Below are 144,179 nucleotides of genomic sequence, written 5' to 3'. Positions count from 1 at the left end.
ATGTATGTATTTATGTAAAATGCATTTCTACAAAAAACAAACAAACATATTGTTATGCTTATATTAACATATAATCTCAAAGTCTGATCTGTTAGAGTTAGGGATATCTTAACCTAAGTCACATTAAAACCCATCACTTCTAATAAAACTATGAGACCGTTAGAATACAAGCGTATTTCATTTATTTGTCAAAATCAACTGTTGGATGATAATATTCAGTTTTATCGCATTACTCACAGATGGTGTAATGAAGAGCCAGACAGTGGCACTTAATAAACTAATAAATAGTTACATGCATAAATGAGTTCTTAAAACAGGGCTGATGATTCTGATGAAAACGTGACAAGCAACTTGTCTAAAATCAGTAAATAAATCTGATTCGCCTAAAAATACATGAATACATTAAATATGTTATGGAATAAATTCAAAAAGCATTTTTTTTTTTAAATGTTGCCTGTTCATGTTTAATTCAGACACCATCCTTTGCTTTCCCAAAGGGTGCCAGCTTCATTTCCGTCTGATCTAGTCAGTCATGATGCACACTGCAGGCCAAACACTTTCTGTCATTTGGGAAGTACAATCTGCCAATGTCGTTTAAGATCTCTCCTTTCTAAAAGTTTACATGGAACCCACATAAAGGAGAAGTTTTGTCATGTTTAGGTATTCACTTTCTCATTTCCCAAAACTAGACACAGCTGCATTGCACTATACCATTATTTAGATTCATAGTTTGTTGACCGAGATTTAGTTTTGTCGCATTGCTTTCTTACAGTATAGCACTGCACTGCTTAGAACGACATCCGTCCATTCTCCAGACCATTGCACATTTCATTCAGCCTCAGTAAATACCTGCAGTCAAAATCCAGCACAACATAAACACAAAGATTATAAATACGAGAAACAATGAGTTTAAATAAAACTACATCTATCTGACTGCCCAAGACCTCGTGATATCTGGCTGCAGTGTTGACTGGTGTTGTCTGTCTTCTGTGATATGCTTCAGTCTCTATAATGACTGATACATTAGCAGAACATCAGAGCCAATACGTGGGAGAGGAAAAATCAATGTGGTTCCTTACTCTCTAAACGCATCAGAATAGCAGCATGCTAATGGTTTTCACTGTCATACACGAGCATGAAAACACATCAGTTAAGAGCGAGACAGGAGTTCACTTCAGTTTTGCAGATGTGGTCCTGATAAATAAAAAAATGATAAAGAAATAGAAATAGATGCACTGACTCGAACCTGCAACCTTCGGGTTACAAGTCCGGCTTTAACCATTGGGCCACAGCTGCCCCCTTTTTATGATTTTTTTATGATTTAATTGTTATTAACCACATTATATTACGTCAAACTGGGGTTCATGAAGGAACTGCAGGGGGTTCGTGAGTTGAATGAAAAGCTAATACGTAAATAAATCATAAAAAATGACAAATTAAATCATATAAGAAAATAATTGAATCACATAAGTAAAGCACTTTCTAAAAATGTCATGTCATATGACTATTATTTTTAGTGAACAGTGAACATGCAAATGTGTTTCTTAATTATTAGCTTATTATTTGAAAATGTCAGTGGGACTTCACTGTCAAATCTAAATATTAATCTTTCATAAGTCAATTTCCTATATATATAGTAACCATATGAATGATAACTTTTTTTTTTTTTTTTTTTTTTTTTTTTTAAGTCGGGTTATATGTTAAATGGTATCGAACAAGAATAAGAAAAAAAAAAATGTATGAGAATATTCCCCTCTTGGGAGAAAGAACAAATAGCTTCTTAGCTTTCTCATTGGCTGTGATGCTAGCAGTGGTCCCTGATGTATTACTAGTGGAAATTGAGTTTATTCAGTGAGAGGCTTGTTCCCTGCACGAAAGCTTCCGTGTCTTCCCATGTTTCCCATCACACCAATCTAAAAATCCATAAAGCTGTAGAGGTTCCAGTGTCAGCTGTTGGGCTCTTTTTAAAAAACACTTTCCCTGATGTTCTGCTTCACGAGTCACTAATTTTAACTGGAATACCCAGTGTGAAAAGGAAACAAGCAATGCTACTTTATTATTATTATTTTTTTCTTGTTTGCTTCACTTTCAGAAAGTCTTAAGGTGCCTTTAGTTTGTTTTTGTTTTTTTAATGTTGCAGCCTTAAATGTATTGAGGAAGAAGGAAGGAAGAAAATTAGCACAGAACTCTTATTTTGACCCCAAAAGTTTAACCTTAAATGAATATGGTATCAAAGTGAATATATTTGAATATAGTAAAAGAGTGATGTTTTTGGTTGTGCGGGATGAAACCGCTAGATTTAATCTGGTGAAACCACTTTGATGAGTGTACGGTTTACTAGAATATTCAATCATAACGTTGCTTTTGCACTTCTGAAATCAGCTAAAAAGATGTTATCCCAGACCTTCATAAAGATCAGTTAAAGATCAATGAAACACTGTTTAGCTCCCATTAGCCCTGTTCAATACAGTAATCTGTGTATTATAGTGCTGTGGCTGATCTCAGGTCAGCTGATTGCTCTGTTTAACAAAACTGAGAACTGCTGCAGATAATGTGCATCTGTGTACAGCTGTGTCCCTGTTCACCTCCTGCCCACGCTTTACCCTCACCTTCACCCACTAGGGTTAAATAATACGCCTATTAAAGCACCCCTGCACATACTGCACTGGGGAGGAGAGAGGAACCATACAATTCTTCATTTTGCATCATATGCCAGAATCGAATAATACTTTTTTTTCTGCTCCATTTGAACTCCACTCTTGATTGAAGCGGTTGTGCTGCAGAACACAGTAATGTAATTCTAGGTCGACAAATAGGTGAGAAGTTGCATATAAAATCAGAAAAATATATGCAAACAAGATTGAGTGCAGAATGACTGAAAACTGATCCATGAATCAGAATGGAGAGCTGAATTATTCAAGCCATTTTACTGCAGATTTTCCATGTGGCATGCAGTCGACTCTCTCTCTCTCTCTCTCTCTCTCTCTCTCTCTCTCTCTCTCTCTCTCCCTATCTCTCTCTCTGCAGGTCTTTGCAGGAAATAGACTTTGCAGAATTACATCATGATTGAGAGCTCGCCTCCAACTCCCAGAGCGACATAGGATGAGACGACAAACTAGCAATGGAGAGTCAGAGGAGTAATCAGAAAAGGAGAAGAAAGGGCTGTTAAAATGATCTGACCAATGGACATTACAGAGGAACAAACTTCTGAATAATCAAGCTAACATTATGAAGTGTCTTGATGACATTGCTTTGCCTCATGCATGTAAACTTCCCTTTGGTGATGTTCTCTGGGATGCATGTCCAGTATTTATTCTGAGAACTTTCTTTGAGGTCACAAGGACAGAAAGCACCTAACAAACATGAATCTGAATAACGTGGCTTGGGTGAAAAGTGTTGTGCACTTTTTACATTTATTATTTTAGCAGACAATTTTATCCAAAGCGACTTACAGCTGAGGAATGCATCAAGCAATTCACCATAACGAGGCAAATAAACAGGTAGTGCTCTTATACAGTGTTGCAGGGATTGCTCAGATCAGGACAAGCTGGACGGGGAATAAGGGAATATGGATTGAATGGAAGTGTTGCATATGAAATATTTACTAAAATTCTGAAGACCTTACATAAAATATCTTTATGATGATCTCTTTTCTCATAATCGCAAGTTATCAAGCCATAATTGTGAGATATAAACTCAAAATTGTAAGAAAATGTTTTTTTTTGTTTGTTTGTTTGTTTGTTTCATCAGAATTGGAAAGTTAGAACTGACAAACAAACAAACAAAAACATATTTGTATTATCTTGCAATTCTAAGTTATACCTAGCAATTGTGAATTTGTATCTCACAATTCAGAGAAGAAGAAATATCAGAAGTTGTTTTATCCCGTGGCGGGAGCAGAGCATTTTATCCCATTTTTATACAATTTTATCATGGTATAATGAACATATTTGTGGCTTCCATGTTCAAGGTCTGGATGATTTGTCATAAGTTTTAATTAAGTGCATTTGACCAAATAGAATAAGCTCCTCGGGTCTTAAACTGTATCACATCTGAGGGTTTGGTATTCCAGACTAGTGCAACACGCAGGAAATTCAATATAGGGGCTAATTCACCTTGTCCTTGTGCTCAGGCCCTGCTTAATGTGTGACAGTGTTGATGTCAGCAGCTTCAGGATGCGTCTTAGACATGGATGAGTGTCTATAGTGTAACGACAGAGATACAAATGGAAACTTAACAGCATATGATTTCCTTCAAAGCATATGATTGCATCTGTGCAGGTGGCAAAAGGCCACAAAAACACATATGCATGTGCACACTAACACGCACACACACACACACACACACACACACACACACACACACGCACACACACACACACACACACACACACACAGACACTGGCCAATGACGACCTGAGGAATTGTGTGCATGTAAGCAGAATGTCTTAGAATAGACTATTGAGCACTCAGTCTCTATATCAGTTAATTAATCTAAATTTTGGTTTGAAAAGCTTGAATAAAAAAAAGGAGCATGTAAGTCTGTGAGAGTAGAAATATGTATGCAAAAGGAGAATGCAAGTGTGTGAGAATAGAATTATCTACTGTTTGCGAAGGAGAATGTAGGTGTGTGAGAGTGCCAGAATGAATCATGGATTGTACAGACCCTCATAGCCTCCTATTGTGTAGTCAAATTATAGTATGTTTTTTGCTTCTCGTGCCTACGTATATGTCCCATCACATTCCACCTTAACACATCATATCCTATATACTGTACACCACCCCATGCTGTCACATCCTAACATATCCCATCCATTATTCTATCCTATCCTTTCCATCTCACATCTCATCCCAGGAGTTTGGGTATGCATAATTCATAATGCTTATCATCCCATGTGTTTCCCTGTTCAAATTCCTCAAGTCAACACATACAAACATACTCTTTGGTTCCCTGTTTATAAATAAAAAATATGTATACATGTGACCAGTGGCCCCCTTTTCGATCCCACTTTATATTGTCCATGATACCTGTGTACTCACAAAGTAACTACATGTGTACTTAGTATGTAACCACAGTGTAAGTACACATTGATACATAGTATCTACAGCTGTGATATTTCTGTAACTGCACACATGTCACAACCCTCAGAATGGTTTGTGTAAGTACAAATGTATAACAGTACTTCTAAGTACTTCTGTAATGGTAATTATATAACTGTGTTTTGTAACAACCATATGCATAAAAGTAATTGGAACATCAGAGTAATTACATGATAAATCTAAAATAAAGTGTAACACTTTCTTAGTTATGTTACATATTTGTAGTTTCATTACCAAAAAGTGTTCTTACCGATGTCCTTAGACTTTTGTACTTACACATACCATTGGCTGGGTTGTTACATGTGTGAAGTCACACAAACAATATATCTTTAGATACTATGTACCGATGTGTACTTACACAAGTACACATGTAGTTACTATGTAAGTACACATGTATTAGGGACACAATATAAAGTGGAACCCACTTTTCTGATGTAAAGGTGATCATTCCACTCTGAGTGTTTGCATTGAACTGGTCAAGATGATCTACGATCTCCCATCATCCTCAGACGACACAGCTTTGTGTGGACATGACAAATTCCCAGGATACCTCCATTCCTGCAGGCCTTGAATGATCCAATTACTGTTAACATTGTTGTTAATAATTAATCAAAGGTAGCTGTTTTTAATGATTTATGAGTTGCTCGCCACCTTTGGATTCATTAACGAGATTCCAGATGCGTTACTTTTAACATGGTTTTGTACTGCGACTCTTAACATGGTTTTCCGGTCTCTAATTGTCGTTTCATATGCTATTTTGCATCTTATGAACTTAGCTCCTGCTTGCATAGTAGTTTGGTCTCAGAGGAGATCATTAAACACAATTATAGCACAATCCTGTGAAGGGTACTGACACTCACACTGTATTCACAGTCATTCTCAGCAGGGTTTTCTCAGGGGTGGAAATCGAGCCTCTTTAGCACCTCTTCAAAAACAATAAAAGGCATATGAGAGAAGGCAGTGCCTCCTTTTTATTGTGACCAGCTTGTAGTAGTTTATTTTGCAGTAACAATCGGACAGCCCTACATTGTCCTAGCTGTTACAAAACGACTTGCCACCTAAGTACACAACTGGACGCTTAATATTGAGTTTAAACCTATATGCATGTACAAAGCCAACTACAAAATGTCATTTTATCCAGCGAAACTACAACAGAACAAACAGGATTATCTGACATCTATGCTGTCTACAAAAAGCCATCGGATTTTGGTTTGGATGATCGTTAGCATCATTTCCCATCATGTACGCATAATAATAAACATTATGCACTGTCAAATTTGGACTGAAATATTTTGCTTTGAAAACTTGTTCCCTGCCAATTGACACCCTGTATAATGAGTAGACTATTAGTATTGCTATAGTGTGTTTTGGGGCATTGGATCGGTTATCTGCTGCCAGAGCAATGAAACGGACAATAAGAGTCCTTCTTCTACAGTTGAAGGTCACCTTTGTCTCATAAAGCCGTGTGACAATAGGAAATTAGGATAGGCCTGATCTGCTCAGAACTGATTTTCATTCCATTAGTGGAAGTCAGAAAGAATCAGCGAAGGCGCCACTTCAAACAAGTTCATCTGAATTCAAGCTCGCTAACCACTTCTCTCCTCAATCAATCAAAGTCTTCAGGATGTTGAGGAGATTTTTTCACCCACTCAGTTTGGCTTTACATAGCAGATGAAATGAACTCGGCAGTCAATCTGTGAATGAAATAACACAAGTTTAAACACAAGGGTCACCTAATGGTGTAACTATAACCTCTAAACCTGACGGATTTAGTCATTTTTTGTGAGGAAATAAAAATTGTTACAACTACAATAGGGTTTCTGTGCTTCACATAAGTCAAATTGGAAAAAAAATGCACACAAAATGCAAACAACAACAACAAATTAAATAAACAAAAAAAGGGCTGTTTTTACTGATGGCGTCTGATTTTATATATTTTTATTTTGTGCAGTCGTATTATAATAAAGCTTAAATTCTGCATTTTAAGCTTTTAAAGGTTTTGTTTTAATGAGTCTAAATGTGCTGGTCTCAAATGAGAGAGAAGAAGATGGCACTGTGACAAATCTACACAGACAATCAAATCAATGAAAGTAAATGTCTTAATGCGTTTTAGGATACAGAGACCACCGTCGCAGCAGACCACCATCTTCACTTTACCCAAGAACAAACACATTTCTGTTCCCAGAGGCTCGGAGTAAGCAAAGAATGGGTGTCCGCCGTAGACAGGGATTTATGTTGTCTGCTTAGCTCCACAATGTCTTGAAAATGGTGTGTGTCCTAAAAGCAGAAGTGGATCACTTAGTAGTTATGGCAATGATCTATCATACTAGAAAGTGATATATGATGTTCACTTTCAATAAGAAAGTGGTTCTCAACATAATTGTCTGCTTTAGGACTTGTATTTTTCATCCTGCAAAAGTGAATACAAATGGTCTTTAAAATAATATACACTTTACATTGAAAAACAAAAGCTTAAAATGAAAAATGACATTGCACTGCACATGTAGGTGTTTAGGGGTTGCATTTTCTCTTGTTTGCACACAGCCAGTCCATTTTGTTCAGTTTGGTTGGACACAGTATTCTTGTGAATACACTGGTTGTGAAATACAACATTATCTCTTGAATAATTTTAATACATGCGGCTCGGATGATCTCATACTGAGCAAAAGCACTCATCGTGTTATCATCAGTGCTATGAATCTTTCATGATCTTATCTTGGGCTCCACAAAACCATTGCTCGCCATTTTTGAGAGTGTATTGATCCAGCATTGATGACAGTACATCTCTGTTAGTCAGTGTTGGGTGTTAAAATAATTCGTAGTATTTCCAGGCAGCTGGGTTATTCCTGCTGTGTGTCTTTATGTGAGGTTTCATAAACCAACAACAGGATAGTTTCCACAGTGCTTCTCAAACCTAAAAGTTTGAAATAGATTAAAAAGCATGATCAAGTTGACTCAAATATTTAAGCAAACATTTAATTCTACAGTTCCTGCAGAAAAGCACTGAAAAGATTACTGAAAAATAAATGCTCTAAAGGTTATACACAAAAATGTCTAGATTTAGTTTAGTTGTGTTGTCATACTAGCCTTTTCAAGGTTAAAATAGAAAAATGTGTAACTTTTACAGCCTCTGTAGAGTCGGACGATTGAAACATAGGGTTGCATGTAGATCATGCTGTTGTCTTTGCTTTCTTTAGAGACCACATTTAGCCCTGTGTAATATTAAACACGACATCACTTAATGTGGCGTAAAGAGATAAATCTGAAAATAGATGCCTGCCCACATGAGGAAACCTATGGTCTCTACTTAAATTTCCCATTTATTTTATTTTTTCTGCCAGAAAAGAAACCACTATTTATACAAACCTCAGTGGGTGTTATTTGCATTAGTTACGCAAGGAGTCACTGATCCTTTAATGGCAAATGTGAGTACATATGTGAATAAGATGGTAATGTTGGTGTGTGTGGGATGGATAGGGATTCTCCGATCATAGGCAAACAACAACAACAAAAAAAAAAAAAAACCTACATGAAACCATGCATTTTTGCTAATGTGTTACTTAACTCTTTTTTTTTTTTTTACCAATAGGTCATTAAAGGTGAAATGTGTGGAACTGGCACGATACCAGATTGGCAGATTAACACATAATTACACAACATTTGCACACAGCAAGAGTGCACTGTAGCTTTCGCCGGACAGTGTGTCATCCGCTGAGGAGATGTGGAGCTTCTTTATTTCTAGCACATGCTCTCAACATGATGCCCATGAACAGACCCAACAATGACTTCACCCTGCTCGTGCACAGCTCTTACACTCATGTATTGAGATGTGTCGTGACATGTTACGATAGGAACAGTCGTTCTCACAACATGTATTCCATCAGTCAGGAGGCACTTCCTATCAAATTAAATGCTGTGTGCGTAATGAAATATCAAAAATCAGCTTAGGTGAGAGCAACTATGCATTTAAAGCACAAATGATAATTTGGGATGAATTACTGTATAATGGTTAAATCATAATTTGTTATAGATCTGTTTGACAGTGGTGAAATACCTCATTATCTATCCAGGATCATTGAAAATACATGCCTCGACTGATGTTTCTGCAAAACATAAAAAAAATTAAAAAAGTTTTCAATTGGAATCAACAATAGCAGTCTTACAGTGAGTCGCTTGGGTATATTTGGAGCAATAGCCAAAAAAAAAAAAAAACCTTGTATAGCCAAAATTTATATATTTTTCTTGTATGCCAAAAATCGTTAGTATATTAAATAAAGACCATAAATATAAATATATCAAAACTTAGTTTTTGATTAGTATAATGCATTGCTAAGAACTTCATTTCGAGAAATTTTAAGGTGATTTTCTCAATATTTTTATTTTATGTTTCATTTTTTTTTATTGCACCCTCAGATTCCAGATTTTCATATAGTTGTATCTCTGCCAAATATTGTCTTTCCATAACACACCATACATCAATGGATTTATTCATATGATGTACAGTATATATCTCAGTTTACTCTTATGACTGGTTTTGTTGTCCAGGGTCACAAATTGCGATTTACACGAGTCTCCGTTTAGAATCATTTTGCCTTGCATAATATTACATTATGACTTTAAAATCATTTTAACATGCTGGAAGATTTGAAAATTAATTTGATTTAAATCTGCTGTGAAACATGCAGTAAGGAATGTTACATGGTTCTTGGAGAAACATCAACACAAGCAAACATTTTCAATGCAATGGGTTGATTATGGAACACTGTGTCCTATGCACGCACAATCTAATAAGATTCCAGCAAAAAGCGATTTGTCTGTACACACCAGAAGCGACACGGTTATGAGATGCGATGTAATCAATCAAAAATCACAGCCGATCAGAAGAGCGTATCTGCTGAAATAGATAATAATCCAGTTCATAATCATTCAACTATACCAAAAACACAGAATGAGTGACAGATACGATCTTATGTGACAATGTTCTAAACGAGAAGTGGAAAACACTGAATGCATTTTTTTTTTTTAAAGTGCACGTTTTTAGAGCATTTACTTCAAAAACTTGAATTTGAGAAACTGTTGATGCCATGCAGATTTGCACTATGTGTTCAGTAGACACAGTGTTTCTATACAAAGTGACATCGCCAACTGCATATATATTTATTGGTAACATTTTGTTTTGAGGACTAATTTTCACAATTAACCAGTTGCAAATTACTAGCATTTTGGCTGTTTATGTAAGGGATGAAGTATATCTGCTTCGCAACGAGATCCAGTCCATAATGGGTGACATGATTAAATAATTGTACACTATTTTGAATCGAGTTTTAAGATTTTATTAGCTAAACAAATGCAAAGCTTCCACCAAGACCTTTTTTACCATTTGTTATCTAGGGATAACATACCTCCGAATGTCTCGACAGACCAATCAGAATCAATAATTCTACAGAGCTGTGTAATACAAGTAATTATAAAGCACATATTCTGCATGGACATATTTTAGATACCTTAAACTTAATACCGTTCCTACTTCACCAACTATTAATAAGCAGCAAATTATGAGTTTATTGAGTCATAGTTGATAGTGAGAACTGGTCTCCAAATAATAGTCATTCTTACACAATCAAGTAAAACCAATCTATATATTCCCTTGATGATATGTTTCTAATCTTTCCTCTTTGGATTTCTTTTACAGTGGTTGGCTTTCTATTTTTACTCCGTCAGAAGTTTCTCCTTGTAATGTCCCCTTGGAGCACGTTTTTTTAGCTCCACTGGCATTGTGATGTGTAAGATCAGTGTAATTATCTCCGAGGTTGCCGTCTCCTCTCAAACTCTGGTTCACAGAGCACCTGGCATGGACTCGGGCCAAAGACGACTAAAACTGGCTTGCAAAAGCGTGAAGTTGTCCTGTGGAGACCCAGCAAGCATTCTAGCAGATGGCAAGCACTTTACTAGTGCCAAGTAGTGATCTTAAAGCCAGTGGGAGATAAACACATGAAGAGGAGGGATGTCCAAATCTACCGCCTCATGCTCTGACCTCAGCTCAGCTATGGATATTTTAAGGAAGCTTTGATCGTTGCGTCAGTGTTAAAAACAGGACATGTGCTGGACAGATGCCTAGTGATGTGAATGGGTCACGTGCTGTTACACTCATGCATGCCTTCATCTATGATGCACATTTTACTGCACATGCATTTAAAATGATGATGTGATAAGAGGGCAGCAATGCATGAGATTTGCATGATTTATTATTATGCTGCATGCACATATTTTAATGCTTCCATTAGTATTAATTCATCCTCTTAGCAAAATTAAACCAGCCATCTAATTGTGAGTTTTGCCGAGCCATTTGTTTCAAAATGTTCAAGAGCATCTAGAATTATTAACTGCATTACCTGAATTTCAAATTATAGAAATCTCACTTGAATATAGCGCCAGAGAAAAGATGCACTGTTTACTTATACATCCATGCACATGTTTTCACGTGTTTAATATGAACATAAAGGGATGCAAATTAGCTTATGCCAGACTGGAATCATGATTCTTGCACCATCCCTATCTAAATAAACCAATAAATAAATAAAGGTCTTAATGAAACTCTGCAGGGCACATAATAGTTATTGAGTCAAAATACATTCAGTTCAATGTTTTGTATTCAATACAAGTTCAATTATTTTGGCAGTCTCTTCAATATGACAAAAACAGTTAATTGTATATCAGTACAAGCTAATTGCATATTAATATTACTCTCCCAGGTGTTAAATGTCTTTTAACCCTTTGAGCATATAATGCTGACAATAAATATATACATGACATATATTGATTGTTTCACATATCCTAGTTTTAAATCACATTTTAAAGAAAAAAATATATAATATTATAATATTAAAATAATATTAAACTCATATTTCTTGGAAATTAAATCACAAATAATGAATTGTTTTAAAATTCAATCACTTTTAAACTCAACACAGCCTTGACAGTAAGCAACCAAGTCAATGTTGATGTACAAGCATTAATTGTTTTTTGAGTGAGTTTAATGAGTGATTTTTATTAAATTAATTTTATTAAACAATGTTAGTTGGTAAAATGTTTTAATAATATAAATCAACATAAATAGTTTAAAGCTCAATAAGTGCTACAATGTTTTATTTCTAAACTGCTTTTGTTGAAACACCATTGAAAATACAATTCATTTTTAGTCAAGTTCAGTATAAATACAGACTGTGTCCAAGCAAATGCACAGCATTAAATAGGAAAATAGTGTTTCAACAATGCAAAAGGCAGTTCACCATTTAAAACACTTGATAGAAATAAAAATTATTGCAAATCATAGAACATGTTTAGTGTTGTCCATTTTAATTATAGAAGAAAATTATCATTTATTTATTCACTGTATTAATTCACTCATTCATTTAGCAAGCTCTTTTCATCTTCCAGGTTTAATGTCATCTTCATGTCAACATCACAGGATGAGACATAATTACTACCAATTAATGAATGAATGGAATATTCTTTTAATTGTCTATTTTTTTGTCTTAACCCAGTGGTTTACAAATTATTAAAAAATGGGTCGCCAGTGAGTCTTTTTTTCTTTAGAAAAATAATCAATTCCGTTTTGTAATCATAATAATATTAATAATAATAACTTTGAATAGAAATACACTGAAAAATTATTCAAATACATGCAAAAAAAAAAAAAAAAAAAAAAAAAAAAAACTAAAAAAATCTTGCGCGCAGTGTTGTTGATACAGCCATTTTTTTTTTCTCACTGAGATGATGCAACATCTTAGGTAGCGTGACATTAGTATCCCGTATTTAATTTATTTTATGCTGAACATGAGCAAGCCAAAGTCAAAAAGCATTTATGATTTTTTCACAAGAAAAAGAGGGCCAGAGACAGAGACCCCTTTAAATGAAGGAGCAGAAAACGTAGCCAGTCGTCAAACCCTGATGCAAACAGCGGAGATCAGCAGGGAAAGATGGATTACTTACATGCTATGCTTAACTTCATTTTTCAGACAGTATTTGAGTTAAACAGAACTGAGCTGAACAGCAGCATCACTGAATCAGAGATGAACTAATTATGAGTAAAACATTGACTATTGTCCTCTTTTTAGCACACCTTTACAGCTCAAAATAATTGTATTATTAACACACTATTTTCCTGTTTAACACAGTGAAGATGATCTGACACCATATCTACTGTATAAAGCTGAACAGAAAGGTGATTGCATGACAGCAAAGTTTCCATTCACTTTCATGTTGAATTAACTTTGTGTCCCAAAGGAAAACTTCTAAGTTTTGTAACAAAGTGAGGGTGATTCAGTTATGACAGATTTTCCATTTTTGGTGAGTGTGTAAGGGAAACAGGTCAATTTAGCTCAAAGGGAATCATTTAAGATTTTAAAGGGAATTTGAACAGAATCACTGTTTCACGGCTGTTCACGGAGACGCGCCTGCGGTTCAGTGAACGAGCCGTTTAACATCAAATCTGCGCTGGATACTAATATCCAAACTATAGTGAAACCACTATCAATTAGCACAGTAACAAGATCGACAGTTTAAGACATTAACTTGTAAGCACAAAACACAAGATACTTCTCTTTTCAATATGAATAAGGCTTTATTAGATAAATCTAAGACATATAAACTAATCTAACACATAAACGCACGCACACACACATTCACACAAGTTGCAGGGAGGTCGAAAGTTAGGGAAAGATGAGTTTAAGAGAATGGAAATATGGAATCCCAAGTTAACAGCAATACGTTAAATTGCATAAACATGAACAACCATCAATCACGTAATTAGCCCTTGCATTGAGTTCCTCAATGAGGTTAAAATTATATTAGATACACCAGTAAAGGTCACAGTCTGGAGGTAAAGTTACTTGCATCTCCTGTGAAGAAGGAGCCTCGGTGAAAGGGCTATCCCGAGGTCGTTGATTGGCTGGAAGTTCAGTCTCTGAAGTGACGTCTTGGGAAGCCCGTGGTTGTTGGGCGTTGGCTGAAAGTGCAGAGTCGTGTTCGCTGGTTGAAGTTGAATGGACGTTACAAAATTTAACTCAGAACACGAAACTATCAAACGGAAAAGAAAAGAAATAAAGTTTGACGAGACTAGGTTGTGTTCCTTCTCATAGTAGCAGCAGGCACGCTGGAACCGCGCTCAAAGAACAATGATGACTACCGCATGGCTAGATGCTACAAGCTAAAGCTAGGTAGCAAAGCTACAAGCTAAAAGCTAAGAGCAGGCATGACTGATAGCAGCAGCTAGACTAGAACTAAAAGCCAACTAAAAGCCGACATGGCTAATAGCAGCAGGCAGACTAAAAGCAAGGCATGACTAAAAGCGGCGAAATTACATCGTGTCCAAAGTATTTAAAACTTCCTGTTGGCCACCCCTCAAATGTTGCCTTGACCAATCAGATATGTTCTTGAGTCTTGGGTATCATAAATCATTTGTTTATCTTACCAAGCATGTGGTTCTTGCCTCACAGGGTCTAATTTTGGACATGATTCCTATAACATGATTATGATATATTTTACAAATAAATGATTGTCAGGACAATATCAAGCAAGAAAATGCGATTATTTGAATACTAGACATGACTAGGTATCCTATAGTTATCAAAAGACATACACAATAAGTGATTATACATGATAGTCAAATGTGTGGGTTACACATAAATGAATATGGAGTTAAGCAATGGAATGATTCATTCATAAGTCTTTTTTGAGTTCATTCTGGTCCATATATAATGTATAAAAAGGGTTTCTTTGCCATTCTCTGGCAAAGGACTTTTCTGTGAAGACAAAGGTTCAAAGCCCTTCCCCCTTAGGAATTTCAGTCTGGTTTCACTGGCTGGGGGGGGAAGTCAATGCAAGTATTTAACTTGATCTCCTGGGTTTACATGTGATGTCCAGCGTTGCATTTCAATCAAGAACAATAAATTTGACAATCTCTTCTTCGAATTAAAATTGTTAATAATTGTTCTATTGGTGTTAATGTTGAAAGCTGTTGTGTGAACAAGTTGGTTGGTTGGTTATCTTGCTTGGTTTCTGTGGCACTAGAACTGATTTATGACTTCCTGAGGAATTCAGCTCATGTTTCAGTGCACACAGCTCTGATAGACTCTTTGATTTGTCTGATTTGACTCATTTCTGCTACATATATCCCCCTTTCGATCGGCGAGGTGTTTAGGTGAAGACATCGTCGATCGCTGGAGAAACAAAGGCAGAAGAAGCAGACAAACACAGCAAACAGCAAGACAACACCTCCATGACAGTTACTGTACTGGTGCAGGCATCAGGTTATTTAGGTACACGTGGTTAAGTTCAATTAGTCAATGTAGTTTAGCACATTGAGGATAGTTTAGATCGTCTTGGAAATTGTTTTTATTTTGATTCATCAATCAAATTTGTGGTTAACTTTGTTTGGTTCTTCTAGGTTGTCTTACTTTACATGTTTACCATTAGTTTTCTAGTAATTTCATTTTCAATTCAATGGATTGACCTATCATGCATGGAGCTCTCTGGCTTCCATTCAGTTTAGAGTGGCTGGCGGATATTAGGTGTTGCGAGTCAATCCTAATATCAGACCTTCAACCCTCGCAGGGTGTCTAGGCATTTCACCTACTCAGGAAAGAGGGGAAGGAGAAGGATAGGTAAAAGAAGAACAAAACAAAACAAGGCTGCTGTGGGTTTTCCTAGCATGTGTTACAACTACTATTGAGCTAGGATGTCAGGTGCAGCTAGTGTGTCGTGAACCTTAACTTAGTGTCAGGTGTTCTACCTATTGTGAGGATGGCTGCACGTTTCTTCATGGTGGGTATGTGTAACTTTGTTACGCTAAAAGTTGGATATTCTACCTGTGGGAAGAATATGTTTGTTGACTGTGTTATCAGTAGATGTGTTTACCTCTGGGTGTAGGTAATGTTGTGTATTACTGGTGTAGTGCATGTGTGGTCAGATCTGTTCAAGTCTGTGTTGTCTCCCCCTTTTTCTAGCATGTCACTGAAGACTGGCTCTCTGCATCTTTGGCTTGGATGAGGGCGTGTCCATGGTCTAATGAGGGGTCAGTCCAGCAAGGCAGGAAGTTCTTTAGCACGCCGTCGGAGGCAGTTTGGCATGGCTGTGTGAAGCTGAGTTGCAAAACTTGTCTCCTATGTTGCATTCTTCTTGTGATGCCTTCTGGCTGTAGCAGACTTTCTGACCTTCTGTGCTCTGGTGGTTGCTGTTGCACAGACAGGGAATGTGGTACTTGGAGTTGGAGTTCATTTGACAGTTTGTTAGTGACTGAGGTGATGTCCTTTAGTACCTCAGATTTTTCATCAACAGTTGGCCGTGAAAGACTTGTTCATTCTGGGTTGTTGTTGAACAGGTGCTTGTCATCTCTGATGCGGTGCACCAGGTGATCACCGGCCTTCCGTTCTGTCGCTGGTCACAGCGAGCATGACTCAACTTTGTGGTCACCTGCATGTAAATTGTCTTGAAGGAACTCTCTTAGTTGTTCCATGACTTGTTCCGTGTCTTCTAATGGTAAGCGGTTATGTTCTTGTGAGTACTCAGCACTGTGCATGTCTGAGTGGTGCTGAGGTGGGTTTTGTTGTCGCTTACCCACACGAGTTGCTCTTGGATGAGTCAGGTGATTACCTTTGGATATCTGGTTAGGTTTCCAGATGTTATCCTTTTGGTTTCTTGAGAAGCGTGGCTGGTCCCATGGATTTTTCCAGCAGTTGGGCTGAAAGCGGTCGTGGATATGGGTGTCACGTTCTCTGTGCTCTTGATGGAAGACTCTGGTGTTGTGATGCCGCTGGGTGTCGTCCAGTGCAAGGCTTGAGTCTTTGTTGACAGAGTTCAAGAGTGTGGATGTTTTGTTACCTTTCTTTGAGGCCAACTTCTGCTTGTTATAGGCCTTCTGTGTTAGGTCACGCAACTGTTGGATGGTCATGGAGTTCGGACAGGCCATGACACCTAGATGGTGACTTACTCCGGGGTGCAGATTCTTTAGGAAGAGGGTTTTGAAGTTCACATCCTCTTCAAGGTCAGGGCTGTTGTGTGCACCAAAGTAGGCTTGTCGGAGTCGGTTGTAATAAGCTTGTGGAGTCTCTTGACGACCTTGTTTGGTTTCCAAGGCAGTTAACAGTCCATGTTCAGACTCTGGGTCTGTAAACTCTTTAATCAGGACCTCACGAAGTCGCTGGTAGTTTGACTTGGTTTGACTGGGCTGTCGATCTAGAAAGTTTCGTACCTCGGAACTGGACGTGGCTCTAAGGAGGTATAACCAGTCTCTGTCAGTCACATGAGGTCTCACTTCCAGGTGAAATTCGATATCTCGCAGATAAGCTTGGATGTCGGGGCTCTCTGTGGAGTTCGGGTTGAACCTGCTGATGTTTTTAGACAGCTTGTTGAGGTCTTTGATTGTCATCCCGTGTGCAGCTTCAAGGCCTTGGACGGGAGGTTTTCTTTCGTTGGCAGGAAAGGGTTGTGTGGCGAAGGCAGGTGAGGTTTTGGGTTGTGGCCCTTCGCTCCTTTCGTCATATGCCAGTTCTTGGACGTGGGACTCTGCTCTGCTCAGCAGTGATGAGGCTAAGAGATGTTTCTCTTTTCTTGGCTCTAGTTTGTGCTTGTAAGCATTTTGGAGTTCTTTTCTGACCATGTAGAGCTCATCGTTGGTATCGTCTAGTTGTTGGGTCAGATTGTCCATTTCAGTTCTGTACCTTTCAAGGTGGTCTTTCAAAGCACTGATTTCAGAGTTTTTGTTTCTGATGTCTATCTTGGCTTTCTCTAGTAGCTGTTCGGCATACTGGAGTCTGTTTACCAGGTCTTTCTGAGCAGCCGTTGTATGTTGCTGGTCGAGCTGAGCTGCTGCCAGGGCTGCTTGGAGCTTCATAACTTGTTCTGTTGTATCCTGCTCCCTCTCGCTGGGTGCTTTGAGTTGATTTTGAACTTTCACTTCCAGCTTGTCTATGCGACGTTGAGCATGTGTCAGCTCCTCTTGAAGGTGGGTGATGTGCTTGTCGCTCAGTTTCAGCTGGGTTGTGAAGGCATAGCTTAGTGAGCTCGTGATCTTGACTAGCTCCTCGTGGTTGTTGTTCTGGCTTGAATCTTGTGTCAGGAATCTTCTCAGGATTAGGATTATTATTAAAAATAATAACAGTTCAAATGTCTTTGGAGTGAGGCTGTCTGTTATGCCTCTCAGCCAAATGTTCACATCTTCCCCATGGGCAATGGGGTCTGCAGTCTGCGGCATGTTGGCACGCTGGGGAGAAGAGAGACTGACACAGATCTGTGTGGAGTAAAAGCCTATGTGTGGTGGGACAACTAAGTGTTGTATCAGTGATTGTGAACCACTAGTGAAATGTGGTGATGACTGTGTTGGTCTCAGGGTGTCTAAGTAGACTAGAGATGCGAAGACTTTGTCACTCTAATGAGGAAGAGGAAAAGAGAGACAGAGGTGAAAAACAAATTCAAATGACAAGCAAAATTTCTGTTTTTCAAATGAGGAAAATTATTTTTTCCAATTAAATGTTATCAAAAACGTAAATAATATTATTATATTTCTTGCTTTGGACAAAAGAATACAATAATAATTCTGATATCTCTTTTCTTAGTCTGACAGGATTGACACCGTACACCTTTCAGTTGGACCGCTCACCAGGGAGTCAGCGAAGGCGACAGTTGCTCAACACGTATCTCTATTAAATTGATCTCAACGATGGATGAGATGCTAAAACTTGGAATGCGTTTCCAAATGTAGGGAGGTTAGGAAGAACAAATGAGAGGATGATTACAATCAAATTCATAAGGATGATTCGTCGTCTTTGGCACGATTGTGTATTTACTTCACTTAGAATTGATTGATGGTTCTTACATGTCCTACAAATGTAAAAAGAGAAGAGGAAAGTAAAGGAGAGAGAGGACGGAGATGGTAAGTCTCAGAAGCGGTTATCTGAACTACAAGGAGAGCGTTGTGTTAGTTGCTGCACAACTTATCAAACAAAATAAACTTTAAGTGAAAGAGAGTTGTCTTTCTAATTTATTTGAACTCGTAGTGAGGGATAACAATGTCTCCTTTTAGGGCTCAGGTTTGTCGTTCCCAGGCTAGGATACACAAAGTAAAGAAATGGTAAGAAAAAGTAAAATTAAAAAAATTAATAAATGGGCAAAATATGCAAAAATGAAATAAAAAAAAAAAAGGAAATCAATAAGTAAAACAATAGTGGTTAAGTGTATAACCAAAATAGGAAGAGGGGTAAAACGCATTCAAATAATTAAAGGTCTGAATAGCATATATTCAGATGGGTAATAAATAAATTAGGAAGAATAAGTTTACTTAAACTTCCAAAGTTCAAGGCTTATTCATTCCTAAAATAATAAGACCCAAAAGAGAATACTAGAAATAAAAGATCATATGAAATGATCTGAGAGGGAAATTTTAAATGATTCAAAATAAATTTAATGTTTCAATTAAATTTCAATTTGACAATTAATAATTGTGAGTCAGTATTTCCCTTTCTAGTAAAATGAAAATAAGTGGTCTAGTGAGAAAACAGAGCGATAAAAAGAAAGAGACTAACAAGTGTTAGTTAAGATGTTGAAAATGGTTAAATCACGTCAGCGTTGCCCAAACACACATTATTCTACCACTGGATGGTAATGCTAACGGCTAACCTTTGAGGCTAGTGGCTTTAGTATAGACTTCAATGTAAATGCAATGGTTTCGTTAGCTTAGCGACACCGCAGAGTTTGTGCGCTGCGCGTGCACAGTTCAGAGTTGCTCCGGAAGTACGTTAGGCTTCCGGGTCACGGTCGTCACTATGGCAACCAAAACACATTCTAGTGGATCAGCACATGAATCGTTGCATTGTTGCAAATACAGTTAAGCATGTTACATGAAATGTCGGCTCATTTCAACACTGTACAAATAACAACACCGCCTTTCAGTTGGTTTTGCGATGTGGCACTTAAACTCTCAGTTTGTATAGAGTTAAATTTATCTTAATTCAAATAGCAGCTTCCTGCTGTAGTTACGGGAACACAGTTATATCAATCTCAGCAATTTGAATCTCCGTGCCAGTTTTTCTGGACACAAACATAAAAGTTTTCCTTCGCTGTTGGTACACAGTTAAACTTTACTTGATCAAGCTTTTAAAACACTCCCATTCAAATTACTCTCGGACACACGCTGTTACGCGAGATTGCATTCACTTTGTGAACGGATACAAATGGGCAAACATTGTTCTCTAATGTTTAACGTTAACGTAGGGGAGTCGAATATCAAAATTGATTCGGCAGTGGAACACGCACTGGCAATCAAACTATATGAAATATGAATACGGGGACTTTGATAAATAGATTGAGGAACCCGCTCAAAACTATTCTTTATTCACCGATTTATATCCCTTTTGAAACACTAACAGTTTAGCTCCGTTCAGCAAACAGTGACTGAGATAGCGTTTGAGACACTGGAACACGCAGTGAAATCAAATCAGCTATAAAACAAGGCATTACACAAATGAGGAACACGCTCAATTTCTACCTTATTGTACGATCTCAGATGTTTACTTTTAAGTTCACTTACTGCTGTTAACAAAGGGGAGACGGACTCGAGTTAAAGTCTCCTCTAGCTCCTTTCATTCAAGCGGGAGGGCGCGCGCTGCTTACGTCACACTCTCAAACACACACGTCTCGCAAGCTTCTCATCTTTCATTCCTTTAGCAAAATCAAAGATTAAATAACTTGGTTTATGCTCACAATTTAGGTTAAACTGCCCGCATTTTCTCCACCATTATAAATGTAAGGGAAACAGGTCAATTTAGCTCAAAGGGAATCATTTAAGATTTTAAAGGGAATTTGAACAGAATCACTGTTTCACGGCTGTTCACGGAGACGCGCCTGCGGTTCAGTGAACGAGCCGTTTAACATCAAATCTGCGCTGGATACTAATATCCAAACTATAGTGAAACCACTATCAATTAGCACAGTAACAAGATCGACAGTTTAAGACATTAACTTGTAAGCACAAAACACAAGATACTTCTCTTTTCAATATGAATAAGGCTTTATTAGATAAATCTAAGACATATAAACTAATCTAACACATAAACGCACGCACACACACATTCACACAAGTTGCAGGGAGGTCGAAAGTTAGGGAAAGATGAGTTTAAGAGAATGGAAATATGGAATCCCAAGTTAACAGCAATACGTTAAATTGCATAAACATGAACAACCATCAATCACGTAATTAGCCCTTGCATTGAGTTCCTCAATGAGGTTAAAATTATATTAGATACACCAGTAAAGGTCACAGTCTGGAGGTAAAGTTACTTGCATCTCCTGTGAAGAAGGAGCCTCGGTGAAAGGGCTATCCCGAGGTCGTTGATTGGCTGGAAGTTCAGTCTCTGAAGTGACGTCTTGGGAAGCCCGTGGTTGTTGGGCGTTGGCTGAAAGTGCAGAGTCGTGTTCGCTGGTTGAAGTTGAATGGACGTTACAAAATTTAACTCAGAACACGAAACTATCAAACGGAAAAGAAAAGAAATAAAGTTTGACGAGACTAGGTTGTGTTCCTTCTCATAGTAGCAGCAGGCACGCTGGAACCGCGCTCAAAGAACAATGATGACTACCGCATGGCTAGATGCTACAAGCTAAAGCTAGGTAGCAAAGCTACAAGCTAAAAGCTAAGAGCAGGCATGACTGATAGCAGCAGCTAGACTAGAACTAAAAGCCAACTAAAAGCCGACATGGCTAATAGCAGCAGGCAGACTAAAAGCAAGGCATGACTAAAAGCGGCGAAATTACATCGTGTCCAAAGTATTTAAAACTTCCTGTTGGCCACCCCTCAAATGTTGCCTTGACCAATCAGATATGTTCTTGAGTCTTGGGTATCATAAATCATTTGTTTATCTTACCAAGCATGTGGTTCTTGCCTCACAGGGTCTAATTTTGGACATGATTCCTATAACATGATTATGATATATTTTACAAATAAATGATTGTCAGGACAATATCAAGCAAGAAAATGCGATTATTTGAATACTAGACATGACTAGGTATCCTATAGTTATCAAAAGACATACACAATAAGTGATTATACATGATAGTCAAATGTGTGGGTTACACATAAATGAATATGGAGTTAAGCAATGGAATGATTCATTCATAAGTCTTTTTTGAGTTCATTCTGGTCCATATATAATGTATAAAAAGGGTTTCTTTGCCATTCTCTGGCAAAGGACTTTTCTGTGAAGACAAAGGTTCAAAGCCCTTCCCCCTTAGGAATTTCAGTCTGGTTTCACTGGCTGGGGGGGGAAGTCAATGCAAGTATTTAACTTGATCTCCTGGGTTTACATGTGATGTCCAGCGTTGCATTTCAATCAAGAACAATAAATTTGACAATCTCTTCTTCGAATTAAAATTGTTAATAATTGTTCTATTGGTGTTAATGTTGAAAGCTGTTGTGTGAACAAGTTGGTTGGTTGGTTATCTTGCTTGGTTTCTGTGGCACTAGAACTGATTTATGACTTCCTGAGGAATTCAGCTCATGTTTCAGTGCACACAGCTCTGATAGACTCTTTGATTTGTCTGATTTGACTCATTTCTGCTACAAGTGTCATGTAAAGTATATCTTGTCATGTTCTAAGAAGCCTTTATTTACAAATGTTTAGCGTCAGCCTCTTCAAAATAAAGTAAATGTGATGCTGTCTGTCTGTGCGGGCGATACTGGGTGAGTCACGCAGGCTTGACGTGGGTTCTCTTGGCAAGGCCACAAAGAATAGTGAGGATGTGGCCTAGTTGTGCCCATTCAGCCTGCTATTTTGAATGAAGGAATCATTTTAGATTACATGTGAAGAAAGCTTGGTGGGCCCAGATAACATTGACACACACGTTTGTGGAATGAGTCATCCGAAAATGAAGAAAAATTGCACTGCTTATCATTTCAGCAAAGCCCAACATAGATTAGTCTTCAATACTTCACAGTAGTTGGGTGAGACCTGTTCATTTGACCACAACAGCATCAAATGTTGCAACAGTCAACCTTAATGCAATTCAATTCGATTAAATTACTTAATACAAAAATAAGAAAATAGTGCAATACATGCAATTCAGGTCACATGACCTGAATTTGTTTGAATGCAAAAACAAGCTGAAAGTATTATACTTATGTCCTGGAGAGACAGCAACAACAGCGCGCAAATTATAAATAAAATAAAATAAAATAAAATAAAATAAAATAAAATAAAATAAAATAAAATAAAATAAAATAAAATAAAATAACATTCCTTGAATGACAATAAAATCAGACTTTTTCACATTTATAGAAAACAAATATGAGTGATGTTTGTACATGCAAACTTGATGTCATAACTCTGGGGTGGTGTGGCTGTAGTGTATGTTGTTGCTAATGTGTTTTAATAAGTTTTTTTTTTTTTTTTTAGGGAATTATATGGTACAAAATTATATTTCTGGAATAGTTATGATACATGTATTACCCATTAGTTATGATACATGTATTACCCATGTATTACCCATTAAACAAGTTTAGCATATACCATGAAATTACATTTCCAACTTAAACTGTTGTAAATCTTGAGTTTGGAGTACAGACTTAACTTTGGTCTATTCTTAAGAGGTTGCTAAGCTGATTGTTGCTAAAAAAAAAAAAAAAAAAAAAAAAAAAAAAAAAAAAAAGTTAAACTAAATACATTTGTTGAGGTTTATCATTATGAAGGAAAACTTAATTTTACATTAAATGCATATTTTCCAATACAGGTTTTGTTCTAAAACTGCATTAAGTCCATCACTGTAAAAAGGTTGTGCTCCAAATTTGAAGTTGATATATAAAAAAAGAGCTTTCAGCATTTTCAGCTTTTAGCATTCTCTAACCCAACATAAAAATCACACAACATGACCGAACAGCACCAGAGTGTTAGCGAATCACTGAACTTGCTGATTGACCGATCCTGCGATGCCATTGGCTAAGAGGTGGCCACAGCATGGTATCTTAAATTTCAGAGTGATGAAAGTGTCCTTAAAGTCTTTCAGTTGCATTATTCACTTTCCAACCCCCCTCAATATTAATCTAATCACAGTGCTGAACACACCAACATATTATCATTTAACTTAGATCTGAAAGTCACCCATAGATTTGAAAATGTGCTTCATTTTGTGCAGTGCATGTATGTGTAGATCTGTCATTGCTGTGGCTGTGGTTTCTATGCATTAGTACTGTACTTGCTTTTCTTGGGAGTCCCATAGAATTTTCAATCGTTCACATTTATGATAAGACTGAAGGACAATAAAACAGTTTTTGTGATTGGGGGTCACTTTGTGTTAATATTAACCACCCCTGTTCTCTTATCTAACATTGCTTTATAGAAAGCCAATAACACTGAATACAACTGTCTGGGATTTTATCATCGCTCATTTAAATTGTGATTTCTCAGATAATATATAATTTTCACAAGATTGGAACACAACACAAGAGGTTTATAAGAATATGTTTAATTACAGCAGGTGATTATCAAGTTGTTTATTTATGGCATAATCTTCTTAAATTGTTTGTTCTATTTCTACAAACGTAAAAATAATAATAAAACTGATTCAAACACTAATTAAAACAAACCACTGTTAATTTGATGTTGCAGAGAATAATGAAGTATTTTACTCCACAGCAGAATATTTTGAATCATTAAGCCGATTGGTTATTTCTCCTCATAAAGGACTCAGGCACTGGCATTTAGGCAAGGACGACATTTACTGTGAAGGGTGAGATGAAAAATCTTGCCGTCACCGTGTTCCAAAAAAAAAAACATGTTTTCTTTCTTTTGTAAAAGGTTAATTGAGTGTAAATTAGACAGCAGCTCCAGAAACAGATAACACTGATAAATAATTTGCAGCTTCTTCACAGAAATCTTTGATTCAACAGGCTGCGGTATTTGGTACGGGGAACGGGTGGCATTTTGACACGCTGTGAATCTGTGCAGGGTTATGTAAGCGATTGACTGAACACTGGAGACGGTGGGAAGGCTCTGTTGTCTAATACGGCGCTCCTACCTAAGTCACATGGCACGGGGGGAGTCACATTGGCAAATACAGAATGCAATGTGCAGGCAGACCACGTTTTTCTCACACTGGAGCTGAAATCAAAAGGTTTTCTGTTCTAGATGTTTCAGAGTTGTGAACGACAACAGTGACTTGACAAAGGACAAAGAGAGACAGACCGACTGAGCTGTACTTGCATTGTTCTTCCCGGGTTTGTCTTGGCAGGTGTATAGCCACGTGTTTGAGAGATGGGAACTTGTGTCTGAGATGATCCGGTAAACTCCTCCAGCCTCACCTCTGGAGTCCTCACAGCAGGGAGCTTTCGCCTTCATTGATTCCATTCATAGAATTACATTAACACTCCTACAGACAGAGCTGTGTGATGAATCGAAACCAATCGAAACACACTGACCTAGTGCTTAAGTCACTATCAGCAGCCATACAACAATTAAGGGCCCTATCTTGCACCCAGCGCAATTGACTTTGTACACCGACGCATGTGTCGTTCCTATTTTGCACCCGCGCAAAGCGCGCTTTTCCCTCCACAGAAGCACGTCGCTAAACTAGTGAATGAACTTGCGCTCCCTGGGCGGTTCAGCGCAAAAAAAGGAGGCGTGTTCCGGCGCAAACAATCCCTGGTGCTATTTTGCTGTTCCATTAAACAATTGCGCCACTGACCAGAAAAAACCTAGTCTAAAGTCAGTGGCATTGCGCGTTGTTCATTATGCTATTTTAAGGGCGCATGCTTGACCATAATGTATAGCGTGCACAACGCGCATACACTTTGCTCATGTAATCTACACAGATGCAACAGTTATTTTTGCAAATCATAAATTGTTACACTAAAAAAAATATTAACACATGAGATGACGGAAATCATTGTGGCTATTTCCTCCCACGCCTGTTTAACCGACGCTATTTTGGGTGGGTTTCTCCCATCCCCATACAACACAACTTCTCTGTCTTTCACTGCTCTTACAAGAACATCAGTCTCCTCGGCTGTGAACCGCTCCTGGCGTGCGCCTGGTAAATACGCAATAATAATAGCAATCCATAATGGAACTTGCGCACCTGCTTTTAAAGGGAATGTTGGAATACGCTCTGATTGGTTTATTTCACGTTACACCCAAACCACACCTATGAATAATGAAGCTACTTCAGACCAACCCATTTTAGATTTGCGCCGGGCGCAAGAGCCATTTATCCCGCCGGGAAAATAGCAACAGCGCCGAGACCCGCCCACAAAGTTACTTGCGCTTCGCGGTTTGACACTTGCGTTTCAGATAGTTAAAATAGGGCCCTAAAAGTACATAGTACAAATGTTGCAATTGATACAATGTACAGAAAGTCATTATTTACACACAGACTCTTTAATGTGGCGCAATGTTAAAAAACGCGTAGATCAGTAGAGATTCTGACATCTGTTTAAAGAAGTCTCTTATGGTCTACTTACTTGACTTGACTAGGCCATGTTCAGGGTCAGAGTCAGAGTCTCCGCTTTATCCATACAGTCAATTATTATTATTATTGTTTTGGCTGTTCTGACTACAAACAACAAAATTAATTTGAGTGAGATAAGGACAAAACTAATAAAAAGCATGAGAGCCTTACCCTCTCAGAGCCCTGACCTAGTGCAATTATTAAACCGCAGAAGGATCCAATTTAATGAAATGACCTCTGTTCTGCAGCTCTCCCAGGTGCACGGCCCATGTCACACTATTTCTCAGCTTTCTCAGATGGCCAGCTCAGTTGAGATTTGTGTGAGGAACATTTCTTTGATGCAATGTTGCTGGTGATTTAAAGTGTTAAAAAATTTACATGTTAGATGTCAAACAACCAATCACAGTTTGTTTCGTTCAGCATCATGTTTAAAACGCTCTGACATATTTTTAAAGATTCAATGCCTTGAACTTTAAACATTTCACATACTTTTGAAACTCCAGCGTTTAGTTGATCCTGATAGGCGTTCATCGTCCCAGTTGTTAACACAATGCCTTTTTGATTTCGTGAGGGGGTTTGGCGCCACGGCATCTTTGTTTCCAGACAGACCGTTAAATAACGCAACACACACGTCTCCCGGAAATCCTGTAGAATTCAACCAATGCGATGACGACTTCCACACTCCTGAAATGTTCACACTTTTCCGTTTAGACAACGCTCCGTGGCTGACACTACATGGCACATATCAAGGTAGTTAAGGAAGCTCAATTTGTGTTTGTACTACTGTAGAATACTGAAATTGTACCAGTTTATTTAGGGAAGCAAGAAAGTTTTTTTTTTCTTTGTGAGAATGAAAAGTTAAAAGCTTTAAGAACTCATTGGAAAGCAAACCAAACTAAACTCGACTGCCAGTGCATGCATATCTCTGTTTCTGTGTGCATGCATATTTGAGCATCTAAAATTGGTTCGTGCATGGCATTCGGTGGCTCTTTCGCTAGGTGTTGAATAATACATTACTTTTTACTTTCACCTCCCTGCAAATTTGTCTTTTTGCACCAGGTTAACCAGAATATTGGAACATCAAAGCAGGGCAGATAAAGGTTTATGCAAGTGCAGGTTCTGCTTATTTGTGCTGTCATGCTCCAAAAGTGATGTCTTTGAACCAAAGCCCAGTTCATTCTGCATTAATTATATCTATACAGCACGTTTGTGATTTTAACCCGTTGCTACATTCCATTCATTTTCAAATTCAAAGGCAAATTGATTTTAAACATTTTGATTTTAAAAGCATGTAAAGTCTTACCATATCTATTGTCTACAACCTAAACTGGAACACTAGCATACTGAACTTAAAGTTAGCATCCTTAACAGTCTTAGAGCTCTCTTTCATGTAGTCATTTTGACAGTTCAATAGCAATTTAAACTAACACGACTCTGTCTCGTGTTTATGAGTGAGTTTCTTTGCATGTTGTCAGTGTATATCATCAGATATATGAACAAAATACTAGAGGGAACTCCCTTCAGGATTCTGTACCTTCAAGCATCTTTTTAAATATAAATGAACTCAGTGGATACATCAGTTTTGCATTTCTTTAGAGCTGTACAGATTGCACCTCTTGTCATCCCACATGAAGACACCCAGAGGGACACACACACACACACACACACACATTATAGAAAGTCCAGTGCAAAGTATATAGCATACACAGTACATTTTCATATAACTTCGGTCTGTTTTTTTGGTTGTTCTTTAACATTTTCATACAAACCAGATTGTTTGTTACCTATACTTACAATGCACCTTTCACAGATAAATTAGGAATGCTTTTAAATTTAATTTTTCAGAGCGGAAAGAGGATACAGTAATAGGTTTTAGTTTAGGGACCAGTTTTCACTATTAACTAGCTGTTTATCAGCATGCATATTACTAGAATATGTGCTGATCATTAGTATTTATAAAGCACATAATCTGTGTGACCATATTCTAGATTAATCCATCCAATACCTAAACCTAACAAACACCTTACTAAATATTAATAAGCAGCAAATTAGGAGTTTATTTTGGCAAAAGTCGTAGATAATACTTAGTGAGAATTGGTCCCCAAACTAAAGCGTGAGCAGTAATTTTAATAATGTCATTTTTTACAACATAGAGATCCTGTCCAGGGGCCTTGTTGAGCAGAAACCGTACTAAATTACGATGATCTCTAAAATATGCAAGTGTTATTCACAGTGCCTCTCTTTCAGATGATCTTGAACTCTGGTTTCAGCTCTCTTTCTTGTAAACGGCTCTTAATTAATGTCATTAATATGTATAAGACTGCATTAACATGTCAAAGGCATGGATTTAAACACATGCACACTCTAAGATCAAATCTGAGCATACGCACGCTTTAGAAATAAAGCTTCTGGTGTCTCTTCATTCAGTACAATCAATTTCACCACAAAACAAATTGTTCATATTACAAGAATAAATCAGAAATTTAGTTTGTGTACACTTTCAATATTTGTTTCACTTTATTATTATTAAATCCCACATATGACCTTCTAACATATCCATACTTGGCTCTGATATTGGAGTACAGAAATGTGGCTTTTTTCAGTCGTGCACACGTTGTCATCTACATCACGTTCTGTGCATGCCTGAGGAGAAATATCTTTGCATGATTCGACAGATATTAAACATTCACAGTATCCAGGAGGGAAACTTCATCATGGACAGTGATCTTATACTTTTCACTTAATGAGGAACCTCTGGGCATTAACATCAGTGACTATGTGGTTGATGCTGAGAAAATACATTTTCATGAAATGTGACACATGTTTTCATTGAATGCATTTTTAATGATGATAATAATAATAATAATAATAATAATAATAATAATAATAATAATAATAAAAATAATAATATATAATAATATATATAATAAGAATAATAATATATATAATAATATATATAATAAGAATAAATAAATACATTAAGTTTGGAAATGCAATATACACCATTTTAATTTTAATTTACATTTTATTTTAAATAAATATTTTAATAAGATATTTAATTAAAATAGAAGTTATTTATTGTACAATGGATTTTTATATAATAAAATATATTTTGATGATTGTGTTAATTTTCTACAAAATTAAACTGAACTATGTTATTATTATTATTATTATTATTATTATTATTATTATTATTATTATTATTATTATTATACATCATCTTGTCATTCCAATTGAACTCTCTACTCTGTAAGCTGAAAATGGAATAGTACAACAGAAAATAAATTACGTATTTTTATTCATCATTTGTGTTTGTTTGTATTTATTTGTTTCTTTTATTGTCACTCCAACATCCTTTTTTTCACACTCATTAGTTAAAAGTGAAGCACTTCTCCTAAAAAGAAAGAAAGAAAGAAAGAAAGAAAGAAAGAAAGAAAGAAATCTAATTTTGCCCAACCTTTCTCTTCAAATAATCATTGACATTGGCTAATATAATTTCGAGACCAAGATCTCAGATTCAGTATTAAATTGAATTTCTTTTATATCTTTGTTTCTTTATCTGTGCATTGATTTTCAATGGTGCAGAGGGAGAATTACAGTGTAGCACAGATAATAAGAGCCTCAGATGGTAAACACTTCAGATTCAGAGCAGCAGTATTGGCTGTGCATGTGTGAGGATGTCTTGGGGACATGCATTTCAGTGAACATTGCACAAGAAAATAAACATATGATAAACAGAGAATCTGACAGCTTTTGGAGTTTTATACAGTATTTATTGAGGGTTCGTAGATTTTTGAAGATTATAACAAGAATTGTTCCTGTCAGTCCATGTGCATCTGCTGACCCTCTGTCTGGTGTCAGAGAGCGCTCGCTGTTTTGGGATGCTGTGAGATATCACTATGAACGGAAGCGAAGGCTTTATCTGTAAACATGTGCAAACACCGTCAGTCTGCCGTCGTAACGCCATCGTTTCTCATTGACTTTCTGCTATTGTTGGAGTATTACAAATATATAAAACATTAATAAAAAATAATAATAATAATAAATAAAACGAGAAGCACCAACAAAAAGCAAAGCAATTATCAAGTGTTTGCATTCTCTCTAGCTCTCAGAAACTAGTGCTCACACACATTCATAGACCTTTCCATCGTTTCTGCATCTCTGTCTCCCACACACACTAAAGCTAAAAAGGCCTAATTGTGGCATCTAGTCATTTTAGGACCCGAGATGGAAAATATATTTATAAAATAAAACAGAGGAAAAAATATGTAGATACCATTGCAGATTTTTAGATTGGCAGTGTGTTTTAGATGAAGAACATCAGAAAGAGAAAGGAATATACAAAAAATAAACAAACAAACAAACAAACAACAAAAAACACTCGAAATAAATAAATAAATAATATTTGTTTACTAAGGAGAGCAAGTGACAAAGTTCACATTATTTATATTATTGATTTGTCACCAAGTATTATTCATAGAATTGCTTTGCATTAACCAGTAAAGTACAAACCAGAAAGTTCAGAAATATTACATTACACATTGTTAGAAAGTATTTCGTATTTACATGAACATCCATCTCTAATTGGATGTTTAGTACCTTAATCGATATTTACAGCTAGAAACTGTTCTTGAAATATATTAAAATAAGCCCTAATGCCCACATTCAGCTTTCCTCATTTGCTTTAACAATGTACACCATCTTCTACAGCTTAGATGGACTTAGAAAATGATTTCTGCATGTATGAATATAAGTGAATATATGAATTGTTTTGATGTCTTTAGCATCGATCTTGTGCAAATAATTGTGACAATAAATGAACAGCAGAAGTTGTTACACTTAATTGTTACATAATCACCGTCATTATGAATATACAATCACTATTAATAACCTATTGAATTATCCACAGGCTGGTAAATAAATGCATTCACACATTCCTGATCCTTCAGTCGAGATGCTACACTTATGATCATATTATGTTTTATCTCTTCTCTCATATAGTTAAATACCACACATTTATGTCAAGTTCCTTCTGAACTTTTCTTTTCAGCAATTTTGCTAATTTTGATGCTATGGTTCCGGTATTGCATGCAGTACAGGGATGCATGATTAAACATGAGTGATAAATATGATTTCTGGCATGCTTTCAAGTCCACAGTTCCCTGGTTATGAATAATTTTTCGCAAGATCATTCAATATTTAGCTATTACTGATAATCAAAGGGGTTGAGATATAAGATGATTGATTAAATCATATTAAATCAATGCAAATTTTGACTTTCTTAAGCTTTTAACTTATTCTTGGTGAGCATGACACATATAGTTTTTATCTCTGTGACTGTTGATCAAATTAAAACTGCAGACCTTGGTGGAAAACGTCTTACATGCAAGTCCATCAGGATTACATATATTTGTAAATGATTATGACAGATGCACTATACCATAAAAAAATGAATACAAATAATAATAAAAAACCGTAATGACAAGCAAAAGTACAAATATAGATGTGTATATACCTTCTAAGTTAAATCTGTTCAGTATTGTGCTTTTATATTTTTCAAGCATTGTAAAGCCGAACTATATTCATATGCCCTTCTCATCGGTGGAGGACGCTGGGCTCTGATTGGCTGTTTTAGATGATTTCATCAAGTTTCATGATAAAATTACAATATTGGTTCTGCACCACGAGCCCCTCCACCGTCTCAATAATTGCAATTCATTTCATATGTAAACACAGAGCTACTCTCTTCTTATGAATACAAAGAGCATTTTAACCATCCTATACAAGAGATATTTACAGCGCAGAACACGAAGGAATGACTTCATTTGTGTGGACTCTTTTTCATCGAGGAAGCCAATGAAAGCCAATGAAGAAAGAAAGAAAGAAAGAAAGAAAGAAAGAAAGAACGAAGCTGAATTAGGCTCAGACAACACATATTAGAAGATATGAGATTATACAAGTAAAGGAGGTTTCCCAGATTTCCTGTATTGTCTGCTCTGATCTTCGAGTTATGTGTCTGAAATAATGTGTTATTAGTTGTGAATTGTTATAAGTTCTGTTCACGGGATGTCTGTCATTACCAGATTTACCTGCGGTGATCAGCTTTGGGTCTGTTCCTCACACAAAGCTATAATTTGGCCTAAGACTTAAATTATGTATATTTTTTTTTTTTTTCAAAATAAATTATCGTGATTATACTATAGTCAAAAACAGTGTTTATACTGTTTTATATTGAGAAATGGTTATGTTTCGGAGTAAGGGTTAAGTTAGGTGCTCAAAATGTCTCAATGGTGTAATATAAATAATCTGGGTAGCACTTTATTTTACAGTCCTGCTCTGCATGTACGTACCATATACTTATTATAATAACTGCTAATAACTGTCCATGCCTATTCAGAGCTATTTTAACACCAAAAGACGGTTTGTGCTGGCGTAAGCTGTTAGTAAAACTGGCCCAAGATGTCAAAGTTTAGCTGGGGTGCATTCCAAAAAGCATCATAAACTTGTGCATCTTAAATTTGCATGTGAATGTTCCTCTGCCTCTGTTCCTGCTATTAGCCAATAAGCATTGCGCTTTACAGCTGAATGTCAATGAATGTCAATGTCAATAAGTCTATGAGTGCTATTAAATTTGGGATTGTGTTATTATTAGTGATGCCTTCATTTTCCAAAGCAAGAAATCAAACATAATTCAAGCATCGTGGAAATATAAAGCCGGCTAAGGAGTGAGGATAAAATTCAGAGAACATAATTTGAGTGAAAAGTTTTTTCAAAATAAATGAGGTTACGTAAAAGTGTATAATAAATTCTATTGAATAAATAAACCATCTGTGAGTAGAGAAGTAGAAAATACAGCCTTACGTTAAAACTATTCATTAGAGTCTCTTTACTCAATGAGATTACAAATAAATGTATATAAATATTAAATTATCGAGTGCTGCTCTCTTAGAAACGGCTAAAGGAGAAAGAACTGTGGATGTCCATGTTTTGCCTTTGATTATTATTATTATTTTTATTTTTGATAATATAAAGATAACTCATTTGCAGCAGTAACTGTTTTGATAATTTGGCAACAAAACAGATCTTGTCCTAAAATAAACCAATTAAAAAAAAAAAAAAAAAAAAAAAAGCCTAAGCGCACTGAAAATGACTGATTTTTTGGAGCAGGCACCAGTGTACTTAACCTCTTTAGAGTATCAGTGTCAGCAAGCAATTAAACTGAGCCCAAGGTAAAGAGAATTAGTCCTGATCTGAATTTGTCAACATAAGTCCTGCTTGTATTGCAAAATCTGACATAAAAATAAGTGGCGCTTCTCAGACGGACGAGAATCCAGTTAGTTGATATAATAAAGCCAATAGACGACGTTGAAGAAGGAAAATACGGTGGGGAAGATCATTCTCGACCACTTGTCGATTGAATTGACGTCAGTTAAGTCAGGGATGGTGATTTTAAGCTGTGAAGTGCGCCGTCGTAGTCGGCTCTTCTTCTGAGCCACGTGGCGTTCAAGCGCATTGCGTCCAAAGTTGTGTCTGGCCAGGCCGGCTTTGCGATACTGCAGCGAGGAGCTGTCGAAGGCCAGCATGGTGGCACGGGGGTCACCCAAACCCAGGGTCAACTCCGATGTGCCCATTTCATTCTTGATCTCCAGAGGACTGAGAAGGATGTTTTCATGGGGGTCCATCTAAGACATAAAGACCCATCAGTAGGTTAGTGCTGATTACAGTTGACTTTTTTGTTTGTTTCTTGTAGCTTTTCATTGGTTATACAGCTAATTATTTAAATAGTCAAGACATCACAGAAGGTTTTTATTTCCTTTACGAAAATTACAGTTTTGATAATCAACTTTAGACATTCAACTAACAATAACTAACTTTGAAACTACATATAAAATAATTCTGGGTAATTTGCAACTATATGTCTACTAACTATCAGAGTAGACTGTTAGGTTAGATTTAGGGTTAGTTGAATAAGTTGACATATACTTGCAAAGTTTCTCATAATCAGTATGTCGTATGGACCTATTCAAATAGTGTTAGCAGATATTATAACACATTCTCATCCCAAGGCGTCATATACTGACACTTTTGACATGTCGTCAACATCCTACGCACACGGCACCCTCTAGCATCAATATTAGATGCAGATTATGGGTTACAGTTAGGGTTAGGGTTAGACCACTAGGAGGGGCCTTCTGGCCCATATTTATCTGCGTCTAATATTGATGCTAGAGGTTGCGATGTGTGTAGGATGTTGACGAAATGTCAAAAGTGTCAGTATATGACGCCTTGATAGTTGAAATGTAGTTACAAAGTTACTTACTGTTGGTAGAATGTCTAAAGTGGACTATCAAAAGCGATTAAGGGGTGACAATTAAACTAAATAAAAAATGAAAACAAAAATGTTATTGCAACTATTTATCTTATAATTATTCGCAATTGCGATCTTGAAATTCTGACTTTTGTTACTCTCAATTCTGAATTACACATTTATCATAATTTAGAGATATAAACTCTCAGATGTAAAAAAAAAGTCTATTATTGGGGGGTGGGGTATTTTGCTTTATATAGTACAATATACTTTATTTCTCACAACTGCGAGTTTACATCTTACAATTCTGACTTTTTTCTATGTATTGTTTGACACAAACTTGCAGTTGCAAGAAATAAAGTCAGGATTGCAAGACATAAACTCATAGTTCTGCCCTTTTCTTGTTATATTACTCAAAATTGCAATTTATAGTCCAATTCTATTAAGTTATATTAAATTTTTTTCTCAGAATTGCATGAATAAACTCACAATTGTGTTATGAAGTCAGAATTGTGAGACAACAAGCTGCAATTGTGAAAAATTAAGTCAAATTGCAAGAACTCGCATTTCTGACTTTTTATTAAGTTTATGTACCTTTTTAATGCAATTAAGACTTATTTTCTTTGTTTCTGTGATATCAATTTTGTAATTTTGAGTTATAAAGTCTTGGTTCTTATATATTACACTTTTCTGACTTTATCTCTCAGAGCTGCAAGATTATTTATCATAATTCTGACATGGGCTAACATGCAATTTTGAGTTTATATTATAAAAGTCAAAATTGTGACATTTTTGTCAAAACATGAAATCAAATCCTGTTTGACTTACTGCTTTTCAAGAATGATTCTTAACACTTTCAACAGTATTTAACGCATACTGAGACAAAACAACAAAGTGCCAGTAACACACAGTGGAAATGGGTTAGTACACATGAAGATGTAAAGCAAAGGCAAGACATGGTGGTAAACATAATGGGATTTATGCTAAATACTGATAAAAAATGGATAAGGCTCAAATAAATTTGTCACATAGTATGCTATTGTTCTCTTGATGAACTTTTTCAGTACCTTATTTTTTGAATTGCCTAGTCCTAATGCTGCATCATCCACAAAGATGGGTTCCCACATGGAGTCATGCGCGTCAATATCCCTCTGTTTCATTCTGGCATACAGAGCATCGTCTCTCTGAACTACATTTCCCACCAACCACTGAAAGCATACAAAATCAGCACTTTCAAAGCAGTCACTTCAAGAGAGGTTGATGAACTTACATGTATGGCTCATTTAAGAGTGTGAGGCAATGCTGGCATTCTGTGGATTATCCTAAAATCTTAAAATCCTAAATCCAAAATAGTACAAAATACAACATCTGAGCACCAGCAAAGCATCATCACAACTTCAGCCAACTAAAAGACCAAAGGTCTCGACGAGTTCCAAGAGTGCTGTTATTGCTTCATCTATTATATATGGTGGTTTTCAAATGCCAAACAAAGAAACTAATAAATAAATAAATAAATAAATAAGATCTGGTCTAACAGGGTTTAAAAGATCCAGAGCAAAACAACGATGAATGCCAATAATAAAAAAAATATATAAAGACCAGTCAGAACCGAAAAAAAAATTAAATAAAAAAATCTTATAAAGCTTGAGTGCTGTTTTATTCTGCTTCTTCTTATCTGTATTTATATGCATGTATCTATGTATTAATATATATATATATATATATATATATATATATATATATATATATATATATATATATATATATATATATATATATATATATATATTAAATGCCTGATTATCTGTGATTAATCACAATTAATCTCATAGTTATGCACAAAACTAACAATGCATTCAAAAGTAGTGTATTGTGCACTTTTCAAATGAACAATAACATTTAGTTTGCAAACACTTTTAGCAAAAAAGTTGCTTTTTACAGCACTATTCCTTTTACATAGTAGCAGTTAAAATATGTCTTGTAAATCTTAACTTATAACATTAATGTAATTAAATTAAATATAAAACAAGCTATATGCCACTATCAGGACATTAACATTTTTATAGAAAATATAAATAAAACAATGCACTCCGCTATGTTGAGCAAGCACTTCTCTGCTGTCATTACGTGCTATCGAAAACTTCCTACAGTATTTACCATTTATGAAGTCGTGATTACAAACTTGTTACATTATTTTCTGTTCTGTTAAAAATAACAGTGGACAGTGGTTTGTAAATGCCGATGCTTAGCCTAAACAATTTGATCAGGAACATCCCCCCCGTACCTATCATTTGTCTGTATGTGTATTCAGAGCCAGTGAGCAACGGACTTTCATAATAATAATAATAAAAAAAATCATATAAACAAAGAAGAGTAGATAAACTTGAATTTAGTAAAATGCTGCCTCTTTTAGACGATCCCTCACAAATCTGCACCAGTTTCTCAGTTGTCTCTGAATTTCTGGGTTGTCTTCCTCTTTAGGTTATGCCACAGCATTTAAGGGCTTAAAGGGACATTGGACAACAATTTTCACTAGGGTCTTTATGAAATGTTTGGTCAAAATTCCTCAATGGTAATATAAAACAACAACTTGTCAAGAACAGCTCTGTTCACATTTTGTTGCATGGCTCTTTAAATGATAATGAGCTCTGCTGATCCCGCCCCTCAACACATGACGCATGAATATATCTGTATATGGCTCAGAGGTGGTCTTATTAAAATTAGTAGCTATTTATGTAGAAACCATAATAAAAGTGAAAATTGAATCTCATGTCACCTTTAAGGTTAGTACTCAGGTCAAAGTCCTGATGCACTTTTGAATCGATTCTTCCTTTAATGATTGTAAAGTGTCCCGATTCAGCAAAGCATCACCAGACCATGATGGTCCTTCCACTGCTCCTCACAGCTGGGATGAGGTTTTTCACATAGGGACGAGGTCTTGCTGTGGATTCGCATGGATCCAGGTCTTTAACGGTGCTTTTATAGCCCTTTTCAGCAGTTTTATGTATCTCTGTTATCTATTTTTAAGGACCTTTCAAAGCTTTTGGCATTGTGTCACTAACTCTTTCCAAATAAGAACAGATTTGTCAATAACCAGGCTCTGTTGTGGTTAACAGGCAATAAATAGATCCACTAAAAATATTAAATTTTAAAATTATAAATTATAAAAATATTGAACTAAAATATAGTACATTATAATACATAATAAAATTATGAGTACATTATAATATTTTAAAATAAATGGTCATTTTTGAGGCCACAGGAGCAGTCTGTCACGATCCATTGCCTGCTCACCTCAGACATTCACTCTGGACTCCGTTTCCCAAGATCCCCTCTGATTTCACACTCACACAGACACTTTATAGGTTGCATTTACTCACATACAGGTGCTCTGTATTGATTAGCCTAGCTGCCATACCAAGTGCTTGCCTGTGACCCTAGCCTGTTTATCTCACCTCTGATCATTTGCTGTAGACTTTATCTATTGCCTGTGTTGGATTACTATCTTGCCTTGTCCACTACGCACTGTTTGCTGGCGTATGACCTTTGTCTGTATGACTATGCTCTTTGTTGAATAAAAAGCTGCAACTGGATCTGACCTTGCCTATATTACCCTGATTATTACACAGTTTTTCTATAATTTAGAAGAAAATCAGAACACCTTTTAATTAATAATTAATTAATGGAGAAATCAAATTAAAGTATTTAGTGTTCACACTAAACTAACTTATTCTTAAACTAAACTTGTTTTTAACATAATTTTGACCCCAATGTCACCTGATGATGTAACTGTACAACAACCAAATATATTGAGTGGAGAGTGAACACACATTAAAGGGTTATTCTGACTGGGACGACGTTATTGTCATCTATTGATGTAGTTGTGGAGGATTTCTGTGCTTTCAGTTGTTATAATAATAGTAAAAGCAAAAGGCTTGACTCACAGTAAATATTAAATTCACAAACAACCTCTACCCTAACATAACCCCACATCAGACGTCTGCAAAAGCCAACCAACTACCAATTATGACTGCCAACTGAAGTCATAAAATAATGACTATGTTGAAGAAGAACCACGGCTTTCACTGTCAAACAAGAAAACTACTCTAGATGTACAGATTTTATAGGGCAGCCTCATGTTAGTTACAATCGAGACATTAAAATTGTGGTGAAGATATGAATAAGGACTAGACAGAACAATCAAAACAACCATTCACAAGTAAAAGGTGTTGACAGTGACATTGATTTGTTGAGACAAAACCACCTGAAGTCATTTATTTAAAATCAGAGATGGAGATTACTAATGGCATGAGCATCAGCGATCGCTGCTTCAGTTTTATACTATTTATATATTTCAGTAGTGATGCAATGTGATTAAATCAGTGTATTTGTAAACACCCTTTAACATAAAAAGTGCAATAGTTTGCAAAAATATTAAATATTGCAAAACAAGGTTTGTTAATCAATGGAAGTTAATGCATTAACATTAACCTGAATGTACAATTAATTTGTTGCAGTTTTTCATTAATTATTGTTAACATTAGTCAATAATAATATGACTATTCATTTGCAGTTTAGATTAGCGTAAATTAAATTAAATTAAATTAAATTTAAAAAAAAAATTTTCCCCATTTTCATCTTTACTTTATATTAAGTAATGTATTTAAAGAGATTTTTAGCCAGTTTTGTATTGTTGAACCTATATGTAACTTGTTTGGTAACACTTCATTTTAAGGTGTCCTTGTTACATGTTAGATGTACTTACTATTATAATAACAATAAATGATAATTGCATGCAAGTCACCCTAAGACAAACCCTAATCCTAATCCTAGGTAAATATAGTTAATCAGTATTACTCAGTACTTAAATTTATAATTACTCTCTAACAAGGACACCTTAAAATAAACTAACATTTCTTTATAAGAACACTTTTTGTTTGTTTTTTATCACAACTGAGTTTTTCTCATGATACCATTGATTCAAAACAAAATTCTTGTAAAGTGAGTCCACTATTTTTACAATTTGCCTATTTACTACTGTTCAATTAGAGTTAAAGTCACTGTGCAGTTATTATAAACACGGGTAGAGTGTGAAGATCAAACATACTTTGTTGGGATCCATTCTCATCTTTTCGTTGTTGGCTGTGGAGGCTTTCTCTGCAGCTTTCTTCTGCCGCTGCGGTCCTCTTCCGAAGAAGATGTAGTTGACCAGTGCGTACTCCAGCAGAGCCAGGAAGACAAAGACGAAGCAGCCCATCAGGTACATGTCAATGGCTTTGACATATGGGATCTTTGGAAGCGTCTCCCGCAAATGTGTGTTGATGGTGGTCATGGTCAGCACAGTGGTGATTCCTGCGCTCAAAAGGGACTCAGTGTTATGAGTGCAATAAGTGGGGTCAGTTTAGCAAACATTCTTAAAAGTAAGGCTTTATAAATACAGACTGATCAATCTGTTTCTGTATAACACTTTATTTAGACATTCAACTAACTATAAGTAACCTTGTAGTCATTAGAGTATAAGTAGACTGTGTGTTTGGTATCTGCTCACAATTTATTCTACTGACTTAAACTAACTTCACAAATGCATGCCAACATACTCAGCTAACCCTAATCTAATAAGAGTCTACTAATGCTTTAATTAGACTTACTTTGAGAATGACAATAAATGAGATCTGTAGCTGCGTGTTAGTTGACATGTAGTTGTAAAGTTACTTAAAGTCCCGATGTGGTGAAAATCAAGTTTTTAACATTGTTTATATGTGTATCTGGTGACACTTTAGTTTGGGGTTTAGTTCTCACTATTAACTAACTATTACTTACACCTTCTACCTCAACAAAAAATGTATTTGCTGCTTATTAATAGTTAGTAAGGTAGTTGATAGTTTAGCCATGGTGTGAATTAAGTGATCTAAAATATGATCATGCAGAATAAGACATGCTTTATAAGTACTATAAACAGAGAATATGCTAGTTATATTCATGCCAATAAGCAACTAGTTAATAGTGAGAACTGATCCCCACACTAGTGTTAACATATATCTGGTATTTTTAATACGCTTAAAAACCAAGCAAATTCAACATTTTATTCTCAAAACTGCAGTGTACCAAAATCAGTTTCAAAAATACAGCTTGAATCTGTTTGTTTCCTTCTGTCAAAAACATTTAACCAATCCCATTAACCTGTGGGGCACGGCTTTTCAAATCATTATCTCAACGCATCATAGGTTTCTATTTACAGCATGTTCTCGCAGCGTTGAGCAGTGTAGCCAATCACAGAAATATCTGTTGACTTCATGAGCAAACTGACCAATCAGAGACATTTAAGTTAAGATCCGCTCAAAACACAGGAATTTTGTTCAGTACACGCTCGCAAATCCCTCATTATAGCAAAACAAAGTATCGGTGCAATGTAAATAATATATTGATTGTGGAGTGTAGAGTTTCATTGATTATAATCGAACTTCATTTGATTTAAAGATTATAAGGAGAGTGCTCTTTGTGTGCTTTCTAGACTTAATTCATTCTGAATTTGAAGACATTCACTCCCCATAACCATTTATACACTATATTTATACTACTTGCCATTGTGAAGCGTTCACTACTTCAATTAACTGAGTGAAAGTGAAGCCAGTCTAAACTTCGGTGATTGAGCAGAGGTGGGAACTAATTTCCATATTCATATAGATCCACGCATAGTAAATCAGGTGAGGGTGTATTGGTGAAAACATTCAATTTCATCATTTTGTTTATCAAAGATGTGTTTTAAGGGATAACACTGCAATGAGATTTGTATGTCTGAAGTGGACTATCAAAATAAAGTGTGTTTCTTTTCTGTAAACTCTGCTGTAAACATTTTAGCTTTAAAAGTGATTGCATGGTAAATAGCCTGAGTCAAAATGTGTTACAGTGTTTATATATAACCATCTCTCAAGTTATACAAATGTTGCCCATGCATTGATGTATTTTTATTCTAACAAATAAACATAAGAGCACACTAAGTTTGTGGCGTACTCTCACTGCATTCTGTGAACATCAAACTAGAGCACCCTGAGCGTGTCCTCATTTACAAAGTTAGGTAAACATCTCTGCGTGTGTGAGGGGGCTTTATCGCCATGCTTTTCTTTCAGCTGATGATTCACAATCTTAAATGTGTGTGATTTTTCATGCTTTCAGCTGGCGGAGTGGGAGTTATGCACCTTAATCAGTGAAACACAACGCCTGCCTCCAGCTAACCGGTGATTAACAAATAGTTGTCTTTTCATGCACTGAAATACCCATTCGGTGTCATTCTGACAGTTTCATGACATTAACTGTGGATCCTGTGACAGGTATTACAGAGCTTATGAGGTGCAGAGTTATTATTCTCCATAAAACATTGTGTTTTTATCATTATTACTAGCAGTATAGCTAAAGGTGATGGCACTAAAATATTTCACCTTCTCTGTTCCCCTTCATTACCTCTCTTGGCTGCTAAGCACTGCGAGTGTAATTTGCATATGGAACCAGTTTAGACATGATTAAACTTAAAAACTTAAAAAAGATTCCGTCCTCCTCCTGCCTTGGCTAAATCAGAGTTATGCAGCTGAGGAAAACTGGCAATTTTCTAGCTCTATCTATACAAATGCACATTTGCAATCAAATGCCTAATGATTCTAATCAGGATGAGCTTTAAACAGTAATATCTGCTCATTCTATACATCCATGCTCGCTGTGCCTTCTGTTCAACGCAACAGCGGTTTGGCACTTGTGTGGATGAATGAGGCCAGGCCAGACAGCAATCACAAAGAGTGCTCTTTTATTCACGCTTGCTGCCTACATCAGCCTTACATAATCAGTGATGACGGGAAAAAAGTGGAGGCTTACAAAACAGAGAGAGAGAGAATGTGTGGTGTAAAAAAAAAGAAAAAGACAATCAAATCAGTAAAAATGTCTGTGACTACGCTTGATTAATGACTTCCAAAAAAAAAAAAAAAAAAAATGGATCTTGCAGGGTATTTGGGGTGAATCTCATGTAACCTGGTCATCTTTATTAAAAAATAAAGAAAGAAAGAAAGAAAGAAAAAGTGTTTATTTATGCTTTGATAAAAAAAAAACTCTAAATAATTAACTATACTGTATATATAATATTTTATTTTTGTTTACATAAATTATGCATATTTTCAATTCACACACATGAATGTATATATTGAAGAAAAATATGTTATGTTTATATATTACATTTTCATCAACTGTTTAAAGCATGATTAGGTCTGAAATAGCTTCACAAATCATGCTTCCTGCAGTCTTAACTCATATATTAGAAGTAAATGTTTCTATACATAATGAAAGTCATCAGCTGTGAGAAAGGTTTGTTAGATTAGCGCCTACCTAAAGCAACCCTGGCAGCCGAGGCATCATAGTTGATCCAGAAGGATACCCAGGACAGGATGGTGATTAGGATGGAAGGCATGTAGGTTTGCAGAATGAAGTAGCCGATGTTTCTCTTAAGCTTGAAGCTCAGGGAGAGGCGAGGATATGAACCTGAATGAAATCAGCGATTAGTCAGATTTATAAACTGTTTTTTTTTTTTTTGTACATTTTATAGATTTTTATATTTTTATACTCCATTAATCACGTCTACATAACTCTCTACTAAATATAGTATTCACATTTTGTGCATCGTTGCTTTCAATCTCATAGAACGAAAGTGATTCTTGAACATATGCAGAATATTACATATACAGTTTATTTAGATAATTTATATTTATTTATCTCTATATCACCCTTAATAAGACAATCCAGTGAAGGAAATATGGGAATAATAAAGGAGAAGAGTAGGGGAGAAGATCAGGAAAAGACCTTAAAGCTAGAATTGTGTTACTGGATGTTGAAAAAAAAGAAAGAAATATAAATACATAAATTGCTATATGCATTAACATCAAACAGAAAATGCAATGTCATGATTTTATTTTTTGCATTAATGCTTTACAAAATTAGAATTATACTTGTCTGTTTACTAGGTTAGTCATTGTACTATAATATTTAAGAAATGGTTAGGGTTATGTTTAGTTATATGAGATATAATGATGCATTGTAACAAAAATTATTGCCATTTTCTTCTTTTTTTTTTTTTTTTTTTTTTAGAATTCTAGGTCATCATAATGCAGCAATGGTTTTCTGTCTCAGCCAGCTCCTAGACTGAATGGCATAGTCTTCTTGTTAAAAACTTGCCAGCTTGGTAGTGCAGTTAAAGTTTAACATTAGCACACTGTGTTCATCCTCTTAGACATTCTGAACCAGACATTACTTCCAGAGACTGCATCTACAGCTAACTGACTTGCATGACAAATTCCTGCATATGAAAATGCAGCCAATGAATAAATCAAGTGGTCACACAAGACTTTGTTAAATAACTTATAAGAACATGCTTTTTCTTGTTTTTAGTGTATGTGTGTTTCGTTCTCAGGTCAGGGTTGTGTAGTACAGCTGCTGGAGGCCTCAGATAACACCAGCCAGGCCGAAACAAGAGGGTTCATAAACCTGGACATTTGGTTACCATGCCCTCTAGAGCCAGATGTTCTGGTAGTTAGGGTTTTAACAGTATGTGTGCCTGCATGGAGAAGTTGTAGACTTATAACTTACTGAACACCTGTTATAAACTGCAAGTTGGTCTTTTCAGCAAGGTAAAGATAAACTTTATCTAATCATACATGTGACCCTGAACAAACACACAACAACAGCAAAAACAGTCATAAGGAGCATTTTTTTTTTTTATCGAGATTGATATATCATATAAAAGCTTAATAAATAAGCGTTCCATCAGTGTATGGTTAAAACAATTTTTGGCTGAGATACAAATACACTCTTAAAAATAATGGTGCTCCACGATGCCAAAGATAATTTTTTTTTTTTTTTTTTCTAAATGGTTCGATAAAGAACCTTTAACATCTGAATAACCTTTCTGTTTCTCAAATGGTTCTTTTTAGCGAAAGAAGGTTATGTAGATTATTAAAAGGTAAAAAGAGAAGGTTCTTTAAAGAACCTTTGGTAACGCTTTATAATAACTGCATGCTATTAATCATTAGTTAAGCATTAGGAAACAGTTAATTCATCATTTATAAAGCATTAATAGACATTTATAAGCAGTTTAGAAATACAGATATAAATGCTTTATACCTGATTTAAAAGCATATCTATAATGTATTTAATAATTGTTTTTTCATACTTTATTAATGATCAGTTTATCATTTCTAAATTAAGTATAGAATTATTTACACGCCAGTTATTAAGGAGTTGTCAGTGGTTCATAAGATCACTTAGAAATTGTAACTAAATGATTAATAAACTATTTAAATGTGCATTCTTACATCTTTTTATTCAGACATATAGTAATAGTTACTTATAGTGTTAATAAATGGTTTATTAACATGTATTTCTACTGTAATTCAGGGTTAATTCAGATTTGCATAACACCACCCAAATGTTCACGCAAAGAAAGAAGGTGTAACATTTTTTCTGGCTGTTGCCATTGGCGCCATGTCGTGGAGATGCTGTTACGTTGTGAAACTACTTTGTTTGTTCTTCCAAAAGAGGACACAACTAGAAATCGGTGGTTAAGTTGTATTTGCAACACTGTTCTAGAACAATTCAACACAATTATTCAGATGTGTGCAGTGCATTTTATGGAGAACTGTTTGCTGATCCTGGGAGAGAAGACTATAATGCTGTCTGTTCTAAAGTGAGGACTATTTATGCCCTGTAAAGCTTTTACAAATGAGATTTAAAGGCTGTTAATATTTCTATGTTCTGTATCACTGTGTTGTGTTTGTTTCTGTTTTTTGTTTAGAAGATAACTGAGCCTTTAAATATCCTTTATAAATGCTTTACAAGGCATAACTAGTCCTCACTTTAGATGAGCTCACATAAATAGTTAACTGACCACTACTAAATGCTTTATAACTACCTGAATTTACTACATTTCTTGTGATCTTACTAATCACTGGCAACTCCTAAATAACTGGTTTGTAAATAATGCTATACTTCATTGAGAAATGATAAATTGATCATGAATAAAGTATGAAAATACAATTATTAAAAACATTATAGATATGCTCTTATATCAAGAATAAAGGATTTATATATGTATTTATAAACTGCTTATTACTGTCTATTAATGCTTTATAAATTATGAATTATCTGTTTACTAATGCTTAATTAATGATTAATGGTTTGCAGTTATTATAAAGTGTTACCGAACCTTGGACTGAATTATCCTATGTGGAACCAAAAATGGTTCTTCTAAGGCATCGCTGTGAAGAACCTTTTAAGCACCTTTATTTTAAGAGTGTATTTGAATATGAGGGTGCAAAAAAAAAAAAAAAAAAAAAAAAAAATAATAATCTAAATATTGACAAAAAAAGTTGTCCAAATAAAGTTCTTAGCAATGCATATTACTGTTATTTTTATGGTCGAAAACTTACAAAATATCTTCATGGAACGTGACCTTACTGAATATCATAATGATTTTTGGCATAAAAGAAAAATCAGTCATTTTGACCCATACGATGTACTGCTGGCTATTTCTACAAATATACCTGAGCTACTGATGACTGCTTTTGTATATATGTATACGTATATATTTCAGTTCTCAACTTATTCCTAAAGCGTTGTGTAGTTTGGTTTTATTACCTGTCGAAAACACCACGTTTTTAGAGATGAGCTTGTAGTCCACTATGGAGAACTGAGGGAGCTCTATCCTTTCAACCCCTGTCACTGCATGGTCTCCTCCTCGCCAGTAAAACTCGATGTCATCTGTGGTGTAGCCGTCTGAGGGACAAACAGACCGATATTAAAACATGTTTGGGTGGATGTCATGTGATTGAGGTCTCATTTGTCTGAAGTCTTGGGGTGACCATTTAACTGAAACTGAAATTGCTGAAATAGATCAATAAAATAATAATGTCCCTTAAGTCAAATTAAAAGCAACTATAATGCCTATTATCGCTATTGCAAGTCTGTGTATATGCATATGAATAACATTTTAAAGCATGCATGCATGCATAATTAAAAAAAAAGAAATAAAACAGTTTACTGCCTTAGCTTATAACAATTCGGACAATCTTGCACTTCACAGCCTATTACACAAATGAACACACACCTTATCCCAAAAACAAGATGTTTTCGAAGCTTGATGTTGCCACATAACACAACAATAAATTCTAGGGAAAATGCAAAGTAATTCTTGAATTATAAGAAATTAACAATCTTACTTGTTCTTAAATGGTTGGAAAAATAAAAACTTTGTCAGAATGTATACTAAAAAGCTACAGTTTTTTATTCGTTAAAAACCTCACATATTCATAATTTAAAATGTTCAATTTTTAAAAGCATGCTAAGATGTGAAGAATTCCTAATGAAGAGAAGTAAATTTAAGTTCATCTGAGAACATTTGAGAAGAGCTCTGAAATAGACCTGCACTGATATGATATAATAAAAACAGAAGAACGTGTTTGTGCTGCATGTTTTCATTTATTTTTTTGTGGACTTGAGGTCAAGCTGAACCTGTGTTTCTGTGAGAGCGGAGGATAAGTGCATGCAAGCCTTGGGTCAAACTCATTGTCAAGTCAAATCATACAGCAGTCCGTTTCTGACCTCAGCTGCGGAAGAAAAAGCCTTCATACATATTCAAGCGAAACATGAGATATTGTGTTTGCTTCAGTGCTCTCTATGCCGAAACTGACAGAAACACGAACAGCAGCCCATCGATGATTGAGAAACATTGTATTGTATGGCGTCAGACCAGAAAACTTCTTTTGGCCTCGCATAATCCTCTCGTGGACGATCCTCCAGTTATTAGACTGACGGCCCAAACACAAAAGAAAAGTAGATCAGAGAGAAGGATCCACAGCAGGAGAAGTGTTAGCGTTCCCACGTAAACACCCAAGCCACCAAAGATTACGAAAGAGCAAGTTGTATCATCAAAAGAAGCACATTTTGAGAAAGCAATTGTATTTTACCCAGCACACAAGAATTTAACCTTGACAAGTGAGTTAACAACTAACTCTACATATGCGTAACATAAAAACATACGACAGAGGAGTGGTGTTCTTGTTCTCCAGCAAGACTTGTGAGTGCATGAATAAATTGTTTGGCTTATCTTTTATCGCATTACTCTTTTGTGTTCAACAATCATTACACCATACAAACATGACATCATATTGTTTTGCAGGAAATAATGGCATTTGAGTGGTTGGTTGGGCCATTCAAAGCCACTTAACTCCATTGTTTCTATGTCATTGAGCCTGACTTAGCAAATTAGCTTTGGCTAACATTCCTGTCAGTGCTCTTACATCACTACATTTGAACCGCTCCGCTAGCTGTAAACCACGTGCACAGGAGCTCCAGCATGAGGAGATGGAAAAGCAGTGGTGTTCAACAAATACTATAGTCATCTCTAACAAACCCAAGTAAACTTTGTTTTCCATATTAGACAGCTTCTTAATTGAAACACATCATAAAAAAAATGCTGATTTGGAATGTTGCAACGTCCTTTCTGGCTCTCAGTTTTTAGATTCACACCTTGGTTTTTGGTCCGATTTAGTTCTGACGGCTTGGCACATCAGAGCATTTACACTTATGCGTAGGTGACAGGAACAGTAAGAGTTTAAAGGAAAAAAAAAAATAAAAAATTATCGCAATGCTTCACTTTACTTAAAAGCAAAATAAGATTTCACTTGCATACATTCCTAGTGTCCTTTGTACTGTAAAATAAATAAATGGTAGTATTGATGCACCAATCATAGGTTTTATAGCCGATTTCAATTGCCTTTTATTTATTTATTTTTTAAGCAAGAGACAAGAAAGATTGAAAATATATGAAGCCTACATGAACAAGATGTTTACTAGCTCTGTTAGAAACCATATTTACATTTACATGTAATCATTTATCAGACACTTTTATCTAAAGCAACTTTAAAAAAATGAGAACAACAGAAGCAATGAGATCAACATGAGAACAACAACCGTATACAAGTGCCAGGACAAGTGTCAGCTAGTCTAGAACAGAACATATAGCTGTCACGGTTCGCAGGTTTGCTTGCTCATTTTGTGTGTACTGCACTGATCTGATTGCCTATCAGAGCCAGCAGCGCTGACAAGCAATCAGATCAGTTGCAGGTGTGTCTCGTTTATAAGCCCTATATGTAGGGCTGTGTCAGACAGTCAGTCAGCCTAGGTACCACAGGTACCTGAATTAACCAAGCAGTTGCAACATCTGAGAGTCGAGCCTGCCCAGGTGCCCACTGCGCCTAATCCACCACCCACGGATCGTCCTGCCTACAATCCCGAGCCCCATCTGCCTCCTCCTGCTGCCTATGCTGGTGAGCCACATCTATGTCGTTCATTTTTGACAAAATGCTCTTTGTTTTTTTTTTCTCTACAGCACTCATCATTTCCCACTGAGGAATCTAAAGTGGCTTTTGTCATTACTATTTGTCATTTTTTCATTTCCTATTGTCCAGGTTACAATTACATCAAACCTGATGCATTGTCCCACATTTTTGACCAATCTGAATGCCCGTTTCTCCCGAGTCCATCGTTCCACATAATTGTGTGGTTTCAATGTTGACCTGGGAGATCGAGTCGAAGGTCCGCATGGCCTTAGATAGGGTAGTGCCTCCGCCCGGATGTCGACTGGGTTGTTTATTTGTGCCAGAGAAATTGCTGTCCAACGTCATTCGATGGGGTCATTGTTCCAAGGTGGCGTGTCATCCAGGAGTCAATCGTACCATTTTTCTCATTAAGCAACGGTTCTGGTGGCAAACTACGGCTCGTGACACTTATCATTTTGTATTGGCCTGCTCGTTCTGTGCCAGTTGTAAGTCTTCCACTCGCCTTCCTGCTGGGCTCCTTCAACCATTGTCAGTTCCTTCGAGACCCTGGTCACATATTGCAATAGATTTTGTTACAGGTCTCCCTGCCTCATCGGGTAACACAGTGGTTTTAACTGTGGTGGACCGGTTCTCGAAGGCTGTGCATTTTATCCATCTGCCCAAATTGCCATCAGCCAGAGAGACAGCAGTTGCTGTCATAGACCACGTGTTTCGTATCCATTGCCTGCTGACAGACATGGTCTTTGACAGGGTTCCCCAGTTTATATCCAAATTTTGGAGAGAGTTTTGTTGGTTGCTGGGGGCGAATGTCAGTCTTTCTTCTGGGTTTCATCCCCGGAGTAACGGTCAGACGGAGCGGGCCAACCAACATTTGAGTCACATAATCCATCCTCTTGGAGTCAGCATATCTCATGGGTTGAGTATGCGCATAGCTCATTACCAATGTCGTCCACGGGCCTTTCTTCATTTGAGTGTAGTTTAGGGTACCAGCCACCAATTTCTCCTAGTCTAGCATCTGAAGTCGCAGTCCCCTCTGCTCACGAATTCATCCAGGGGTGCAGAGACATCTGAATAATGGCCAGGGGGACCCTTCACCAGGTGGGTTTGCGCACTAAGGTCCAGGCCAATCACCACCGGTTGAAACCTCTCGTCTACGTCGATGGTCAAATAGTGTGGCTTTAATCTGCTGATATTCCTCTCTGCTCCGTTTGTAGAAAATTAGCTCCTAAATTCATTGGCCCGTTTACCATAACCAAGATCCTTTATTCCGGTGACGGTCCGCCTCAAACTCCCTCCGGCATACTGGAGGATTCACCCCGCCTTCCATGTATCTAAAATCAAGCCAGTTTCCCCCACCGCCGCGACTCGTAGATGGGGAACCAGCCTATTCGGTTAATCTTATCCTGGACTCAAGGTGGAGGGGACGTGGATTCCAGTACTTGGTGGACTGGGAGGGTTATGGTTTGGAGGAGTGGAGTTGGGTCCCTGCCTGGGACATATTGGATCATTCCCTTATCGATGCTTGCAATCGCCCCAGGTAGGACCCTCTGAGAGCGTCAGGTGACACTCCTAGGGGGTGGGGTAATGTCACGGTTCACAGGTTTGCTTGCTCATTTTGTGTGTACTGCACTGATCTGATTGCCTATCGACGCCAGCTGCGCTGACGAGCAATCAGCAGGTGTGTCTCGTTTATTAGCCCTATATGTAGTGTCAGTCAGGTTCAGTGTCAGATCGTTTGGTTTTGTGGTTTGTCTCTGTTCTGTGCCATTCTGGTCCCACTCTTGGTTTGCATGGAGGTCCAGCTTGTATGTCTGCTAGAACTCTGGTCTGCCTATGTTTGAGGATCGTCGCAGCACATCACATTTCTCGTCTGCTCTGCTTGGAGTCTACACTGTCGTGTTTCCTAGGACCTGCTTGGTGCCCATTGTCTGACAGCAATTCTGTTTGGTCTACTGACTGTTTCATTAAACCTTATTACTACTCGCTGCTGGATTCTTGCGTATGATTCCTGACACATAGCTATGTTTTCTTTTTTTTAATAAAGAATATAATAGAAAACGTAAGTGCTAGTATTGGTCAAGTGCTGGTGAAAAAGATGTGTCTTTATAATATTTTTTTTTTTTTTTTTTTTTTTTTTGAGTAAAGACTCGGCTGTTCGAATTGAGATTGGGAGGTTATTCCATCAGCTGGGCACAGTCCAGGAAGAGGTCTGTGAGAGATATTTTGAGCCTCAAGGCTTCGTTCACTTGCAAAACGCAAGCTTCTGGAGGGCACATAAGTTAGAACTAGTGAGTTTAGGTATAATGGTGCACCACCAGTAGTCATCTTGTAGGCAAGCATCAGTACCTTGAATTTGATGTGAGCGGCTATTGGTAGCCAGTGTAACCTGACGAGAAGAGGAGTAACATGAGCTTTTTTGGCTCATTGAAGACAACCCTCGCTGCTGCATTCTGGATGAGCTGTAGAAGCTTGATAGAACATGCAAGGAGGCCCGCCAGGAGAGCATTACAATAGTCCAGTCTGGAGAGAACAAGAGCTCGGACAAAGAAGTTGTGTGATATAAAATAAGAGGCAATAATTAGTTTATTCCTTCTGCAATTAAGCTATCAAATAACGTTTTTTGGGGGTGTTTCTAGTTTTGATTTTTCTACTATGTTTTATGTGATGTGGTGGTTGTATTTCTGAACCTAGGATACATTCCACTCAGGGAAAATAAACTATTCCTTAACCTTAATGATCCAAACAAAGATGCTACACACATGTTGAATGAGCAGTATTCAATTTCGATTAGATTGGATTATTTCAACATTTGAAGAAAAACAGAATGGGCCTTCTATATATCTGTGAAAATATGCCACATAAAACATGCACTAAACTGCACTAAACTAAAACACCAGACAGGCTTCATGAGACACAAATTCACTCTCTGACAGCAGAGAATTAACAAAGCAGCGCAGTGCTTATAAACACTACTTTAATATGTATTATACAGAGACAAGATGAAAAGAAAATACCATCTAAACTTTTCTGAAGACAGTTCCCCATATCAATAAATTCACATAAACCACCCACTCTTAATTCAATATTGAGGATTTTCTTGCAGTATTTCGCACATCGTGAATGATTGCAATATAGTTCTGTAACTGAGTTTGTCAGAACAATAAATAAATAAAATACACAAATGATGTCTCACATATCACTGCGGTACAGTTTGTACAACATGTTTACATGCATGTTCTATGCTGGGCATAGTTTTAGTTGATGTAACAGTAAATATACAAAATCTTATCTTCATTAAACCAATGTTTCATAATTAATGAAGTTTTCAAATATACCTGACCTAAATATTTACATGAAAATAAATAGTAGAGTAATTATACTGACAGTATCTTAGCAGAGCTTTGGAACAGAGTGTATGCAGCTCAAAAAAAGTTTTAAAATATTGTCTCTGACTCTTACTTATTTTATGTCTCTGAAAACAGTCATGCTGTGAAATTTGCTTAAATTTCTTATGCTTGGATGAGGACAAATGTTCTGAATATTGCCTCCCATGAAAGCATTATGGAAATGACTAAGGATTAAAACATAAATAACCTGCAGTTAGGATGCACTTCAATGGTGTCTGAACTGCTCTTAATAAGGGCTGGTCTGCCTAATAAAGAATGAAAAAAGATGAAAACTCACCCCGAGTGTCGAGGTGGGACTGGAGAGGCCAAAGGCCCTCTAGTTAAATATCTTCTGATGCTTCTTTATATGCATGTTATGGAATCGCCTGCTAGCACATTCAACAAAAAAGGAAAAGCACGTCTAAATGGGGAATATCTCCAGGAGTACATGTATGCCTCTACAGAAATGCTTGATCCAGATGGTTCAAAGCTTCTTTAATCCTATTTCTACTGTGCAATTAAAAGTGTCCCTTAATTCGCATATGGTATATCATCAACTTAACTTTGCACAAACATGGAGCATTAGAATCTGAAACAAGACACCTATACAAGCAAACTTCTTTATATGGTAGAGGAGATATGCCTTTCAAGAATTGCTTCTGACGGCTGCCGGCTCTGTGTGCTGTGCTTCAGCAGTGCAGAAAATTTGAGAAATATGCAGAGGCCTGGTAAAACGAGATTAGGCCATCAAAAGTAAAATAAAAGTAAAACACTATGTTAAGTCACCTCCATGAAAAAGACATGCTTTCCTTATACCCTATTTTGTTATTTTATGTAACTAAAATATTAAGATCAACTTCAACTGCTGATCAACTCAAACAATTTCATGTGCAATTAATTTTATGTATAAGCATGGCTAAATAATCATAATTTAAACTGCACTCAACCAGTCATCAAACAATGTAGAAAAATGACATATATAAAACGATTTAATTTGAGGCCTGATTACAAACATTGATAGCTTCCAAGCTTTATTTTAGTAAAGGGAACACATTCACTATTAACTCTGAGTTTTCCCATCAATAAACTACTAATTTGCTGCTTATTAATAGTAGGTGTGGGGCAGGTCACAGGATCTAAAATATGGTCATGCAGAATAAGACATTAAAATGTGCTTTATAAATACAAACATATATAAAACCAATGCAACCGGTTCTTGACTCGAGAACGAGTCAGTCTATTGTTCGTTATCTGTCTCGGCTCGGTGTTCATCTTCAGTTCTCTCTTCACAGCAGTTCAGTCAGTGTACTGTTTGAGTAAATGAATTACTCCGGGATATTGGTTTGTTTGAACTCAGAGGAAGTGTCAGCCACATTAAAAAAGTTAACATCTTAAGTCATTTGTGGATTAATGCGTATTAGAGACGTGAAAAGTTTAAAATGATTCAGTTCGATTTGGTGAATTGGTTCAAGAAGATCCGGTTACATCGAATGATTCGTTCACGAACCGGATATCACAAACTGCAGTGAACACGCTCACAACGAAAGCTCTCGGACTAAATCTAAAATATCTTAAACTGTGTTCTGAAGATGATCGGAGGTCTTACGGGTTTGGAACAACATGAGGGTGAATTATTAATTACATAATTTTCATTTTTGGGTGAACTAACCCTTTAATGTCTTGTGAGCTCAAAAGCAACATGTTTGTAAGAAACAAATCTATCTTCAAACCATTGTTTCCTAATAAAATACCAGTTCATAATACATAATAACGCTATCTCCAATGTTAATTTCTCCAAACTATTCTTTTAACAGGTGTAGCGAATCAGCTCAAAGGGCAAATATGAATAATCAATTATAACTAGTTTTGATTAATTATAAATGTTTAGATCCTCTGTAAGTATATACTTGACCTCTCAGTGTCAACTGTCTGTCAATTGTAAGAACGTTACTTTCCTGTTCAAGGAAATAACTTTCTTACTGTACAATACTACTCCGAGCATGAAGCTAAAATCTGCATGATTAGGGACTCCAGTTACGAGCAAACAATGAACAACCTCAAGTGTGATACAAATAAGACTTTATTAACTACATAAACACTTAAACTAATCTAACACACACACACACACACACACACACACACACACACACACACACGTTTGTTTTTTGCGAAAAGTGGGTTCATCACATAGGCGTAATGGTTTTTATACTGTACAAAACCCTAACCCTCACAGGAAACTTTGTGAATTTTAACTTTCTCAAAAAAAATAAATAAATAAATAAATAAAAAAACTCATTCTGTATGATTTATAAGTGTTTTGAAAAACGGGGACATGAGTTATGTCCTCATAAGTCACCCTCTCCTTGTAATACCTGTGTCATACCCATGTCATTATACAGAGTTGTGTCCACAAAGACAAGAGCATACACACACACACACTACACACACACACACACACACACACACACACACACACACACACACACACACACACACACACACACACACACACACACATGCATACAGTGGGCATAGGGAAAAGAGTTAAATCTTAAGCAGTAAAGAGATGAGAAATAAAGACATGAAGCTATGATGCAATTTGATATTCAGCAGATCTACAGCCTGAAGGAAACATCACTTTCTTAGTTCAAACAGACCTTTGTATAAGGTGCTTATGATACTTAATGTATCAATTAATAAGACTAAGTTTGATTCTTGCACATCTCCCCTGTTTGAAAAAGACTCCTAATGCACTTTGGGGCTCCGGTTGGTCTCTGCTGAAGTAACTTGATAAAAAAGACCAGTTTGAATCGGAGGATATTGATCAATGGAAAGTCAAGGCCGAAAGCCTGGTGCAAGGTTAGGGTGGTTTTTAAGGCTCTTAGCTCAGCGTCTTCTCCTGGAATACCTGAATCTAGAAGAACCGCCCTGATCTGGTGATCAGTGATCTATATAGGGTGACGATGTCACACCCTCAGGATTTGAGTGAGCCAATGAGGAATGGTGCCTTTTGGAGGGAAGTTTTACAACCTTTTGTCCTCAAGCATATGTTTCACATCTGGTCTTTGATTGGACATTGATGAAGAAACGAATAAAGATTCTGGTAAAACAAATACCTTCCATAGGTACCAACATATAATATTAACAAACATTTAGACCATTAAAAATGCAGCCGAAATGTACCAAACATGGCATTCCTATGATAGTATAGCAATAGTATGCTATTCAAAAATATTAATTTGAAAGAGTAAGTATCAATACATAAGTGAAACACATTAAGAGGAAAATTAAAGAAATGGGGAAATTGAGTATATGTTCCTACATTTCTCAAGTGGTTATATCTAGAGAGAGATATAGTAAGGATGGACTGTCTAGTACAATGGTACATTTGTCTGTTTCAAAGTGAATTTAGAGTGAAAATGTTTTACATTTTGAGGTGTAAAACATTGATATCTTGATCTTACGATGGTAACCAGAGGCCTGTTCTGCCCTTTTTGAGGTCATAGTTGCATTTCAGGGAAGGGTCCATAGATCCTTTGGTTAGATGAGGGGACGTTAAATATATACCTTTTTGTGTGTGTGTGTGTGTGTGTGTGTGTGTGTGTGATTGGACCAAATGCTACACAGGTCAGTACACAACCATCTCTAACTCTGGTGCTCTGTGTGGATGCTTGATTTATTTATATCAAACTTGACAACATGAAGGCTTGTAATGAGATAAGTTTGCCGGGACGTCCTTCACCAACATTGTCTCCAATTAAGCTGATATCTGCAGACAAACACAAATGAACAGAGAGGCAGCAGTTCTCAATGAAGAGCTTAACCTGTCTGTCTCTTGTCTGGCCTTGGTGCTGTTGGTCTTCCATCAGTCTGAGTAACGATCAGTGCCTGGCAGAATGACACTTCACACACTTCATATTGATCCCTCATCCCAAACTCTTTAACATCTTCAGTGTAAAGGCCACGAAGAGCATGCATCTTATATAAAACTTAGTGCTGTCAAAATTAGCGTGTTAATGCATTCGATTAATTTGAAATATTTAACGCGTAAAAAAAAAATAACGCAATTAACGCGGTTGCAGTTTTTTTTATTTCCGGTTGTGGCCTATGTGTGTTCAACGTGCAAAGAAATATGGATAAGACCAAGGAAGGACTTTTAGACGGAAAGTTTCAGTATAAAACTCTGCCGGATTACTCTTCAGTCTGCCACAAGAAACATTACTCTTCATTCAGTCTGCCACAAGAAACAGCAACATTAAAATCATGAACTCAAATGTCATTGTTTAAAAAAAAAAAAAAAAACAAAAAACAATGACTGTTGTAACAGTGCGTAAATCAGACCTTTCTGTAACGCTAACGTTAATAAGCTTAAACGAAAATAACGAAATAATTGTGTAGCGGAGTATTTTTTGTACACAGTGCCGCGAACTGTCAATCACTCCTGTATGCGTGCATCACTGTCCTCCTCAGCTGCAGCAACTTGCGCTCTCTCTCTCTTCATCAAGCTTTAAAACAAAAAGGGGACAAAAAGATCATATTGTCTTTGTGCATAGGCTATAGATTAATTAGATAAATGAATATCTAAATTTGTGCCTTGCCGTCTACGGTATTTTTTTAGAACTTAGAAAAAAGATGCTGCAGCCAATGAGCAGCCGGCGGGGGCTGGCTGCAGGACGACTCAACCTCCGCGGACAGTTTTTAATGTTTATCAGACAATAAATACTCAAGATTTTGCTTTAGTATAATTTTCGGGACAATTAGGGCCAGATTCGGGAGTCGGGACAACAGTTTAGATTTCGGGACTGTCCCTTCCTGAAAGAGCTGCATTACTTCATTAGCTTGAGTCTGACCTGCAGTGATAGGATTCAAATTTGGTGAGGTGTCAGTCACCGAATCATCTGAGTCTGGTCTTGTTCTTGCAGTATTCAGAGTCTGAAGCCAAGAAAACATATTAAGTGTTGTTGTTAACTGTATTTGATTTTTAACCGAACCGAGTGTGGTGTACACTCACAACGAGTTTCACACACCTTCTCCGGCCACGTTGAGTTGTTGACACTTAACAGTGGGAAAAGCGACACATGCGCTATTCACTTGTATAACTTAAGGGTGAATGGGTAATGTAGTTTCTGCTCTGGGTGGGATGAATTAGGAAGCTTGCATTGTGAAGGGCGCTCTGAAAATCGGCAGTGCAGGTAAAAGATTAAAACCTCTATTAAAACAGATGTCCAAATGAGTGTACCGGTACGCTACAAGCACGTTCTGGGCGCACGGAGAGGTGGTGGTACGCTCAAGAGCTATATTTGGAAGTGGCTGTACTAAGTACCAGTGCGTACCGGCCCACTTAAAGCACTAGCAATGACTATACTTTGGAATTTTTTTGCAGTCCACTTAGAATTCAACATGGAAATCATTTTTGTTTTTTATTGGCATTGATTGTTTTGAAATTCAAAGGGCACTTACATGCCTGTGTTTTTGTTTCTGTAATAAATATGGCTTTCAAGCCAACAGGTAATTTGGAGGATATTGATGGTTTATTGCAGGTATGTTGTTTACATGAGAAAATCTGTGTTACAAGTTAAACAAAAATTCCAATAAACAATCATATTTTGAATTTAAATAGTTTATTTGTCTTGAGTTTACATTAATTATTTACATTTTACATTTACATATCCAAAAAGTTTCAGTCTTTTAATTGCGATTAATCGCGATTAATTTTAAAAAATTGTGCGATTAATTAGTTTTTTTTTTTTTTTTAATCGATTGACAGCACTAATAAAACTTCAAGTTAATTTTAGTTTAACCTGCAATGCATAAGCTATTGGTAAATGCCTTAACATACAAGTTTTACAAATTAATACAATTATTTTTTTTAATGAAGATTTTGATGACTTATGACCTAATGAAGAGATAAATGGATTTGTGCAGCTGCATCTTTGTTATTGCACCTTGGTTAGAGTCACATTCAGTCTAGTTGTACATCATGGCAGATATTGGTTTTGCAGCTCTCCTTCAGGCCAAGTCGCAGTTCATTTCTCAATGCATGACATTTCCTCAAGACATAGACCGAGCAGCCAACAGCGATCTGGCTGCCCAGTGAAAAGTTGGGGGTGATTTGGTGGGCTGTGATGAGGTAAATGCTGCACTGAAATTCCTGGAAACACAGAAAGCATAATCTCGGCCATCTATTTATTGTGACCTACAATATGTTTTGCAAACAAGTAAACTGTTTCTACCAGGACCTCATACGTCCAATTAGGGCTTAAGGAAAAAAAAAAAGTGTATGGTGCAATTTTGGGGTTTCTGTTTACACTAATTATAATGCAGTTCATGCCTGAGGGGATTTCCCTGTTTCCGATTTCCATGTAAACTGAAATGAGCAAAGCATTCTCAATTTTTAAGCCAGGGAAAAGTTCCCACATGCTGAAGACTCAGGGTCTGATGTTCTATAGTTGTATATGTTATAATGAATTGCTTAGCTACAGATAAATAATCATAAATTGTCCCAACCCTTATTTAAATATTCATGAGTGAATGTGAATGTGAGTGTGATTGCCAATACACTGACATGCTATACTCCTGTTTCATTTTATTTGTAACTATATGTAGTTCCATCAGAGATGTAAAACCAGTTATTAAAATTGGTTGCATGTTTATTGCTTACTGTACTTGTCCTTATTCAGTGTCATTAATCTCATGAATAAGAAATGAATCAGAATTGACTATATATATATATATATATATATATATATATATATATATATATATATATATATATATATATATATATATATATATATATATATATATATGTGTTGCTTTATAATCTTTAATAGTAAACATTGACTTCCATCTCTTCTCCAGTGATGTGTGCACCAGAGGTAGGCCTCCGGCAACCTGTCACTCACAGGATCACAGCGATTAGCAAACGACATCGCTCCAATCATCAAATCAATTCCCTATGGACACAATCAAGTGTTTGAGAATCTTGTTTGAGAAGCTGTTTCACATGAACTTGCATCACAATTGATTTTGCTAGGGGTTAACCCTTTAGACGATTGGAAGATGGAGTTTATTTAATTTCATAAACTAAAAAGTCATATAGAGGTATATAACTACTAAACTAACTAAACTGGTCTCATTAAAATACGTACCTCTGTGCACTTTTTGTGCAACACCATTTTCTGCGTACCTCACTGCATGTTGTGCCACAGTTTCAAAGAGAAATGTCCAATGAGTGGCACTAAAACACTGGTTCAATTTGTGAACCCTGGCACATTTATATTATGTTGAAATGGGTACGTATTGCTGTGTTTTTATTATGATGCTTCGGGTGCATATTGCTCTGGTTCAGAATTAAAATATCCGTGGACTGTAGCTGAAAGTTAATGCTCTGTCATATTGGAAGGAAGTATGCCAAAACCAACCCTAAACTTACCAGACAGTGTTAACAAATGCAAAACTGATATAAAAGCATATCTGTTGATGCAGTCCTCCGAAGCTCCTCGCCTCTCAAGTACATCTCCTTACTCCATTTACTACAAAAAAAAAACAAAAAAACTACCACCTATGAACACCCATGGATATCAAGCTGGATATGTGTGATGCTAAAATAAAAATAAATAAAAACATCAGCTTTCAACTCAGATATATTTCTAGTAAATGTGTGAAAATTATGCTTTATTAATTGAAACTCTGTAGAACGCTGTGGGAGTTTTACTGCCTCTAGTGTTTAGTTTGTAAACTGCAGCATATGTACTAATTGGTATGTATTTCGTGCCTCGCTAAAAAGTGCATCCAGGTACGTTTATGCCGTGAGACCAGGTAGCAACTAACAGTATATATAAACTTAATTTATATTATAGTTGCAATACTAAAGAAACACTGAAATGTAAAATATTTGCATTCTGAATTCAGATATTACTACTGTTACTCTAAAAGTACACTTAAATGTAAACTTGTATAGACTAAAAGTGACCTAATTTAGTCCCAAGTTTTGAAATAGTACACATACAGTACAAGTATAATACTAGTACATTAGATATTACTACATACTACACGAGTATACTGCATTTATATGACATAATCTACATTTTAACATTAACTATGTTTAATTAATAAAATGAACCTGGAGGGTCAGGCTTTAGTTTGAATATTAACTATAACTTTTGCCTCAATAAACCTATTAAGCTACTTAAAAATAGTAAGGTAGTTGTACTGTATATGGAGTTGGATTAAGGGATCTAAAATATGATCATACAGAATAAGACATTAATATGTGCTTTACAAGTACTAATGAACAGCTAATATGCTAGTGATTAACAAGTAGCTAGTTAATGGTAAGAATTGGTGCCTAAACTAAAGTGTTACCACTTGAAGTATAATTCTTTGTATTATTGTTTATTTTAAAAGCTGCAGATAAAGCTGTATGTTTTACAAGAAAATACTTTAGTTTTCTACTTAAAAATTTCACATTTAATTCAGTTTGTTACTTGACATTTTTTCGTAATTGTGAAATTTAGCAGCAGAATTTGCCAGAAAACCTCAACTTGACGATATTTGCACAGTGCCAAAAATAAAAAAGAATAATCATAATAATATTTTTTTTAACTTCATCAAGAATCAATATGGTATTAAATAGTGACTGAAATTACATAGCCTAGATTTCCATCCCCTTTTTAGAATAAGCTAGTTACATTAGCTGTTGCTATAACCCTAGCACAATGCCTTGCCCACACAGTTTAACAGGAGCGGGGGATCTGCCTCCCATCAAATCAGTGTCATCCACGTCTGAGCCCAATGACAGCCTCGTGACACAACACCACACCACTGACAGCCATCCCTGATCTTATCATCCTCACAGCTGTCAGAAATTCAGCATTGGACTTTATTTCTGTTTTTGTTTCTCCATGAATGCACCTGGTGTCTGTAACGATGTACCTGGACTGCCATCAATCCACTGGCCAATTCATCTCAATATCAGCATGAAATCTGGTCCACACTGTAACTTAATCTGACCAACAACTGCGTGCTTACACAAGTACAGACCATTTCACTAAAATATAAAGCTGTCAGTCACAGTTTGTCAGAGTTGTATATGCTGTTAATCAGCAATTATTTGGAACAAGATCACAGTCCTACAGCAAACTTTGCAATCATAATTCATGTTCTTGCAAGAGTAATAAGTATATACTCATAAAGCTATAATAAAATGAACTGTAATTTGACATTATTCATAGCAAATATCAAACATTTAGCATTATAATGTTCAATGAACATGTTTATTTATTTATTTATTGCACTTCTGTGCATGTTTCTTACATTTCTATTTTTATTGTATGTGAGTGTATGTCTGTCATTTATTATTATTAGGTGTAGTATTATTAATACAATTTAAATATGCATACTGTATCTAATTATTTAATGTAATTAAATGAGTCTCCTAATCTGATTTGTCTCAGAATTGATTGATATATTTAAAGGCTGTTTTTGTCCAAAACAAGTTGCATGATAACCACCTTTTAAATCTTGACAATGGTTGGGAATACAATTATATATATAATTGTACTGCATGCCACTATAACCTGGAACAAACTATTTAGCTACTTTAGCTCAGTCTGTCTTGTGTGTGTTATGCATGAATAGACTGCTGGAGTCCCTTCAGAGGATGACCTGACCATCTGATCCCACTAAAGATTTTTGCAAATAGCCTTGTCATGCATTTAGTATACATTCATCAATATGTGCTCGCTGGGAAAGGACCCTGTGACCTCGGCTTGGCTATAGGTAATGCTGGAGTAAAGCTGGTGCTCTCAGCACACTCTGTGTTCTCACAATCCTCTGCGGAGGCAACTTGAAAGAAAGTGAAACTTGTGAGAAACTTGGACAGAGCTCGGGAAATAAAAACGGCAAAACCTATTAGATAAAAGTTCACGGGATTCTCAGAGGATTTGAGGTTATGGACACATTATGCTCGCTGACAGGCTGTCAATACATCTGTCGATACGGAGTACCATTTCACAATTAAAAGAAAGAAAGAGAAAGAGAAAGAGAAAGAGAAAGAGAAAGAGAAAGAGAAAGAGAAAGAAAGAAAGAAAAATATTTCTTAGCTGAGAATCCACTAACTTGAATATTACATTATGAGCCCAATATGAAACAAGGAAGGATTTGTGCATTTTCACTTTCTCTTAGCATTAAGCATTAGCTGTTCTCTACAGTGCAGCGAGTGTGTTGGAGTTCACAAGAGCACAATTAGCAAGTGTACACATGTCCCTTTCCTAATCTCCTCCAGCTCTGAGCTTTCCGTCTCTCTGCTTTAAAGGCAGCGGGCAGTGGGCCGTATGTAATGGCGGACGCTGGAGGATTCCTGCTGGATCTCTGCTCTCTCCCAATGCACACCACATATATAGTCACAATTAGATTTGATTAGGCCTTTTCTGCTCATGGCGCTGCATGGCACGAATGCTGACTGGCTCTCTTTATCTCCTGACTTTATGAACATGAAGGTCATTCTAATTAAGGTAATGGTGGAGTACGGCTGGCTTTCTCTCTGCACACACACACTGTGCTCTCAGATTGTTTCTAGTGTTCACAAAACCCTTAGAATTCAAACTGAATTGGTCAGGATTCCAAATTAGAATGATGACTGCAGTTAACTTGTTTGACATATACTTGAAACTCTCAAGGTTAAGGTCAAGGTCATTTTTATTTATATAGCAAAACAACATAAATGCTGACCAAAGTACATCACAATAACACATGGAAAAGAAGACAGTCTTACAAAAAAATAATAATAATTAACCAACAACTTGAGCCATAAAACTCAGTAAAAATAAAGACTAAGAAAATTTAACTCACTAAGACTAACATATCTAAAAACATGAATAAGCTTGACAAAATAAACATTTTAAAAGATTATTTAAATGATGAAGAGGAGGATAACCTAATAGGTTAAAGTGTTGGATTCCATATCTTAGGGGCTAATACAGAAAAGGATTTGTCTAGTTTAAAGATGATCTAAGATATCTTCAGGGGAATTATGGACAAATAAGATCTAAGATTTAAACTGGTGCTAGAACGTGCAAGAAATCACAACCTTGTAATCAGTTCTGAATTTAACTGGTAACCAATGTAATAAATGAGGGGTTATCTGCTCACTCTTTTTCTTTTATATATATATATATATATATATAGTTTGGTAAATAAGTTAAGACCACTCATTTGCATACCAACCAAACATTTTTTAAAAATACTATAAATAACCTTTTTTGTTGTTGTTGTTGTTTATCATAAATTAAGTGCAATAATACTATCATTACTATTATTATTAATTGTTTTATTTTTGATAGCTATATTTTATGGGTCACACTATGTGCAGTTTGAGCACCAAACCAAATCTCCGGGTGCTTTCATGAGAAGCAGATTAAAAAAACTTTGAATGTCCTTTACAACACATGCACAAGCCATCGTCAGTGGCAGTGATGCCAAACGAATGTCAATTAAAGTCATCCTGTCCAGACAATGCTGTGTATGCAGTGCCCTGCTAAAGTATCCAAAAACTCTTTTTTCACATTTTAGTGTGTTGCTAACTCATGTTAAAACACTAACTTTTCTGCATATCAATCTACACCTCATAACCCAATTGATAAAGCAAAATAGAAAACAGAGGGAAAAGAAAAAACACTGAAACATAACATTGCTATGAAATTTTAATTTTGAGAGAAATTTGGTTGTATCCCATTTCTCTTGATTATCTTTGAAATGTTTTTATACTTTTACCAGAGTCTGTCTGCTGCAAATTCAGATGATAAGACATAAAAGGCAAAAATAATTTTACGGTTTTGGAAGTGAAAAGAAAAGAAAAGAAAAAAAAAGTAAATTAAATTGATGTTCCCAGAATTCCCTGTGTTACATCTTGAATTATTATTTATTTATTTATTTCTTTGAAAGAACTATGTTTATGATATCAGTAATGTGTATAACATTTACATTTATATTCAGTCGTTTACCAGACACCTTTATACTTTGCCACTTACAAATGAGGACAATAGAATTGACCAAAATCAACAAAAGAGCAGTAATATACATGTGTAATAACAAGTCTCGGTTAGTTTAACCCAGCCCATATAACAAGGGCTTTTTAAATAATACAATAATTAAAAAGAAAACAGATAGAATAGAATAAGAATAGAGCAAGCCAGTGTTAGAGGTAGTCTTTTTTTGCTTTTGTAATTGTATAATAAATGAAAAGAAAACAGATAGAATACAAAAAGTTTAGAAATCTAGTTTTTTTATGTATTTATATATTTTTTTAAGTATTGAATTAGAATAGAGAGTGTTAAAGTTAGAGGGACAAATAAAGATGGAAGAGATTCTTGAAGATGGCGGGAGGGAACATTTAATTTAAAAGTCCATAAAAGTGACTTTGTGCTTCTTTGGGATGGCACAATCAAGTTATCTTCACTTGCAGAACGCAAGCTTCTAGAGGAACATAAGTCTGAAGTAATGAATTTAGGTAAATGAGTGCAGAGCCAGTGATGTTTTTTAGGAAAATATCAATGCCTTGACTGAGCTATTGGAAGCCAGTGCAAATTGATAAACAGAAGTGTGACGTGTATTCTTGTCAGCTCATAAAAAAATGTATCTTCCGCATTCTGTATTAATTGTAAAGGTTTGATAGAACTGGCCGGAAGACCTGCCCAGAGATTATTAGTGTTGTAGGTTACATCAGATTCAGTTTCATGTGTGTCACCGTGATGGTATTTAGTGTTTGTGACATCTTATTTATATAGCTTGTGGAAAACCAGCTTGTGATGAGCTTTAGTTTATCATGTGACTTACTCATCACCACTTGATTTTGATGGTTATATGTGTATTACAAATATTTCAGAACGTCAACAGGATGGTATATTAATATTATATTAGTCAATGAAATACACTTTTTTTTCATCAGCAAATTTGTTAAATTCTTAAACCCTAAATGTTTTATTCACAGTAAAATTCTATCAACCACAGCTGCCAATGTTTACTATAAATATAACAGTTTTTTTTGTTGCTGTTGTTCTTGGTTTTTTTTTTTTTTTTTTTTTTTTTTTTTTTTTACAGTGTATATATTTGCAATATATAAGTGTAGGTTAATAAAAACTGGGATTTTTTGTTATTATGGGCTATGCAGTGCAAAATATGGTGGGAAAATAATTTTAATCATTTTAGTGTATGGGATATAATAACATCTAGAAAAAGCATTATACATAAAATGTGTTTATATCTGATGAATATGAAAAATTGATGCAGAGAAAGAAAGAAGAAAGTCTTGTGGGACACTCACAGCTCTCGATTTCCAGCGTGCAGTTCTGTTCATCAAGCGGGTATCTGCGCAAGTCCATCATGCAGGCGGCTGTGGTCGTAATCCTGCACACATAGAGCACACATAAGCAACTATTTCTCTAGCATTATACATTTGTGTCCATGCAAGAGTAATTTATTTCCAACATACAGTACTCTTTCACATACCTTTGTCTTTTTTCATCATATTTTATTCATGTAATGTTTTTTTCAAGGCAAAGTGCATAAAATAATTTTGAAAACCGGTTTCCTGAACACTTTCCCCATCACCCCACAAACACACCAACGTATATGAATAATACATAAATGCAATATATGGAAACACTTTAGTATAGGGACCAATTCTCACTATAAACTAGTTTCTTCTTGGTATACCTATTGCTAAAATCGTAATAGCTCTTTATTAGTAATTATAAAGCACATATTCTGCATGACAACCCTACTCCTTCCTAGTACCTAAACTAAACAATTACCTTACTAATTATAATTTTAACAATAAAGTGTCTTCTTTAAAGTGTCAACGTTAAATCTGTGGTCAAAAGCATTAAAGATTTACCACATCTTAATGGATCAGATTAGTGCTTTTCTGTAAATATAACTTAGTACCACAGAACCTAGAACCCCCCAAAAAATATCATAAAATAACCACCACTCAAACAACAACAGAGAATAAACATGTGCATGTTTCTGCACAAGATAACTTTATTATAACTGCAAAATGTCAAAAATGCAATTCAAATTAGATGCATTACCACAACTAAGGGTTTTTAATGCCTAAAGATAAATAGAATAAATAAAGCTTAAAAAATACGTTCTTGAAATCAACAATCACATGTAAATGTTGACTCTTCACTAACAGCTTTACAGATCCAGTTCATTACTGGTGGATACAATCAACCATACTGTATATATTCCTGAATAAAGATGATATTCTATGAGGGAAATATTGCCATTCAGTCACTGGCGCGTGCTGCAAAACAGAGATTGTTTTTAGAGTACTACGATGTGCTTTATTTATAGCTGTGTAAAGAATGTAAGTTAATATAACCATCTCACTACACTTACTTTTAGATCTATGACTGCAATGTCAAGTCTAAAAACCTTTTAGTGAACTGAATAGTCCCCGTTTTCCTCTTCAAAACCGAAAGCATGTGAAATGAGCAATAGAGAGTGTTTGAACTCAGAGAAGGTGTTCACAGTGCTGCAAACATTCACTGCAGTGGTCGGTGCAAGAGAAATCCTCTTGCAGGGATTGATAGTTGAGCGAAAATCTGTGTCCTAGTTTCAAGTCATGCCAGAATCACCTTGCCTCCGTGTTGTAGCTGTGGATCCCATAGCAAGTGGGAATACCAAAGAAAAGAGGGCAAGCAAAAGGGTTATTAATATCTTCTTTGATGTATATGTTACAGTATATCGCACTGGTAATAGTGCAGGTGCTCATAACAGAGACGTAGCTTCAGATTCTACAAGAGTGTTTGGATATCGCTTCCTTTAATAACAAGGTTTCATTAAAAAAATCTGCTGAATATGAGAAAAAGAGTGCAGAATGGGCCAGATAATGGTACAGGCTTTCTAACAAAATAATAATCTCACGCTCAAGACTTAACCGCGAAGAAACACAAATAATTACCCCAACATCATTTATAGTGGTGGAAAAAAATGATTAGAACACTAGTATTTCCACCAGCTAAAGCTAAAGATAGAAATAACTGACTTAAAACCATTTTTTAGCTGGTGAAAATACTAGTGTTGTGATTATTTTGGCACACCTCTTTATGCCATTCAAAGTGACAAACAGAAGAAAGAGATTTAGCAAAACACCTTTCTTCTGAGTTGCAAAGGCTCCTGGGGTCTGCTTATTAATATTGAAAAGCTATTTGTTTTTAATAAAGCCTGTATTGGCTTTGGTTGGTGAGATAATTAACATTGCATTCATTTTGGAAGGGAACAGCAATGAGAGACAGCTGGCCTTGTCTAGGGCAGCACTTTTTACCTTTCAAAGTTATAACCTGCCAAAATCGCTCAAGCAGAATAAGGGCCCTGGGTGTGTTAGTCGACTGGCAAACCTCTGCGAGAACAAAGAGGAAAAAGAATGATATTAATTCCTCAGGGAGAACTTGTTCAGATTGCTAAATTTGCTAGCAGGGCTGGCAGCTGTTGTTAAAGTAGCAAATGGTGTTCGTGAGAGTTTCAGAGTAAGAGACTACTTAGACAAGTTGACATACAAGTGAAGACTTTCCTCCATCAGCAGGATAAGTGCTTTGCCTTAAATAAAGTGCATTTAAAATATACAGAGCTGACTCAGTGCTGTTTACCCGAATTTTAGCCAAGATTAAGAAGCATTTTACAATTGTTTAACTCAATTTCCTATAATTACTCCAATTATAAGTTATTACATTGCAAAGTATGCTTTGATTGTCATAATAGTTTGAATAAAGTACTGTTTACTAAAAAAAGTTGAATCACAATATTTCCAAAAAGGCATTATAATCATATTATAAATGTACATGCAAATATAGTGACGCATGTTGAACATCCAGATTACCTTCATACTACACACATTCATTCATACAGAGCATATTTTTAAGTCTTACTTCTACAAAACGAACCTAGTGTTTGATTTCCGAGGCAGCAATGATATAATTATACAAGCCTTTAAACTGGGTCAAACTAGTCACACTGGTCATTGCCAGGAGATTTAGTGATATTGTATTCCATGTAAACATATGCCAAACAGTTCAGTTGATGAAACGGTTCAATTGATCATTTATTGAAACAGCATATTTCTGCTGAATAGTCCAGATTTGCAGGAAAACTACACTGACTGTGTCCTGGAAATCTGAAAAAGACTCTTTAACAGCATAGTGGATAGAAAATTCAGAACAGCTGTTTAAAAATGAAATCAACAGCAGATATAGTGGAAGAAAGTGGTTACACAAGAGAGCTTTTTTGGTTATTTAAAAAACTCTGGACTGTACAAATGCAATATGACATGAACAGTAGATGGATATAGCTCTGTACCGACATGACTGTGAGCTGTGCTGATACAGAGCCATATCACACTCCTGCTCGTGAGATATTGTTCATATACAGATGGGGAAGTTCAGAAGAGTACAAGATTGAGTAGAGGTATGAACACAAAAGATCAGATATTTGCCACATTTAAAGTACAGCGAGATAACAAAATGACAATGACCTTAGCTCAAGTGTACAGAAGCTCTCAAGGAGAAGAAACACCAGGTACACCAGATGAGCAGAATAATTATTTTTATAATGAATAAATGAGCATATATATCTTCTTAAACCGGTAAATATATATAGAGTAAATATTAAACTCTAATGACTGCTAGTTGACATGTAATTAGACTATAAAAAAGTAGACTATAAAAAAATGTGTTACCTACAGAATTACTAAATGAGTGCATTGCAGGAGACTGCAGAATATAAATGACCTGTAATGTGACATAAACATTGTGAATGAAAAAGCTTGCAGTAACAGATGGCTTTCAAACCATCAAATCTATTCTATATTTCAGAGGAAATGTCATTTCAGCTGATCTACAATGACGTTTGATAATGATGGCAAACTTGAAACTCTTGATTGCATAAATGTACTAAGAGCAGGGCAAGTTGTCACAAAGTTAGTTCTACATGTTCATTTTAAACATCTAGTTCAAAACTATCTTATAATCATCATATGTTTTTAATAGTTTTTATTTTTACTAGAATATAATAGGCTGTTTAATGGCAGGTTTCAACGGTGGAATAAAATGAGCATTAGATTCAGAAAGTGTTTCGAAAAAACTTTATACAGAAAAAAAAATGGCTTGAAAGTGGACTGAATTAATGCGGGCTTTAATGAGACTTTAATTGTCACTGCATCATTCTGATAAAAATTGTGAACATTTTTTGTTCATTTATTTATTTTATTTTTATTTTTTTAATGAAAACCCCTTAGTCAATAAAGCCACCTAAATTATTAAGACTTCTTACTGGTGTGCCCAAGCTTACTTCAGAAGCTTATTATCGTAAACATTTATTATTATTATTATCATTATTATTATTATCATTATTATTATTATTATTATTATTATTATTATTATTATTATACATTTTGTCACAAATGATGCATTTGACCTCAAATAATATAAAAGCAGCAAACTCAGTTAACTTGAGCAGAAACTTCCAGTACTGTTAATGCAGATTTGTGAGGCACTTGGCAACTGATCATATAATTTTAATGATGCATTTCTTTACTTCAGCAAGATAGTTCAACTAATGTAGGGCTAATTATACTATAATTAGTTATACAAAAAGAGCATATCTCAATCTAATTAGGAGATGCTCTCATGCATATTCATATAATCAAGAATGAGTGCATATAATAGCTGGAGATCTTACATGTAAAGAGTGTCAGTGAAGTCAAAGGCTCTCACATGCTTTATTAAGGGACAGCACTCATGTCAGTGTACGGTAAGTCAACTAACCACTTTACATCTAACCAGTGATTAAACATTTGTTCTTAAACTCACATCTCCTTCTCAAATCAAAATTACAATAGTTCCAATGCCAGTAAAAATTCATGATTCTTGAAACCAATTATATTTCTCCAAACAGTATATGCCATTGGATTTTTTTTTCTTCATTTTGAAAGTTAAATACTAATTTCTAACAAATGAAAACGATGACATACAGCCTTCAATTATTTCTCAAATAAATGAACACTGCTTTTCACCAATAACTGTTGTGGAACATATCTAAAACAATTCCAAGCAACATTTTGCTTAATTTTATTGTTTAATAAAAGATACACCTTTGCACATTAGTGCCTTAAATGTACTTATTATTAAGCAAGCGGTACATATTAGACATTTTTGAAAGGTTAACTATGGTAACAAAAACAGTGCCCATTGTTGTACTAATTTTGTGTTACCTTTTAATTGACTGACTAGCTAACTAACTAACTAAATGAGTCAGCCGCAAATATATTATGTGTGCATGTATCAAGATGCATGTGACAAGACGCTCTCACTGTGCATTGTGCAACATGCTCTGTAAGTTTTAATGTTAATATAGTTATTTTAGGTGCAGTATGTTTACAGACATTGTGTGTAAAACAATAATTTTAGGAATCACACAAGGATATAGGATATAGTAACTACAGAATTATACTTAAAATGGGTTTATGTAGTTTTGGCATATGCATTACTAATTTATTAATTTATTTGATTATTCATTCTTTTTAAGCATAAAACCAAAGGAATTAACTAGATGTTTGTGTTTTTTTGTTTTGTTTTTTTTTACAGTTTATTGTTGTTTTAACTTGTTTAATTAGATTTATCCATACAGTAAATTAGCATGTATTATTAACAGTTTACATGCATGGCATAGAGGCAGATGTCTGAAATATGCTCTGATTTAAGCCCTTAAGCTACAAGCACAGAAGCAAATCCCGATGCACTCCTGAGCTTAACAAACACTGCTGCACTTCTCACAAGAGCCAAACATCTAACAGTGCTTGGGGGGTTAGCCCCTGTTCCTCAACACCACCTTCATCTTGAAAGAGAAGTCAGAGACATCAGCAGAAAAAAAAAAAAAAAAAAAAGACTGGCAATTTGCTGCGTGACATTGGGGGTCAGAAGCTCTATCACCTTGAGCTTGTGAGAATGCAATCTTACGGTTAGCAGAAAAACAGTTTATTAACAGTGTGATGCTAAGATTTCTTCTTCTTCTTCTTCTTCTTCTTCTTCTTCTTCTTCTTCTTCCTGTTCTTCTTCTTCTTATTTCAGATTTTTAGGTTAAACTCTTAGAAATGCTTTAATTTGATAAAGTGTTGGTGAGTCTCGAGGAACAGTTTTGGGAAACACTGCTGTATGTCAGGGTATGTGTTAGGGCCTGCAATTGTTTTTTTTTTTTTTTGTTTTTTGTTTTTTTTGGTCCCATTCTATATTAGACGCCCTCAGTTCCCTTTCATTCGGTCACTCTCAATGTCATATCAAATGACAGGCGAATTGGGATCTCCTAAGAGAGACCAATCCACTTTGAGTGTAAACTAAATGAGCCAATGCACATTGGCATCCCACTGTGGGATCCAGCTGCTGCTGATCACAGCGAGAGTATAATTAGGCAGCAAGTGCAACTCATATTCAGCTTCTCGTTTCAGAGAACAGCGATCACATCATTTTGCTTCGGACTACTCTACTGAGAGAAGAAGACTGAATGAGCTCAGCGCACTCTTTGAGAGCTCATCGTGTTGGCGGTATTGCACTTCAGCAGTGGTGGTTTCCTATGCCGAATGGATTGCACACATCAGGTTTCTAAAATAACTTTTCTCTAAAAAAAACATTTACAGGTGCGTCTTTTTAAAGATTACATTGCGTGGCCAACTTGATGTTCCGTCTTTGTAAAGACGATGTGGGTCTTGCTATAGACAATGTATCACCCAGTCGTTTTCTGGATGAGGTCATTACCTGGCGCTGGGTGATGGTCACTATCTCTGCCTTGTGTGTCTGGGCATTTAGCATACTGAGGTGGCATTTGTGGATGAGTCATGTTCTCATTGTGGGAAGATGATCATCTCAGAGTCGCAGGCCAAGCTCAGTTTCTTCAAAGGAGCGGAGCTCCATTGTCTCATCCTCTTGTCAGTTCTTGTCATGGCGGCAGTCAGGCAAAGTTTATGCTGCCTGTGGAGAATGTGCCTCCACCTGACAAGCTACAGCGTAACTGCAGGTTCTTAAGGCTAAAGCACTGAGGGACCTACATGAAGGTGGACACAATCCGGAAGTTCTTTAAGAGCTTCAAAACATAGCTGATCACACGCTCTGAGCAATGAAGGACACCACATGATCTCTGGTTCGTGCGTCGTCCACACTTGTGGTCCAGGAGTGTCACCTCTGGTTTTGTCTGTTTGACATGAGGGATGCAGACAAAGTTCAGTTCCTCAAGGTCCCTGTGTCTCAGACCAGCCTTTTCAGCAACGCAGTAGAGAACATGGCCCAGCAGTTCTCGGTTGCACAGAAGCAGAATGAAGCGGTCTGACTTTCTGCCTGGTGGGCAGCTGTGCCTCCACCCATCCACCGGCTGCAGCGCCCCAGCCTGTCAACCTGGAGGTAAGCAGAAGAGCAAGAGGCCTCGAGACGGGTGACCAAGAGAGAGAAGGATGCTCTTCTCCCTTCACCAGGTCCCTATATTCCACCCCTCTGCCCGCGGCAGGTACGTATGTGGTCTTGCTGGTCCAGCTTGTGTGGTTTCTGTGTACCTGGCTACCCGTACTATTCTGTCCTCAGTGTGTGTGACTGTACACAAATCGACAGATAGCTAACAGGCTTCAAGAGAAAGTCAGAGGCTGGAGTAAAGTTCAAGGCTCTTTACTGTTGTCTTAATTCTCATGAAGGAATCTTTGTAAAACTGAAATGATACAGAAAGATAACACCAATCACTGAATGCTATCCAAACATGTCATACATTAACAGACATGAAATAATACACCTTTAAGCTACAAAGTTGTAACACATATATTACATTCAGCTAATATGCTTATAACTGTAAAAACGTATAACTTATAGTAAATATAGTATGTGCAGCTCAACAGCTAAACTAACAAACTATTGAATGACCTCTTCACTGAAAGCCTATACAATAGCAGTTTTCATGTGTAAACAAATAAATATTCAAGAACATTGCAGAAAGTCTTACATGACATATGTATCAACGTAATTAACTATAAACTCAAATACAACTTACAAGCGATGCTTTCTCAAGGCACAAACACAAAATGAAGACAGGATTAGATTACTAGAGCTGCAAGTGGACCGCATGGAATATAACTACTGATGTATTTCCTGATCTGACTGCATCATGTGATAAAATCAACCAATGAAAGCAATGTAAGAATTATATATGAACACAATGAATTACTCCTAGATGACCACTAGGGGGAGAAAGAAACAAACTAAATGCAAAGTATTCTTACAGAACATGACACTCCCCGCCTGGTATTAATTAAATACCACTCTCTGAATAACCTTATTAAGTCTGAATAAAAAAGGGAAAACTAAATCAGTTTAATTCCTCAGCACTCTTGAGAAGGATCGTCTCAGAAACAGGTCTCAAGAAGGTCCTTGCTGACCCAGATCTTGTGACCTTGAGTTCAATCTTCCTGACCTTCCCATCTTCGTCAGGGAATGTCCTTGTAACCAGAGCCATGGGCCATTCATTCCTTTTCTCCTGGTTATCCTTAAGCAGAACCAGGTCACCTTTCTCAATGTTTGGTCGTACATCCTGCCACTTGCTTCGGCTTTGCAGCGTAGGAAGGTACTCACGTCTCCATCTGCTCCAAAATGTGTTGGCCAGATGCTGCACCCGTCTCCACTGCTGGCGATGAAGATCTGTGCTGTCAAAGGTTCCCGGAGGAGGAGGGTAAGTAGACATCTTCTGAGTCAGAAGTGTAGCAGGAGTAAGAAGAAAGGGTGACTCCGGGTCTGAAGAAATAGGTGCAAGTGGCCTAGCATTAATAATTGCTGTGATCTCTGCCATTAAAGTAGACAACACCTCATGAGTGAGGCATGAAGGGTTGGTTTGCATAAGCATGGAGTTGAGTATCCGTCTGGCGAAACCAATCATTCGCTCCCAAGCTCCTCCCATGTGGGAGGAATGCGGAGAGTTAAACACCCAAGAGCAACCCTCTTCACCCAAGTACCTCCTCACATTGGGCTCTTTGGGATCGGTAAGGAGTATGTGCAGCTCCTTGCAGGCACCTGTAAAGTTGGTTCCACAGTCTGAACGGATTTGCTTGGCAGGTCCCCGCAAAGCAAAGAATCGGCGCAATGCATTGATAAAGCTTGATGTGTCCATTGCCTCTATCAGCTCTATGTGCACGGCCCGTGTGCTCATGCAGGTGAAAAGTACAGCCCACCTTTTGCTGTTAGCCTGACTACCGCGGGTTCGTCTTGTGGTGACAGCCCAAGGGCCAAAAACGTCAAGACCCACGTAGGTGAAAGGGGGCTCTGTACTCAGACGATCTGAAGGTAGGTCTGCCATCTTTTGTTCAGCGCTTTTCCCCCGAAGTTTGTTACATGTCACACATTTGTGAAGGATACTGCTGATACATTTCTTAGCTCCAATGATCCAAAATCCAGCTTCGCGGATAGAGCCTTCTGTAAAAACACGACCTTGGTGCTTAACCTTGTCATGGTAATGGCGCACAAGCAATGTTGCAATGTGGCTGCGGCCTGGAATGATGAGAGGGAACTTTTCTTTAGTGTCGAGTAACGCATGGTTGAGCCTGCCTCCTATTCTCAGAAGACCCTCTTCGTCCACATAGGGGTTAAGCTTTCTCAGTGAACTATCTTTTGAGATATCTTTCCCAGCAACCAAGCAGGAGAACTCTTTGCTGTAAGTTTCCCTTTGCACACACTTGACAATAAGAGTTTCTGCCTTAGACAGTTCTTCTGCCGTGTGAGGTTTTCTGCACAGATGCCAACCACTACAGCTGCCATTCTTGGTTTTTACTTCATTTCTTTGAGACTGAATGATGTGTGTCAGGAATGCTGTGGCTCGTACCAGAGACTTCCAAGATGAGAACCGTTCAAAACGATGAGATCCCAGACTACATGATGGAGTAGAGAGAGTGGTGGCATGAGAACGCACATCAACGTCTGCATCTGGATCAATGAGCTCATATGACTCCTCTCCTGAAATGGCTTCTCCTTCAGGAAGGGACAAAAATGAAGGCCCCGTGAGCCAGGTTGTGCTTGCTAATTCAGCCGCAGGTACAGAACGTGTAGCATGATCTGCTGGATTCTGTGTGGTGCAGACGTAGTGCCACTGCTCAGGTTTGGTGGACTTCCTGATTCGCTGGATTCTGTTGGAAACGTACACATAAAACCGCCTGGTCTGATTGTATATGTACCCCAAGACGACCTTGCTGTCTGTATAAAACTGCAATGTGTCTACACTGATGTCCAACTCACTCTCTATCAACTCTGCCATTTCTACTGCCAACACAGCTGCTCCCAGTTCCAACCTTGGGATAGTGTGAGCAGATAAGGGCACCAGTTTTGCCTTTCCCAAAACAAATCCCACGTAACACTCTCCATCATCGCTGATCACCTTAAGGTAAGCTACAGCGGCAATGGCCTTCACCGAGGCATCTGAGAAGATGTGGAGCTCTTTCTTTTGGGTGGTGGTAAGGGTAGTAGGTGTGTAGGCTCTTGGAATCTTGAGCTCACTCAAGTCTTGCAAGGAGTCTTTCCACATTCTCCATTCAGTTTCCTTCTCATGTGGAAGAGGCGTATCCCAGTCGAGGGCTTCAATGCTAGTAAACTCTCGTAACAGGAACTTCCCTTGTATAATGATTGGCGCCACAAATCCGAGAGGATCAAACAAACTGTTCACGGTGGCTAGAACACCTCTACGGGTAAAAGGCTTCTCGGTAGATGCTACTCTGAAGGTGAAAACATCATGTTTAAGATCCCAGCTGAGCCCTAAGCTGCGTTGAATGAGGGATGAATTGTCGTTGAAGTCCAGGTTCTGCAAACCCTTTGCGTGGTCTTCTAGTGGAAAGGCATCCAAAACGCCAGAGTGGTTTGACGCTATCTTATGGAGGCGTAAGTTTGAGTCTGCAAGCATCTCTTGTGCCTTTTTCAGCAGATCTATGGCTTTAGAAGCTGATGGTAGAGACTTGAGGCCATCGTCGACGTAGAAGTCGCGCTCCACAAAGTGTTGTGCCTCTGAGCCATACTCACTTGCTCCATATTGTGCCGCGCGACGAAGACCATAGATAGCTACTGCTGGCGACGGGCTATTGCCGAACACATGGACTTTCATCCTGTACTCAACAATCTCCTTTCCTGGTTCGTTGTCCTTGAACCAAAGGAACCTAAGGAAGTCTCGATGGTCTTCTCTGACAGTGAAACTGTAAAACATCTGCTCAATGTCTGCTACCACTGCTATTGACTCTCTGCGGAAGCGTAGTAAGACTCCAAGTAAGCTGTTGTTCAGATCTGGGCCTTTAAGTAACACATCGTTGAGAGAAATCCCATGATGCTGAGCACTGGAATCAAACACGACTCTAATCTGGTTCGGCTTCTGAGGGTGATAGACACCGAAGATGGGTAAGTACCATCGTTCCTTTCCCTCTTGCAGCGGTGGAGCTAACTCTGCCTGGTCGTGATCGAAGATCTTTTGCATGAAGTTCACAAAGTGAGTTTTCATCTCAGGCTTTCTTTTAAATGTGTGGCACAAAGAGGCAAGGCGACTAAGAGCTTGTTCTCGATTGTTTGGCAGCTGTCGCCGTGGTGATCGAAATGGAAGAGGCGCCACCCAGCTATTAGACTCATCTATAAACATTTCTTTATCCATAAGCTCCAGGAAAAGATCATCTTCGATGGAGAGACCCACTTTGTCATCATCCTTGGTTCTCTCAAAAATCGTGCTGCCGAGGCTGCAGTCATGGAGGACTGGGGTGTGGTTTGTAAGGCCGTGAAGAGATGTGCAGTGTAGTCCTTCATTGCCAAACCTCTCCTTGACTTGAATATGATTGGGACATGGAGTAAGGAGAGATGGACGTCCATTTTCGAGCACGTTAGTCCGAAAAGAATTTACAGAATCTGTCTTTTGGGCTGAGCCCAAGCAGACGTTACCTATAACAACCCAGCCAAGGTCTAGTCTTTGAGCGTAGGGTGCTCTAGGTGGCCCATTGCGTTGTTCTCTGACTTTGTGAACCTGGAGGATGTCGCGTCCCAGAAGAAGGAGTATCTGGGCCTCTTGATCTAGGTGTGGTATCTTGTGAGCTATGGACTTCAGGTGTGTGTGGTGCTGTGCAGCTGCTGGAGTTGGAATCTCTGTGCGGTCATTCGGCACATGATTGCATTCAATGAGTGTAGGAAGCATCACACTTGTTGTTTCATCCAGTGACTCCACCATGAACCCTGTGGCTCTTCTCCCAAACGCTTCGGTGACCCCTGAACATGTGCGCAGAATGTATGGTGAGTTTGACCCTTCAATTTGAAAGAGGTCAAAGAATTCAGACCTGGCCAAGGACCTGTTGCTCTGATCATCCAGAATGACATACATTTTCACAGCTTTGTCAGGGTGTGCTTTAGGATAAACTTTCACTAGGCAAATCTTGGAACAGGATCTAGGTTCCTTACTGTTATCACAGACCTCCGTGCACCTAGAGGTGACTGCCATCTGAAGTGTTTCTCTTTCACCCTCCCCGCCATGCTCTGAGGGGGGACTTTTCCTGTCCCATGGTGGGGGTCCAGGATGTAGTGCTGCAATATGGCTGTCGCTCTCACATTCTGTGCACTTCAAAGCTACTTCACAGTTCTTAGCCTGGTGAATAGTAGAAGAGCAACATCTGAAACAGATCCCATTTTCTTTAAGAAAAGCTTTGCGTTCCTCTAGTGACTTACTTCGAAAACCTCTACACTTTTTCAGAGGATGTGGCTTCTTGTGGATCGGGCATTGTTTGTCTATTTCTCCTCGCCTGCTGCTTGAACTATCCGCCTGAGAAGCTGTTTGTAGTGACGCGATTCCAGTCTTGTGAGCAGAAACATAGCCTTTGCCATATGCTGATCTCTTTTCCACTCGATCAAACTTTGATGGTCCTGTAGTATACCTGTGGGAATTATTCAACGGGGTTACAGGGGCTGTCAAGAGAGTGAAACTTGGGTCGTTTCTTCGGCGTGCTTCACTGCATATGAACTCTGTAAAGTATGCAAATGGAGGAAAACATACATTGTGTTGCTCCTTATATTGTGAGCCTTGAGCTAACCACCTCTCTTGCAGACCAATTGGCAACTTCTCTACGATAGGGTTGACACCCCTTGCGGTGTCCAAGTATGAGAGCCCTGGAAGGTAACCCTCAGATTTTGCAGACACTAACTCCCTTAGCAGGTCTCCCAGCTCCCTGAGCTTTATGGGGTCCTTATGACTGATTTTAGGAAAGTTCTCTATCCTCTCAAAGAGAGCTCTTTCAATTACCTCGGGGGAGCCATAGCACTCCTCTAGGCGATCCCAAGCCATTCTTAAACCTATATCAGGCCTGGCAACATGTACAGAACGAATCCGTATGACGTGTTCTGAAGACTGATTTCCTAACCATTTTGTTAAGAGGTCAAGCTCTTCGCTAGCACTTAAGTTCAGTCCTCCAATAGCGTTGCAGAATGAAGATTTCCACGCCCAGTAATTTTCTGGACGATCATTAAACTTGAACAGGCCAGAATTCACCAGCTCTCGACGTACCAAGTACCTCGCAATATCACTCATACCTGCCCTGTCGTCTGCATAGCCTAAATGTGACTGTAATGAGGCTCTACTGACAGAGCAAGGGTCTGGACGAGTAGAGAAGAGGTGATCAAAGGAGTGGTGTTGAACTGCTGGCGTTGGCCTTTCAGGCTGCTGCGCTTTATGGTTATCATCCCTTGTGTTGAGTTGATGTACCATGGACGTTGTTCTTTCTAGCTGTTGTGCTGCAGCCTGAATTGCACCCTCATTCTTGGGTAAGAAATGAGAAGCACTGTTGGGACCAGGGAAATGCTCCTTTCTGTCTGATTGGACCTCAGGTTTGATGAGCGGCAACAGTGATGGCGTGTATGGCTCAAGTACTGGGGGTTTTTCATCACTGAGACGTAGCTGGGAGTGTTGTTCGACATATTCACGGGTGCGCTGAATGGCGGCTTGAACTGACTCATGGAGACTCCGACTGCCCTGAGTACCTTCGATCTCTGCTGCTGCCTCAAAAACTTCAGCTTCAGCCAAAGCTACTGCAATCTCCCTCTCTTGCTCCAAAGCTGCTAACTCAACGGCTATACGTGCTTCCTTGACCTTCAAATCAGCTGCAAGATGTGCCTCTTTTATCTTCAATTCAGCTTCTCTCTGAACAAAGGTGGCACGTGCACGTGCAGCTTCAACTTTAGCACGGGCCTTAGCAGCGGCCCTGCTAGCTGAGGACACTTTAGATGTGCTTGATAAGGTGGAATGTTGTGATCTTGCTTCACGTGCCGTCTCTTGATCTTTAACACTGCCGTCAGTGATGGATGCTTTTCCCACTCCAGCCTCACTGATATGCGACATTATGTTTAACAATCCTCCAAGATGTATTAGACGGGAAGTATAAAGAGGCCTTAGTATGTTTGAGAGGTGTCCTGGCTCAGTTTTTTATCTTCTTATTGCTGTTTTGCCCGCCGTGAAGTCGCATTTTTACTATTCTGTCCTCAGTGTGTGTGACTGTACACAAATCGACAGATAGCTAACAGGCTTCAAGAGAAAGTCAGAGGCTGGAGTAAAGTTCAAGGCTCTTTACTGTTGTCTTAATTCTCATGAAGGAATCTTTGTAAAACTGAAATGATACAGAAAGATAACACCAATCACTGAATGCTATCCAAACATGTCATACATTAACAGACATGAAATAATACACCTTTAAGCTACAAAGTTGTAACACATATATTACATTCAGCTAATATGCTTATAACTGTAAAAACGTATAACTTATAGTAAATATAGTATGTGCAGCTCAACAGCTAAACTAACAAACTATTGAATGACCTCTTCACTGAAAGCCTATACAATAGCAGTTTTCATGTGTAAACAAATAAATATTCAAGAACATTGCAGAAAGTCTTACATGACATATGTATCAACGTAATTAACTATAAACTCAAATACAACTTACAAGCGATGCTTTCTCAAGGCACAAACACAAAATGAAGACAGGATTAGATTACTAGAGCTGCAAGTGGACCGCATGGAATATAACTACTGATGTATTTCCTGATCTGACTGCATCATGTGATAAAATCAACCAATGAAAGCAATGTAAGAATTATATATGAACACAATGAATTACTCCTAGATGACCACTAGGGGGAGAAAGAAACAAACTAAATGCAAAGTATTCTTACAGAACATGACACGTACCATATCGCTAGTTCCTGTGGACCATAGGATTCAATTCGTCCGGTGTCCCCCCAAGTTCTGCGGCATCTGCTTCACATAAACAAAGGTGGCTGATGCTCCTGTCTTGTGTGTGGAGTCCTACTGGTGAAGGATGCGATAGAGCCGGTCCCTCCAGCCAATATGTAGCAAGGGTTTTACAACCCCTACTTCATTGTACCCAAGAAAGGCAGTGGGTTATGACCAATCTAGGACCTGCGTGTCTTGAACTGGCCCTTCACCGGTTACTGTTCAAGACTTGGATACAGGAACACATCTTCAGGCGCATCCGTCCCTGAGATTGGTTGACAGCGATCGACCCGAAGGACGCAAACTTTCATGTGTCAATCCTTCCATGCCACAGACCATATTATTGCACATTCTGTCAACTCCACCTACAAAATTTGCCAGTGTATGTGGGTGAAATGTAGGAAGCTATTAATAAAAGACTCCAGGTTAGGTTATGTGCACTGGTCAGATCCAATTACGCTGCCCCATACGTTCTCATTTGGGTTCTTCTGAATGTAATATCATCAACTCCAGACTCAAGACAGTCTCTACATTGATGAGTTACTTCACCTTCAATATTCATGATTGAGTATAAACACAACACTGTGTGCCCAATATATTATTCATGCTGCTATTTTATAATGATGATGAAAATACATTCATCAGCCTCTTGTTAAAACCCAATTCAGCATGATTTTTCTCCACTTCAACATATAAATAAATTAATAAATTAAATATATATGTCTTTATATGTACAGTATATAAAAAATTTGATTATAAGTACTTCTTTATACATAGGTGTATTATTGCTGATTTATTTAGTCTCTCATTTAAATGTCCACTTTGATATTCCTTCTTCCTTTGTTATGCAGAAAGCCTCTGAGTAAGACGAATGAGACTGGCTTGCATGAGTTTCCATCACCTTGAGATGCAGTGAAATGATACTGAGGGGCAATTTACAAACACTGTTTAACACATACTAAACGTTCCGGAGGTACAGCATTACACACTGTAGGAGAAACTGGCAATTCAATCGTAATAGTCAAGAGAGAACATTCAAGGAAGAATCCCTTGATTGAGCCAATATACATGTTACACATAAGCTCTTATGTCTTGTGTATACTGGCTTAATTTCCCATTGTGTGTTCAGGTGTGTGAATAGAGACATCTCACTATTCCTCCATAAAATTCCCTAGTAGCTGTGTCAAATACAATTATCATCTTAATTCATTTTTGTTCTTATATACATTGTCATTGTATCCCATATATAAGAATGAGCTTTATTGCCAATTATGTTTACACATACAAGGAATTTGTTTTCGTTATGGAAGCTCCGCAGTACAACAGAATGACAATGAGAGAGAGAGAGAGAGAGAAAAAAAAACATAATAAAAGAATAAAATACAAAAAATACAAATAAGTAGGTAAGGAATGACAATATACAAATTGACAATTGTATGGCAGGCATATTACAAAAAGCAGTTGATGTATGTACAGGTATATTATGTGCAAAATGTAAGTATACGCTAAGTATGTGTGTTAGATAAATAAGTGTATGTGTATATAAATATAAATAGTGTAGTGTGTTCCACAGTTATTATCAGCTGTTCATAAGATGGATTGCCTGAGGGAAGAAACTGTTCCTGTGTCTGGTCGTTCTGGTGCTCAGTGCTCTGTAGCGTCGACCAGATGGACACAGTTCAAAGAGGGAGTGTGCTGGATGTGAGGGGTCCAGAGTGATTTTAACAGCCCTTTTGCTCACTCTGGATAAGTACAGTTCTTGAATAGAAGGGAGGGTTGTACCGATGATTCGCTTAGCAGTTCAGACTATCCTCTGTAGTCTTCTGAGGTCCGATTTTGAAGCTGAGCTGAACCAGACATTTACTGAAATGCAGAGGATGGATTCAATGATGGTGGAGTAGAACTGTTTCAGCAGCTCCTGTGGCAGGTTAAACTTCCTCAGCTGGCGAAGGAAGTACAACCTCTGCTGGGCCTTTTTCACGATGGAGTCAATGTGAATGTCCCACTTCAGGTCCTGAGAGATAGTGGTGCCCAGGAACCTGAATGACTCCACTGCAGTCACAGGGCTGTTCATGATGGTGAGTGGGGGGAGTGCAGGGGGGTTTCTCCTGAAGTCCACCATCATCTCCACTGTTTTGAGCATGTTAAGCTCCAGGTTGTTGAGAGTACACCAGACAACCAGCTCTTTAACCTCCTGTCTAAAAGCATACTCATCATCATCCTGAATGAGGTCGATGAGTGTGGTGTCATCTGCAAACTTCAGGAGCTTGACAGAAGGGTCCTTAGACATGCAATCGTTAGTGTACAGGGAGAAGAGCAGTGGGGAGAGGACACAGCCCTGGGGAGCTCCGGTGCTGATTGTATGGGTGCTGGATGTGTATTTTCCCAACCTCACTAGCTGCTGCCTGTCTGTCAAAAAGCTGTTGATCCAATGACAGAAGGACGTGGGCACAGATAGATGAGTTAGTTTGGGCAGGAAGAGGTTTGGGATGATTGTGTTAAATGCTGAGCAGAAGTCCACAAACAGGATCCTCACATAAGTCCCCGGTCTGTCTAGGTGTTGCAGAACATAATGCAGTCCAATGTTTACTGCATCGTCCACAGACCTGTTTGCTCTGTAGGCAAACTGAAGAGGATCCAGCAAGGGCCTAGTGATGTCCTTCAGGTGGGCCAGCACCAGTTTTTCAAATGACTTCATGACTACAGACGTTAGAGCCACAGGCCTATAGTCATTTAGTCCTGTAATTTTTTATTTCTTTGGGATGGGGATGATGGTGTAGCATTTGAAGCATGAAGGGACTTCACACAGCTCCAGTGATCTGTTGAAGATCTGTGTGAAGATGGGGGCCAGCTGGTCAGCACAGGATTTCAGACAGCTGGTGTAACACAATCTGGGCCTGGTGCTTTTTTCCTTTTCTGTTTCCGGAAGACCTGGCACACAGCATCCTCGCTTATCTGTATTGCAGGTGTGGGGGAGAGAGGGGATGCAGGAGGTGTGGATGGTGAGAGCGGTTGTTTGGAAAGGAGTTCAGGATGGGTTGCAGGAGTTGTGAATGTTGAGAGCGGTTGTGTGGAGGGGCATTCAGGGCAGGTGATGGGTAATCTTCTTTCAAACCTGCAGTAAAACTCTTTCAGATCGTCTGCCAGTCTGATTTTCGTCTGATTTTCCACAGTGCTGGGGGATGGGGTCTTGTAGTTGGTGATCTCTTTCAGACTTTTCCACACTGATGCTGACTCGTTGGAAGTGAATTGAGTCCTAATTTTTGTGGAACAGAGTGATATGCATTCTTTATTGTGGTGTAACAGTGATCCAATATATTACTGTCTCTTGTGGGACATGTGATGTGCTGTCTGTATTTTGGCTGTTCACGGGAGAGATTGGCTTTATTAAAGTCCCCAAGAATGATTAAAACAGAGTCCGGGTGTTGTTGTTCTTTCTCTGTGTTCTAATCAGTGAGTTTCTGTAAAGCTGAGCTCGTGCTTGGGGAGGAATGTAGACACTCAGCAGAATGAACGAGTGATTCATTCAGCATTTCTAGATCAGGAAAGCACATCTTCTTTAACAGTTACATCTGTACACCACCATTCATTGATGTAAAAGCATGTCCCGCCGCCACACGATTTCCCCGTTGATTCTGTGTCGCAATCTGCTCTACACAGCTGCAAGTCCCGCAGATGGAGCGCGCTGTCCGGTATAGCGTCATTCAGCCAGGTTTTCATGAAACACAGAGCAGCAGAGTGTGAGAAATCCTTATTTGTCCGCGAGAGCAGAAGGAGTTTGTACGTTTTGTTGGGTAGAGAGTGGAGATTTGCCAGATGGATGCTAGGCAACGGCGTTCGAAATCCATGCTTCCTGAGTCTGACGAGTGCTTCCGCTCGCTTTCTCTGTCTGTGCGTCCTGTAGCATTTGATCAGTGCCGCTGCTCCTCCGATAACAACGTTCAGTAAAACGACTGAATAATTGAAATCCGGTAAAAGATATTGTGGTGTGTTCTGCCGAATGTTCAGCAGTACAGTCTTTCAATTAGTTTGGTGTTGTGTTCTAGGATCATGGCTGTTAAGAATTTTCGAAAAGTCAAGTCAAGTCAAGTAAAATAAAATATCTTTTAGATGCAATGATGTACCTTAAAATCAAGAACATTTGCTATTTGTATTCTGTCATGGGTATCATGATGCTTTGGCAAGATACTATACTAAATGAAAAAAAAAAAAAAAACATCTAAAAATATAGGAATATTTACATTTGAGTTTCATTAAATGGCCATCCCTATAATCCCAATTCCGGGTATCACTTGTTCTTTGAAAGCACAATCATGCACAAGACTGCTGACTTGGCTGAGACAATCATTGGCACCATCCACAAAGAGGGTAAGTACCAGAAGGTCATTACTGAAAGGGGTGGCTGTTCACAGAGTGCTGTATCAAAGCATATTAATTGCAAAGTAGATTGGAAGGAATCTATCTATCTATCTATCTATCTATCTATCTATAATTAGGTGATAGATAAATGCTTTTGAATTTTTACCTGAGACCATAAAGCACAGTGCCATCTGGATGGAGACGGATCATTCTGTTCTTCACTGTTACACCATGTACAAAAGACTTCTTGTCATTTAGGAAGTATGTGTCCGGCACCCACAGCTGATCAGCTACCCGGTTATCCAGCGTCAGGTTAAGAGGAATCTCAGAATAAGACAGACGTTTGTCTCGCCAGGCTTGTTGGAAATACATAGTCAGTGTGTAGTCCTGAAAAATAAACCATACAAAAAAAGATTAATGAGATATAAATATAACAATGTCAAAGAAAGAGGAAAGATAGAATGAATGAAAGAGGCATGTTGGGGTATATTTTAAAGTATTTTGGGGTTTAACTAGCTTTATTTGGTGATGTATAACTTTAAAAGCACAGCTGTTCACATCAGGTCAAAAATTAGTGTTAAGAAGTTGAGATCTATAAGGGAAACCCAGGAGATGAGCATAGGTATAATGAGAGATGAGAGCAAAAAGTATTTAAATGCACCATTAAAAACAGTCGTTTAAGAAAAAGATGCCCATGTTATTTATAAAATGTCATTAAAACCCTGCATACTGCTAATTTTGGACTGTCAAAAACTAAAAATATAACAAAAAATAACTCCAAAACAGCAATTTCACTTTTTGCATAAGCATTTAAAAACACAAATCACGAATCCACAAATGCACATGAGATAAGGATCCAGGAAGGTGACGGTATATGCGAGAATTCGAACACATTTTTTCTTTTAATGTTTGTAACTCAGTGTTTTGCGCCTATTCATTTCAAACTTTGATATAATGTTCACGTATTACATTTACATTACATTTACATTTAATCATTTAGCATACGCTTTTATCCAAAGTGACTTATAAATGAGAACAATAGAAGCAGTCAGGTCAACAAGAGAACAACAACAGTATACAAGTGCCATGACAAGTCTCAGTTAGTCTACCATAGAACGCATAGCCAGGTTTTTTTTTTTTTTTTTTTTTTTTTAAATGAAAAGACAAGAAAAGGAAAAGTGCTGGTGTTAGTTTGTTAAGTGCAGGCGAAAAAGATGAGTCTTTAGATGTTTCTTGAAAATGAGTAAAGACTGTACAAATTGAGATTGGGGGGTCATTCCACCAGCTGGGCACAGTCCAGGAGAAGGTCCGTGAGAGTGATTTTGAACTTCTTTGGGATGGCACCACAAGGCATTGTTCACTTGCAGAGCGCAAGTGAACGACACCTTGTGGTGCCATCCCAAAGAAGTTATTTTTCAGCTGCAAATTAAAGTTGTGCTGAAATATACAACTAAAATGTGAAATATAATGTCAACAAAGAATAAGTTATTATTAGAAAGCCTGTTCATCAGTTCAATATTATATTTGCATTTATTTTGTAAAACAAATTTCCTTGTTATTTTTTTTAGAACCAACCCCATCTAACTCAGTCCATTCCCACTTAAAATTTATGATTTTTCTTTTTAAAACTGTAAAAATAGTATCATTAAACAGCAGACAAATAACATATTAGTGATGAATAATAGAAAATGAAGAAGTTATAACTCAGAAGTACCCCTGGTTTATGTGGGTTAATGTTCAACGGTTAATGTTACATTTATTTACAGTTTTTAATGCAGTTTCACATAAAAAATATAGAGCAGCCTGTTCCATCAGCAAATGCTCCAGCATCTCTGTAAAAACATTGCTGTTGATAACTATGTAATAAGCTGTATTCCATTTCCATTTCCTATTCCTTCAGAATTATTCCACTTTCCAAACCATTCCCCCATCACTCACCAGGAGTGACAGACAGACCTCTCAGCTTTATAGAAATGTTAGGACTGGAATTATATATTCAGCACTTCCTGGGGTGTTCAAACTAGGCAATGTCTTTGATAAAGAAAAGAAAGGGAATATTTATTAGGGAGAGAAGTTATGAATGTCTTGATGGAATGTGTTAGTTCCAGGACAAATATATATATAAAAAAAAATAAATAAAAAAAACTCAGCAACTACTATAATGTTCCTTATTAAAAGTGATAAATAAATACAGCAAACTAAATTCTATCCTTGTTATTTCACAAAAGTGTAAACACCAAGGCTTACAGGCCCCATGAAAACATTTAGAGCAGTCCACTCATCTTTCAATCTCTTTCCTGCTTAACCAATAGCGAGAGTTTGGGGCGTGGCTACTAGGACTGCCACTTAATAGTTGACTAACCGCTCAATGTAAAGTTCAGACAGGAACACTTTGGCAAGTTACTTGAGTTTATTGGACACAATTTACCTTTGGCAGTATGGTTCCTTATGGAGGATCTTGCTCCCAAATTAATTGAACATACGAAAGCTTAAACATTAAAACCACGTAACCATCAGACACCAACACTTAATAAATGTCTTTAAAAGCAAACAGTGGTATTCGTGTAGAAGTGGCAGTGGGACGTCTATACTGTAGCTTGGTTATGAGAATGAGTGTCTCTAAGCAGTGAGGTCCATGCCAACCAGGACTTGAAAGCCTTAGTGATCTGAAACAAAGAGACAACAACAAGAAGGTGCATAGTAATATGCTTATGCTTATAATGGGGAGGGAGGGAGGGAGGGTAGCAAGCCATTTGAGCATACTTGCTGAGCAGTAGTGCCACGTATATATGTCCCATGTCTAATAAGAGAATGGTAGTGATTGGCCTCAAGCATCGACGACAGACCGCTGTTTTTCAATGGAAAGCTTATAAAGAATGTATTTGCTACATTTGTGTAAGCAGTACACATCTAAACATTAAGAATAGACATGCAGTACATACCAGATCCGTCGTAATAACGAGTCATAAACACATCCACAGCTGTAAATCCAGGTTTAGTTAGGAAGGTAAGGGTCCAATGAACGGAATCTCATGGAGCACGTTTAGTCCAACGAACGAACGTAATAACGTTGTAATATAGATCATAATTCCTTTGTTTACATTTCAGTTCTTCAGGGACAGAATTGTTTGTGTCCGTTATGGAATAACTTGCACTGAGAAACTGCGACTTGGTAGTAATGGCATGGTTTTGTAGCATACAGTGTCACAAACAGAAAGAAAGGCAGAAGATTGTTTATTTGAATTCTGGCGCTCTCTCATGAAAGCTAGTGAAATTTGTATTATTACCATCTCTATAACTGGCGATCAGCACATCAGCACATATATTCATTGTAATTCACTGTAAATGCTGCATTTCTAGCAATCTCAGGATGTTCTGTAATTGGCATACAAAGTTAAATCTTTTTTTTCTTTTTCTTATTTTTCTTACTCAAATTATTCTTATTGTATTTTCTAGTGGTCGAATAAATTACTTATGTGATGTCTAAGTTTCTGTCTAGTGTTTTATAAAAAAACAAAAAACAAAAAAACAACAACTATGCAGTGGTATGTTTACTGACTATATATATATATATATATATATATATATATATATATATATATATATATATATATATATATATATATTTGGGGGTCTAGACATAGTCTCAAAGTCTCATAGTCTCATAGGTTGCAGGAATCTCATTTTTCATGGCATCTTCTTCATATTCGAAATAGAAACTCATGAGACATGTGACTTTCAACCCATTACTTTTCTAGATTGCTCCAGGACTGATTTCATGTATTTTTGTATAAAATAAAAACAATTCAGTGTGGTAAAAAAAAAAGAAAAAAAAAAACATGATGATGATTCCACTGCATCTCGCGTACTACACCACAGATTAATTCCTGATGATATTCGAGAGAGTCCAATCCAATGTGTGCATGATCTGAACACAACTGTAGTGTTCAGCGCCATGTGTGATTAGTTATAATGCTTTTTTTCCCCCTTTATCTGAGGGCACACGCTAATAAGAGCACAAGCGCAGACTTGAGCAGAGCTGCTTATTTTATGAAAAATAATGATTAACCATTCAGTAAGAAGCTAATTATTATGGCATTTTCAAGTACTTTATCTAAATCCAAAAAAAAATTTTAAACCTTGAAAACACTGCATTAAATGTGAAGAATTTTCAAGGATTTCAAGCACCCAAAGGACCCTGTACGACTGCAAACGCGACAGTATAAAGCCTTGACCGGGCAGTCATCGGAGGCTCGCAAGTGGAGCTAGGCGAAAGCATAAATCCAGCTTATGCAACGGCAGGTCTAGCAAGATATGATACTGGACCCTAGATAAGCCTCAACAAGCGAGCAGTCCCAGGGTTCAGTCCCATGCTCAAGGGCACATCAGTCGTGGTATTGCCTGCCCGAGACTCGAACCCACAACCTTAGGATTAGAAGCCCTAACTGGCTTTATCTCTTAAACCGAAAACAAAGATTTTGAAAAAAAAAGCTTGAATCAGCATACAGGAAATAGCTTTTTGCCATGTTAGCTCTTTACATCAGATAAAATTAGCCCCAGATAAAATACAAAAGACAATGTAAAGATAAGAACAATCGTTAGCATGTTGTAAGAAGCATATGTAAAGATTCTTAGATTTGTTAATATTTCTTATCTTGCTATATTCCGTTATGAATCACACAAATCACAGAAGTAACACTCACATTTTGTTTCTTTTAAACTATGAGAAATTTGCAGTTCTGTCATAGAACAAATGTCAGAAAAAGGTGCATACCACACGTATGTCATTCTTGTTAACACTGTGAAACTCTGTGTGTAATATTTTGCTTCCCTGATGTCTAACGTCCTGTTGGGAAGTGTAGTTTTTGCCTGTTTTCTTCTGTTCCTCCCTGTCCTCTCACAGAAGCTTAATTGATGTCACCTGTTCCTCATCAGAGCTGTGAAGAGGAGCTTGTATTTAAACAGAAGGAACGGACTGTTCACCAGAGAGAGTTTGGCCAGTTTGTTTTCTCAGATGGAGGAGTAGGAGTAGGAGTAGGGGTAGAAGTAGGAGTAGGGGTAGGAGTAGGGGTAGGGGTAGGGGTATAGGAGTAGGAGTAGAGGTAGAGGTAGAGGTAGTGGTAGAGGTAGAGGTAGAGGTAGGGGTAGAGGTAGAGGTAGAGGTAGAGGTAGGGGTAGGAGTAGAGGTAGAGGTAGAGGTAGAGGTAGAGGTAGTGGTAGAGGTAGGGGTAGAGGTAGAGGTAGAGGTAGTGGTAGAGGTAGAGGTAGAGGTAGGGGTAGAGGTAGAGGTAGAGGTAGGGGTAGGAGTAGAGGTAGAGGTAGAGGTAGAGGTAGTGGTAGAGGTAGAGGTAGGAGTAGAGGTAGAGGTAGTGGTAGGGATAGAGGTAGAGTTAGGGGTAGGGGTAGAGGTAGGGGTAGGGGTAGGTGGGTGCCCCTTTTATTTTATCAACATATGCTTTTCTCCTGGTTTTGTGGAACAGTGAGGAAGTCAGGGAAAATAAATGTTGTTTATTTTGATGTCTTTGTTTGCTAGGTAAGTTAGACTCCCTTTACTCCCAGGTAGCATTCACTTTTTGTTTGTTATTGTGGCCTTAACCCCTTCCTGAAGCTATAAGGATGTTATCTTTTCTTTATGAATTATCCATATTGTTAAACATTTTTTTAAACTTTCCCTTCCCCTTTACTGCTGTACAAAGACTTTACATTGTAAATAAAATCTTGATGAGTTTTCATGAGTGTGAGTGGTGGGATTACAGATAGTCAACTCTCTCTCACTTTTTTGCCCGTTGGTTTGTACAGTAATCGACACGATCTAACTTTTAAGTAGCATATGTTACTCCTCTTGTCACCCCTGACAAGACTCTTTTACCTTTAAAAATTAAGCATCGCACTGAAATCATTCATTCTTTGCTTCTGTGAACATAAAGTGTGTTTGTGTTCCATTGACATAGACATGTACAGCTTAGTATATTATATTTCAGTTTGGGGTTCATTTAGCACAATTTAAAAGCCAGTTAGTATAAACTCAGTTTAGAGCCTCCCATTACAATAAATGAGAGGAATTTACTATTGTAAACACTTCCTCGTCATAATTATAGTGGATATCTGTGCATGTACATTTGTTGCTGCTGTAGCGCAATTTACCCATTTTAGATAATGTTTTACCCATTCACCAAAATTATAAATAATGTAGGCTCAAATAAAGTCTTAGATATTTGCTTAACCATTTATCATTAAAAGAAATCTGTCTGGGGCCATGGTGTTAAATGTCAGTCCAGTGCTCCTCAGAGGTGATGATGAAATTTTTCTGTTTACATGCTGAGAAACCCAGTCTGTCGCTCTCTTCCTGTAAACACCATTATGAAATGCCATGCAACACCAGGCAGGCTTTCAAAGCTTTCTCTTGCCATCCTTAAAATAAGTTCTGGAAAGTTTAGAAAGATATCGAGTCTCTGAGATTTAGAACTTTTTGTATGATCAGCAAGGCTTCTTAAGGATCAAAGTTTCTCCCCATAATTATTTTATCAGAGCAGGTATTGGGATACTGGAGGAAGACATCTCCTATCAGGAAACCTGTCATCCATTTGCTCTGGATAGGAGTTTTAGTTTAAGTGTGACTCGTAGCCTGCATGGGAAAGCTCTATACATCCGGTGCACCATCAGAAACACTACAGTGAGGCAGCAAACAACGTAAAATAGCCTTCACCATTGCTATCCTACATTTTTTTCAGTGGAGGAGGCTGTCAAACATTTGGAGATAATGAGCATCATGGTGTTCAGTAAGATGAGGTGGGTGGGGATGGTTATGTTTCTGACACCACAATGCAATTGAATTTGAACATCTTTTGTTTGTTAAAAGAACTATAACTAATTAAAAAAAAAAAAAAAAAAACAGCTGGAGAGAAGCTGATTTCATAGAATCTTAATTCTGGTAACTGTTGATTACCAGAATTCAATCAAACCCTGAAAGATTTTGGGTGTGTACTGTAATTGTTGTTTTCATCTTCACTGATGTTTGTTCATGTAAAGCAGGGATTTCCAAATACTTTTATCAACCAAAGCCCTTTGACATGAGATATTCACTTGAAAAAATATCTGAAGTTAATATTCCAAAAAAATGTCATGTTTACAGTTAATGGTCACATTGACATGCATAAAAAAAAATAAAAAATAAAAAAAAAATTGTATATATATATGTGTCGTGTTAAGTGTTTAAATAATTTATTTAACATTTTCATGATTAAATTTGTAGCTTTTTTATCAACTCATAAAATCACAGCAGTTTTTTAATTAAGCTCAGTTTTTTTTCTCTTCTAACTAGCTGGTTATCTGAATCAGGTGTGTTAACAGAGAGCGCTGGCCGAGATTATGTTACTAACTACAGTTATCTTCATGTAATATGTAACCAGTAATGGACTAAAATTTGGAAGTAATCTAGCCAGCTGTTTTTTCTTTTATGGTGCATGGTTTTTGTGGTATACAGAAAAACTACACATTTTGTATTTACATGTTGTTCTTTTTTGAATATTATTTGCAATAGAAGCTTACAGTTATAGTAGGGCTATTGGTAGGATTATGTGTAGTTTTAATGCTAGGTTTCAGGTCAACAGTTTAATTGCATATGCAAGTACAATGTAACAACACATACTCGATAAGTACATTGTTATTAAATGCTTTTCTGTAATTATACCTCTAATATATAGCAGATCAGAACTAAATATTTTGGGTGTACTATGTATTTAATTTGGCTACTGTTTTAAACATTACAGAGATGTTTAAGCAAACATTCCCTGGAAAAAGATTTGTAAGAAGTGTCTTAAGGATCATCCAACGGGACATCATCTGTTATTGAAGCACACCAGAGAGCTGGCATCCTCTTCAGATTTCATCTGGCTCTACAGTAATGGGTGACCACCACTTAAGAGGTAATTAAACTGAGAGGGTTGCCACGTCTGAGTGCAACAATTACTAGGCACAATTAGAGCTGTCTGATGTTCGGTTGTTGAGTTTAAATTCAGGAGATGCAGCATATGCATTTCCAAGGGTGATATTTTAGTAACATGCCCTGACATTTCCTGAAACCAGTAGGTGCCAACTACCATTTCATTTACAGTAGCTCTTACATCTCTCTTATGTAAATGTTTTGCCACAAAATTAATAAATAAATAAAAAACACCATTCTAAAATCTCCAAAGTTCTAAACAATATCCAGTACCAATATAGATCTTTTTAGAAAATGTCCTTGATCCATTTTGATCAATAGAGAGTTCCAAGCTATGTGAACATGGACCAGTTAGAAGTTCACAAAAGTCTAAGTTGGTCTTTACAGCAAAAAAAAAAAAAAAAAAAAAAAATGCAATCTTTTTTTTCACTCAGCACCAATGATTTCCAATTTGTATGCCAGAAATACAAACAGTATGCTCTTCTTAATGTTAGTGTGAGACAGTTTTGATTAGATTTTTGTGGACACTGAACAATGTGCAACTCCGAATGTGCAACAGACCGAAACTGAGAAATTCAGATAGGACTGGTCATGGCTGAAGGCTTTATAGAAACTTTGGAACCTAAATTACTGGTCCTGTTATTTCCAAGGACAACTTGTCTCAGTTGACTCCTACCTTGTGTTGGCAAAAAAATATTTTTAGATACACACACACACACTCACACACACACGTATCCATATATATATATATATATATATATATATATATATATATATATATATATATATATATATATATATATATATATATGTTTATGTATATGTATATATAAACTTGTCAGGTGAAGGAAGCAGTGCAGACATGAGGGCAAGGCCTGAAGAGGCTTTTTTTATCCTCTTCTCTCATCTACATTTGAAGTTGCTTCTCTATTTCATGGCGGTGCTCTTTGAATTCAGGGGCTAGAATGTGAAAGGTACTGGAAGCTCAAAGCCGATGTGATGTAAATGGCTGTTATTCGCGTTTCTGACTTAATGTGTATTTTCTCTGGGTGAGTGTTTTTTTTTTTTTTTTTTTTTTTGTGCATTGGCTAGGGAAATAAATGACAGCACCTCGATGACTACTGAGAAAAGTGTGAAGCCTCAAATCTTCTCTGCTAAGTAAAAAAAAAACAAAGAAAAAACATAAAAAACAAACAAAAAATGCTTTCTATTTATTAAACATCAGCTGAAGCCGATCTGTTTGCTAAATGCAAGGCTGCGACTTATTCAGTCTAAAATCTGCTTTCTTATATTGTGTGTGTGCACAGCTGTGTAACACAAAATAAACAATAACTATTACAATTCCTTATACAGACAAGTATATGAATAATGAGTTGCATTATTATTTCAAATTATTCATTCCTGTTGTGCAGTGCTATTTCAGCTCTGTGACTGCTGATAAGCATACAGTATTTTGCAATTCATGAAAATATTTTTATTACAAAGTATTCTACACCAACAAAAATGTGTATTTGCTCAGAAACGTAGCAAGGACATCGTTGAAATAATCCATGTGACATCAGTGGTTCAACCGTAATTATACAAAGCTACGAAAATACTTTTTGTGAGCAAATAAAATGTTGTTTATATATGTGATACTCTCCAAAATGGCACAATGCAGAGGAGACGAATTGTTGAATGAAGTCATTATTTTTTTTATTTTTTTTGTGAACAAAAAGTATTCTTGTAGCTTCGTAACATTACTCTTGAACCACTGATGTCACATGGACTATTTTACCGATGTCCTTGCTACATTTATGAGCCTTGATCATGATAATTACATTGCTGTCTATGGAGTGGCAGCATTGTAAAATATCTTAAAGAGTTGTTGTTGTTTTTTATCCCAGGGGCAGGGTTTATCTGGGTTTGTGATGTCACAAACTCAGGAAGTAACTCATCGTAGTCCCCACAAGGCGTTTTTGTAGGCATTACACTGCCATAATTTTAGAAGACAATATCTCTGTTTGCATAGAACTTTCAGCGTCATAACTTTGCACATATTTTTAATGCTCAAACAGCAACATTACACACAAACTAAACTTATAAAAAAGTGATATTGCAATCAACCACCCCTTTAATTTGTGTTACGATAATACAATGTTTTATTGTATTGGTTTTAATTTTTATGGATTAATGTAATGTAATTTTTTTTTTTTTTTTTTTTTTCAGACCCCAGGAAGAATATGTAATGGGGATCCAAATAAACAATAAACAAAGATAAACGGAGGTCTTACAAATTTTGAACAACATGAGGGTGAGAAATCAATGACAGCATTTTCATTTTTAGGTGAACTTTCCCTTTAACTTGTCACAATGTTAAAATAAAACTCACAGCATGAAAAACAGTGCAATGCAAATTAACCACTGTAAATAATATCGACAAAGTACATGAACAAAGGCCTGTACTGACAGAAACTATTGCATAATAGATGGATTGTGGGACAGTGACAGGCTTATGTTAATGATTTCTTTTTTTATATATATATATATATATATAATTAATTAGTCCAACGAACCGTTCGGTACATAATGTGTACCGCGTACCGAACCGAAAGCCTCGTACCGAACGGTTCAATACGGTTCAGTATATATATATGTTTATATATATATATATATATATATATATATATATATATATATATATACTGAACCGTATTGAACCGTTCGGTACGAGGCTTTCGGTTCGGTACGCGGTACACATTATGTACCGAACGGTTCGTTGGACTAATTAATTATATATATATATATATAAAAAAAAGAAAGTGAAATATAATGATATGCGTCCAACAAGGTAGCCCAATAACCCAAACGACGTAACAGGCAACGCCCCTGACACCCCCGAAGAAGAAAAAAACACCAACTTATATATTTATCTTAGGCTACTCAGTCAGGTGCTCGCTCACTCAGTGCGTGCTGAAGGCTCGTTGCAAAATGGCCAATGCGTTTAACAGACCAGAAATATAAGATCCTCCAATAACCAACAGGTCTGGTGTTTGGGTGCACTTTGGATTCCCTGTAAGCCATGGTGATGGCAAGAGAGTGGTGGATAAAAAAACAACGGTATGTCGCATCTTCTGGGTACACCAGCGGGAATAAAAAAATAAAATAAAATAAAAACATCAGTGGGAATACTTGAAACATGTCAACTCATTTACGCCGACATCACCTTAGTGTGTCAGTATCTGGGAAAAGACGAAAAAAAGGAGAAACATACACGCAACAAACAACCCCTGCAGCATTTAGACAGACATTTCCAACTGACTCAAACAGGGCAAAAGACATCACCGCGTCGATTGGTAGGCTTCATTTACGTTACATTTACATTATAGCCGTGGATATGAGACCTTACTATTTACCATTCATTCTATCATATATATATATATATATATATATATATATATATATATATATATATATATATATATATATATATATATATATATATATATATATATATATATATATGTTTAAAGGAAATAAAGCAAAAAATATTTACTTTTTCGATGCTTTTGTTTGACACACATATTTAAACGTGATTAATTTTGCTTAATCCACCTATAATGAAGTAATTAATAATAATCATCATCATCTTCATAATAATTCATTATTAATAATATTATTGTTGTTGTTATTGTAATTATTAGTTTTAATTATCATTATTATTATAGTTTCAACTCATGGAAAAAAAGAGCAGCTGTTCACACACCAGCTGACATTTACGCTAGATGTATCTGAAGTCACAGCAGGACAGTTGAATGAAGCCTCACACTCAAATGCACACAATCGGAGCAGTATAATCGCTAGGAGTGGGGAGTCATATAAGCCAGACCTCTGTGCATATCCCCCTGTTCTCATAGATTAAGATGTAGCAGGCCGCCACAGGATTCAGACAGTCTTTGAGCAGATTGTACTCACTATGCTTTGGCTCTGTAATGAAATGCCATGTGTTTCCCCCCATGCATCTCACAACTGCTCTAAAATGGGGAAAAAGACACACAAGGCAATTGCAGTTTAGTTTTTTTTTAATGCTACAGAATGCTGACATGAATGTCAATTTTGACAGTTAAAACCAATCAAGTCCTTTTTTTTTTTTTCGTAATGCACAGGAACTGTTTGTTTCTGCTGTGTGTCTTGAGATTGAGCTCTATCACATTATTTTTTTATTGACTCTTTTTTTTATCTTAAAAATTAAAAACTATTTTATACTCCATAATTTTAGTTTCTATAACTTGTAAATATATCATCTTTCGTACTCTACAACAAGAAACAATCAGAGCGCCTTATAACTAGTTTTATTTTGATCCCGAGTTCGCTATTATATTTAGCTTATAGCCAGTTAGCATTGCCAGCGTCGTTGCCGCCAATCATGCTTGCATTGCTAATACTCTATTCACACACATTACCATTGCTTTACTCACATTACTTGGTTTAATGGCAGATGAATGTCTACCTTTGAGTGCAGGTGAGGACACATTCCAGCTGGATTCAGTGCAGCTCGAACTGGAGGCAGTGGAGAAGCAGATTCACGATCTGGAAGTGAAGCAGGTCCAGCTGAGAGAGTGGAGAGCCTTGCTGGAAACCTCCCAGGCTGACGCTCACAAGTCCGGGGTAAGTATACAGCATGCTGCTAACAGTCCCATCACCTCTACTCCATGTGTTTCTCTCCACAGGCCTGGTGCACCCAGGACGCAATCTTCCCAGATATCCTTCACTCCGTCACCAGGACACCACGGACCCTGGGTGCATCCACAGCGGAGGACACGAGCCAGGCTCCGGGCGACGACTTCTCCCCCTCCGGTCTTCGAGATCTCCACCCAGAACTGCTTCGCTCCCCTCCGCGAGACGGGACGCAATGCTGTGATTGTCGGAGACTCCATCGTCCAACACATCTGTGCTACGCTATCCAAAGGTAAAGTGCACACTCATTGTTTCCCTGGTGCTCGTGTTCTCTATGTTTTTGTGCAGATACCCGCGATCCTGATGGCCGACGAGAGCCCCAGAGCGGTCGTGCTTCACGCCGGGTTTAACGACACCATGCTGTGGCAGACGGAGACGCTGAAGAGGGACTTCAGGAGCCTGATAGAGACGGTTCGCAGCACGACGCCCGCGGTGACGATCGTCGTGTCAGGACCACTGCCCACGTATCGACGAGGACACGAAAGGTTCAGTAGAAATTTGGCTCTAAATGAATGGTTGTTGTCATGGTGTAAAGGACAGAGACTGCTATTTGTTAATAATTAGAATCTTTTCTGGGAGCGTTCTAGGCTTTTTTCGTCCTGATGGCCTGGACCCCAGCAGATCAGAGCAGAACTAAATGAGTCTACTCCACCAAACTACTGTTATAAGCATGAGCCCCGTCAGACTGGTCGTGGCGGGGGTGTTGCAACAATATATAGTGATATTCTCAATGTTACCCAGAAAACAGGATACAGGTTTAACTCTACTTCTGCTTAATGTTACACTGTCAGATATGCAAAATAAATCTATTGTGTCTCTTGCTCTGGCTACTGTCAAGTCTGGATCCAGAACACCTGAGAAGAGATGATGCTGACCCTCAGAGGACCTCAGATGATGCTAACACTGAATCAACAAACAGAACTAACAATTATTGCTGCAAGTGTGACTGCATAATATAATAATTGCTGTTAATATTGTTCATCATCTGGTTGACTACGTCTTGTATTAATATTACATACATTTCTGCCATATGCACATAAACTGAGAGGCACCACTGATAAGCTACTACTAAATATTGTAGAAACTTAATTTTCTGTAAAGTTGTTTTGCAATCATTTGTATCTTAAAAAAAAAAAAAAAAAAAAAACTTTGCAAATAAACTTGAACTGAATTGAAAATTAACAAAACAGTTTTCCATACACTTACACGTATGAAGATATCTGTGGTGCTGGTATGGCCTGCTTTCGATTAGATTAATCTATTGTATGACGTATATGGTGTTTTTTTAAAGAAAAAGTGGTATTTTGAACCCTGTTTATAAATGAATGGTGCTGTTGTTTTACTTATTTGTTCCCTTGTGGTCTGCTGAAAAACTTTAACTTGGTTGCTTGTAAAGGCTTAGTTATGCTATATTATCGCCAAGACTTGTATTGAGTCTTATGGTGACCTTGTTTTCTTTTTAATTAACACAGGTTTTGTATTTAATCAATCAGTTCCAGAAAGAAATACAAAATCTGTGCTAACTGAAATAAAATAAGTTTATAAAGAATTGAATCCAGTATTTGTTAATAATATAGCATTGCTATTCCCTGTGTGAATAAAATCAGTAAGTTTTGTTCCGACGTCATAACATTGGGGAAGAGATAATCAGAATGCTCACGACATCGACACTTTCAACATTGTTTCAGACTGTACCTACAAACCAGATTCCAAAAAGGTTGGGACACTGTACAAATTGTGAAAACAGAATGCAGTGATATAGAAGTTTCAAATTTCAAGATGAAAGGTCAAATGTTTAAACTGAGAAAAATTTATAAATTTAAGGGAAAAATAAGTTGATTTTAAATTTCATGGCATCAACACATCTCAAAAAAGTTGGGACATGGCCATGTTTACCACTGTGTGGCATCCCCTCTTCTTTTTATAACAGTCTGCAAATGTCTGGGGACTGAGAAGACGAGTTGCTCAAGTTTAGGAATAGGAATGTTGTCCCATTCTTGTCTAATACAGGCTTCTAGTTGCTTAACTGTAGGGTGACCATATGCGCCATTCATATGGGACACGTCTCAGCCAGGATTTTAATAATGCCTAAAACATCCAGAGCAGTTTGACCAATAACATGCAGGTATTATACATAATCGACCAATCGTGGGGCTCCGTGTGAAAAAAGTGAGATCTAGAGGGAACGATCAAAGCGATGCAAATATGCGCACGTGTTTGTTCGTTCGATTGACTTGAAGCGTCGCTGCGCACAAATCCCAAAAAACAAACAAAGAGTGCCACAATGCTTCAAGTCAAACGAACGCACAACACATTAAAGTGATTCGAAAGCATAATGCGCTGTCTGCTTTGCTCTTTATAGCTCTCATGAATGTTACACAATGATAAACCTTGCACAGTGCAAATAGCCAAAACCTGGATATTTTAGGCAATATTAAAATCCTGGCTGGGCGTGTCCCATATAGTCACCCTACTCAAATGTCTTCGTCTTCTTTGTCACATCTTCCTCTTTATGATGCGCCAAATGTTTTCTTTGGGTGAAAGATCTGGACTGCAGTCTGGCCATTTCAGTACCCGGATCCTCCTTCTACACAGCCATGATGTTGTAATTGATGCAGTATGTGGTCTGGCATTGTCATGTTGGGAAATGCAAGGTCTTCCCTGAAAGAGACGACGTCTGGATGGGAGCATATGTTGTTCTAGAACTTGGATATTTCCTTTCAGCATCGATGGTGTCTTTCCAGATGTGTAAGCTTCCCATGAAAAAAAAAATGTGATTCGTCTGACCACAGAACAGTTTTCCACTTTGCCACAGTCCATTTTAAATGAGCCTGGCCCAGAGAAAACGCCTGCGCTTCTGGATCATGTTTAGATACGGCTTATTTTTTTTTTGACCTATAGAGTTTTAGTTGTCAATGGCGAATTGCACAGTGGATTGTGTTCACCGTCAGTGTTTTCTGGAAGTATTCCTGAGCCCATGTTGTGATTTCCATTACAGTAGCATTCCTGTATGTGATGCAGTGTCTGAATCTTTGGATGATATTATGTACTGTAGATGATGATTACTTTTTTTCAGAGAAACTCCTTTCTGATATTGTGCCACTCTTTTTCGTTGCAGCATTGGGGGAATTGGTGATCCTCTACCCATCTTGACTTCTGATAGACACTGCCACTATAAAAGGTTATTTTTATACCAAAGCATGTTGCCAATTGACCTAATAAGTTGCAAATTGGTCCTCCAGCTGTTCCTTATATGTAAATTTATCTTTTCCGGCCTCTTATTGCTACCTGTCCCAACTATTTTTTGAATGTGTAGCTCTCATGAAATCCAAAATGAGCCAATGTTTGGAATGACATTTAAAAATGTCTCTCTTTCAACATTTGATATGTTATCTAAGTTCAATTCTGAATAAAATATACGTTTATGAGATTTTTAAATGATTCCATTCCTGTTTTCCTCACAATTTGTACAGTATCCTAACATTTTTGGAACCGAGCTTGTAATTTGACAAGACACTAAAGTCTGAACTATTTTAGAGTTCAACAGAAAACAATCAGATGCAAAACATGATTTTTTTTTTCCTGAATTATGAAAGAAAGAGCAGAAGTATTGAAAATCAAACTATTGTGCTCTTATTTATGACCATTCATCCTATGAATGACTAAAGTTAAATGAAGGTAAACGACGTCTCATCTCTTTCTCTAACATTCTGTGCCCGTGTGAAGCATCCACTAATGTCTTTCTGCATGCACGCTCTGTGCAGTCTATTATTATATGTAGTGGGTGTCAGGTATGAGAGAATATGTGCTCTGATGTATTCATGCCCATGTGCTTTCAGCGGGCGTTCTGTAATATCTGGGTCCTGCTGTTTCCTGGGATGAGCTGTCGTCTACGGGTGCCATTATTATGCTGCCCACCTCTCCCCAAGCCTCATCTATTGATGAAAATGAGATATAACATAACCCTCTTCACGTCCATGGATTGATATTGATCCATTTTGATGAAAAAAGAAAATGGATAATAGAATTGAAGAAAATAATGGATTTGATTTACATCTGTGTGTTGTTTTTGAAGAAATCTATTTTTTTTTTTCAGGGCTCATTGTCTCAGTGGCACTGGAACATGTCTGAGGTGTGTGTGTGTGTGTGTGTGTGTGTGTGATCTTGTTTTTATGTCATATCAGGACACAACTCTGTATAATGACATGGGTATGACACAGGTATTACAAGGAGAGGGTGACTTATGAGGACATAACCCATGTCCCCATTTTTCAAAACGCCTATAAATCATACAGAATGAGTTTTTTTGAGAAAGTAAAAATGCACAAAGTTTCCTGTGAGGGTTAGGGTTAGGTGTAGGGTTGGTGAAGGGCCATAGAATATACAGTATCTACAGTATAAAAACCATTACGCCTATGGGATGAACAAACATATAATAGTTTCATTTGTATGTTCATTTTGTGTATTTATTGTTCTATTAACACAATGTTTACGTTTTTTCAAGTTTGCAGGTTTCCAGGTACAGAAACCAAATAATCAAATGTAAAATAGCATTGCAAAGTCTTCACTGTAAACATTGCAAATAGCTACAGTCAAAACAACATTTATTCATATCACCAAGCAATGTTTAATTTTGTTCAGTCTGTGATGTAAAAAGGTCACATTAGCAATTAAAGAAAAAATACTTAATATATACTATATATATATATCTGGTGTTTGAATAATTTTTGGTTTGACTGTGGATTCTTGTTAAAACTACAAAGTAATTCAGTAAAGTGCAAAGAGAGATTTGCTTTCTTTAATTTTCTTGGATTAACGTTAAAGACACCGACAGCAGCTAGTAGCTAAATTAGTGCGGTCACTTTAAGAGACAAGGCATCCATTATAATGATAAACATCCAATTTTTTTCTTCACTGTTTACTTTCATTTTAAAACATAATCGACAGTTTTTGTCAAGAATACTATCCATGTATGTATTTGTCAGTACAAGAGCAAGAAGAGGCAAATTCCACATTCAAGCGCTTCTGCATGTGCCCTGTGTACACAGAACACATGCGTGTATACTGAATTATACTCTTTGACGTATTTTTCTGTTTGCATGTTTAAACTGCGATTTCTATTTCCTCGTTCAGGTGCAGGAGAACTTACAAGTGCTCATTTGATTTTTTTCTGCATCTTGTGTTTGAATGCTTTTAAACTCTTTTGAATGTTTAAATTGGCAAGGCTTAAAAACACATGCAAATGATAAGCTCCCGTGATGATGCACAGCCGTTAACTATAATCATCACCACCTTTCACCCCGCTAGAAAAAGCCCTGGACACACATACACACACACACACACACACAAAACACCCTTGGACAAGGACACCCCTGAGGAGACTATATCCCATTTCTATAGGAGTGACCGGCACCGAAGGGGTCAGCATGAGATGCTGATGATGATGCATTGACAGACTTGGATGGCTGAGTGAGAAAAAAAATAAAACAAAAATAAACAGATAACAACTTACAATAAGGTTAAATCATTTTTTTTTTTTTTTACATTTTCATTATTGCCACTGTTATAATAATATATGTAATACAACAGTGCTAATAATTATTGAGTAGCAAGTCTAAGACCATGTCATTACTGTCTCATTGCCAGAACAAAAAAATATATATTTTCTTATAATTATACAGTTTTAATGCTACTTGTCTAAGTTTGACTGGCCCTGTTCATTGTGGTGGGTTGTAACTGATTACATGTAATCTGGATTACACAATCAAATCCCAAAAATTGAGCACTTGTAATACTATTATATTGCATTTTAAAATACTAGTAAACAGATTAAAGATGCTTTTTTGCTGATTACATATTCACACAAGTGTTTGTCTTTGGAAGGCTATGCCTTTCAGAAAATGTACAAATGATTATTTCTGGATAATTCCCAGTATTTCTTATTTACATCTAAAGAAGGGATTCCCAAACTTTGAATGTCTTTCATCCTCTGAGATTTCAAGGTAATAAATGGGAATAAGTAAATAAAGAAGAGTGAGTGAGTTATTTGATGCAGTAATAGACTGAGTGAGTGATTGAGTCAATGAGTGAGCGAGCGAGTGAGTGAGTGAGTTATTGAGTGAGTGAACGATTGAATGAGTGAGTTATTGAACAATTGAGTGAATAAGTGAGTTATTGACTGAACGAGCGAGTGAGTCAGTGAGTGAGTAAGTGATTGGGTGATTGACTGAGTGATTAAGTGAATTTTTGCTAGTGATATTCCTCACTTCTTTCAGAAACACTACAGCCAAGGCAGTGTGGCAACACCACTGTCACCATTCGATAAGGATTAAATGAGTTAAGACAAGCAGAATGATGAAAACACTGCGTTCTCACTCACTTTGATGTTGTGATTCTCACCTTTGTAACTTACACCAAAGACACAATTAACATCTGAAAAGCAATCTTTTTTTAGGGGAATGTGTGTGCTATCAGGAGCATGTGAGTGGATCAGCTTTATTTCACACTTGCTTGCTACAACTATAAATGAACAGAGGCATGGGTACAATTCCCAACTTATTCCAGCGCACCCAAAAACAAAAAAACCCTGCATGGCGGCAAGTCTCCGTTTCTGATCACAGCAACTGTGTGAAGCAGCTTTAAGTCACATGAGAAGATTGAGTGGTACAGATTTATGAACACGTGGAATCACAGATTTTTAAAAGCCATCATATCTGGGTGTTAAATTAGCAGACTGCGTATAAGGATTTAGGGCAGTATCTATCAGTCAGTTGGCAATTGGATCAAAACTAATGTTTAATCATGCCTCCATATCTCATTAAGATGCAATGCTTGCAGTAAGAAAAAGGCTGTTATGAATTGTTTATGTCATTACTATTATATTACTTTCATTACTAAAAATATCAGCAGTGAAATGAGCCTATGAAGCTACAAACTAGCCGAGCATCATTCTCTAAACATCCCTCTCCATTGCATCAGACCATCATTTAAGATCCTGAAAAAAAAAACTGTCTTTAAAAGATGGCAGTTTTATATATATATATATATATATTATATATTATATATATAAAACCAGAGCATGGATTTTGTCTCCAGTTGTAGCTTACATTCATGGTAATACATATGCAAGAAACTAGCTGATTATGACTTGAAAGTATGATAATTACCATAATTATTATTAATTATGTTTGCATATGATATATGAGTTATCTATGAGATCATCAAAGCATCTGGAGATGTTTGTATTACACTCAATGTTCTACTTCAAAGTGGAAAATGTGTAGTCAGACTTACACTAGATTTATACAAGGCTAAATAATCTGCCTACGTGAGTAGACCAATTTACTGAGTGAAGACTATACACCTTAATCCTAAACATATATTGTGTAGGGTATCAGCAAATCAAGCATTTAAGATTTGATCAAGTCTATGGTTAAAACACTGGGAGATTAATTCCACAGAAAATCCCAAAGACAACAGGACATTCGTAAATCAGTCTCCAGCCAGTCTGAAGCAAGAATGCATGCTGTAAACATTTCTATCAATTAATACTTTGTCAAATGTATCATATTCTTGCAATAAGAATCATGTCTAAAATTATTAAATTATTATTATTAATTTTTTTAGCTTTTCTTTTTAGTGCTCTTTGATCATGCCCCAGCTGCTCCTCCAAAACCACGAGGAGAGATGCCACCTAGTCCTTTACTTTAGTTTATTTTCTTACCATTGAGAGTTTCGTGTTTTGAGTTAAGTTTTGCCTAATGCCGTGTCTCTGAGTCTGACCTCGAGTTTCCATCTAGAAGTTCAACCAGCCCTCAACTCTGCATCTGCAGCTAACGCCCAATCACTGGCTTCCCAAGACTTCACTACAAACGAAAACTGAACTTCCGGCCAATCAGCAACCTCTGGAAACCCCTTTCAGCAACCAGACACATAGGCAACACAAATGCCTCAAGATTCTAACTGAACTGGTGCATTTAATATCATTTTAACCACACTGAGGAACTCAATGTGAGGGTTAATTAACTGAATGATGGTTGTTCACGTCTATGCAATTTCACTTCACATTTCCATTCTCTTAAACTCATTCTTTCCTCAATTTCTCTCTTTATGCAACTGGTGTGAATGTGTGAATGCATGTGTTCATGTGTTAGATTAATTTATGTCTTAGATTTATCAAAAAAAAAAGCCTTATTTATATTTGAATAAAGAGGTATCTTATGTTTTGTGCTTAATGTCTTAAACTGCCAATCTTTATACTGTGCAAATGATGTTTTCACTATATTTGGGATTTTAATATCCATTGCAGAGTTGATGTTATACGGCTCGTTCATTGAAATGCTGACTGACTCTGTGATCAGCCGAACAGGGATTCTTTCCAAATTCCCTTTAAAATGTTATAGATTTCCTTTGAGCTAAATTGCCCCGTTTCCCTTACAATTGTTTTCATTTATCAGGCTTTTAAATGTTATATTTGAAGACAAAGAACAATATGTTTTAATGTCAGCATTACACCAAAACAGATTGTACACACAAGGATAACTTATAGCTTGCTCTAAGGAATGGACATCCTGTGTCACATTCAGACTCCTCTCTGACCATATACAAGAGATTTGTGCAAGGTACAGAGTAAAATTAAAGTTGTTAATTGCTGAAAATCTTCATGTGAAAAATAAGTTGTTAACAGAAAACACACAAAACAGAATGAAATTATAAAATTTCTAATTAAGTAAATGAGCCAACTGTGTTAAATGCATTCACTCTACTCCACTAATTAAATATTCATAGATTAAACAAGAATTCATAAACATTCATACTTTGAGTAAAGCCGGTTCTGTAATCAGTGGTAAATCTTCATCACCTGCGCGCTTTCACATGGAGCAGCATTAACTACACAGAGCCTTTGTTCCATGTGAAAGCGTGTAGATGATGAAGATTTACCTCTCATTACAGAACCGGCTTTAAATATCGCAAGCGATTTATCGTGCAGCCCTAATATTTTGTAAGTTGTTCATAGACAAATTATTGAAGTTTTAGACACCATAATATTAATTCCTGTTAGACTTTTGTGTGTTACATGGAGAATTGTATGTTGTGTTTTGCAAAAAGTGTTCTATGAAATCGAAAACTGAGTGAAATGCTGAGAATTAGTGTATGGTTTTGCAGATTTGGTGTGTGCTTCTGCTTTTTGAGTGTCAGCTTTCAGAAATTGTGAGACAAGTAAAGATGAGATGTGTAAGCAGACTGTAATGGTATAGTTTAAAATAAAGTAATCTTTTTACATTACATTACCTAAAATGAGTAACCAAGATTATGTTACTAACTACAGTTTTCACCATGCAATCTGTAATCAGTAACGGATTGCAATTTGTATTCTGTGATGCTACAACAATTTGTGCCATTAGCACATGCAATCCAGCAGACAGGAGGGAGATTAGCATAGCATAATGAGCAGCATGCCACAATATGCTGTCAATCCCGTCAGTTGCCCTTGTGACAAACAAACAAGCCTATGAGCTGCTGATGGCTGCACATTGTACTCATCTTTCACTGTCAGCAAAACGCAGGCAGTGCACTGCCAAATGACACGCCATTTCTGGAGCTTATTTCAGCACCCCTCCGCCTGGATGGTGGAAGCGCTTGGAGCTAATTGACTGACAAGCAGAGGCTGAATCATTCGGTAATAATGCCTCATAAACTCTTGTTAGGGTGTTAGTGTTTTGTCATTAAGAGACTGAGGCATCTGCCTCCAGTTGGTAGCACATGTGCAACAGTTAAGACACTATGATTCAGCATGTGTTTATTACCATTGTCCCAAAGGGTTGAAACTCACTTTCCCAGCAAGACCCTCGACTTTGGGTCTTCATAGCACCACCTTGCATTCCAAAAGCAAAATCAAACCTACTCTCTCCACATGTGGCTGAATACTAATGTGCTCTCTAATGGAGCTGTATAACATGCCCTGAATACAAGCTGCATTCTAGAGCTAGGCAGTATGACAGTAGGAATGATGTGAAAGAAAATTATTCTGCTACACCTTCTCGCAGGCTATATAAAAAATTCAACACCAAGAAGAAAAGTATATTGTACACTCTGCTGCAGAGAGTGTTGTTGTGGTTGCCACGCAATATTATAACTTTGATATAATAAATTTTAATAAAAGTTTAACCAGAATCACATTTGCAAAATGTGTCACAAATAGTCAACAAACGTTATATAATTTATGCAATATAATGTTTTTACTAAGGCCGTCAAACGAGTATAAATACTTTAATTGCATGATATATGCCAGATAATTAATCGCTAATTAATCACACATCCAGTTTATCCAAGAAATTACACCCAAATAGATTTAAAGTCACCATTGTGTTAAATGAGAAAAGCATCACAGCATTTTTAATGAAATGTTACTTCAAATAAGTAACTAAAACTGCTAGTGGGTGGCAGTACATGTCTTAATGAGAAAGTCATTGAGTCACTCATTCATTCAATTTGTTCAAACCACTGATGCATTTGGGAATTAAGTAAATGGCACTCTTTATGATAGCGCAATTGAATCATTAATTCACCTGATTCTTTCAAAGATGCTTAGTTCAAAATTAATTCAGAAATTGTGTGTTGCTTGGAGATGCACAACAGTTCTACTGTGGCTTTATAGGTGTTTTCATGGACAACATTAACATAAAAAACGTAATAAAATTATAAACACTTATTTACTGAATTGTTGCATAAAATCATTATTGCATTTGCACTTGAAATCATCTCATACTTGTTGATTTCCATGAATTTGTGTGTGGAGACATGGAGGGAAAAAATAGAACAATAATCAGCCAATTAAATGTTAATTTTTACACTTTATCTTTTTGCTCAACTCTAACCCAGAGCTGGAATATGCGTTCTTCCACACTTTACAGCAAGCAAACTGTAGAAGCAAAATACTTGGATGGTCTGATAGTCTGAAGTATGTTTCCAATGGGCAGTGTTGTAGTCGAGACCAGCTCATTCGAGTCCGAGTCCAGATCGAGTCCAGAGAGGGTCGAGTCCGAGTCAAGACCGAGTTCAGAGAGATTGGGTCTGAGACAAGACCTAAAGAAATCTTCAAGAGTATGTCAAATGTTTGGTGGAAACAATAAAGGTTAAAAGGGCCACATAGTATGTGGTGTAAAGGTAATTTTATTAGTATTATGAAGTGTTACTTGTCAATATTAAGTGCTCATTTTCACATAACATCGTTGTACCACTATACACATCCATATAACCTTTCTAGTAGCCTACACATAATATTACTGTACGACTCTATATTGTAATTCTACATAACACTTCTAGTACAAGTAACATTACTGTACCAATACCTGTAAATGTTCAACTGTAACAGCTTTTACATAACTTTTAACCTTGAAGCTTGAAGCTTTTTTTAGTTACGGAGGCAGGAGGGTAACTTAAGGCCGGTGACACACTGGCTGCGTGGCGTCTCTGCTGCGAGCCAGAAGCGTGGTGGCTGCTTCGCGTTTTCTGTGTCTTTACACACAAGAAGCGTGCCTGCACGCGGCGCTTGGCGCGCTGCTGCGGCTGTAGGTCACATAGAGGGAGGCCGCCAAAAAAACCAGGCTCTTTATTTTTTTTATTACAATATCAAATTTATTTTTTTATTTTTTTACACACCTACTGATAAGACACCGTCAACAGTATTGACGGCAAAATAGAGTATGTTTGACAGGTGCAATATTTGAGAATCGATCATTATTAATTTATTTTTAAAATTACATTTATATCTGAATTTTTGTCAACCTATAGACTTTCAAATATCAAAATGTCATGAATTAATATGTATTTGTGTACAAAATGACATATAAACATATTTTCCTAGTATATTTTGCCTGGAAACGCTTCCAACATGCACGCGTGTCGCGTGAAAAATAGGCGTCGGTTCTATTTCTAGCATGCGCACGTTTTCCGAGCCACGCCTGGGACGCGCGTCTCACGCAGGCAGTCTGCAAGATCTAACCTGTTAACATGGGAGCCGAATTAAGAACAGACACGCCACGCAGCTGAGGCGCTTGCGCCACGCATCCAGTGTGTCGCTGGCCTAACGTCTCACGTCACAAGAAAATCACCAGTCATTGGATGTGTCAATCATACATCAATTTAAATAAACATTAACATACAGTAATAATCATGAAATATTTGGATTGGGACTCGAGTGGACTGGGGCATAAGTCCGATTCCTAATATGTTCGAGTCCGAGTCAATACCGAGTCAAAATGCACACGAGTCCATGACAAGACCGAGACCATTAAAATACGGTCTCGAGACCGAGTCCAAGACCGAGTCCGAGTCTCGAGTACTCAACACTGCCAATGGGAACTTTGCTTACCCGTGAGGCCAAGAGAGAGGAGTCATGAAAATGGCAAGTACTGTATGCCCAGAATGTATGTACTAGAGAACTGGCACTGTACCTTTTAAAAGCATGAAGATGAACACAAACAAAACAAATTACAGCATGTCACTTGCAATGGTCATGGCATATTATGTTGTTTTGTTTTCTGATAAATACAAGCTTGTATTGACATCTTGGGCAATTACTATAGAAGTGCAAGAAATCAGAATTGTAGTCTACCAAGTCACAGAACAGCCTTTGGTCAGACATCATTTCCAAACAAGAGTACAATTTCAACAAATATCAGATTGTTTAAAAATGATGTATGTCTTAGATTCTTAGTAAAAGTAATCAGGGACAAATCAGCTATTATATATAAACATATAGAGAGACATAGAGGACATATGCTGATCAGCATTGTGCAATTCTGTATTTTCCCCATTAAATAAATAAATAGCTAGTGCAGTTCATGTTTTCAATAGAGTCATCCACTGTGGAGTGTAAAGAGAAGCCCACAGCCAGGTGGTTTTGAAGTCTAAATCACATTAGCCAATCTGTTTGGATCCACATTTCCTTTTCTTACTGAAAGATTAGGCCTAGCTGTGGCAATTTAAGACATGATGGCTAATTTCCAGTTGGTCCAAGATTGCCAACTGGTTTAAAAATGGTTATTAGCTGGTATTTTAATATTTGCTGGTATTTTGGCATTTTGGACAAGCAACAAACTAGCCACAAAGTGGTAAAGCTGTTTTTTGGCCAACCAGCTATAAATCTTCTACTGTACCATGTTAGAAAACACAGTTACCATCTTAAACTGGGTAAGACAACTCTTACAATGAAATTATTTAATCTGATAAAAAAAAAAAAAAAACAGCACAATATTTAAATAATTGTAGCTCAATAATGCACTTGCTTAGACCTGAATTAGTGTATTAATGATTATTGACACTTTACAACCAATACAATATGATGCTTGCCTTGCATCTTGGTTCTTTAATACACAGTATAATGAAAAGGATTCTCTAAAATGAAGAAAGGAAGTTTTTGAAAGTGCAAGTTTAAAAAAATAAAACCAGTCATTTTAAATCTTTAATTAAAAACCTTGGACATGGTTTGGAAGGGGGCTTAATTTCGCAGCTGAAGATCCGTGAGTGCCTTCAGATGCTGCTGATCAAAGAGCTCTCGAGACCGGGACTGGAGGAATGATGAAGAGAGAGAGGAAGTGATGAGAGAAACAGCAGGGTGTGGTAATCAGGCAGAGGAAGAAAGGAAAGCAATAGATACAGAGTGAAGAAGAGAGTTCAAGACAAGAAATACTGGTGAAGAAATCAGTGATGGGCCAGAGGACAGAAATCTCTAAGACAACTTTCACACAGCAGCAAAATATGGTTATCAGTTCACTTTGCAGACCTTAATATGATTCTGTTAATGTGTTTTAATTTTAGGAGCAAGACCAATATGACTTGTCAAGACTAACCAAACTGACCAAATAGAGTGTACTTTTTGTCAGTTTGTATTGTGTGAATGGAGCTCCAGCAGAAAACTTGATGCCCATCTGAGACTATTCAACATGTAGCCTTCCCCTTGTGACAGAACACATTTTTATAAAGACAGTATTGAAAAGCAAAAAGGCAACATTTCAGCAGATCTGTCTGCATTAGATCATTCCGTCTGTCTTCCAGCAGAGGAGCATATTTAATTCTGGACAACGTCCCATACGTCTCCAGTCTGCTGTCTCTGCAAACACAGGGTCTTCATTTCCCTGACTTCTGTTCTCTGAGAATGGCTGTCTAAAGTCAAACATTTGACTAAAAGACTAAAAAAAAAAAAGAATACATATACTTTGTTAATGGAATATTTTATATACTAAAGTTTGCTACCTATTTGATACATCTGAATATGTCATGTTAGTATGTTCAGCTAAATGTTTGAATTATTAGTTCACCTGAAAATTCTGTCATTATCTACTCCCTCATGTTGTTACACCAAGCGTGTTTGACATTTATTTCTACAAGATGTTTTGCACTTTGTCTGGGTTCTTCCAGGGTGATGGATGCTGTCAGTTTATTGCCTGTTTCTGGAGAATAATGCACCTGCCACACGGCAAAGAAATTGTTCAGGAATGGTTTGAGGAACATGACGAGTGCAAGGTATGGCTTTGTCCACCAAATTTCCCAGACCTACAAATCTGACCCATGGAGGCACGACCTCGAAGCTTGCAGGAATTAAAGGATCTGCGGCTAATATCTTGGTGCCAGAAACCACAGAACACACTCAGAGGTCATGTGGAGTCCAAGCCTCGGTGCATCACAGTTGTTCCAACAGTACGAGGGGAGTCTACACAATATTGGGAAAGTGGGAAGTTAGACTGAGACATCATTAGCCAGCTTCTCAAGTTCAGTTACCATCAAAATGTAACAATTGTAAAGATTCATGCAATCATTAGGTGTCTTTCTAGGAATTTATTAAATGCATCTGCAGATGGACCTCTGCACACACCACAAGTTTGGTTCATCAAATCAGTGTTTCCCAAAACCAGAGTTCAAACCATCATTTGCAAAATGCATGGCAAAGTTGTGTGGCTGAAACTGCAGTGTGATTAGAAGCATCATTTCTTGTTAGAATGACAAGTGGACTTGAAAAGATAATGCTTTTGAGCAAGCTGACATGCAGTACAATCTATATCTTTCATTCCATACAGTATACATAATTTCTACATATTTTAGTGTCAAGAGAATGAAAGCACTTTTTTTGATGAGTTTGCATGTACAGTAAGCGTGCTTTCTACCCCTAGCGCACCGCAGAGTTTGATGCACAGGGAACCATTAATGGAATCAAACATCTAGAAATATAGCAGATGATGGAGACCAAAAATAATAAAGTAGACTTTAGATGGTGTTCATCATTTACAGCAGCATCACAGAGAAACTGGAATATAAAGGTGAAAATATAAATGAACAAGCATGTAAATACTGTTGTTCAACACCTAACGTCATTGATGACAGTTGTGAATTTGCTTAACAACATCATTATGCCTTTTCAATATAGTAGCTTGATTGTAGTTTGAATACTTCAAATCATGTAGCTTGTTGCTTGACATGTTACAGTTTTAAAATAGTTAGACAAAGAATGGAGGTCCACTAATGTATCCGTCTTAAACGAGACAAAAGCATAATTCTAATTAAGGGAGAATTTCCTAGCATGCTACAGCGATGCTTCTCTAACAAATCATTCTGGGGATAGCAACTGAAGATGTGACAGAATTTTTAATCTCTCTGACACTTGTTTCTATCAACCTTGTTTCCAAGCAACCATAAACCTCATAAGCGCAAGAAGTCTGATCCAGTCCCAGTCATAAACTCATGCACCAGCTGACATCACACTCCCATAACTGTGAAGTAATGCAATGACAGCTCATATGTTATGAGTAATCAAATAAAACTTGCACACCTTATGTAACTGCTCAAATCTTCCAACAAATCAAATTACCATACACTTGTCATTATGTGCAGCATTTATAGGGAACTCCTAGAAATAGATGCCAAAATAGATCGCAAATGTTTCTACATATATAACCATTGTGAGGCAACTTGATAATTATAGTCTTGAAACATTCCCTAAAGTGAATTTTTGCCATGAAGATGAAATTAATATATTCGAATCCATTAAACAATGGCATCGTTAAATGGTGCACGCATAAGAATTAAAACACACACAAACACACACACACACTTAAGAGCCCTTGTGCATGATCAATACTTTCATATGGCTTTGAATAATAATAATAATAATAATAATAATAATAATAATAATAATAATAATAATAATAATAATAATAATACTAATAAAATAAAATAAATAATTGATCAAATCCTGAGGGAAACACTATATGATGCTGCTGTAATATTGTACTGGCACACATGAATTCTAGTGTCATACTACGCTGCCAGAAGGAACACAGTATAACCATCACATGCTCCTCTGAGTAAATGCTAATTAATAATCTATTTGTAGGGAGGGTCATTGGCATCAACATAAGCATTTAAACCAATGAAAAAAAAAAATAGATAAGCTCCTTTCGTGTACTTTATATAAACACCAAAATAGACTCATAATAAATAAACAACATTCAAACTGTATTGAAAAACACACTGCACAGAAAGATATATAGAGTTCTGTATATGGGTTGAGGTAAGATGCAAGTTTTGATTGTCTTCAAGGAATCAAAGGATGTGGAGGTTTGATGGTAAATGAAACCCAATAATTGTAGATTACAGTCATCAAACATACATACTTCCCATCAAAGACAGTCCATAGCAACAAGTCAAATCATAAACCTTGTAGAAGTATTCATTGTGGCATAATCCCAACCAGGACCACAGAGTTGGTACAAATCCATTTAGCGATACAAAAAAAGTCGGTAGCACTTTATTTTACAGTCCTGTTCCTCATGTAAATACTATTTACTTATTATAGTAATTACAATAACTATGTAATAACTAGGTACTAACCCTGAACCTACCCCTAAACCTAACCCTACCCCATGAAGTTACCTTGTATTACCGGAACTTTCTTAGATAAATACACTGTAAGTGCACTATAAGTACATGGCAGTACACGTACTGTAAAATAAAGTGCAACCAAAAAGTCCTTCTACAAAACACAAAATGCCTCCAGTTATTTATCTGCATCAAATCCCCTATACAAAGATAATATTTTACCAGTTAATAAAACTTAAGCATTAACGTGAACATTTTACTACAGACGGTTTCCCAACAGGACTTTGGTCAGCTGGATTGTGACTGGAGTGCTGATGGAAGGAAGTAGCGTAGATTCCGGAAGTGATCCGGAAATGGAGGATGTGGATAGTGGAGGCGGCGGGAATGAAAGTAGTAAGTGGAGTGTAGTAGAAAATTGGAAATGAAAGAAAAATTGGGACTCTGGCAGTGAGAAAGGAAATCTCCAGGCTAGAAGAAGAAAAGAGGAGTATAAGGTACTGTTGAAGTTTGTTGATTCGGTAAATGCGATCAGTCCAATGAAGTTGACGAAAACATTGAAAGAAACGATAGGAACGTTTGATAGCATTAAGACTTTGAGGGATGGCAATCTTATATTGTTTTGTGAAGACAGTCGGCAGGAAAAATCAGCTCTGGGTATAAAATCGATGATTGGAAATAAGGTGATATTCTCAATACCAGAAGAAAATAATTGAGTTAGAGGTGTTGTATCAGGGATTCGGACAGATGTCACGGAGGAGAAGATTAAAAGGAATAACACAGGAGCAGGGGTAAAGTTTGTCAGATGGCTCAAGTGTGTTAGAAATGACAAAAAGACAGACAGCCTCTCAGTATTGACAAACTTTGATGAAAATAAAATACCAGGGAAATTTTATTTAGGATTTGTAAGATATGCGGTAAGACCATACGTTCCTCCACCGCTAAGATGTTATAAGTGTTAAAAAGTCAGTCACGCAGCGGCAGTATGCAGAAGTAAAAAGAGATGTGCGCGGTGTGGAGGCGAACATGAGTACGGCAAGTGTGGGTAAAGTGTAAATCCTAAATGCTGCAACTGTGGTGGGGAACATAATGCAGGATACGGTGGTTGTCAGGTACGGAAAAAAGCTGGCAAGGTTCAAAATGTTAGAATGACAGAAGGGATAACATACACGGAAGCACTGAAGAAAGTAAACCAGATTCCTAAAACAAATTAAACTAGGAATGACGAAATTCATTCTTAATGGTGTTATATATCTTGCAATGGAATGCAAGAAGTTTGATAGCAAATGGACAGGAGTTTAAGAAATGTATAGCAAACCAAGAGAAAGGCCCAGATATTATATGTATACAGGAAACTTGGTTTAAATCACAATATAACTTTCTAATACAGGGCTATATAACTATTCAGAGGGATAGACATCAGGGGAATGGAAGTGGAGTAGCTACTTTTATAAAACAAGGGATTGGGTATTAAACAGTTGAGGTAGATAGAGAAATAGAAGTTGTGGTGGTGGAATTATGGGAAGGATCACAGTGTATTAAAATAATTCATTTTTACAATCCATATGATAGATTAAACTAGGATATTCTAGAAAGTATAGCAGGGAATGGAAGTCAAAAAACAGTGTTGTGTGGTGATTTTAACGCTTTCATTTCAATATGGGGAAGCACAAAAGCAGAGTATAATGGTGAGATCATCAAAGATATGCTAGATTGGGGAAGATTAGTGTGCATTAATGATGGAAGTCATACTAGAATTGATTTGTATAAGGTAAGACATTCAGCATTAGACTTGACAATAGTCTCTGAAAGCTTAGCGAGTAAATGTGAATGGAAAGTACTAATACAAAGTACAATAGGAAGTGATCATTTTCCTATTTGCAGTAAAGTTGGATTAGATATAGAGCAAAGTGTTAGGGAACGAATGCTTAGGTGGAGGTTCAAGTCAGCGGACTGGGATAAGTATAAGGGGTTATGTGAAAGCAAAATTAAGGAAATAAGTAAATGCATAGAAGATGTTGATGTTTTTAATAATGAAATATGAAGAGTACAGCTGAAGAAGTAGTAGGTAAGAGGAAGGCAGGCAGCAGGAGGAAATCTATGCCATGGTGGAATGAGGAATGTAATGAGGCAATAAAAAGGAGAAATAAAGCACTCAAGAGGGTAAGAAGGTCACTTAACTTTAACGATTTAGTTAGTTATAAAAGTGCACAAGCTATAGTGAGAAGAGTTATTCGGACATCTAAGAGAAATTATTGGAGGTAATTTTGTAATAGAATAGGGGAAGACATTGAAATAAGTGAGTTATGGAATATGATACGAAAGAGTTAGCGGGATACAAAGAGATTACAACACACCTGTATTAGAATATAATAATAGACAAATTATATCTGAAAGCGGTAAAGCAGAGGTGTTTGCAGAAACATTTGTTAAAGTTCATAGTAATTCAAATTTATCAGAGGATATGAGGAAAGCTAGGGACCGGATAATAAGTAAATATCCTCATTTATTGGAGGAAAAAAGGACTTTCGGGTAGTACGTTGGATTCAGAATTTACCTTTTCTGAAGTGAAAAAAGCGCTTGCAGGGGTTAAAGGGTTAGTTCACCCAAAAATCTAAATTATGTGATTAATAACTCACCCTCATGTCGTTCCAAACCCGTAAGACCTCCGTTTAGTTTAGATTTAGTCCGAGAGCTCTTAGTCCCTCCATTGAAGCTGTGTGTACGGTCTACTGTCCATGTCCAGAAAGGTAAGAAAAACATCATCAAAGTAGTCCATGTGACATCAGAGGCTCAGTTAGAATTTTTTGAAGCATCGAAAATACATTTTGGTCCAAAAATAGCAAAAACTACGACTTTATTCAGCATTGTCTTCTCTTCCGTGTCAAAACAAAGCAGTTTGTCATATCCGGTTCGCGAATGAATCATTCGATGTAACTGGATCTTTTGTTCACCAAATCGAACTGAATCATTTTAAACGGTTCGCATCCTCTAATACCCATTAATCCACAAATTACTTCAGCTGTTAACTTGTTTAATGTGTCTGACACTCCCTCTTGAGTTAAAACAAACCAATATCCCGGAGTAATTCATTTACTCAAACAGTACACCGACTGAACTGATGTGAAGAGAGAACTGAAGATGAACACCGAGCCGAGCCAGATAACGAATGAAAGATTGACTCGTTCTGTATTGGTATCAGAAGTATTTTACTACTTCAAAGACCTCTATAAAGAGTTTTTAAGAGAATAACCAACATATAGTTTTCTCAATGTGGCTGGTCTGGGCCCCACGGTGTATTAATCCAATGAAGCTAACAATTCACTGGAGATGTATTGCCTTTCCCATATCTGAGACTGCCATTGCCTCTTAAATGAAACAAAACCAGCAGTTGTTTCATTAGCTGCAATAATGAAAAGGGTTCAGTGCTGTAAATGTTGTAAAGCTTTATTGCAGCTATAACTATGATCAAAGCTGCTGAAATCAAAACGGATATCAAAGCACAAATCCAGCTGTTAAAAAAATAAATAAAAAAGCATGGCAGTTATAGACCTTGTACTCATTAGTATCATGGATATTGTCATGTCAAATCAGAATTATTTAATAGACAACCTGGGAAGATGTTAGGTGAATAATGACTTAAACGTTGGTCTGTTACTCACACAAAAAGCTATGTGTTTCTGCAGCACCGATATTATGTACCTTATTGCAAATTTTGCAGCAGTTTCAGTGAAATGTCCAATGAGTGGAGCTAAAACACAGGTCAAATACGTGAATGTGGCAACATTTTTATTACGTTGTTCAGGCACACATTGCTGTGGTTCAGAATTCAAATGTCTGGTGATTGTTGCTACCCCACCCCTAAACTGAACCGATAGGGTTAACGAATGTAAAAGTGATATAAAAACATTAACTGCTGCCACTGTGTTATTTTAACTCCTTATACACGAGTTTGAGATGTTTTGTTGAACCATAGTTTCACAGGATTCTGAGTTCTTCACCACAGAAAGCATGTGAGCTACTGAACAAGTCTACTGCATTAGAAAACCCACACATAATGAAGCACCACATCTCAAAAGTGTCGGTTCTCAAATCTCGCAACATGTTAAAATCATTCATAGCATAATATTGTGCAAGGAATTCTAATTCAGAGTTAATAATCTAAACTCTGGTAGTGTAAATAATTATTTGTGTGAAAAGGAATTAACGTTTTCAGAGTTTTACTGCCTCTAGTGTTCAATTCAACTGGAAACTGTAGAAATTCACATGTTTGGGTAAGCTTTAGAGGCACTTATTCCCAATGAGTCTTGGTTGCAAGATTTTAAATATGTTTTAAAAATAAAAGCATTGAGGTTTTGAAGAGAAGTATTGAAATGTTGAAATATATATATAAATTTTTTTTTTTTATTATTATTATTTTTTTTTTACAACCAAATTAAGACCATCACAAGCATAATGGCATAAATGCTTGCCCAGATCAACATATAGCATCCAATGCCACAGTAATCTACTACACAAGTATACACAAGTCTTTTTAGCAGAGAGTCACTAGATAGCAAACTGAATAGCTGTTATAAAAGTACTCAAGTTTATCAGGTTTCTCTTTCTTCTCTGGGAATTGAATTTCCTCATTCACCAATGTTCTTGATATTTTGTTCTTCAGTAATCCACCCCAGCCTTTTTCTCTCTCTGTAACGCCTACTCACCAACACAAACACCAGCAGCCCATCACAGTACAGGGCTTAGCATTCATCATTAAATGTCTAAAGGTTGTATGATTGCAGAGGCCAAGACTGGTACCTGAAATCCTCAAGCAATGCCAGCAAAGTGTTCCCTTCAATAATATAACACACAGTTTCATCAGGTATTACGTTTCTAAGTAGATGTTATATGACACCTGAAATGGATCATAGATTTTCTTGAGTACATGCATTCAATCTACCATCAAGAGCATCAAACGCCATAAGTGCTATCATAATGCATGCACCCTGCCATCAGTAGTGACTAGTAACTTTGTTTGGTATGTTACTTGTCTTGTTTTATGTATTCTCCACTACGTTTATGTAATCTTCTTTGTTTTAGCCATAGTTGAGCCAACTGACACATTTATAGAAACGTCCACAGACAGAAACGCTCCTAAATTTGAAACCCACAAAATGTGCATGAAAGCTTAACACAATTACAAATGCCAAGCATGGAAACTGTTATCTTACAATCTCTTTTATACACAGAATTCAATAGAGGATTGTCCTTTCCATATATATACAGTAGCAACTAAATATTATAATGCTAAATATCTAATATCCTTTTAAACAGATTGAGATACAATAAAACTGCTTAAAGGCAAAAACTATACGTAAATGACATCTAATGTGAACTTTGAAAATGATTCACCTAAGGGTCTGTTGGTAGTCAAAGTCACTTAAAGTGTGAATATAGTCTGTTCAGATAAAATTAAGATGTCTATAATCAGTGTTAAATGTTCAGAACAAACCCTATCACGAATATTTTAAGAATAAATGACATGCTTCTTTGCAAATTCTTTGCTTCTTTGCTACTTGATTCTGTTTCAGAAAACAAACGTCACGTGTATATTAGAAATCACTGACCACAACTAATGCAGATGCCAAAATGTAAGTTATTTAGTTCTTGACCACAATATGGTCAAAGACAGAGAACAAGGAGAACTGAGAGGTTGAGGCTCTGTCGGTGCTTGAAAAGACCAAGTGATGTATTTCCAATATGACACAGGACAGTGCCGCTCTATCATCTGCTTTATAATAAATAGCTACTAATCTAAAATAAAAAATAAAAAAAAAACATAAAATACAAATAAACATGTGGAGTGCCCCCTGTTTGTATGTTAGAGAGGAAAACATGCTCCTTATCTCAAGTGTATTGAAACAGCATGGTCCAGCTGGGTCAACAGAACACACACAAACCAGCGCATGCTTCAGCTACAGAGATACGCCACTCGTCCCAAAACATCACCCTTTTCACACTCACATTGCATGTTTTCAATCAGAGCAGCCAGAGGTCACCAAAATGGCATCATGACAGGATGTATGGCACATTATATCATCAAACTAGTATATTACTATCAGAATAAAAAAATAAATAAAAAAAAAGATGAACATTTTGAAGGATTAATGTGTTTACATATTTTATTTTATTTTATTGCACTTCCAAAATTCAAATCCAACGTTCACGCTAAGCTCTCAGCCTCTTGGTTTCCTGAATATTTTGATGTGTTTAAAGTGTATTTGTTCTGGGAAACTTTACAAACTGATTGTGTCCATTCACTCTCTGTTAACTTCTGTCAGTAGTACACTGTTTTTGGAATCATGTAATTGTAGACAAGGAGCATTGGTGAGAAAACTGAACACTCTCCAGAGGAAAACTCAGTTGTTTGAGTATGATCTTGTATTGTTCAGCATTGTATTGACACACGAGACAAACTCTGACATATAGTACAGCAAGAACTATAAACTGAATGAGGATGGCATAAGAACAATCTAATGAGAAATGCTTGAGCTCATACTCGCTTTATGAGATTGTTGAGATGTATTATGAAGCACGGGCCACACAGGCTGAAATAATTTATATAAAAAGATCTCATTTGTGATTTTTTTTTTCGTCCCTATGAGCCAAGGTCATGAAGAACAAAGACTGCAGTGAAGACAGAAGAAGAAGAAGAAGAAAAAAAACCTTATTGCACTTGCAAACATTAGATCAAAAGGCATCAGGCTTCACTTGAGCCCAGAAGCTGCAAGACCATTCATTAGCACTCTGTTTCACTTTCACCCCTGTGTTTGCATTCATCTGTCTTCGGTGAATCACGCACACCCGAGGCGCTGCGAGGAGCTCGACCTTCCCTACAACTGCACCCCGGACTGCCTCCCAGAAAATGGCAGGTTGTTAATGTCATGAAGCTTTTGCAAGTCTATGTCGGCGAGTCATATCGCCCTGCGGTCACGTCTGACCTTTGCTCCTCTCTCTGGGCAGACCTACTATACTATCTAACACCTACTGTGGGCGATGCAGAGGCTTTTATGCATCTTTTGACTTTTGATGATGGAAACATGTGACCATGCACGTACGTGGACAGAATTGAATGAGTCAGAAGCAAAATTGGGCTATAAGTTGAAAGCATAGAGCCCTTTTGCTTCGGCACACCCCCAACAGAGTCATTCCAAGCAAGCCTTAATATACATAGTCTAACAAAATCTACAAGATGGCAGGGGTACGTTTCAAAACTCTGCTTCAAACTTCAGAGAGTTTGAAGCATTCGTACTCAGTGATTCACAAGGGAATAAACCCAAGGGGAAAAGAAAGATTAGGATGCTAGTAAACATGCTGATGCATGAGTGTCCAATTGTTTTTCCTCAGGTCCATGTAGCTGTGATATGACATCTGATTTTTAACCACAAATATGTGGTTTAAAATCCAACTGGGAAAGTGTATACAATTCTTTGTATTGCATTTCAGTCTGAACTGTCAATTGACATTGAGTAGTCTGACTTCTTGTACCTGACGTTGTATTCTAAAGCTGTGTCTGAATTGACTCATTTACACTCTCATGCACCATTCAGTGAATAGTGAACTAGTGAGCGCATTTGAGACATGCATTAGCTTGAATGTGTACGTAGTACAGTAATGTTCAGCACTTCTGTGAACTGTAACATCTTAAAGGATATAATGAGTTGCAAGAATGATATGTGTATTATATTAAAGCCTCTTCTAAGGAATCGCATTGCTAATATCCTCCTGTAACGGAGATACACGGAGAACAGGAAATAACTTTATAACAGTGGCACTGTTTTTTCTATTTGGAGATGAGCATGATTTAATCGACATTCATGTCTTGTTTTATGATCTATTCTAGTAGACTCAAAAAAAAAAAAAACCTTTGATGTAATACTTGCACCAGGAGAAAATACTTTTCATTACAAAATTCCATAATTCTGTAAAAAAAAAAATGCAAACGATTGATATCTCTCACTCTCTGCAGATGTATGGAATTGAAGCTTGTGCTGTTTTTTTTTTTTTTTTGTGTTTGTTTGTTTTTTTTTCAGAAAGAAAAGACTGGCCAACTTCTCTTCTCCCATTATGACGACGGGCTGATGCATTGCTCCAAGTGCCAAAACCAAATATTCCCCACTGCCACGGAGAGCTGCATGACATGAAGGTTCATGGTGATTTGGACACTCGCTCCAGATATTCATCCAGTCCAAAAGAATAATCCAGATGAATGCATGCATGATCCCAGCCAGGAAAACTGTGAAAGGGTTCAGAGCAGTGATCTGTGTATTTGCACTTCCTTGGCCTAATAGTGACATCATCTAACCTCGCGGACAAACACAAACGCGCTCACTCAGAAACAGCATAATTGTTTTGTCCTAAAGACATCTTGACAGTAGTAATGTATGCGTGCACTGTTGCTTAAGACATTAATAATTATTGTGAAATGGGATCTCAAAGACTATAAGCGAGTACGTGATCCAATTGAATATTCACATCTCAAAACTTGTATTCTCTGCCTACAGTGAAGAAAAAATAAAAATCAATATGTGCAACACATAGAAAATATTGCTACAGTACTTAATGAAGAATGCAAATAATAATAATAATAATAATAATAAAAAAAAAACAGGTGCTGCTGTATCCAAATACACCAGTTCTCGGTTTTTGTTATGAATATCACCTCACTTGACCAGACCTCAAAACACAAAACTTCATGTTGTGCTTCAAAACCATCACTAGGGGATGCTCTTGTATCTAAGGGAAAAAGAAAAAAAAAAAAATCCTACCAGATAACCAAAAGGGTGGAAAGAGTATGAACATCCAAAATGGAGAATTTCCTGTTGGTGTTCACTTGTTTTGTGATGCTATAAATCCCAGAAATAAATAAATCAGTCTGCATTCAGAAGAAAACATGTTGTGATAGAAGCCACGCCGCCTGACCATCACTTGTGTTCATATGTGAATACTGAGTATGAAAGGTAGCACATGCTCTGAAAAGTTTTGTTATACACCATCTCTCATGAACACTACAGTATGATTACTGCAACATTTAAAATCACACATGTACCACTGATACGAAGTGCACACCCACAGATGTGTGACAACTGTTCATTCAACTAATCTGAAAAAGTGGATAAACTATAACTCATCAAATCAAACATAAATTAGCTAGCAGAGAGAGCTGAGAGAGAAGAAAGGAGTTAAAGGAGCTTGTATACTTTGTCTCCAATAGGACAGCATGATGACAGACTTACCATATTCACTTCTGAGACCATGTCTATGCTGGCTATGTCTATATTCATCCCCACTCCCACCGGAGGACCTAGAAACCAAACCAAATCAAACCAGTGATGTTACAGCTCGTTTTGTTTTGTACACTGAAATGAATGGACATGTCATGCATGAACCATTATTAACTCAACATCAGCCTGATAAAATCCAGGTAAACCAAACTAAACCAAAAATATATAAGCAAACTATGATCATACAGAATGATACAATTAATAGTTTATGGATCCGTCATGATGAGCATCACTGTATACTATTTAGTGCAAATCAGAAAAAAAGCATCACATGGAGCTATCATTGGACAGAACCGTGCAGATGTCCAAATTGTGTTAATTCATTCGTCAACTTTGCGAAGCATTTCTAATCAAACATCGCCTATACGGCTGATTAAGCGATTATTTTAAGACAAGTGAAAGCAAGTGTCCCGATTGCCTCCAAAGCGGAGATAATTGGGATATATTAGCGCGAAACTCTCCACAATAGCGCGCTTGTGGTTTTACTATATGAAAGTTAAGAGGTGATGTTAAAAGGCTGACATGATGGACCTCATTAAAAACGTGCGTTACCTCCGAAATCTGGCCTCAAGCGAATGTCATATCCTTTCAATAGTCTATCAACAGTTTCTTTTACAAGAGCCATATTGTTTGGATCATTGACACTGCAAAGAGGGAAAATGCACCGTTAGATTCAGATGCATGCTTAGAGATCATGTTAGTTGTGTGTGTGGAGTACACACAGCCATATGAAGTGAGGAGAGCTTGGGTTCAGACTTACCTTTGCGCGCACACCACGGCTAAGATCACGGAAAACGTCCAGAAGCGCACGAAGCACTTTTGTCTTATTCTAAAGATGGCCATACTTTTTTATGTTTTCTGGTTTCCGTGAAGACAGAGAAGATCCAACTTAAGAGAGCGATGTGCAGTAATTCCACTGTGGTGCGCATGCGTACATACTCCAGCGCAGCATCCAGGAGCGCTGTGGTGCTGACGGTGCTGGAGGAGCACTTCTAGACCAGAGACAAGGAGATGTTAAAGGGAAAACTACGAAAACACCAACGGCAACAGTGAAACAACGGCAGCCTCTGTGCATCATGGAAAAAGCAGCCCTTTCTTGACAAGCGGGCTTTTAATAGCCACTTCATGTGTGGTTTCCGTGTTTTTCTATCATCTTCGTCTCGATATTTGACAAAAGTAAATTGTCTTACACAAAGTGGAGGGGTAGGCTCGTCTAAACCGTAAAAGCATTAAAAACGGACTTTATAGTTGACTTTTTTTTTTTGTCCATAACATGGGAAGGTGTTTAAATGATGAAAGGATGCTTCAAGGGATCGATATTGGAATCTAAACCTCTAGATTACAGCATCAAACACTACAAGGGGAATCCGAGGCAAACCCCTGCATTAAAGAGAATATTTGAACGAAGGAATAAAAGGCTATATGTACTGATTTGTATAGGCATAAGAGCTGGTGAAACGTATGTGCCATCGTCAAAAAAGAAAGAAAGAAAGAAAGAAAGAAATCAAGTTCCCAATTGCAAAATAAAAGGATAATAGTGGGGCATGTTTTCTCTCCCCTTTTTAACAAAATAGTTTCATTTATTTTGCTATGCATTTTTATTATTATCTACAATTTAATTTAGGATTGTATCACTGTTTAATAGGAAGGGAGATGAGTAAATACATACATTAAATTGCATTTTCATGAGGATGACAAATTACCAGAAAAGCCAAATGATATTAAAAGGGTTGGCTTCAGAACAAAAGCCATTAATGGTGTCCACGTTTACACTTGTTTTTCTCTTAAACTTTTAAATATTTAATCCTATAAAGCCAACTGTATCAAAACATTGAACACAATCTTCTTCATGCTTTTTGCTCTCTGGTTTAAAAAAGGCATTTGAGTATATATATATATATATATATATATATATATATATATATATATATATATATATATATATATATATATATATATATATATATATATAAAAATATATATTTTTGGTTTAAAATATTTTATATCAGAATTTAACAGGAGAACATAAGAATAGCTTTAATATTGCTAGAGTATTTCAAGATGAACACTTTCTGGACTGAAGCAGCTAAATCATATTAAAATGTGAGTATCATATGTAGTCATATGTGACATATGAGGACAAAAAATGTCAGAAGGTATATTTTCGGCAATAAACAACGATACATACCCAGTAAACCCAGTTGAACAGAGATGACATCAATGAATTCAATGATGAACTGCCTTTAACTATCATTTTGCATTATTGACACACTGTTTTCCTAATGAATGTTGTTCAGTTGCTTTGACGCAATGTATTTTGTTTAAAGTACTATATAAATAAAGGTGACTTTGACTAAACAAAATTATTGGATCCCCTTCTAGGGAACGCTATGCTGCACCCCTAGGGGGCACATTGGGGAATACAACCTGCATGACCTTTGTCTGAAGAAGGTGTAAAACAATGCCAATCTATTGGTCCACCTGGCTAATGATGTCATAGACGGGGTGCCCAGAAGAATAAAATGGCACCTGCTGAATACATCATCCTCTTTGCTGTCTTCAGGAGCTGTCTGTTTGAAGTGCATGTGATAGACCAGGGCAGGTGAGCACTGTGGATAGTGTATGCCTCTGTGCCCAAGGTTTCTGACACTTGAGGACACACACAATCTATGTGTCGTGTCTTGGTTGGGAGCTTGCGTCCTCATTGCTCGAGGGCTCTGAGCGTGCTTATTGTGAGAAGCTCCATTCTTGTTTATCCTTTCTCTTGAGTGATGATTGACAAATGTTAGGATCTCGCGGTTTGGGTTCCGATGTTGCCGAGACACAGTGAAGACTCGCATCTTGGGATTTGCGTGTTTAAGATGCTCTTTTGGGTTGTCGATTCCATGAACAGTGCTTGATTCAAGCTGTACTTTAGGGAACGTGTGCCTCCGTGTTTGGATTCTAACAGACGATGGAATATTCTGCTTTCGCATTTGTCTCGGCGAAGAGCACACACATTCAGAGTAATGCACTCACTGTGATGAGTCACAATGTCTAGGCTCCACTTGCGTTTGTACCTATTCCTAAGGGATGTGGGACAACGTGTTTATGTTTCGCGGGTTTTAGATGCTGCAGATTCTGTTGGGTTATTATGTTGATGAAGTGTGAGCACTAGAATGGTTTCAACCTGATCCTGTAAGATCCAGGTTGGAGATATATTCAGCTTGGTTTTGCCTCGCTAATATGCATGTTATTGTGTGTGGAGAGCCTTGCTTTGCATGAATATATTGTAATGCTCTGTGGAGAAATGCTTGTGAGCTTTTTTCCCCCGGATGTTTCAGCACCTAGAGTGGTTCTGGGGAATGTTCCTCCCTGTTTTAAACCAGAAGGGTTTAGGAGTGGGCTGCCTCCCCAGGTTTCAGGGTAGTTTGAATTGGGTGGCCCCTCTGAATACCGCTTAGGGGGTTTGAGCCAAGTACACTAACACCCCCCCCCCCCCCTTTCAGGGTTTTAATTGAGCAGTCCCTGTTCAGAGCATAGCTGTCTGTGGATGGTTAGGCTCCAGATCAAGCTTACTTTGTTCTGGAATATGGCGGTCTGAGGGCAGCTATGTTCTTGCCTGGCTTTGGTTCCCCTTGGCACAAGCTCTCTTGAGTAAGTGCTAAAGGTAACTGCTATCCGGAGGATAGTTGTGTCCAGCCCTCTGGTGTTCTTGGCCATGGCTTACATCAGGTTTTGATCTCGGACTGATGATGTTTATGGCAGGATGGGCTTATTTGAATACAGCTATCTAAGACTAGCTGTGTCTTACTGGCAGTTGCATTGAGCCCTTTCCTGGAGTGATCTCCTTTCCTAGAGCTATATGATTGCTCAGATTGCTCCCCTGCCTAGGGCTTTAAGTAGCAGTCTCTTGAGCCCTTGCTTAGACAGTGCTATCTCCCATTCTGGGTTTGTAAGTAGATAGCCCACTCAATGTGGTCTGGGTAGTCTCAGTCGGTCCCTCTTATGGTAGCCCCTTCCTAGGTACCTAGCTATCTGAGGGTAGCTATGTGCTAGCTCTGCGATTGCTCCTCTGCTTAGGGTTTTAAGCAGCAGTCTCCTTGAGTCCTCGCCTAGACAGTGCTATCGCCCCTGTTGTAAGTAGATAACTTGGCTCTTAACTTGGGTGGGATGTTCATCTTGATCTAATTGGGTTTCCTATTTCTGCCAAGTTGTGTGAATGGCCTGTTGCGCAGTGGCATGGCCCCTTTCTGAGGAAAGGCTTGATGTACATTTGCCGCTTCCTTGGTGCTCTCCCGGCAGGTGGACAGGCATGCACCATGGTTCCCGAAAGGGAATGAGATGCTACGTCCCATCGCCATGTCTTTGGCCTGCAAGTGGATGGCGTATTTAGCAGGTGCCCTTTTATACATCCAGGTACCCCGTCTATGAATTAATGGGCCAGGTGGACCAAATGATTACCGCTGTTTCACACATGCTTCAGACACAGGTCATCCAGGCTTCATTCCCAAACGTGCCCCTTAGTGGGCGCAGCATCTCGTTCCCTCACGGGGAACCATGGTTACATGGGTTACCCGAGATGTTTTTATTTTATGCCAAAAACATTAGGATAAGTAAAGATCATGTTCCATTAATATATTTTTGTACATTTTTCTCAGGTAAATATATCAAAAAGTATTTTTTTTTTAAATAAGTTATATGTCTAACTTTAAAGTATATTTTTATCAATATTTAGATTTTTCCAACATCCTCAGATTCCAGATTTTCAAATAGTTGAATCTCGGCCAAATATGGTCCCATCCTAACAAACCATACATCAATAAAATGAATAAATAAATAAAATAGACCATTATCACAAGTGTTGTGGTCTAGGGTCACATATATTACACAAAAGGCTTTTAAGGAGAGTTTATCTGTACAGCTTTCAGTCATCACTGCATTGTATTGCATTGAATTTCAATATAAACTACATATATTGATAATAAAATAATGAAAAACAATACTATGCTATTGTAAAATAGCTATATTTTAAAACAATGAAACATGTACAGTATGTGTGTGTCTGTTTGTGTGTGTGTGTACTGCATGAATAAATATATGTAAAATATATTTTTACACATGCAGTACCATATTTTATCTATATACTATAAATTATATATAGAGTGCAGGTCTCTATCGGTCTTTCTGTTATTATTGATATCAGAAAAGAAGGAAGCAAATTCATTGCATTTGATGTCGGAGAGCATTTCAGTGGGAATCTGACTCTGTAAGTGTCTCAACAGTAGCAAAAATAGTGCGAGTGTTTAGTTACTGTTTATAAGGTTTGAAAATAATTTTTGTTTAGCTGTGGCTAGTTTCACATTGAAAGCATGAGAGCTGTCTTTATAGAAGTTACAGTGAATTTCAAGTTTCTTCTTCCGTCACAACTGCTCAGCTTTTCTGCATTGTCTTTTCATACTATGAACTGCTTTTGATTTTCTCCAAGGTGCTTTTTGTCTGCAAGTCTTCTTTCTGACTTTCACAGGAGCAGTATCATCAATGACATTCTTAAATTTCGAGTTAAAGGAATCCAGGGGAAGATCAACTGAGTCTGCAAAATATATAGCCTTCATAAATAGCACTAGTGTTCACGTTAATGCATTTCTTTCTGACAGAGAACTCATGACCACTCCCCAACCCGTGAGGGAGGCATATGTCATTAGCATTACATTGTTCAACAAGTCTAAGTCAATTAAGCATAGCCACGCAACCTTGATCATGCAAAGCGGGTTCCCCCTCGGGTAAAACACCTTGGTCCTGAGCCACCACTGCAAGGGTCTCACGTACAGCAGGCCAAAAGCTTTCATGTTGGACGCAGCTGCCATCAGACCCAACAGTATCTAGAACTGTTTGACAGTGAGTGACTGGCCTTCTCTCACTCCCCTCATGGCTGTGGGAAGCGCTTCAATTTGAGCAGGAGACAACTGTTCCTGCATCGTTTTCGAATAGTGGAGTAGTGGAGAAAGCACACTATTCTTGAAATTTAGGCGTAAACCCAAATCTTTCATATGGTCGAGGACTGTCACACTGACTGGTCTCTGTTTCCCTGGGTGTACACTAGTGGGCTCACTTCCCCTTAGGCACCTCACTGTAGGCAGTACAATTCCCACTAGCCTTGTCCCTTCATCACAGTAATTGCACACCTGCTAATTGCACCAGGTGCCTTCACTTATGTTGTCATCAGCCTCCCTATATTTACCAGTCCTTTCCTGTTTATGTATGGAGTCCTTACCTTCCGTTTCATGTCGTACCCAGTCTTCTCGTCTAACGAGTTCCTCACTTTCTGAGTTCCTGTTCCTGTTCCCTTCCTGTTCCTTTCTTTGTTTGTTTGGACTGTTTTCTGGTTTTGACCCTGGCTTGTTTTGGATTACATTTTGGATTACCCTAATAAAAACATACCTGCACTTGGATCTCCCTCTCCCTGTGTTTCACTGGGTCCCGAACGTCACAAAGGGACTCCAACATTAAGATCCAGCAGTATGTCTTTTGATGTTTCCTCCCGTCACCGAGCGGGAGAGAAAGAAGTGTTTTGAGGGAACTGCCAGCCCAGCGCCCACTACCCATGATGGCCGCAAGTCCAGCGCCATTGCACAAGATGGTCGCCAGCCCAGCACCACGAGGCAAGATGGACACCCAGCCCAGCACCACAACATAAGGTGGTCGCCAGCCCAGCGCCACAATGCAAGATTGTTGCCAGTCCAGCGTCACGACGCAAGATGGCCGCCAGCTCAGTGCCAGAGCACAAGATGGCCACAAGCCCAGTGTCACGGCCCAAGATGGCAGCCAGTCCAGAGTCATGGCACAATATGGCTGCTTGCCCCAGCACCTCTGCACAGGATGACAGCCACAGCTGACCCTGCAGAGTCGAGTAAGGTTCCCGTTGACCCTCCAGAGTCAGGGCTTGTCACCGTTGACATTCCAGAGTCAGGACCAGTCACTGGTGACACTCCGGAGTCAAGTCAAGTCACCGGTGAAATTAATGGACAAGGGCAAGTTGCCGGTGAAATTCACGGGGAAAGTTCAATCACCAGTTTTCTTCATGGGCAAGGTCAAGTCACCGACTATCTTCATGGGCAAAGGCAAGTCACCATTGATCTTCATGAACAAATGCAAGTCACCAATGATCTTCATGAACAAATGCAAGTCACCAATGATCTTCATGAACAAATGCAAGTCACCCATGATCTTAATGAGCAGAGTCAGGCCACCAATGATCTTCATGAGCAGAGTCAAGTCAGCATTGATCTTCTGGGATCCAGTCTAAACACCATGGGATTACCAGAGCCTCTCCACGCCTCTGCTGAATTACCAGAGCCTCTCCACATCTCTGCTGAACTACTAGAGCCTCTCTTCTTCTTGGCTGAACTACAAGAGTCTCTCCTCACCTCTGTGGAACTTCCTGAGCCTAGTCACGTCTCAGCTGAACTCTGTGAGCGCTCGACTGATCCTGTCGTGGCCACTTTCAGACTTGCCTAACCAGACTTGCTCTCCTGTTAATTCGATCCCACTGTGGTGGTCTTCAGCGCCGCCCTGGGGGGCTTCTGTCTCGACCACACGGATGTGGTGGTTTTCTGTGCCGACCTGGGGGGTTTCTGTCTCGACCACACGGATGTGGTGGTTTTCTGCACCGCCCTGGGGGGCTTCTGTCTTGACCACACGGATGTGGTGTCTTGTGCTCCTTGTTTTTGCTCCTCTTGTCTCTGTTTCACCATTTTACCTGGTCGTCTTGTCTCTGTTTCAACCAATAGTTAATGTAATTCAGTATTCAGATGCCCTGGAGTCACAACAGAGAATTTCCCCCCAAAAGTAAACTTCAGGAACTTCCTGTGTTGAGGAAGGATGGATATGTGGAAGTATGCGTCCTAGAGATCGATTGTGACAAACCAGTTCTCGGACCTGATTTGAGACAAGTTCTGTTTAATAGTAAGCATCTTGAACCAATATTGTTTGATTGCATGGTTCAGTAGATGCAGCAGTATATGGGGCATGATGCTCTGTTTCTGGTTCAGGCGATATGAGGAGCTGGAAGGCTGGAAATGCTCCAGCTCAGCAGTCCTAAAAACCTGGGAATGGCAAGCATGCAGCCGGAAGAATTTGTCCTTGTCTTGTAATATGGACAGACTCAACCACCAGTGCTGACATAGAACAGCCAATGGCTCTGGTTGTTTCTTTAGTGGCTTGAAGTGACAAATCTGTGGCACAACGCAGTTCAGCAACTATATTGGATTCCTCTTCCTCTCTTCCACCCAGGTCTTTAAGCAGGTTGGCCTGGTACGCCTGCAACACCACCATAGTGTGAAGACATGCACTGGCCTCCCATTATATAAGATTTCCCAACCAGGTTAGATGTCAGTTTTACCTAACCCTTCAGGGAAGATTCTGAAGTGTCCTGTGTCTCAGCTGGCCAATCGATCGAAACAAGGCACTGCGGTGGTCCGCAGTGTCAATACTCATCATATCAACCCCCTGAGGGAAGATAGATGAAGTGCTTGGCTCTCTCTGGTCGGGCTTCCAATCACTGAGAAGGAGACGTGGATCTAGAGGTTGAGGACCAAGATAAAGATGAGCCTGTTTTGGATCCCTCCGCTAAATAAACTTGATATTCCCACGATAATAACAACTGTTGCGCCTCAGCTGGGGTGGACAGGCAGGATCATGAACCTGGGCACTTTAATCGAAGACGGCCAGGCGGGAGCACAGAGCGGATAGAACTGTGATTTGAGACATGATCTGTGTCGTATCCACGTATCTCCCTGCCAAGACTATGAAAGAAGCTCTCAGTCTTGGCAGGGAGCTCCCTCGAGGGCTGTTTGTGCATGCTTCACTCCCAAACAGACCACAAACAAATCATGTGTATCCCCACCCGAGAGATTACATGGATAGGTAGGAACAGACAACTTGAAGTGCCGTCCGCTAACCACAGAACTTGATTTTGATTTGCACTTAGGCATAGTGCAACTCACTTTCTATACAAATATATTTTTTTTCGTTCAGCAGACCTATAAAGGGGACAAAACACAAAAATTAACTATCACATTAAAGGGTTGAGCAATGTAGCCAATCATAGACTCAGTTGTTGATTTCTGGAATGCAATGGCCAATCAGAGTTGATAAATTTAGAATCTTCTTATGCAGTGCTGAAATTGCGTGCTCATGAATCCTCTCATTTTAACACACGAAGTGTGGCATACTGCCATGCCAAACCAACAATGCAAGGCGATTAGCACATCCTCAAGTTATCCAGAGGTCAGATAGATACGAAAGCGATTTCAAAAATAAATTACTATGTCTGTTTTGAAGCAATTTATAGCAACATTTTTGAAAAAAATATTAAAGCACCTTAAATTGTCAACCTGTTAACTTGACACACTTCCCAAATCTTTTTTCAATAGTGTGCTAAAGTGTTTAGAAACAGATCTCTTAAACATGTTCCTAACTCCCTGGAAACTGCAATTGTTAAGCCCCTCCTGAAAAAGAGCAATTAATATCACATCTTCCTTTTACTACTTAAACTCAAATTGATACCTGGACAAGTATTTTTATTTATTGTTTTTTTTTTTTTTTTTTTTTTTGGTTTCCGACCTCATCACAGCACAGAGACAGTGCTCATAAAGATAATAAATTATATTCACTTAAAATTCTGATTCTGGATAAATATCAGTGCTGGTACTACTAGATCTCAATAAGGTGTTTGACACTGTTGATCATGACACACCAGAGACTGGAAAACTGGGCCAGGCTTTTTGGCATGGTCCTCAAATGGTTCAAGTCCAAATTCGTCATATTTTCCAATCAAAATGCTTGCTATGGATGTGAAAATGCAGAAAATCAAACCTAATCAAAGATTTTTATTATTATTATTATTATTTTTTTAAATGATGGAATTAAGTTTCGGAGGCAGTGTGTGAACATGATTAACATAACATGAGGTCGTATTTATTTTTTAAAGTATGAACATTTCAAACTAAAATTTCAGATTCAGTGTGCAGTGACCTAAAGTCTAAGTGGATGTCCATGATACAGTATGTGGAGTCCCACAAGGCTCAATACTTGCGCCACTGTTGTTCAGTCTGTTGACACTGTTGCTCCCACTAAGTCGAATAATGAGAAAGAACCAAATTGCCTATCACAGCTATGAAGATGATACACAGATTTACCTAGACTTATTGCCAAATTACTACAGCCCCATTGACTCAGTCTTTCAATACACTGATGAATTTAACATTTGGATGTGCCAAAACTTTCTTCAGTAAAACAAGGAGATAACTGAAGTCATTGCATTTGGAAACAAAGATGAAATTCTCGATGTGAATGCAAACTTTGACTCCAGGGGTCAAACAACAAAAAATCAAGTCAGTAATCTGATTCTGGAGTCAGATTGTAGTTTCAGTAGTCACATCAAAGCAGTAACTAAATCATAATACTGTCATCTCAAAAAGACTGAAAGAATTAGATGCCTTTATCACCAGTTGGATGGATTATTGTAATGGTTTCCTCACTGACCTTCCCAAGAATAACATTACATTTACATTTATGCATTTAGCAGATGCTTTTATCCCAAGCAACTTACAGTGCAATCAAGCTATGCATTTTTTTTTACCAGTATGACAGCTGCAGCTGATCCAGAATGCTACTGCCAGAAATCTGACTAGAACCAGAAAATCTGAGCATATAACACCAGTCCTACGATCCTTATCCTGGCATCAAGTTATATTTAGGATTGATTTTAAAGCACTATCCTTTGGAGACCCCCACCACCACTGCATATTTTTGTCTTGTCTAAAATACCCACACTTGTGGTCTTTGCACTTGATCACTTGACTACTTATATGACGTATTAACTGTATTTCACCCCAGGTGTTAAGGTGAGGATGAAGACCACAAGTGTGTGTACAACTTTTCATTACCTGATGGGAAACACTTTAATTTCTGGTGCTTCTAATTAAGTGATAAAAAAAAAAAAAACTGTTGCAAATGATGTACAAAATAAATATAGGCTACTCATTCACCTTTGCACCAACAAAATGTGTAGCACTTTGTTGTACTACCAAATTATATGTAATATTTAATTATTATTAATATTTAACTTACGTTGGAAAGGTTTCCGTGACCTCTCATGATCTTGGAAAAAAGTCTCACGATTTATTTCCACAACATGATGCATGATGGGATACTCTAAACCTTTGAATACAGCTCTGGAGTAGTCTTCAAGATGGTGTGGATTTAGTATGCGTTAAAGGTCCCGTTCTTCGTGATCCCATGTTTTAAACTTTAGTTAGTGTGTAATGTTGTTGTTAGAGTATAAATAACATCTGCAAAATTCTAAAGCGCAAAGTTCAATGCCAAGCGAGATATTTTATTTAACAGAATTTGCCTACAATGAACGACCTGTCTAAACTACATCCCTCTACATCCTGCAGTAATGATGTCACTAAAACCGTTTTTTGACTAGCCTCCGCCCACATGAATAAACATTTTTTTTTTTCGTCTGCTGCCATTATGAGCTCGAAAAGGAAAATCCCTCTTTAAATCATTCAAACAGATCCACCTTTCATCTCACAAGCTCATTCTCCTCCGTGCTGAACTGCGGGAACCAGATGACTGCCTTTTTTTCCCTTTTTTTCAGAAGAGAGACGAAAGAAGTCGGAGCTTTTTTCATTAAAAAAATAAAAATAAAAAATCACAATGCTTGCCAATTGCCTCCTCAAAGACATTGCGAGTGTGCTCTTCACCCAAACAAGTGTCATCGGGTGTCAAATAGCGCCGACACAGATGCACACATTATCTAAACGCTTGCTAGTAGTCGCCATGATATACAGAGAAATATCGCTCTTACCAGTTATTTAGATGCACGCTTCAAACAGAACAGTCAGTGAAGACGAAGAAGAGAATGACATCTTCTCCCAGTGCCTGTTTATAGTCGCGCCAATTGTGACGTCAGAGGCTGTAGCCGGCCAACCAGTTGGTGTTTTGTCAATGTATGCTTCAGACACTGGTCACGGCGAGATGTTTCCCATAGCGGCCCCTAGAGGACGCTGTTTGAAGTTCCCTTGAAAGGGAACTATATTTTATATAACCTGCATCCATCTAATCAAAATAATAACAATGATGATAATAAGTGAATATGTGCTTTGAAAAAAAAAAAAAAATACAACAATTATGAGGTGAAGTGTGCACTTGAGAGATGACAATGATCATTTTTAGATATTTGTATATGTACTGTGCAATATATGTTCATTTTTCATGGAAGGTAGTTTGATAGCATATCAATATTTCAAAGTGTAATTTTTGTACAATATTAAAGTACAGCTCTCTTTCAGGTGGTATTTAAAAGAGTTTGTTGACCTCACCTTGAGCTTTATAAAATCCTGTCAGTCACACACTGCATTTATATAGTTAAATTCCAACTTCTGCCTGCTGGCTATGTGTTCTCCCTGTGCTTTGATGCTCTCCAATTCTGGATGAGAATTGCATGTCTCCATGCAAATACCATTGATGTCTTCAACTTTGACAATGGAGCTAACTATCAGCCAGCTTCAATGCCATATTACCTTCTTCCAAATCAGAAAATAGGACACCTGGTATATTTTTCAAAGCCATGTTGACTTTACTTGTGTTTGATCAAAATCAAAACACCAAATTAGTTAGCTGATCACTTTGTATAAAATATTCTCCCCAGTGGAGCTGGATGAGTCAGAGGAAGTCAGAGGGGATAGTGTGCTGCTCTCTCAAGCCACAAAACCGATCCACCCAAGCCTGGCCAACCTTTCCAATTCTGCTTCATCACCTTGGTGCGAAGGCACCATTCCCCGAGCCTCAGCCCCTGCCTCAGCAGGATGTCTACACTCACAGTGTGTCTCAAAAACAGTATGTAATACTGGAGCGCTCTGTTGAATTTTCCTTTGGAAAAGGGGAGAATTTCCCACACAGCCCTTCATGTTGAGTGAAGCAATGCTTGAGGTGTATGACAAATACACACTGGTTGAATGAAGCCCAAGGAACCAAGGGCTAATCATCTTAAGAAAGGGAAAGAAGCGGAGCGCGTAACTCCTACCATACAGGATTTCAGAAAGTGCGCAAAATCTTGCGTGCACACTTACCACTTACGTGGATTTCAGAAAGTGTGCAAAATGTTCACGTGCACACTGACCACCATGTGGTTTTTAGAAAGTACACAGGCTCAGCGTGTGTACTGAAAGGTTCCTAAGCATCGCAGAGGCACTGGATCGCACAGGAGAGGCCAGCTCCAATTTTCCAAACCTCAAACGAGGGGAGCATCACCTGAGGCAGTACATAGAGAAAGGCTTCCGTAACTACCACCTCCACCTTCCCATTGAACATCACTAAGCGGCCAGGAGACCCCTCAGGGTGACCTGGCCAGACATCCTGTCGGATGCACCAAGTAGCCAGGTGTCCCCTCGGGGTGAGCTGGCCGGACATCCATGAAATTCCCTGCAGTGCTGTGCCAGTTCTGATGATCAGCCAGGCTCCTCAGGAGGGGGTGTGGGATGGGCAACCGCAGAGCGTTTGCTTCCCACACGCGGGTCTCACTCCACTGTGGGTGTGGCGCGGCTGCCTGCCGAAAGCCTGTGATCTTGGCCACCTAATACCAGAGCACGAGGCCAGAACTGAGCACTGTAAAGTAAACTCACAGAGTTTGTTAGTAGACATAAAACCACCAGCAAAATAACACCCATAAGCAGATTAAGAAAGGGTTACATACTCTCCCACCATCCTATACCGGAGTCCCACTTATGGGGTGCCCCCTTTTGGTCTGGACCGTCAGTAAGCTGGTTACTATGAAAATAGAACCAACCAAAACATCATAGGTCCAGGATAGGAGACTGTTATGTGAGAAACTTTCCACCTAACCTCGATCAGGTGGAGAGCTGGAGGCTACAGGGGAATTAGGCAGGGGACGATAAAAACAGAAGTTAAAAACCTCCAAAGGAAGTGAATAACTACTAGGTATCGCTCCGATCCGGACGAGAACGCTGCCTCATCTGAATCTCATCCCTCAGACCCTGCTTACCTCTTCGTGACCCACGATTCCTCTTTCCCCTACCCTTAGGCAGGGGAGGAGCGCGAGCCCCGACACTAGCCTTCTGCGCCCGTCTCCGATCCACAGATCGAGATGGGCCAGGACCCCTTTGTTGTTCGGGCACGCACCTGGGCCTACGTGGAATGAAGGATTTAAAGGCAGCTGAGTGCGCCCTTGCCTCCCATAACTTTTCGATCACCATCTCGACGGAGGTACCGAAAAGTTCAGAAGGCAAGACCGGAGCATCGAGAAGAAACACCCTTTCTTCCCTCACGATGTCTGCCAGGTTCACCCACAGATGTCTCTCTGTTACCACCATGACCGCCATAGACCTACCCATGCTTGGTAGTCCGGAGAGAGAGGTCTGTGGTGCGGCACAGCTCGGCTACCTAGTCAGCTGAAAGGCCCTCGCCTGTATCCAGGTCCTTCAGCAGGTCAGCCTGGTATGCCTGAAGCACTGCCATCGTGTGCAACGAAGCCACAGCCTGACCTGCTGCTGCGTATGATTTACCATTTAAGCGGGATGTATCCTGGAGGGGCTTAGATGGCAAAGAGGGAGATTTAAGAGAGGATGTTTCCCCCACAGTCTCTTCCACGGGGGCATCCTCTCATAGCCGTTTTCATGCATGCCCTCGATATTAGCATAACTCGTATGCTGAAACCGATGGATGGGAGAGGAAAACGGCCTCTTCCATTCCTTTTTGACTTCTGCATGTAAGTCAGGCAAGAATGGAAGGCTCACCTGGGCTGGAGGGCTATGGTCAGACAGATAATGCTCATCGAGGCGACCTCGCAACGTTACCTTTCTGGTAACTTCCATTTTGAAGTTCACTGTCGTTTGCCTCCGGAGAGTGTGAAAGGAAAAGTCCCTCTCTACACTCCCTCGATCCACCTGAGATCCCCGTGTGCTCATTCTCCTCCGTGCCTCGGCATCAGCGGGTCCTGAGCCGTGGGATCCAGATGGCTGTCCCTCTTTCCTCGAAAAGAGAGACAAATGAGAGCGGAGCTTTTTCACAGAAAAATGCTCACAATGCACGCAAATTGCCCCCTCAAGGACATCGCGTGCGTGCTCTTCGCCCAAACAAAAGACGCAAAGACTGTGTGAGTCATCAGGTGTCAGATAACGCTGACATGGATGCACACACTGTTTAAACGCCTTGCTATTGGATGCCATGATAACAATGATATATCTCTCTTACCGTTTTGGTAGTTTCTCAGATTCATGCTTCAATCAAAACAGTCAATGAAGACGAAGAAGATAAGTGACGGGTCCTGGGGCGCATATGTATAGTCACGCCAGTAGTGACATCAGAGGCTGTCACCTGCCAACATGTTGGCGTTTTTCAAAGTATGCTTCAGACACGGGTCACGACGATGTGTTCCCCATAGTGTCCACTAAGAGGACGCAGTTCGAAGTTCCCTTGACAGGGAACATATGTTGTTGTTGTTGTTTTTTTTTGCTGTTGTTGTTGTTGTTGTTTTTATATTCTACACAAATACTATGTCCGAATGAGGAAAAACATGGCTCTCCAAAAACTACATAATTTTATTGTATGTGATTTTATGCAGTTTTCTTTCTAATATGATATCAAAGTACTAGATCAAATTGATTTTTTTTTTAAGAAGAAAATAAAAATGATTATTTTCATGTATGTGTAAATAAACTGTTTAAATGCTGAGAACACTTTATCTCCAGTTAACATTTTAATACATGACTCCTGGTCTTCATTTTACACACTGCATACCGGTTTCTCTTTTGACCAGCTGTATCCCCCAGTAGTTCTAGACAAAAAAAAGACTCAAGAAAAGGTGTAATGCAATTTTAACACAAACATTTTAACATAAGATAAGCACAGAAAGCCATTATTTCACAATTCAAGTATTCTAATATCTTGAACCTCCAGGCATGCTATGGTTTACATGGATGGGCCACATACAACGGGCAAGCAGGGGTATGGACAGGCTCCCATTTGCCCTGGCATATCAATTGAGTTGTTAGCAGTGTGCCTTGCCTTGAACTGTCTCAAAGGGCGCTTACGAGGCAAGCAAGTGCTGGTCCGAATGGACAACACACCTACCATTGTGTACATCAACCGACAAGGCCCCTTCTCGTCCAGAAGACCCCCCGGAGAGGCCCGATCAGGGTCATGCTCTCCTTGTTGCAGCAAGGGCTGTAGTGAAGGCTGTCTCCCTCCACCCTCAAAGTCCGGGTCGCTGCAATTGCTGTGAACCTTGAACCCATAGAAGGGAAGTCGGTAGGTAAGCATGACCTGGTCATCAGGATCCTTTGGTTGGGCCATAAGGTTAAATCCTTCCCTGCTCCCCTCCATACAAACTTGGGACCTGTCTCTAGTGCTTAAAACAATACAGAAGGGCCCATTTGAGCCTCTGCTCAGTCTAGCTAAAGTGTCTTTCATTGAAAACTCTGCTCCTGCTTACACTGGCCTCCATCAAGAGGGTAAGGGACCTGCACGCATTTTAAGTTGACGATACATGCCTAGAGTTTGGACCAGCTGACTCCCAGGTAATCAAGAGACCATGGCCCGGCTATGTGCCCAAGATTTCCACTGCTCACTTTAGGGATCAGGTTGCTCCCAGGTTAGCAGAGGATGGCCCACTGGATTTGGATGCCATTACCTTGGCTTATCAGGCACAGAGTATGCCCTTCCCGCTCAGGTTGCAAACTCACTCTACTAGGATTGTTGCATCCTCCTGCCTGGACTCATGGAACCTCGGTGACAGATATTTGTAGAGCTGTGGACTGGGTAACCCCTAACACTTTTGCTAGATTTTAAAGCCTTCGTGTGGAGCCGGAATCCTCCTAAACTCAAATAAGTAGTGGCACTGAGAGACCCCGGTTAGTGTTGGCTTGCTAAAACTTCTCAAGAGTGTCCACACTGCTCCTCCATACCCTCAGCAGACAGACACGGTAGAATGCCTGGTGGCAGGCCCTCACTCACTGAATCCTTGTGAACCTGTATAGGGATGGGTTCCATATGTTATATCTAAGTGGATCCCATATGTGTAAAGTCCACGGTATAGCCTCAGAACCCTTGTTTCCCCAGCAGACTTCTGCCATTTCCAAGAGTGTTACAATCATCTCCAAATTCCCATATGCACCTAAACGAAGTTTCATATGCGTATTTGCGTATTCTCCCAAGACCTCTTTGGGAAGAATGGGGCTTCTGCAGCATCGCTGTTCCAAGTGGAATGGGTAAATTTTTCCAGCGTTATCCAATCTCACTGAGCGGGTAGTGGTACTACAACTGTGAGTGGTCTTTTTGTTGCAAGCCACGGCCTACACCAAAAAGGGGCAAAGGGGGCTCGCATAGGGCGTTGGAAGGGGCAGCATCCATGGTGCTTTGGTAGGGAATCCCAATTCATCTGTCACCGACATGACTTTGAGGGTGACCGACCAAAAGGGAATGTCTCTGTTAAGGATGGTAACTCTAGTTACCCAAAGGAGGGACCAAAGACGTCATGTCACCACGGCTGCTGTACCACTGCTGAGCGGCCAGGTTACTGGCTCGGATCCTCAACAAAAATATGGTATGCATTGCACCTGCTGCCTCTTTATGCTCACACTGTGATCAGCTGCAGCTGGATGCAATAATTGCATGCCAATGTGCCTTGGCTCGTTTAGTTTACACTCAAAGTAGCGAGATCCCAATTCATCGGTCACCGACCTTCAGGGAACGAGGGTTACCATAGTAACCAAGAAGTAATTCTACTATATGATGTAAGTTATGTCAATGAAAGAGCAACATACATTAAGAGGTTTATGATGATAAGATAATGATAAGAAAAATCCACATACACACACTTTGGTTTCCAGTGTTTTATGGGGAAATTCCATAGACTTAATGTTTTTTTTTTTTTATTATTATTATACAAACTTAACTCTTTTGTCCCCTCACCCCTACCCTACCCATCAAACAAAATTTACACAAAATAATAATAATAAATAAATCTTAATTCTGTATGATTTATAGCTATTTTCCTAATGGAGAATGAGTTAATTGTGACTGGACATAATAGATTTAGCCTGAACCTTTTTTGCCCCAGTATTTTGAATTGCCTCTGTGACCTCTCAAAAGAGAGTTTAACATAATTTGCTTAACTTTAATATATATATATATTGTTTCTGCTTTGGCTTAATTTGTTTTGGAAAGGATGTATCATCCTGATACTTTAATGCAAAGCAAGTAATGAACAGCCAACAAGCTCTACCAAACCCCTGAATAATCATGGTTAATAGAAATTCTGTTTTCACAAATATATGAACTCAAGTTTACCATAGTTAAGTTAACTTGGGGGATTTCACATACAAAGTTCAGTCTGCATAACATATGAATTAATAGTTGGTGTGATGTTTACACAACTGTGTTGCCATTTTCATATTTGTCCACTTCTGTGAAGGCCTGCTGCTACACAATTGTTTACAGAGTGCCATACTGACCAAACAGAAAACATTTGCTTGGGTGTAGTGTTATTTTGACCAGAAGCACAGTATCCATGTCTGTCGGCACACCTTTACCCCTGTTCATGCTCCAGTGACCCGCTCGCTTGGTTTTTGCCACCCAGTTCTCGCTATGCTTCAGTGCTCAACAGGCCTGCCTCTGCTGGAATTTCACATCCCAGCAATCTAATTCTTTAGCAGTCATATCAGAAACCTCCTCTGCCATCAGTATATCTTCTATAAGCTCCACAATTATCATGTCTGGTTTGGTATTAACTGAACCAACCTTATTTCATGTAGTGTACAACAACTGGAAAGAAATGACCCAGTGGCAACTTCTATGAAACTGGCAGAATTTAAAATCATGCTGATCCCACATCAGCATGTAATTGTCATTCCATGACAATGCACACTGAAGGGCCCATCAAATTTGAGATGATACAAATTATGTATGATGGCTTGATGCATTAAAACCTTATGACTGTGGATTAGGATAATGGCCCAGTGTTGTTTCAGTGAGAGTGATACAGACTATGCCAAGGAGATTGAAACAGCATCATTTGAATAAGCTCCTGTGGAAAGAGCCATCCTGGTACAGATGTGATCCCATTGATTCTGAGTTGAGAATGCTGTATCAGCATAGAGAGAGCCATTTTATCACCATTGCATTACATTACTATAAATACTGGACATGAAATTTTATTGCATCAGTGTTTTTGTATCAAATAATCACAAAACAAAAATAAACAATCAGGGTTCATAAAAACACCCATATTTCATTCAAAACTATTGTGCATTATTTGCCTGTGCATAAACGTTTATCTCAGCATACATAATGTTTTGCCTCATTTTTTCTTTATGAAAATCTTTTGACTGGTAAGTGACCCTGAATTCACTGTTTGAGAATGCAGTAAAGTCTTCTGTAACAATATGACAAAGATAACAAAACCTAATGACAGTGTCTTAATATTATACACTCATCCTAACTGTAAACAAGACAGCCATTTAATATAAACCAACACTCCTGAAATCTAACCTAGAAGCTGTTCATAATGTTTTGATAGTTTACATAAGATAAAAACAAAAAAAATTGAATATTTTGTATTTTAATAGATGTTGGATATATGCTCCAGTTAGCAAGCAGCATGCTTTAAAACAACGTTCAATAATTAATCTGTAAATATTTTATAATGCCTAGAACTGACATTATAATCTTATTATTATACACTGTAAACAAGGGAGCCATACAAATAATAATAATATTAATAATAATAATAATAATAATAATAATAATAATAATAATAATAATAATAATAAAAGTGAAAACTGTCACAAAAGCTGCTGAAATCTAACCAAGAAACCATTTAAATGTTTTGATATTACATAAGATAAACTCTTAAATGGACTATTTAGTATTTAAATGCTGCCTATGTTTAATTTAAAGCAACGCTGGCAAAATTAAATGGCAAATATTTTGTAACGAC

At 37.8% G+C, this 144,179-nt stretch overlaps 2 protein-coding genes across 3 annotated transcripts; both read right to left on the bottom strand.

The window, feature by feature from the left end:
- Nucleotides 1–30,336: 30,336 nt before the first annotated feature.
- On the bottom strand, nucleotides 30,337–125,187 carry LOC127986284 (gamma-aminobutyric acid receptor subunit beta-2). 2 transcript variants are annotated; one of them, XM_052588552.1, is made up of 10 exons: nucleotides 124,935–125,187; nucleotides 124,727–124,818; nucleotides 124,127–124,194; nucleotides 85,485–85,705; nucleotides 65,973–66,055; nucleotides 46,561–46,698; nucleotides 43,261–43,413; nucleotides 40,001–40,245; nucleotides 35,961–36,101; nucleotides 30,337–34,267 (listed from the first exon to the last, which is right to left on the bottom strand). In XM_052588552.1, exons 1-10 carry the CDS (start codon nucleotides 125,015–125,017, stop codon nucleotides 33,920–33,922), a joined length of 1,572 nt encoding a protein of 523 aa, XP_052444512.1. In that variant the 5' UTR covers nucleotides 125,018–125,187; the 3' UTR covers nucleotides 30,337–33,919. The 2 variants fall into 2 exon arrangements, with proteins under 2 accessions (XP_052444512.1, XP_052444513.1); XM_052588553.1 differs by lacking the exon at nucleotides 35,961–36,101 and having other exon boundaries at nucleotides 124,935–125,186.
- On the bottom strand, nucleotides 73,261–80,187 carry LOC127986283 (uncharacterized). Its single transcript, XM_052588551.1, has 2 exons — nucleotides 73,733–80,187; nucleotides 73,261–73,396 (listed from the first exon to the last, which is right to left on the bottom strand). Exon 1 carries the CDS (start codon nucleotides 80,066–80,068, stop codon nucleotides 74,048–74,050), a length of 6,021 nt encoding a protein of 2,006 aa, XP_052444511.1. The 5' UTR covers nucleotides 80,069–80,187; the 3' UTR covers nucleotides 73,261–73,396; nucleotides 73,733–74,047.
- Nucleotides 125,188–144,179: the final 18,992 nt, after the last annotated feature.

Source organism: Carassius gibelio, chromosome B21, assembly GCF_023724105.1.
Source record: "Carassius gibelio isolate Cgi1373 ecotype wild population from Czech Republic chromosome B21, carGib1.2-hapl.c, whole genome shotgun sequence".
Taxonomy (NCBI): domain Eukaryota; kingdom Metazoa; phylum Chordata; class Actinopteri; order Cypriniformes; family Cyprinidae; genus Carassius; species Carassius gibelio.
This window is presented reverse-complemented; position numbering and strand designations above follow the sequence as displayed.

Coding starts and splice junctions, on each gene's coding strand:
- LOC127986283 (XM_052588551.1), bottom strand. CDS start 80,068: ATGTCGCATATCAGTGAGGCTGGAGTGGGAAAAGCATCCATCACTGAC.
- LOC127986284 (XM_052588552.1), bottom strand. CDS start 125,017: ATGGCCATCTTTAGAATAAGACAAAAGTGCTTCGTGCGCTTCTGGACG. Junction 66,056..85,484: donor ACTGTGCTTTATGGTCTCAG/GTAAAAATTCAA, acceptor CTATGTGTGCAG/GATTACGACCACAGCCGCCT. Junction 43,414..46,560: donor AAACGTGGTGTTTTCGACAG/GTAATAAAACCA, acceptor GATTTCATTCAG/GTTCATATCCTCGCCTCTCC.